General features: G+C 33.6%; 3 protein-coding genes across 5 annotated transcripts in view; 1 reads left to right on the top strand and 2 right to left on the bottom strand.

The window, feature by feature from the left end:
• The first annotated feature begins 32,040 nt into the window (after positions 1 to 32,040).
• On the top strand, positions 32,041 to 126,376 carry LOC149426368 (protein vein-like). 3 transcript variants are annotated; one of them, XR_016302722.1, is made up of 6 exons: positions 32,041 to 32,571; positions 117,754 to 117,934; positions 121,620 to 121,759; positions 122,759 to 122,858; positions 123,027 to 124,173; positions 125,701 to 125,782. XR_016302722.1 is itself a non-coding variant. In XM_089636616.1 (6 exons), the coding sequence occupies exons 1-6, from the start codon at positions 32,127 to 32,129 to the stop codon at positions 125,766 to 125,768; spliced, it is 993 nt and encodes a 330-aa protein (XP_089492742.1). In that variant the 5' UTR covers positions 32,041 to 32,126; the 3' UTR covers positions 125,769 to 126,376. The 3 variants fall into 3 exon arrangements, 2 of the variants coding, with proteins under 2 accessions (XP_089492742.1, XP_089492757.1); XM_089636616.1 differs by having other exon boundaries at positions 123,027 to 123,085; positions 125,701 to 126,376; XM_089636631.1 differs by having other exon boundaries at positions 123,027 to 123,089; positions 125,701 to 125,769.
• Positions 126,377 to 134,286: 7,910 nt separating this feature from the next.
• Positions 134,287 to 139,601, bottom strand: mad2 (mitotic arrest deficient 2). The gene is made up of 3 exons (XM_089636604.1): positions 139,359 to 139,601; positions 137,658 to 137,804; positions 134,287 to 135,149 (listed from the first exon to the last, which is right to left on the bottom strand). Exons 1-3 carry the CDS (start codon positions 139,432 to 139,434, stop codon positions 134,743 to 134,745), a joined length of 630 nt encoding a protein of 209 aa, XP_089492730.1. The 5' UTR covers positions 139,435 to 139,601; the 3' UTR covers positions 134,287 to 134,742.
• A 4,577-nt stretch (positions 139,602 to 144,178) lies between these two features.
• The window catches only part of LOC149426366 (SET domain-containing protein 4), a 1,481-nt gene continuing 1,480 nt past the window's right edge, over position 144,179 (bottom strand). The window contains exon 1 of the mRNA XM_089639803.1: position 144,179. This exon is cut by the window's right edge and continues 1,480 nt beyond it. Coding sequence (XP_089495929.1) covers position 144,179 — 1 coding nt within the window.

Raw genomic sequence — 144,179 nt, 5'->3', positions numbered from 1 at the left:
GCGGCTTTTCACTCAAGACTTATATAGACTTTTGTCATTTGGCCGTATATCCTCTCTGCACACGTATGTTACCAATAAGAAAGTACAGCAGAAATAATAGTCCGAAGGATCAACTGGCAGAGGGATCTATTGTCCAGGGTATCTACTGTCTGGAGGATCAACTATGCGGGGGAACAACTGTCCGGGGATCAAGTGTCGGTGGAACAACTTTTGAGGGAACAACTATTGGGGAACAACTGTCGGAGGAACAACTTTCGGGGGACCAACTGTCGGGGGATCAAGAGTCGGGTCACCGATTTCTTTTAAAAATAACAATGTTAAACGGGCTGGATCCCCGAAAAGCCGAATGTGAAATAATAAGAAGGCGAGGTCGCCGCGAGCTTTAAGCTCGACTAGAGGTGGATAATTAAAGTACGATTCGGTTTGGTCGCTTATTGTGGGGTGGTCCCGCCACTGCACGCCAAAGATCTGCGGGAACTAACGCAGCCCAAACAAATTCTCTTCTCTTTTCTCTCTACTCTCACATGCGATTCAAATAACTCTGATATTATGGTATCCGAAAGAAATGTAGAACTAAAGTGGATAACTACCTACCTTATTAAAATGTTGGGGATTTTTTTTCTTCAATAAACGTTCAAAGATCTGACTAAAGCTAATGAATTCATAAATTGTGAGGATTTCGGTGTGCAAAAAAAATGATGCCACAACTCTATACTACTTAAATATATGGTAAATTATTACATCATTAATATTTAACGAATTAATATTTATAAATTTAAAAACAATTAACATTCCGCTTACGCATTTCATAACTGTAAGTATTTGTTTTGAAGACACTACAGAATACTGTGGTGAAAAAATGTTGGAATTTTAAACACGTGATTTATTTAATTGCACAGGAATGTGTTTTGGTTGTTAACGCATCGACACGTTTAGAATTATATTCTCATCCAATTTAAATAATTTTTGCACGTCAGCCTTATCAACCCACCCGCGGTCATTAGTTGAAACAGATGATGCAAAAAAGGTGGAAACCAAAATAAAAATGTGAACTTAAAAGAGGGACAGCGATTCCCGGAGGATCGCGTGAATCGGGTGATTCGATCGGAATCACGGAGTTGTGATCGTAATTAAGGAGTACCATAGTTGGATCAACCAAAAACAAGACATAGTACTCCATATTTACAAAACCGGGACGAGGTGGGAGTTTTATTGCATATGGAACCCATTCAGGCAGCTTGTTTAACGCTTTTAATGATGTGCGCGTGATCGATGCATTTTAGAAAAAAATCAAACGAGCTACACGACAACACTATGAAAAAAACATGGCGCGCTAGGAAACAGATTGTAATGCTTTTGGAGCTCGTTTATTTTGATTCTTAAACAATTATACACTGCAAATCTTATTTTGCTTTGCACCCTCAGTATCGCGTATTAGACCATTGCAAAGATTACCCCATCATTGCCTCAAGCGGACAACTATCAGCTTCGTATGTGTATAATTGATTCGAAAGGACGATGCATGTTACTGTATTTATATTTGTGTACAATGGAAGCTAGTAATCATCAGAGAAACACAAATAACTTAAGCACTTCAATGAAGATTTTGAAAGACACAAGGATGGATAAAATGTATATTACTGGTAATTTATCTCTACTACCTGCATTTTTATATATATATTATTAGTAGATATCAATTATTTTATTCTCTAACTACTTTTATACTGTGCACACAATTTTTTAAAAATTTGTTGAATTTGGTCTTTAAATAAATAAATCATATGGTTTAAAAGTTAGAAGGTAGGTATGCCTATCCAAAATGCTGATAACCGATAAATAATAGTATAATAGGAAATCTTCCACAAAACTTCCACAAGACAGTTAGAGAAAGTTTTATTTATACATTTTTTTAAAAATATATTGTTGAACTCGTTTGCGAGATTTGGTGTTTAAGAAGTACAAAACCAGGTATAGGGTATTGAACGGGTATGGGTGTTCGAGTATGTTGTCCTTATTCGCTAATCCGTCCGTGATCGGAACTTTATTTAGGAGCAGCCTGCGCCCGTAGGGTGGTCTATCGGCCAGGAGAAATCCGGCTCGAAGGACCAAAAAGTCTCCCACTGACCTAAAACTAGCCAGAGAACGCGGGCTTAATTGAATCAGTGACACTTCATTAATTAACTAAGCGAATAACCATTCGAAATTGAATGTTTTTGGAAATCGTTTAGGGACCTTTTTAATGTGTTATTATAGTTTTGTTTAGTTATTTTAGAAATTGAAAAATATTGTTTCATTCTTAATCAACGAAGAACTGAATGAAAAACAGAAGAAGACACAGAAGATAAAAAGGCAACGGTCGTAACTGGGGCACGTGCCCATAAAAATAAATCTTAGCGAGATTATGTCCATCTTCTGTTTCACATTTTCATTGAGAGTTCTTGATGTTGTCTTCTTCAATGAAAAATATTACAATGAGGTTTATAAGCTTCTGTAAGTTATCCACAGATCTTATCATCGTGTTTACGTGGAAAGTTATTAAGCAAATAATATATATTTTTATAAAATATAACATGGATGCATACTTTGAAAGTACACAGTGTTAGAACGCAGATTTGCTTACTAATACTAAAAACTACGCGTACTTCCTACCCTCGATTAGTGCGCGCGTATTTTGAATGTGAAACCATAAAGCATTAGTACATCATGGGTGCGTTTTTGGCTCAATATATAATATTAAAAATACGCGCGCGTTAATCGAGGGTAGGAAGTACGTGACTAGTGCGCAAAAATTGTTTACTTTCTAAAGAATTTAATTATTTACACTGCTGAAACCATACAGCGCTAGTACACTATGGGTGCGTTTTGACCTTGAAAACTTTCTAAATACGCAACACGGATGAGATAAATTCGTAAACGATTATATTCTATGAGGTGTTGTAATATATATATATATATATATATTTGAGTAATTTGTGAAGAGATCAAACCAGTTAAACTAATTAAGTACATAAGTGTAAATGTAGAAAGCCAACTGAACAGGACGAACCATATAGAAAAAAAAGTTAATAAAGATTCTTATTGTTTATATTTACACGAATGAGTGACAAATTAAATATTTAAAAAACTACGAAACTTGTCTAGATTACACTAATTCATTCATCCCTTTCCTCTAAAATAATTGGTTGGGGTGAAACAATTATCACATAAAACCTCTTTAAATTGCCCAAAAATCAATTATGAAGATTATGTATAATAAAACAAAAACTTACCCCTCCAAACAATTGTTCCAAGAATGTGATATTTTGGACCAAAGTCATGCAATGTATAAAATTTATTTACACAAGCCCTTACAATTTAACAAAAAAAATATGAACGTTCTAGCCAAAGACATGAATGGCACTTGTGTATTTGCAGTACAGCATTGCAAAACCAGATAAGTCCAAAAGCCTTTCAATTGTATTGCCCCTAAAATGTACAACACACTAATTACAACTTTTGGTGAGAGATTGTTACGTCAAGTAATAACTATTATAGAAAACACATTAAATCACACCGAGATAGATATATGTAGTCAACAGTCATCTGCAGTAGAATTTATTAAATCAGTTTTATTTTTGATTGTACAAATATCACAATATTTATGTACTTATATAAAAATTCTTCGTTTCGTAAAACATTAGTAGATATCTTATTTTTATGTTTTGTTTTAAACATCCACTGTAATGTCAAATTTTTTTGTTATTTTACGTTTTCATTTCATCTATTGTTTCTCCTTTTATGCGTTCATTTTATATTATATTTCTCACAGAAAATGTACACCTTAATTTAAAGTTTTATAATAATTATTATCATCAAAGAATTGTGATAATAATTATTATAATAATCAAGCACAGGCTTTGCCTTTGTGGCCTAGATTATAATTGTATGCATAAAAATTTTCAATAAAAAAGAGTCATTTAAACTACAAATAAGCTCTCTAATTTTACTATCCACAAGAGTAATTCTTAAAAAGGGGGAAGTGTTGGTGTTATTTTGGAACTGTTAGTGCTATTCATTTGTTAAATACGTATTATTAATACAGGATCCTATTTACTCATACGGAGCAATAATATTATATCTCTGATCTGAATATTAGAAAAAACTGTAAATAAATTGTGAAATGTTAAATTTACTGGTTCCACGAAGAGTTCCCAGGGAATAAAATACTATGTTTGTTTCGTACTAATTTACGTTATATAAAACAGTTAGTAAAATGATGTATTTTGAACTAAACATTTTTAATAGATGTGTACGTTTTAATAAAATGGCTGAATTTAAGACGAAATAGTAAAACGAGTGCAAGAAAAAGAAAAAAAAAAATAACGCAAATTGAGTACGTCAGCGGCATGATAAAGAATGCGGCTCGTAAAGGTGCATAATGAAAACTGCCAGGTCCGACTTTATCGCTCCAAATAAAATGCAAGGCCTCGTTTTAATTTAGGCTTTAATCATGAACCATGAACGTATGCCAAAAGCACGCGAGCGCAGGCCCTATGCCGCATTCCAGCCAAATCTTGTAATTTCACCTTGGGGAATTTTAATTTCGAAAGAGACCTATCCCCAGCTAAGTAATATGCATGCCGACGAATTTGCTTTTGATGTTTTTTTACCATTTTGCATTTTTGAGGTAAAATAAACGTATGTTTGTAATCAGATATACTCATTGACGTTTTTAAAGACGGTTAGTTTTGTATAGATTAGAAGCTATTAATTAAACAAAAGTTCAGATCTAGAAGAAATGTCTCAATAATTACGAGTAACGAAATTTCAAAAAATAATAAATTTCAGCAATGTGAAGAACATGTTCTCGGAAAACCTTATTACGTACCAGTATTTCCTAATGGTACTTCCATTTTATTGGATATGACACCCTTAGTTTACTAATAAATATACATTATATTTAGGCTCCTCTTAAGTAAAATTAGTAAGTACCTTCAGTAATAATCTTACCATAATGTTACTTAAATCTTTCAAATAATCCCCACCTTAATAGATAGGGCACGAGAGATATTTCTATATTTTATGGTTTTGTTCATTTTCAAAGTCACATTTGTCCATAAATTATTTTTCTCCATAATTTTCTATCTTACCAATTACAAACAAATATTCTTATTTTACAACTGTTTATAAAAGATTCGTTTTCAATAAATCGTTAATTGACTGCCAAATTCTGTGGTTATTCACGAAAAGTAAAAATATATGTTAATATTATGTCTTCACTTCAACCTACACAACCTTCTTTACATTTTTTTAATAAAATATCAAAATAACGATGTAATATTACTAATTAAGCTACGTAAATCAATGCACTTTCTTACATACGTACAGAATATTTCCATTTAGTACGTAAATGAAAGCAAAAAGAGTCTTCATTTGTTGTTGCGTGTTGTTGCATGTGCAGAAAGAACCTGATTCGTTTTGGATGTTTGTTAAATTTGAGTAGATTTCAATTTACAGATTTGTAGTTGTAACTTCGCTAAAATGGCACAATTTATTTTGAAAACTGTTCTAAATAAATGAAACGTAGAGTTAATTCGTGTATTCTAAAATTTTTCATAAAATGTATATTTATTCTCAATAATACGGAATTTCGTGGTAAAATACCCCAAAATAAAGGGAAATTGACATTCGACTGAATTGGCGATCTACGAAAACGGGAGACATTTTTAATACACTATTTTAAATTTGTTCTGAAATGTCCGTTTGAACTTGGATAAGATGCAAGGATCCAAATCATTTTAAGCAACGATTTAAAATATTTTTTGGTAAAATTGTCTTCAAAATGTGTTGAGGGCATCAAAAATTATTTGGCAAGTCTGCAAAATATCAGACTTGCTAAATAATTTTTAATTACATCCCTTTTACACTCAAACTCCCGATTAAGGCGATTCTTCAAGTTGTGTAACATTTGAAATTGTAAACAATAACACTTCTTATGTAGGATGGTGATAAGGTTTAAATTGCCGCTTTAGACCCGCTGCCAAATTTCAGACACAAAAATTAATTCAATGCTTTAGGTTCAATTTCCATACAACTTAATGCCACATTATATAATAAAACCATAACCGAAAAGAGGTTTGTAGATTTAGTATGAGATTTGGATAGGTCCGTTACTTTATTTTTATATGGGTTTATAAAAAAAAAAATTATCAAAAAATATTATAAATAATGTTATAATACGACAGAAATAATATTATAACTACTATTTACATATACTTAATACCGTTTAGTATTTTGCCAATTGGTGCTTTCAATGTTGAAAAAACTTATTATACTTACGAGTAGTTAGTTTAAGGTAGATATGCATTTATAACTTTTAAGTAAAATGTACGCACATCTTTACAAATACATTAACACACATTCACATATATAATAATAATAATATTAAAGCAAAAATAACAAAAATAAAGATTTTTTATATCAACATCAGCAATTGATGCATTTATATGTTGATGAAACATGAAGCGAAGAAATAGGTTCCACATATTTACCTCTAATTGACCTCCAACGCTTCCAATGTCATCTAAAACCACAGAATCCGGACTTGGAAGTTAATAGTTTAAGAAGTCGAGTATAAGATAACAGCCGTTAACCTTTAGAAGCGATTTTTATTGATAATTATTACAATTGGATTAAACATTTATTTGGTAACCAACACCTCTGCCATTGGTCTAACTAAGTGATTTTCTACGTTTTGTGACTTAGCAGGGGTGCCCGGGTGCAGGTGCGTGGCGTCTCAGATCGGGAGAAACTGGTTTGGGGAGACCCTTTAACCTCTCCAACTGGTGTCTCACTCTCATTCCTGGACACACTTATCCCTAGATTTCTACCTACTCATTATACCTTTTTCCTTCCCAGAAATTTTTCTCCCTCCTTACAAAGTCCCTCCACACAGCATCCTCAAATATGACGTAGGCACTGAGGGAAATTATTTTTCTCAGGGCCTCCTGTGTGGTTAATGTAAAAAAAATTGATTATGTTTACCTATCAGTTTTTTGAAAGAGTAAAGTTCGTATTTATTCGTAGGTATCTTTGTTTCACTTTCGACATGAATATATTGACCCATTATATGTATCTTCTCTCCTCAGAAATTTTATTATGAAATTATATCAATAACAATAACATAAAATTATCAACTAGCACCCAACAGTTACAGAATACGCAAGATAATATTATTATCTACATCAAACAGTTACAGAATACGCGAGATAATAAGGCCGAGATACCACCAAAAAATGCAACCGGTAGAAGTACTAGTAGAGGAGAGGGAAAGAGTTTGCCCATCAAAAAGACGAATATTTTTCAGTGCCAAATTACTCGATGGCGATAATAACACGGTGTGTGTGCCGCCGTTGAGAACGACCGTTCATCATATGCTCGTTTTCCGCCCCTAGACCAGTGGCGTGTCGCGGAGGAAAAGATTGACAAAAATAATTATTAAATTCTATTATTATATCATTTTGGTAAATGTATCCATTGACCTTAAATAATCTTAATATATTAAACATTGAATTTATTGTTATAAAATAAAAGCATTCCTACAATTTATGCGGAACGATTTGTTGGTATTGTTTCTACAAGTAAGTATATTTAACAACGATTGACGATGAATGACATGAGTAATTTGAAAATTTCGACAAAAAATCGTTTTTTTTTTTTATCGAAATGTTTGTAGATATTTTGCAACTAGGTATTATAATTTTGTTAAGTTTATTCGCTCATGCTAAGGAGGCGATAATTTTTAGACGGTTCCTTTTTAAAATGTGAACACTGCACGGCTACCACCTTTGCAGGATTGACCCAAAGCAGAACACACAAACAAATTTACAGACAAATGAAATGCAAAGTGGTCGATTTGAAACAGGACTTCTCTACGCTCGCGCTTAGTCAACAAGTTTATCTGAATATATTCTTCGATTGAGCTTAAGCAAATCATCCCCTTATCCGGTTATCCCTAAATAAATGTTTCTGTTAAATTGATTCCGATTGATGAATTAATTTTTTTAAATTTTATGTGAAACTGTGCAAGAGTCCCAGCTGCCACCAACCGTCTGGAGCTAGTTAGACTATGGAATCCCCAATTGGGGTACCTATTTTGTAAAGTTAAATATAGTGAGGAGGGGAATGAGAAGAGGAGGAAGGACTAATCAGATCTGTTCACCAAACACACCTAAAGGTGTTTTTAACAACGTTTCAATTAACTTAATGGTGGTCTTACGCTAGGCTGATACAGAGTATCTGCCACTATGGTATGTGCTGCAAATAGGTAAGTAAATAAAACTATAAAATAATAGAAATTAATCAAAAAAATATATTGTGCACGTCGGGATTTAAACCCACGACCTCCGGTTGGAGAGCCTTACCCCTCGATCATTTAGTAAACTACCTACTTGCATTTAGTAAAAATAGAGCACTCCATCGTCAAATTTTTTGAACCGATGTCAGTGGGCTGATCTCAATAAAATTCAAACGAAAAGTATCAAACAAGTCCCATATTTATTTTAAAATCGGGTAATAAGACAATATTTTTATACAGTAATATGTAGTACCTGTCTGTCTAGGAATGTACGTGTCTAACCTCTTTCAAAATGGCAAGCATCCATCGATATATCAGATATTGTTGGCGATGCAAGCATCAATTAAAAAAATACCAAGGAATATGGCTCGTCGGTATGTTTCTAAGAATCGTATTGAAATTGATCATAAATACGCAAGTGATGAAAATTCACCAGTAGGAAGGTAAAGGCGTTGAGGTGGTAAGATACGTGTGTAGGTAGGTAGTGCGTATTCCGAGCGGCCAGCGAAGCGGTAGACGGGACCGTAATTAAAGGACCAGCTATCGTCATAACGGCCTCTCTGAACTGCCCAAGTGGTGATGTTGTGATAGTCGGCTGCGGTGGTTCTTAATCATAATTACTATTCGGCGCTACAGTAGCGTCTCTATTTTTATTATTTATTAAAATAAGAACCTATCGTATTTTATCTTACACTGTGCATATTTTCTTATAAATAGGAAGTAAATGCACGCCATGAGATTCGAATCTGATTCGTCCAACTGATAAATCAACCATCGGTTTATTCACTCCCAAATGACTTTGATTCAATCCCAAATGACTGTGAAATCATGTACATGCATTTACCCGATAATTTTTTTTTTGCCTATATAGTGAACAATTTTAAATCATTTGAAATTAATTTCGTTAAAAGGTGAAAACAGATAATGACAATAGGATATTTGCACTTTTTTATCAAAAAAAAAATCGATGATGTAGGTAATTTTTACTTTATTTTTATGTTTACGAATAATTTTTTTACAACGATTTAAAATGTACCATTTTCGATTTGCCGCCAAAACGACATCATCATATATTTATTCATGAACAAGCTGACGTTTACGTGGCGTTGCTCGACTTTTCTCTAATTTCTGTTAATATAATATGCATGTATTATGTATATATAAACCTTCCGAAAGACATACTTTAAATGATAGTGTAAACCCTGTTTATTCCATTGCGTAGTTTAGAAGACATACGCACAAACAGACATACGCGGTTTATTTGTTTTACACTATTTAGAGATTCGGTGGCGTTGACGTCACGCCGGGTAACGTTGATTACAGCCGTCTTACTAGCCAGTGGTGGCTTCTATGTCATAATGACGTTGTAGCCAATTGGAACCGTTTCAGAAAGTGCGTTATTTTAAATCAATAAATTTGAGTGAAAATATTTAATATAGACATTTTAGCACAATGATCAGAATCAGAAAAATAAACATCAAATATTCCGTACATTTTAAGTGTATTCATAGTTAGTGAAAATACCCCATCATGACCAGATAATTGTATCTTTACAACTTCATACATACCTGGTGTTTTCCATGGCGCTTTGGTAATCGTAATTGATATTGAGCTCGTTGATTTTTGGTTCGATAAAAAATATATATTTGGCAGAGTTTTTTTCTGGAAATACCCGAGTGTCATGATGTTTATATTATAGCACGATGATCCTCACAAAAAATAATCACAGCTGCCGTAAGGAACATGATGAATACATAAAACGTGTGGTGTAGTTTGTCGCCATCATCCAACATACGGTGAGTTGGCAAGGGACCGTTGATCTCTCAGCCCCGTTTACATCTCTAACTTTACTTCCAGACACTTTGGAACACACGCGTCAGTCATGATGATGTAATGTTGATGTTGATAGACTCCACGACGTGTTCCGACTAGTCAACAAACACCAACGGAGCTACAGGGCATCGCAACCCAGAAACAAAAAGCAGCCAACCCTTCTGTAACTAAGTGGTGTTAATATACTCGTATAAAAAACGGCGGCGTCATAAAAAGGACGCGTAATATTGGACATCTAGACATTCATTACATTCTTGCGAAAACTTCAGAAAATTTAGTGGACTTTATAGACGAGAGTTTCTACATCCAAGAAGGTCGATATTTTATTAAGAGTTTTCAACTTATAAAATATCAGTTCAAGAACACAAAACTTTTTTCCAAAATATTTTACCTTCGTTATTCCATTCAGTATTAGAATATAAGTTAACTTTCTTTGTTTGTTTCTTAGGTTTACATTGCAACTATCAATTCATATTTGTAAAGAATGTAGCTCTTACAAGAACTAAAAATCATAATTATTCAACACCTCATAACGTAAGTAAGCTTTCAAAGATGATTTGAAAGGGAGATATGTAAATAAATATTCAACTGAAAAGTGTGTAAGATTTAGAAGAACAATGCATGGCGTAGTTATATGAGTTGGCAGTTGCCCACCGCCCGGGCCCGTTGAGCCCATACAGTCTGCGATCGGTAGTCGCTGGTCGCTGATCGCTGGTCGGTAGTTGTTGGGTTGCGGCTTGATGCATCACTTTGCTTGCGTCTGCGGCTACTTTCTCCGCGGCCACCCTGAATACTTATCGCTGCCAATTAGTACCTACTTACTTTTCAGGGGGCTTCTGCTGCAAGAATCCGTTAGTGCCAAATTGCATTATCAAAAATACGCTGGAATTTATCCATCATTTTATGATAGGTACTTACCTGCAGCTAAAATGGATAGCGTGTCATTAATCTTGCGAGTTATGGCCAACAGGGGCGGATCTAACGGTGAGCATTTCAGCAAATGCAGACTGGGCCCCCCGTGCTGGGCCCCCCTTGCAGTTCTGCCTTTACCCTATGGGCACGTGATGCGCGAGCCCAAGGCCCCCGGCTTGAGGGTTCCCCAGAACTCGTCCCCATAGACAGGGTCAACGAGAGGGCGGTTCAGGGAGGTATGCGGGCTCCAAGCAATCGCAGTTCGTACCTAATATTATACAAATCATAAAATTATTATTAATTATGATTAGGGTATAACATTACACGTCATCTCAATAATATTGTTGCCATGCACGACTGTTTATGTGTGAAATTTAGTGCCAGATACAGACATAACACATCGGTTCGGTCGGGGCCGGACTTACGCCTAGGCCCGAGAGAACCCGGTCTAAAGCCCAAACCTCTCTGGGGGTGCGATTGGAAATAAGTTTCTTATGGCATATTATGTCAACTTTGGGGATGCTGTGAAAATGATACACATTGAGGATGCAGGACTCAGAAATTAATATGTCAAATTTTCCATAGGCCGCAAACTCGGAGAAGGCCTCGGCTAGGTGATAACAAAAATAGAAAGCATTTATTGGTTTACCCTACGACCTGGAAAAAAATTCGCCTGCTACGCTTTTTCTGTGTCTTTGCGAACGTAAACATTCATATTCCATTCCCTTCTCCCACAGCACATTGTTATCTCAATTGGGGATAGGTACCATGTAAAAGGATTCACCTGTGACGCTTTTCTGTATCTTTTTGAAAGCTATAACAAATTCCCACTCATTTCGCTTTTGTCACTTAGGTACCTACTCTAGTTGGAAATACCATAGTTCCACAGGATCCGAGCTTATTGAGGAACTGGGATTAATGTGCGGTATTAGAACTTATTACCTGTAGGTAATTAGCTACAATTTATTTAATTTATATTTACTTTTTTAAATTCATAGCTTAAACTCAAAACACGAGCAGTTAGCAGGTAAGCATTTAGGCTCCTGTGATCCTCGTCCAAGTCCCCGAGTTTTTGATGTCAGGAAGTTGTTCCATATCCTTTAAGAAAAGAATGAAGTATTTCTTGTTTATGTAAATGTTTCGAAATGCAAATATATATTTTTTTAAATATGGAGGTAGTCGCTCAATCCAATGATGTAACTATGTATTATAAACCAGTCAGAATGAGAAATTTTATTTTTTTTGATAATTGTTTTTTTAATTGGATATTTATAAGCGGGTTGCAATACAAAATTACTATCATAACAATATCAATAATAACACTTTTTACTGTGGGAATCAACGTACCAGCTCCACAGTAAGCTAATGCTCGTCTTCTTACCACCGTAATTAATATGCTCGAGTAAAACAACATCGCATCACAGACAAGCGGGCCCCAGTGAACCGGGATCAACTACCGATGTACTATGTAAGCACCTACTGTTTATCGAGCCTACTATGGGAAGTGCAAATGAACGCTGGGAACCCCGTGCATTCATGCATTTAATGGCAGGAATGCTCTCATACTGAGAATTCCTACGTCTTATGATAATAATAAATTAGTAAAATCACCTTCAGGGTCATTTACAATGAATCAATTAACCGAAGAAACAAAAATACTAAAGGAGCTTTTTCGAAATAAATAAATGTATTAACATCCTGAAATATTCCTTAGGCTACCTCTAATTACAGACTAGAACTTAATTTTTAATACAATGAATGTGTTTAACGCTCGGCAGAAATACGCAAAAACAATCCTCGCGCATTTAAGTAAAAAAATACTACTCAAAATGTTTAAATACTAGCTGTACTCGAAACAATAACAAAGATTTACTCCGAATTCCTGTAATGCATACTACTTTCGGTCAAATAATTGTTAGGTTAGTTCAGGTTAGGTAAATTGCAACAAGATTGTACAGTCTCTTCTAGAGAACATAAAAAATGTGATACTCAAACAAATTTCAAACTGAACATTATAATTTGGATCAAAGATAATAAATAGGGCCTTTACTGGTGCCCTCACCCAAATTCTAAATTATTGATCTAGCAAAAATATTGAGCGATTATATTATAATATAAGTGTAGGTAAATTCATATTTATTTAAATTAACTTTTTAAATTACTGTCTCAACACATGCTAGCCTAGTGAGGCAGGTTATGAAAAACCTCAACTTTTTCTATCTGTTACATCATACTATCTATTTTATATTATTATTTTCTGTTCTTAATTCTATTTTCTACCTAATTTGTATACAAATGTGCACTACGGACACTTACCATGTATTCTTAGTTATAGTTGCAAATTTCTTAAATAAAGATATATAATTATTATTATTATCATTTCTTCAATGGTTTTAATGAAATTTATCTTTGACAAATATTTAATTTTGAATTAATTTATTATGAGTAAGTATTTTATCACCGGAAAGATTCAATTATTTTTGAAGTGAAACTTCTTTAGGCGCGTAATGGATTTTCGGGGACGGAGTAAAACCGAGTCAGGATCGACACGAAAATGCGGGTACCCCCACCACCGCTCACCGTTCACTGTCCCTCTCTCACCATATGCGCTTGTTGAGGTGGGGGAGCCGCTCACGAACGTTCTCTCTCTTCTCTTCTTTCCTCTCTCTCAGACACCAGCGAACTGCGCCACGCCAAGCATCAGCTGCTTGGTTAGTATACTGCGTCGTGAGTGTAATACGAGTGAAATACGTAATTGATTGTGGTTCATACGGTTTGGTACAGAATTTCAGTGTTAAAAATGAGTAGTGACGAGATAGAGGTGATGAACACATCAGTGGCACAAGAGGAAATATCCCCTGAGAATCACCAAAGAAGAGGAGAGTCTGATTCACACAGTGATGACATTAACATAAGGTAAATATAACCTATAAGAGTTGATAAATATTTCACAATATAGTAGTATTGTTGGAATAGGATTGTTTAATATATTGGCGAGATTATATTAACAGTGAAATATGATGTAGGAATGTCGTTACAATCAATGTAATATTGTTATTTATGTAATATTGTATACTTGTGAATAAATTGAAAATTTTTGGAACTATACATTAATCGAACGTCATTCATCTATAAGAAAATATTAGAAAAAGCAAATCCATGCTTCGTCGTTGAATTATTTAACCTCTAATTTTCAAACTAACCTAAGAGAGAAAATAGAGATGATGAAATGAAAATAGAGAGAGAGGAATACTAGAAGTTTCACTTCTGTCTTGCGTAGGCTTGACACACCCACTTTTTCGTATTTGACAAGGAGAAAATTTACTGACATAATTTTTTTTGAAATATTATTCTTGACAAATTAAAAACGGCACTAGATACCTGTAACGAATGAATTGACAGAGTTCATAACAAAAAAACAGTACAGCACGAATATGTTATGAGGAAGTCCTAACACGTGTTTTTAAAATAATTGACTAATATTTTATTAGGAAATTATCATGCAGTCACATTTTAAAAAGTTTCTCCGTATAAGCACAATAATAAATTAGGGAACTTGCCTATTTTTTTGGCAAATAAGGATATTCAAAAGCTCCATAGACCGTAATGGAAATTAACCTGCGAGCTGAAAGTAGTGGAGAAATGGACGTAGAAATTCTTGACAAAGAAACTTCCATGACGCCTGAACTCACAGCTCAATACGTTTGGTGGAACGTAGATTTTTAGCTTTATAGTTAAAACAGATAATAAAGTTATTGGTAAGTAAATATTTAATCATATTGAATCAATATTTAAAACAAAAAAATAAGAGATAAAATATTCGGGTATCAATAAAATTATGCTCAATAAATAACTGCTCTAAAAATATTCCACTTGAAAGGGGATTGTCTTGACTCGTATATTCTTTAGTCTGTTTCACACGCGGTTACTACCCACATGTTGTATTTAAAGAATGTGTTATCTGGAATATCCTTGATTAACTTTCACACCTTAGCACATGATAAATATGCATGAATTTTTCATAATCATTTATCTAAGGATCCAAATTTGATTGCACTCTTTTGACTTTGATTAATATCTTCATTATGTTTTGATGGAGTCGATTTATGTGCAGTGTCGTGTGTGAGAACGTTAATTCGTGTCTTAATTAGCAAAGTCAAATTTCGAATCCGTAATATGAACAATGCACTACCACTGCCTCATCGAGCTGCGTTAAAACAAAAACAATAAATATTTATGTATTTAAACTGCAGAACTTTAAAATCCTTTTCTTAAAATTATCTTTTTTTTCTTAATTTCCTTGTTCGCTAGAGAGGGGTTGATAAAGGAAAATCAATTAGGGGCGGGATGTAGCAGATGGTAATAAAAATTTGTCAAAGGAATCGTGGCCTGTAGTATACGGTAGAGTTCTTATACCAACCCTGATCTATGCCAGTGAGGTACAGAATAGACAGAAGAAGGACCAAAGTAGAGTTTATGCAGAAGGAATGATACTTCCGAGCCGTGTGCTTATTAAAACCATATTACTTTGATCGGAAAAATTAAACTTTTGCCTTTTTTTAAATTTTTTAGTTCATTAAAAAAAAGAACATTAAATACATTTGTTTAGTATCATTTTACCCGCAGTGCTAAGGATGTCCTTGGTTTGGGGCGGGTTTTCCAATAAGAGGTGTTATTTTGATATTCAATCGTAAAAGATCTATTGTTTCGCTGCTTGTGTGGCACGTAGCGCCGTTTTGTTAAAAGCAAACGTTGTCTAAATCAATACCACCCAATTTCGGCGATGAAAAATCATTAATCATCTCCTGATAGCGCAATCCATTCACCGTAACTGTTGCTCCAGCTTCATTTTCGAAAAAGTAAAGTCCAATGATTCCGCCGGACCATAATCCGCAACAGTCACACGTTGAGAATAGAGAGGCTTTTAAACAATAACTTTTGGGTTTTCCGAGCCCCAGATGCGACGATTTTGCTTGTTGACGAAGCCACCGAGGTGGAAATGGGCCTCATCACTCAAGATGATTTGCATTTGATTCACTCAAATGAATGTTGAAGCGTGTATCGTTCCATTTTTATTAATGGCGTAGTTTTTACGTGTCAAATGTCAAAAAATGACAGCTTCAAAATAAACATCTACTGAAATAGCGGGCTATTCAAAATAACACCTCTTATTGGAAAACCCTGTATATAGATTGAATTTATTTATAATATGATTGATTTTAATAATTATTAAATTATGCAATTAATTTAGATTTATAAATATTTTATATGATAATTAATATGGTAAAATGAATAGGGAATTTGAGACATGTGCGAAGGGTGTTTGAGTGGTTAGAGTGTAGAATGTACGGGTGATTGATATATACTGTAGATGTATCCATAGCGTTATTTGTGTTTTGAAAGTATGGAGTTGGGTTTTGGTTTTTGAGTTATCAAAGAGATAATAACTAGCATCCATACATTCGTTCCAAGCAATTCAGACACAACTATGTGTCCGACAAGACCTAAGGTGAGGTCAGCAGTTCTCAACGATTAGTTTAACCCTCTCAATCAAATAAATCCTCATAGGTCCGCCTTGGTTTTTTTATAAATACGCTTCACACAAATATTGCTAACATCCAAAATTTTACAGAGTCCCAGCCGGTCTAGAGATATATTTGGGGACTTTAAAACCAAATTGTTAAAAGAAAACCAATACATATAATATTAAAAAAAACATTTCATGTTATTTTATCAACCAAGGAGCACTGTAGAAGTAATTTTAAGAACATGAAAACTCAATTGGATTAAAGTTTGTAGTGAAATGACTCGTGAAAATGACGAAGTGAAAAATCACGCTAAACAAATAACATTTTATTATTATTATTAGTTCAGATTAGTTCAGTAAGTAGTGAAAAATAAGGGTATCCGAGGTAAAATTCCCAAACGGAGAAAAATGAGTATCGCTCGTAAAAACCTCTAAAAATTGTTGGTAATCCGGTTAAAACGGGGCCGCTTGCTGAAAAACTTTTAGTAAATTCTTAATAATATCGGAACATGTGTTCATGAACTCGTAATAATATATAATGACGAAATGCGAAAATGATAGAATTTTTATGACCACGTGTTCCGACATCGCGACAAATCATTGTAATTTTACTAAAAGTTTATCAGGAAACCTATCAATTCAGTCGTTAAGGGCCTGCAGTACCGTGTTTAATCGGAATACGAATAGTTTGAATAGATTAAATTAAAATGCCTTTAATTTAATCTATTCAAACTATATATAAACAGTTTTACAATTTTATATAAAGAATTACATGTTTGAATTAACAAGCGAAGCTTACACATAAAATTCATGTTACAGCAGAAATACACATAAATGAACAGAAAAAAATTCTGTAATGTATTTTAAGTGAATAAATTGTGAAAATACTTTTACGGAAAATAAAAAAATGATTCTTAATAAATTAGCTATATTTTTTATCAGTAAATTTTGTATTCGAATTTTGAATTAAGGATATTTTTGAGACTAGTATGATTTTCAGCTATGAATGAGTATTATATCTGTTTTTTTTATAAATTGAATAATTGATTTTTTGAAGAACTTGAATTGTCCGTGCATATTTCGGAAGGTGATTCTACATAGATAATAGTACAAGTAAAAAATATATTAAATGTTTTCGAAAATTTAACTGTTTATGGCGCAAAAGTTGAATTGTTTGTAAGATAATATAAGAATATATTCTTCTATGGAAAAATATGTTTTTGTTTGGAAAAAAAACTATTGAATTGCTAAAAAATTTTTTTTTTTTTTACTTCTACCATCATGTAGAATCACCTCTCGAAGTTTGTGCATTTTACCCCCGGACAGCATGTATATTAAAACATAATAAGGGTCTGGTTGCGGTGGGTGGCGGTTCGGGGGCGGAAACCACTTTGTCACAGGGAAGGGGATAGACAAAGTGGTGAATGGCGAGTGCTGGTAGCGAATTCGCCGGCCGTCTAATACAAGGTAATCCCATTTGGCGGCGAGTGTTGCCTACCCAGAGACGAACTACTCTCGCCATAAGGCAACAAACAGATGGCGGCTTCCTCATCCGTCCCGTGAGGTAATACAAACCTTATTATGTCTAAATTACATTAGTTTTGGAACTCGGGAACTGTTATGTATTCCCCCGGGTGGACAAATAAAGAAAATATTTAGAGATGCCAACATAAATTGAACGAAACGAGAATGCATCCGTTTACACCAATATATAGGTACCTACATAATTTGAAATAAAAAATATTTCCGTCCTTGAAAGGGGGATTATAATTTATTTTATATTTGTACTAATATCAAAAGCACAATATTTGGTTCATTCAAGAAGTTGTAAAGGTTCAGTGACCTATTTTTCCGACCATTTCTGCAGACATTCTTGTCCTTTATCACAAAAAACAAAAACTAAAACTTTTTAGATAAATTTCAAAATATAATTTTTTTGTACAGAAATTATTAAAGACTTGAAAAATAAAAAAATCTTTAAGGCGATGCACTACGTCGTGTAATATTTAAATTGAGCCGCTTTCAATAACAACCCTTACGTAGATGGCAATAAGGTTTAAATTCCCGCTTAACACCATCCGCCTGTTTTGAGTTATGCAAGAAAAAAACATGGCAAAAAAGTGCCTTTTTATTTTATTTTGTGGATATTCAGGCATAAATATTTAATTTTTTTCGATCATTTTATAAATAAATTTTCCACATTATACAATAAAATCATAAGCGAAAATGGGTTCGTAAGTAGGAGATTTTGAACTTTAAAGCAGTTTTCATAGGCCTTTACACTATTTTTTTCTGGGCTTATAAAAAGACTTATCTAAAAAATGCTCGATTATTTCAAAGGCCAAGATGTATTCTACTCGCAGTATTTAATTAAAGCATCTGAAACATTTTTAGGCCACCAAATTTTCAAACCAAAAACAAATGATTTTGCATTACTACGTATGGCATCGCCTTAAAAACACATATTATTATTGAATTATTTTAAGGAACGTAATAGATTTTACACTAAGCTTTTACATGTGAAATTTTAATACTTATCTCGGAAGGAAGCGTTTGCTTAAGAATTTATTTTGTTATTTTTTTTATGTGACACCTCGTAAGAGCGCCCCTGTCCGTACAGTGTAAAGACAGAAGAACTATATCGTCACCCAGTTGGGCAGCGTTATAAAGCGAGGTAGGGAGAGGCTGTAGGAAATTATTTATAAATTGGGGTCTTAAAGAGGCCAGGATTATAAAGGAGGAAAAATAGAAAATAAGAGAAGTGAATATTATTACAGTTATAAATTATCAGTAATTAATGAAATGTGCTGTGTAAGTACATTGTATATAAAAAATAAATTAATAATATATTTATACTAGACCTTACCAGCGAAAAATCACGGGGTATTATAATTTGACGGTCTCCTTGGTCGAGGGGTAAGGATTTCGACCAGCAAGTTGCGGTCGCGGATTCAAATCCTGGCGTTCGCAAATAAATTTTATTTGATTAATTTGTTTAATTTCACAAGTTACTCATTTAAAATAATATACAGTGTATTTGTGGTACGTTCCAGAGTGGAAGATACTCTCAGTATCGCCCTGGTGTAAGACCACCATTCAGAATTGAAACGTTGCTTGAAATGGCTTGGGCCGTGACTAGATCTGAACAGACAGCCAGGTACTTTTCCACCTTTCTATTTTCCATCTCCTTCCCCTCCCCACTACATTCAGCTTCACAACATACTCCAGTTATTATTTAAGCTTAAGTATGTCCACTGGACCTAGTTCAATGAAACCACGCGCGTTGTCTCAGTAACGTATATTCACTATATTAATTCGTAAGCAACTGTCAAAACAGAGGAAATATTTTTGATTATAAATTTTTTACATATAAATTTTTTGTCTGACATGATTAAAACGCATCAGTTCCATATTTAAAAATTAACTCTTTGAACTTATATAATTTTACGAGCTACGCAGAAATACAATTTAAAATCACACACTTATGCACGGACAGCCGAAATTAGTAAGTTTAATATGTGCGGTAAATGTGGTGTAAGTGAGTAACTATAATTCAATCTATAGGACATAGGACAGCGTATTAGGCGTGTCATTATGCGTGTTTTGAATGTATTCAGAGAATAAATTGCTACTCACGGAAAATAAATGAGATATTGGATGTTTTTAACATTAATTATGGCGAAATTTGGCATAGCAAAAATTTCATCGTTCGTCCTATATCGCTAGGTTCTGTAATACCTCACCGAGCCGTGATGCATGCTTTGGGTGCACCCGGACTCCAGTTCCTTCCGACAGCGCCTGTCCGATGTCCGCTGTCCGCTGTCTGCTCTCCGGGGTGCATTCAAATGCATTATAACGACTAATTTAACGATCGGTGACGCCTGAAATAATGTTTGGGCTTTATTTGGTGAAAGTCCATAAAATTGACAAATTAGAAGCCTCTTGTGACATCTAAATCCTTATATTTTCTGAGTGGAATTTATTCAGGTAAACGGAGACAGGTATTTTATTCAACAACCACTGATCTTAATATTAATACATAAATATTTTTTTGAATTATCGATGTTAATACTTGTAGGTACCTAATACTAAACTACTTTTGAATTTGAAACTACTAACTAAAATCCACACCCTTGATATTTTATAAAAACGACGCTTTAAAAATCATCGAAATGTTATGATTGTTATTAAAAATAAAAAAATATCAAATTGTGCGAACGGAGAAAAATAAGTACGGCTTTTTGTGAAGATACTGTTAAAAATGTGACTGCATGAACATTTTGTTATAAAATATTAGTCATTCAGAATATATCTGAACACATGTGGTCTATTCCGAATAAATAATATGGAACATATTTTTAAGAACACGTGTTCTGACAGCCTCATAACGAATTCGTGCTTCACTGAGAGTACGTTATGAATTTTGATATATAATCTTTGTTGACAACGAATAATTTGTCCAAATTTTTAATAAAATAACAATATTTCATATCAACATCTAGACTCGTTATTGTCTCACAAACTCAAAAAAAATGTGGCAAGTAAGAAACACAATGTTTCTAATAAATTCTTAATTCAAAAGTTGTTCATGTATGACAAAGACAGAAGTTTAGCATTTGCGTCGAATACTACATTCTACATCACGGGTGTGACAGGGGGTGATAAATCGGATAAATCATCAAAATGATAATTCATCACATCTTTAAAAAGATATGTAAAGTTATGGAAAGTGATGAAACAAAAACTTTATTAATTGGATTAAGTAGCTTAGGTAAGGTTAGGTTAGGTTAGGTTTAATTTTTTTTCATCGTTTCTAATGACTTAACTTCACTTGTTGGTGTGTTGAATAGTCACTGTGTTACGTTATCATGGAACCGTGACAGAGATACGCTTACTCGCTTACACTATAAGACGAACACGGAATGCTGTATGAGACAACCTACAGCAATTGGGTTGTCCTTACGCAATACTACATTCGTTATAATAGCAATGAAAATCTTCGGGAAACAATAAAATTGTAATTTTTGTAATAATAATATTATTTTTTGTGTATTTACGAATGATATCTCTTGATTTCCGAGTTATGGAAACATTTTTTTCATCACACACGTGGAAATTTTGTCACTTTTTTTAATGCGATTTATTTAGAGATAAATATAATATCTTTACGCGACTAGTGGTAGTTTAGTACTAAAACTACAAAATCGAAAGTAAACAATAGTTTTGCTTTTGGTTTGCCACTTTTTCAAATATAAAAACCTTTTTTATACCCTACAGAAAGTACAATGGTTTTCGAAGCTAGATAGCTAAAAACACATACAGTACACATAGTTAATATAAAAAAATATATATTTTAAAAAACCAAATATATTTAACTTTACAACATACGGCATTAAATATATGAAATTCAGTTTTTTCTATAATTATTGATGAATTTATAATACAGTGTTCTCACGACACACACTTTTGAAAGATCGATCAATTGGGTGTGGGCAGTTTAGAGAGCACCCATTAAGGCAATGATTGTAATTGTTCGTAATTAATTTATTACCTTCAATTGCAAAGCACCAAATTGTCCATTGTCTTATTTCTAAACATTCGACGTGATCTAATGAAGAATCACACTTGCAAGGCGATAGCGACACATCGTAATGTGATATAATAATTACGTTGATTGTACCACGGATATAATAGTAAACTTTAACAGCTCCTCATTATCATTGTTCATGCTTGTAATATTAATGTTATATCAATATATACAAGCAAAGTTATGGCAAGAGTCCCAGTTCCCAACCGTCTGGAGCCAGTGAGACTATGGCATCCCCAATTAGGGTATTTTGTGAGGCTGAAGGTTGAGGGGAGAAGGAAATGGTAAGAAGAAGGAGCAGAAGATCCCGGTTGTTCAGATCTGGTCATCAAATACGGCTAAAGCTATTTAAAGCAACGTTTCAATTATGTATGGTCGTCTTTGACCAGTGCGAAAATGAGAGTATTTTCCACTCTGTTATACTAAGTTACTTGTAATTCCTTCAAAAATTATAATTAGATATGTAGTATCTAGGTGCTTATTAGATACATAATATGCTCATCATACAGGGCGACAAAATAATTTGTTGATAAACGGCTGTTTGTCAGTTTTTTCAATTTAAAAAATATGTATTCATAAGTAGGTACCATTTTTCTTCATTCCGTTACTATACTTGAGAGCTTTGGAGACACAGTCTTCTGCCAGCTATTCGAATAAAAAAACTAGTAATTTTTTTCTCAAATTAAAAAAACCGCTCCACAGTTGCTGGGAGATTTGAAACAATATTTAAATTAACTTTGTTTACTCTTGTTCATCGCGTTTGTGCATTTACGGTAATTTTTGGACATCAACACTTATTTAGAATATAGGTAGATAAATAAAATAATGTTAATTTATAGATGATAATATATAAAATAATTGTTTTCAACTCATTAGTTGTATTTCATTCGTCAATAATATTATATTGTAGTAAACGTAAAATTATAAGATCATTTAAATTAATTAATTAATTAAAGTAGTGTGATCTAAGAAATCAGAAGACGATTAATAAAGTTACATGTTTAGGTTTGCCCGCAGTATTTCCATGAAATAACTACATATTTACATGCTTTGCTTACTGTTGATTACGATTCTAGAGTGCTAAGTATCTCGAGCAAGAAATACCAATGACGGGTTGTTGAAATTTTTAAAATTGAAACGTTGATCGGAATGACTTTGGCCGTTTTTGGTGACCAGATCTGAATAGCCAGGTACTTCCCCACCTTCCTCTACACCATCTCCTTCCCCTCCCTACTATCTTCAACCTCACAACATACCCCAATAGAGGATGCCATAGACTCACTGGCTACAGATGGCTGGGAGCAGTTGGGACCCCTGTGCGGTATTCACATAAAGAAAATATGAATATTGTTTGTATTTTTTTAAATTGTATAGTACCATTTGAGTGGCCTTCTTCATATTTTTTTAAAATTTAAAAATCATAACTGCAACTGTTTCGATAAATATTTTTTTTAAATTTAAAAATCATAACTGCAAATGTTTCGATAATATTTCCAGCCGCGAGTTTTTTTGTAAAATATAGAATAAAGAAAGGGGAATGGAATGGAACTATTAGAGGATCCAACCAGAATAATGAAAGTCCTACCTTTGGTCCTGGTGTCCTCAATGTTCCCTCTTCCTGCCAGCACGTAAAAAAAACTCCACGGCGTAATTTCACTTAACCCGGAATTGCAGCCTAACAACTTGTTATCAGAGGCGGTGCAGAAATTGTACTGAGGTACTTCTCATGTCCTGGTGACAAGGTTACAACAGGACAAGAAGCTAGGGAATATTTTTTTTTTAAATATGCTTAATTTTGAATTGCAATCTGAAAAAAGTAATGTTCCGCTGGCTGTAGTCAATAAAATTGAAATATGAGCCTAATTTTTGGAATTTTGTCATGCTGAAAGATGTGGTGAGGGAAATAAGAAGACTGGAATGCACATTTCTTATCAAAATTGATTATTAAAAATATAGCTTACAAACAAGGCCATTTCAAGCAGCGTCATGATTCTGAATTTTTAGAGCAAATTCAAAGCGAGAGAATAATTCACCAAGGCACGAGGTGCAAAATGCAATCATTGTTTAATATCTATACGTTGAAAGAATGGTTTCAATCAAAGAATGCTGAAATCTATTTTAATCAACCATTTACCCTTGCGGTATTTTAAACTTACGACCTATGGGCCTGGAGTCAAAGATTTAACCGCTCTGCCACGTAGGTCATCAAAATATACCATTATAGTTATCCGTGTTATTATGTATCACTTATCACTTCGTGTTTTTTTTAAATATAAGCGTAATACTTTTTTTTCAAAAATTTATAATATAATAATTAAATATTATTTCTCCCATAAAAAATTATATTAACAAATATCAAAATTAGCCAGGCAGAATGATTAATCATATACAAATCCATTACGGGTACAATTATAACCTACCGTATTGTACTTTCTAAAGTTAACTGAATTTATTTATGGATTTTTCGTATTGTACTTTATTGTATTAAGAAGATATTGTATGCAGGTGACACGAGAAATGTTATTGGATCGAGAAAAGTAACCCCGTTTAACGCCAACTGTTGGGGTTTAATTGTTGATGTTTCCAAGGTAAGTTCACTAAGCTTTAGATTAGCCAATGGCTTGACTAATGGACTGTAATATCCATTATATCCAAAATAAAAATTTAAAAAGTATCCAGGACAGCAGCTGCCAGGAAATTGTACCACAGGTCTCAATTTTAAAGCGCACCGCGCCGCGCTGGTCGGCACTTAAAATAAGACAGATGCAACCAAGATAAATCGAAAAGTGATCGCAGAATATTTACAGAAATTTATATATATGTGCATGAGTGGCTACTTACTTTAATTTAAGGGTTGTGTTTATCTGCGACCAATTTCAATATAACATTTAACATCGGTTTTCATTGCCTATTTATAATGGATTCAAAATTCGAGGATTTAAATCTGACAGCAGTTTATTATCCAACCTGTATATGAAATCCAGCCATCGATTATTAATAATTAGGATAAAAGATAAAGGGATCAATTTCCTTCTAAGCTTTTTTTTACCTACCCATCCAGTATTTCTAACCGTGAAAGCTGAGAAAAAATAATTTTAAATACCTACTGTGAATGTAAATTCAAAGGCAGGAACTTATCTGATTATTATAAAATATAAGAAATGTGGATATTAGATAAAAATTTAAATTTTTACGGTTAAGGTTAAGCAAATGAATTTCGTTTAGTTAAATTAATTTTTAATTTCATTTTTAAATATTACACTCAGAAAAATGAATAGATACTGCTAATTTACTAAGAATCTCTTCAAATCCAGTTAAAAACGGGATTGGAGGCTTTTAACGGATGAATTAACATTATTGATTTCTTGATAAACTTTTAGTAAATTTTGAATACACTATCACAATGTTGGAACAAGTGTTCCGATATCGTGGTAATGTATATACATATAACCTGTGTAATTCTTAATAAATTAGTGTACTTATATCAACAAACAAGCTCACACATTACTGCTATTTGATTTATATATGATTAAGTATTTATAAGTAAAATTTGGGTTAGTATGATAAATACTAACATAGAAAAATGAACATGTAATTAATTTGTATAAGATGCAAGATAACAATATATCATTGTAAAATGCATCGAACAAAGCGTACTGAAGGCAATCAAGAAAACAAGAACATTTCTCTAACAGGTTCCTGCTATTATCATGTTTTTACTAGTATGGATGGACATTATGTATTATTTATTGTCTGTTGCCATCAATGAGCATTTTTTTAAGAACTGACCAAAGCTAATATAGTAATCTTTTACCGCCGGTAGAAATAATATGACTACAGGATTGGTTGAGACTGGCTCTCGATATTGAATGGTGGGGGCATTGTTTATATGCAAGTGTGAGATGAAACTAAGCAAGTCTTCCGCTGAGCCAACGGTAACCCGGAACAACAAACTTCTAACATGGTATCCAGCTAATTATTTCATTCAGAATATCGGAATAAAATATTTTTTCCTGTGCCTCATTCATGCGGACGTGGATAATTCCAATGTGATCCGATATCACAGATAATGCCAATTTGACAGGATTATATTGAACAATAGATATTAAGAATTGTAATTATAATCTAAAGAGAACATTATATATATTATTTTTGAGGAAATATATTATGTACATAATACGTTCACGACACAACAGGTAATTGATCTGATTAAGTGAAAACTGCGACACAAATGCAAGAAAAATGTTTAAATTATTGAAATTTACAAAAAATGGATACCGGGGATTCTTTCCACGTTGTGAATATAATAATGCAGGTGAATCAAGCATGGTATTGAAAGATTACAGCTTCAGTTCTATAGGAAATAGTCTAAATGCGAATTCTTCCTACAAACTAGACAATATTACACACCCTACTCCGAAATTGTCGTCCGAAAGCGAAGGAAGCGTAATATATTCAAAAGTTTCAATGCATAAATACACGGGAAAAATGATCATGTTAAAACAGTGACAGCATGCCAACTTCCTGATAAAATATTACTCAGTCATAATATATCAAGAACACGTGTTCTTGTCCTAATAGATATCATGACGGAATGCGACAATATCAGTATGTCAATATAAATATCAGTATTTTTTGTTACGCCAAATGGCAGGGTAATGAATGAGCACAATAGTATTTGTGGAGAGAGTGAGCGAGAGTGTACTGGAATTTCCTCCGTCAGCGGGAGTGTTGCTCGCTCAAAAAAACCATAGACAATTACGCGAAAGAGAAAAATAAATAAGTACTTGATTACCAGTGTATCAATCAACTGCATCATAACAATTTTTATGAACACGTGTTCCGCCGTCCTCATAAAATATTCGATTTTGACTGGTACTTTGTTAGGAACTCTTTTCATTCATTCGTTATAGGCCTGCAGTTCCATTTGTAATAGGAAAACGATTAATTAGACCAGATTTTTAATAAATTAACAGTCAGATCTGACTATGATGAAATGTAAATTATAATACTTTTATTTGGTCCTTTTAAATTTTAAATTATTACAAACTATAATTCATGTAGGTACCGATGAGATAATAAACTATGCACATTCCATTTAATTTAATCACTTTTTGTAATGATTGTGCATTATTGTAAAATATTATCTGTAAAACACATTATTTACAAAACTTCTTGATTATTCGTTTCTGTATAAATAATCTTTATTTTTTTAATCAAAATCCGGATAACCTGAAACATAAAATTTGTATAACATTCATGCTTCGTTAATACTTTTGCCTACCTATCTGTTTATTATTACCCCCGCCCCTGGTGAAGCTATTTGGCAAGCGGTTTGAGGTACCGCAGCCCCGGGAACCATTTATTGGATAACCAACACCTCTGCCAAGGTCACCTCAAGTAGATCGCTACTTTTGTTGATTTATCAGGGGTGCCCGGGTTCATCGGGTGAGATGTGTTCAGGTTGCGTCTGCCCACCAGCTGCGTGACGTGCCAGATCGGGAGACGCTGGCTTGTTGAGACCCTTTAACCTATCCAACTGGTCTCTCGACCCATCGCCTTGCGCTGCAGAGAGAGGGATATATTCATACCTATATGGAGACACTGATCCCTAGATTCTTACCCAACCCTCATACTCTTTACTTTCACAGAACTTTCTTTCCTTAAAAAATACCCACCACAGAGCATCCCAAAAGATGAAATAAGCCCCGAGGAAAATTATTTTTCTCATATATTATGTAAATACAATAATGCCTTATTGGAGATTAAAGCAAAAAAAATAACATCTGGAAGACCACAGATAAAAAAAATTTTTAAAAAAAAATGGATGGAAAAAATGACAGAATAACCTCAAACATATAATATATAGAATTACAAAATAATAAATAAATCGGAATAAGGAAATTGTAAATAAAAGACCGAGAAGAATTACTAATATTGAATATTGCTAATTTATTAAGAATGTCCTTAAATTATTCACAATCCGGTTAAAAATGGTATTGCACGCCTTTAAAGAATGCATTAATATGTTTCCTAATAAACTTTTAGTAAAATACGAACATATTATCAAAACGTCGGAACACTTGTTCATAGTGATGAGGAGTCAGCAGCGTTTTTCAGGATTTCGTCACTCAAGTCGTAGAAACTCTGTATAATACTATTTTTACAAAAAATTGCCACCTCTGTGATAGATTGCCCGGAATTACTAGAAAGAATTCAATTAAGAGTACCCATCAGACAAAATCACACATTAAACATCCCTCAATGTAACACTAACTCAAAACAAAATGCTTTTATTCACAGTGCTTCATACAATTTTAATACTTCATACAGTGAATTAGACTTATTTAACTCAGCACCCCACAATTTCAAACCTAAAATCAAAAAAATAATTATATTATCATTATTATTTTTTATTAATACACGTACGTACATGCTACACATTACACAGACTAGATCCATCCCATCCCCCTCCCTTCCGCCATCCCATCCCTATAGGCTAATGTAACTTTTTTTCTTACATAAATATTATATATATTCACTAAATAATTAAAATACCTAAGTGAAAACCGATTATTGGTTAAATAATTAACTCTTACTACACCATACCTTGTAATAATTATAACTGTTGGTTTTCAAAAATAAAATAAAAAATATAAATCATGATATTTCCGCATTTTATCAAGGCAAGTGAGGTGCATGAACACGTGTTCTGATGTGGAATTTACTAATAGTTTATCGGGAAACGGCCTGCAATTCCGTTATTAACCGGATTACCAATAACTTTAAGAGATTTTTAATAAAATAGCAATAAGTACTCATTTTCCTACGCTTAGATAATATGGTGAAATTTCCAGACAAGATTTATGTGCGGAATACTGACCTATTTATTATACATACCTTTCAAACGCAGTCTAAATACCCACGTGCGCTTAGAGTCAAAAACGTGTTTGTTAGTTACTGTGTTTTTTTTTAAATTTAAATTCAAATTGTGGTTTTCACCTGCCAGGGTTGACTAACCCTTAGCCATCTTCCCAGTGTTAATAATCTAGTGAAGCGTGCCGGAACCGTGTTCAATCAACCAGTTAAGCCCAATATAAACTGGATGGTAGGTAGGTACCTACCTTCCTGTAATCTTGCATAGAAAACTACTAATTTGAAAAAAATATATATCTGATTATTTTTTAGTCTAAACACCACGAGATGTTTTATTCTTTTAGGGTGCTCAACTATTATTTATTAAAAATATTTCGCTTTCTAACTAACTACATAAATAAAAGCACTGAAATATGAAAACATATTTCTAATAATTATAATTTTAGATAAAATAATTATAATGCATACGATAATATCTAATTTTAACAGTTATTCTACATTAAAGGACATTATAATGTTGTTCTCTTGAGGTGTATGTGCGGTAAACCGTGTGAGAAATGTGGAGATCCGCAAAGAGTGCAAGGCTGATGTAAGCGTAATGAGTAAGAACAAGAAAGGGACGCTCACATGATTTGGGAATGTAGAGCGAATGAGTGAAGAAAGGAGTGTAGGGAGAATATATTACGCAAATGTGATTGGTAGCAGAAGTTGGAGACGCCCGAGAAAGACATGGCACGACCAAGTGAATCAAATACTTGAGTCGGGCCATGTCAAGAGTCTTAGACAATGTATGAATGTGAATGAGGCAAGGAGTGTGTGCCAAGACCGAGTTGTTTGGCGGTCCGTCCTCTCTGCCTACCCTTGCGGTGAAAAGGCGTGGTGGTTATTTAGTTTCTCTTATCCTGTTTATATTTAATTAATTTATTCGATTCACTGTTTTGAGGCTATTAGGAAGGGATTGTAATCGTGTATACCCTCATGGCATATGCTTCTCTTACCACTTTGCATGGTAGTCTTATATAGTGTTCGTTCACTAATTTATAAAGAAAATGGTAAAAATTATTCGTATTCCTGTTAAAAAGCTGACTGCAGGCCTTAAACGAATGAATGAATGAGGTTTCCTAACAAACTGTCGGTAAAACATGAATATGTTCTTGGGACGTTAGAACACTTATTCATAAAAATTCTTATATTGTAACATTTCGCTATTGTATTTTTCGGTAAAAGGATGAACACGTATTCCGATATATTCTGAAATGCCTCATATTTTACTAGGAAATGGATTGTAATCATGTTTTTAACAGGATATCATAAATCAGCCATACTGATTTTTTTCCGTATGTAGTCCATTTTGCATTTTGTAGATTAAAATGCATATGTTATATTTGCATAATTTTCAATAAGTTTATTTCTTGGTATAGTTTTTTCGTCGGAGAATTCATCCCTAAGGTCCTCGAGTTATCATAGTCCTCCAGCGCTTTAGAAATGTACGCCGTAGGTTGAGTTACCGGATTCTTGACACTGATGATACACATCGGCACCAGGACGGGGATACATGTCATTTCAAACAGGTAGATAAGTAAAATTAAAATTAATTTAATAAATTTTGTTCTCAAACTGTCATGGATCATAAAAAAATATCTTGCAATCACTACATTTCGGACACAACCAAAATACGTCAAATTTTCTAGTTTTATATCAAATTTAGTTGCAATAGCTACTGTTCTGTTGACGGCAAGTAATAAAAATGTGTATTTACATACCACTTAAAAAAAGTTGCAATTAAATTATACAACTACCACTCAAGTTACAGTTTTCAAAGCTTGTTCAAAGAAAACTTAGTGCTTTTATTAATTACTTAGAAGTACATATATGATGTAAGGTGTCAGTTCTTGTCTATTATATTTTTTTATTTTATTTATTCATTTTATTTATTCATTTTTGGGAAAATCAACAGTTTACATTTTTACAGATTGTACATAAGTAAAATAGCCAAAATAAAACCAATTACGGATTTCCTCCTTGTGATTTTACGTAAGACAGCATTAGAAGAAATAATTAAATTTTTTTTATTACTTACATAATTTCAAATTAATACAATAATATTTATGTACCTATAGTAATAATAAAATTTATTTTCAGAATTTTTTCTAACGTAATGGCAAGCAAAACTGAAGCTTTCAGCAGGAGTAAAAAAGTAGAAAGTACGTTGTGCGTATAAATTGACCACGAGGGGATCAACACTAACCACTAACGTGCCGCGGTGCGAACGGTGCGATGTGCGTAAACCAATTAATTATTACACACGATTATTAATCAGATGGTGATTTGGGGATGGATGCGGCACGCGCCAGCGCCAGCCGGTCTGCGGAGGGGAGGAGTGGTGGGGGGTGGGGGAGGTGGGAGGGCGGGGCAGGCGGGGGCGGGGCGCGCCACTCCACTCGCGCTCAGTTCCCGGCCAGCCACCGCAGCGTGCGCACGCCCCGTCAGCCCGAGCAGGCAGTCAGTCCTCCTCACCCGTCTCACTGCCGCTGTCTCTGCGCTGTCTCTGCCCCTGTCTGCTGTCTGCACTCGCAGGCCAGACACCGCCCCCGCTGGTCCACTGTCAACTCTCCCCGGTGGCACCCGACCACCGACAACCCTTAGCCAACCTACGACCCTTATTGCGCGAGTTATTGCTTAACCTTTCAGGAAGTGCTCTCTTTACCTATTTTGGCGGCTGAACTTTCCGAACGTATTAATTTCCGCGATCCGAATAGTCCCAAAACGAGGATCCCAGATTCCCCTAGAAGAGTTCAAATACCGCGGCGCGCGGAATGAATAATGACGGAAATAAAGCGTACCGGCGTCCGCCGTCGCGAACGTGTCAGTGAGAAAATAATCGAAGTGTAGATTTTTAAAATTAGAAATAGGCCGAGAGCGCGCACGACTTGGTGCGCCGCGACGGCCGCGGCGCTTATCTGCCCCTCGGCCCCAGCTCCGGCCCCCGGCTCTAGGAGGAAGATGAAGAGCGGAGAGACACCAGCCCCAGCGCAACCCCGGCGCCCTGAGGCGGCATGCTGAGCTGCGCTGTGGCGCTGTGCGCGGCGCTGCTCTGGGGCTGCTCTGCCGGGGCCGGGGCACTGCCGCCCCCCGCCGAGGCTCGCTGCGCCCGCCTGGCCGCCGACCTGCCGAGCCGAGCGCGCCACGCGCCCGCCGTGCTGGAGGCGCGCGCGCGCTCCATGAGCTCCGACAAGCGCGCCAACCTCTCCGTCACCTTCGCCATTAAGCGGGTGCTGAAGGCGGACCCCTCTGGCCGCCCGATACTGGAAGGCGAGCACGTGCGCGTGCAGGTGGCTCGTGGAGACTGCTGGGGCGCGCCGCGTCCCGGCCGTACCTACCTGCTGCTGGCGGAGCGCGCGCCCCCGCCCTCCCCCTTGCACCTGCGGCTGCTAGCGCCCCCCGCGCCCCGATCCAGACACCTCACTCAGAAGCTCCGGGTGGCGCTACGCCCCCGAACCGGTGAGTTTTCTTATTATCGTAGAGCATTTCCTTGCACTCCACCTGTACCATGTATCGAAGAATGGTCTCTTTCAATGTTATGGAATTTACACAGTATACTCGTAATATTATATTGTCTCTACTAAGACAGACTGCGTCTTATCTATCAACTTCCAAATATGTTTTGTTTACCACTATACCAGTGCAGATCATTAATTATTATCGGGTGTATGTGATGTATATGTAGATACTCGCACAAGAAAATACAATTGCTCTTTTTTATATACTGAAAACAAAACGCACCGAAAGTAAATACCGCAAAAGTAATTATGTAGTAGTAGTAGGCGTAATGTCAATGCGTCAATAAGAAATAAAATATGTGTATAAAATTCAAACAAATCTTGAATGACATGTTTGCCAAAAAAAAAATTTTTCATTTGTTAGATACAATTATTTTTCTTTTCTTCTGCACTGTCTTTATAGTATAATATAATTGTTTATTTTTGTGTCCAATACTCAAAACATGATGAGAATATTTTAAAATAGATTGATGACCTTACTTTTATTTACTATGCTTCTATAAATATTTATGTTTTCACTCTAAATAAATAAATAAGAAAGGTTCCGCTAACGACATAAATTTATAGAAAAACTTAACTCTTGAGACTAGAACACGTCTTTAGACAGACGGGGTCGATGTGTGGAGATTGGAAAAAACTTTTAATTTGAATGACAATAAAAGAAATTGGATGATATGGAATAAATACGAAGCCAGCACAATGCTGCGAAAGACCACACAAAGCGATTAAATATGCCATTGGTGGCAAACCGGTAGAACAAAGTAGGGTAGGTGTTGTAACACGAGGCGAGACCAGGCAAGGAAGAGGGTCAAGAACACAAGAGTCTACTAACCACCCCCTACATGGGTGTATTGTGAAAGCAATAGGCGCCAGGACTGCAGCAAATCTTCAATCTCCACGTTTCCTTAATTAACGCAAAAACAGAATCTATTCACATTACGTATGGGACACACGTATGATCGGTATAATATCCCCATTAACCGCTGTACTGCAGTGATCTAAACAGAATTCCTATGATTTTTTTCTGGCCTAGAGAAATCATCTATCATCGCCGGACGGATTTATTTAACAGACAACTAACCAGTAGGAACTACCGAAAGTTTACTGTCTTAAAAAGTGTGAGAAGGCCGATCCAGAATAATCATTTTCTTTAAAGATCAATGGAAACGCAGCAACGACGACTGATAGTTCATTTTAGAAAATTAAATATTGAATTAAAAGAATACCCTGAACTGAAAATGACTTAAGTCGACAATGACAACTCTGCAAAAAATTAACGTTTGAGTTATTAAATATCCTATTGAACAACTATTCTTATATAGTTTATTCAAAAGCTCTGATGAATACACAACACAATGTTTAGAAAAGCTTAAAACTTCAATCGACCGTATTAAAATAATTCACATTTTTTACTATCCAATTAGCTGACTTGTGTGTACCCAGCATTGCTCGACTATTCTCTACTTTCTATAAAGAAAATATGCATGTTTTATATACCAAAGAAGAAAATCTCTAAATGATGGTGAAACACTATCAAAATCCATTGCGTACTTGAGAAAAAACTACGCGCACAGACAGACAGACGCGGATAGCGACTTGTACTATTTAGAGATATATCCTATTAAGCATTGGTTTCACACGCTTTATTAATTAAGTCGTAGAAAAAATGACTTTTTATTAAAGTTTTAATTTGATGTATTATTTTGCAATAGAGCAAAACCAAAAGCATTAATATTTAGTTTAATTTAAAAAACTTCTTTGGTTTTTATAATTCCAGTCAATTAGAGACTCATTTTACACGATAAGATGCTGTGTACAGCTTGTTAATTTTACGCAATTATATTTTTCGAACCAAATTAACTCGAAAAACAATCATATTTTCTAAACAACATAAAAATACTTCCAAAATACATCGCAGATGAGACTTTCCATCGCAATAATTTGGCTTGCTTCCGTTAAAATATAAACAGACCGTGAGTGTTGCATGGATATCAAAATAAAACTAGATGCGAGAAGCTACCTGGGAATGAGAATACACCTTCTATATTATCTTTTCAGGTATTATCCGGTCTTACGTATCAATCTCGTAGTTTAACCGCCAAGACAATGTATTTATAAGCGCAGCTTGAAATTATTTCTGAAAGGTTATCTTTTTAATTATTCACCGCGCAAAACAAACCATCGTAGCCTCAACGTCCAACGGTATAGTATAGAGTTTGTAAATCATTCTTAGACACTCTCATTCTCAGACAAAACTGAAAACGATTTTCCGTGAAACAATGCTTTCCCGAATAATATTTTAAAAGATCTTTTAAATAAACCATGTGAATATTGAGATAACGTAGCTGGCAACTGTGGTTTATTAAATGTTCTACGAAATTTCCTTTCAAGTAGCGACCTACGCGGTGTGGATGTTGGATAAATTATTGGTAAATATTTATTCTACTTGAACTTTACTAAGGACGGGTTGTTTCGGAGTATTTGAACAATTCATCAAATTTCAATGTTCATTTCTGGGATCTGTGAAAGTCCAATTCAAGTTCTGTTATTATATCATTATAGGCTAGTTGCTTGACAAAACTGAAATAAAAAAAGAACTTGAAAAAATCCTTCACAGAACTTGAAAATGATCGTTGAAATTTGATGAATTGTTCAAATACTCCGAAACAACCCGTCCTAAGACTCTTGTTATCGAGTTCACCTCACGTCGCTTTCTTGACCTGTGAAAATCCTCTTGACTCTGACGCCAAGGGAAATAATCTGGTTGGCCTATTTAAAGCACTAGAATAATGAGCTCTGGGCTTGTGAAATTTAAACAGCTATTTCTACGTAGAATTTTTAGGTCAACACGTTTTTTCAGCTCGCAACATAATTTTATCGAATTCAATAGAATACTGGTATATAAAATTAAACAAACCTAAAATTCTATCAATATTCAAAAACATTAAATTCATTTCTTTCTACAAAAAAAATGTTTTGCTTATGTTTCACATAAAATGCATTTTCGCTAGATTTTCAATTCCATCAAAACAACAAAAAATTGTGAGCGAATCCAAAAATACTTATATCATCCTTCCTTGTAAATCGCCGAATCATTTCGGTAGCATAAATTAGACGGCATATAACTGCTTTGGCTTGTACCGTTTCGGATGACGGCCACACCATAGTAAGTGTAGAGAGAGAGATTGCAGGGGAAAAAGTGAACAATGCTGCGCGTAAGACAGCGGTCCTAACTCCTAACAAAAAACGCGTCCACAACCTGCGCTGCTTTCCCGCGTGCATCGCAGAAGGACAAAGTCTGCGAAAAACAGATACTCTCCGACCGTAGTATCTCTAGACCCGGCTGGGAGGCTGCGACAGTAAAGGACACGAGGTAAAGGGAGAACGCTAAACAAGATGATTAAGATTATTCGAAACTGCAAACCGAAGACTTGAAGCTGAATTAAAATATAAATAGTTATACGTAATGGGTATCTACGTGAAGTTATCTTAATAATGAGTCATTTTGGCAAATTTCCTAGATGAACAAGAAACGGTTTATTTTAACTTTTATGTTTTTTGTTTGTATTTACACTTACGATTAATTTACATGCATAATAAATACATATAGTAAAAATAGTTTTCTTATAAAATAACATAACGTTATAGTACCATTTATTATGGACTGCGTTTGCTTAAAGTATTAGTTCTTATATTCAATCGAAGATTCATCTTAATCATACTTTTTGAATATTTATTGATTTTTTAATCCATACTATTTATTTTAACTTAAAAAGTTTTTTTTGGTAATTTGGGTATAATTTATTATCTCGCGGATATAAGGTTTTAGTAGTAATTTCTATAAAATATTTAAAAGACGACGAACATATCGCAATTTGTGAAATATTGGACTTGAGAAATTTACTTGATGATGTTATAAGAGTAGTACTATAAAATTTATGTATTATATATTCATGTTTATGTACGGAAACAACTACTACTTCGGTATGTTTTTCATAATAATATAAAAAAATCGACTATAAATTATCATCGACTCAAGAGTTCGTACATAATACGTTTATTATTAATTAAATCAATGTAATGTACTTTACTTCATCTAATTATTTTTACTTATTTGAATTTGATTTTTTTTTCTTTTTTATGATAAGTACTTGACCCTGACAGAATAAATGTAAATATTATGTTTGCGAAATTTGAACATTGGTTATTGTACTTTTTTGTTGAACTGTTCACATTGCGCTTTGGAACCACTTACAATAACGTAATGAGAACATTGGTTATTGTAAGTGGTCACAAGACGCAGAACTGTTCACATTGCGCCTTGTTACCACTTACAATAACGTAATGTGAACATTGGTTTTTGTAAGTGGTCACAGCGCATAACTTTAAATATTATCGCCTAATGCTGAATTCCATCTCAATCATTTGAATTCCATCCAAGACAAGATTCCAAATAATTATTACTGTGAAAGCTTAGAATTAGTTATGGAATAAAGTACAACCGTGGATTTCTGTTTTAAATGGTATAATAATATGATTTTAAACTTGTAGACATAGTTCAATTGCTGTCAAAATGTATACTATAAAATGTTTATACGAATACCGAGTAAAATGAAACCAATATGAAACAAATTCAAAAGGGTTCAAAACGCTATTCGATTATATTATTTTATTTTCCTTAAACCTATCTTCACTTAACATAGTGTAAACTGCATCGTAGTGTTAACTATATTATAAGAATATAAACAGACTTTTCAAAACCTCAGGTTTCCAGGATGTTGAGTAGGTATCGAGGCAACGTAGTATGATCACGTCTTACCTTCCCTGTATTTTCTTGGGTATCAATCTTTAAGGTCACGCAATAAAGCTCAAGGGTCCGTTTTCGAAGTGACTTTTCAAGATCTGTAGCTTATCTTTGCCTATTTTCGGTGCGTGATATGAATAGCAAAACGCGATGCAATGGTCCTTCGACTCGCCGGTGCATTTTAGTCTCCTTGCCCATGGTGGCTGCTTAGCCCTTAACAGGGCCAACTGGCCGACCTGTCGCTACCAAATATGTCACGCGGCCGGTCCCTTCCATGGGGCCTTGGATAGCTCCGTCTCTGCTTCTTACTCTTACTACCTTCTGTGCTTCTGTTACCTTCTCCTCCTACTTCTCCTGCTGGTGCTGGTGCTGCTGCCTTTTGATAACGCTCATTGTTGTGTGCATGCGAGCGGCCAGTTCACGCACTGCGACGCTACAAACTGTCAAAGCTTTTACCACCAGAAAGCGACCCTTCTTTTTAAAATGCTGCACTGCCTAACTATATGGTAGCTTTTTATTAGTCACACGAAAAAACGTGAAAACTTTTATGACCTTATACAATAATTTTCTTTTTGTTCTGTGCTTGTTATACTTATTTATTTAGCCAATTCTGTCTAGCAACGAAATATTTTTTTCTTGAAAAATTTATAATCTATATTAATTTGGGTCTACCTTATAGTATAGACTAACTAACTAACTAACCATCACGCCGTTTCCCCGCAGAGGTAGGCAGAGAGGACGGACCGCCAAAAAACTCGGTCTTGGCACACGCTCCTTGCCCCATTCACATTCATACATCGTCTCATACATACTCTTCTATTATTCTGGCCCGACTCGAGTATCTGATTCACTTGATCGTGCCATGTCTTCCTCGGGCGTCCCCGGCTTCTGCTACCATTCGAATTTGCATCATATATCCTCCTTACACTCCATTCCATTCGCTCCATATGCCCAAACTATCTAAGCGTCCCTTTCTTAATCTTACTCATTACGCTTACATCCGCCTTGCACTCTTTGCGGATCTCCATATTCCTCACACGATCATACATGGTTTTACCACACCTACGCCTCAGGGATTCAATCAACAGCATTCAATCTTTTCTTTGCCAGTTTCATGCCTCACTTCCATACATCAGGGTAGGTACCAGCACTCCATTGTGGACTGCTAACTTCGCTTCTTTGGACAATTGTTTGTAAGCGCCAACTGCGTTCAGTCCTCTATTAATGGAGTTACCTGCATTTACCCTTCTATAAATTATTTATTAGATATAACTATAATTAAGTAAATTAATCGCAAAACATTTCATAAAATTAAAAACCGTGCTACTATAAAAAGTACCAAATATTCTGAGCTGTCTTGAATTTTTGTGAAGGCAGAAAACTTAAGCCGCCAAAATCGGACAGGTTTTTTTAATGTTAGCCGGGGCACTGAAATCTTGTCGGCTTTTTGGAAACTCCAAATAAGTACTTACTAGTTGACTTGCGCGTATTTGGTGTTACCCTTCGGAGGGCGCGTCAGACATCAGAGGCCACGAAGAGACCTTAAACGTGGGCTTTTTTCCCCTCGGTGGAATCCCCATCCGATAATACGCACATACACGCCGTATTATGTTGATATTCGCACGTTTGCTTGCATCGATGCGCAACATGTCAATGTTTTGAGTTTCCTTTACAAACATCGCCACAGAATGCGTTTCGCTTGAAGATAAACAAAAACAAAATTATGATAAAAAATTATTAATGATATTCACAACGATACTGTGTTTCATTTAATAATGTTCCATTACAAAGATACTAAATTACAAAATATTAGCTTTCAGCACATATATATCATTTATTTTTTTAGAATCACATCATTTACCTAACATTTTGATCTGGAAATTAAATCACAGTTTTGAATATTTGCCATTATGTAAAAGTAATTGTTTAAGCACTATATATATGGATGCCGATTGGAACCACTCAAGAAAATTCTAAGAACGATTTCCAAATACACAATACGGCAGTTCGCAGAGAAAACAATGCACTATTTATAAGTGCGAGGTCATTAAAAAGGACAGTAATAACGATTGTATCATAACATTCAGCCTTGTTAGGCGACACGGTGTGATTCTGCACATGATTGACACGGCGAGTATCGTCATAACGGATTTGGAGTCCATTAGTCTAGAAAACAGCATTCCAGCTATACTGACTCTGCTCTTCTGTGCCGATAGTCAATAGACGATATCTTCTGACATCGAACCAGATGATGCCCGACGCCCGTATCTTACCACAGTCCACAGATCACAGTCCACAGTGCCACTGTCCACGTAATTATACATGTATTTGATATAAACACCTTGCTTCGTCGCTCGTAGCATTGAGATATGTGTTTTCATTTCTGATGCGCGGAAAAACGGTTAAAGTTCGAATAAAGAACAAAGCTACGTATCGCTGATCGTAAAGAATTGATATTGCAATTGAATGTTGAATTTCACTATTTTCAGGTATAATTGAGATCTCGATATAGATCGATTTGTTTGTGTATTTTGCTATCTCAACACGTCGAGTTGAGATAGCAAAATACATAAACAAATCATTGATCCCTTTGGCACCAGTGCATATTTTGGAAACATGCACTGGACTGAAGTGTATTAACGGTGAACTTGATTGACGAAGAATCAAGTTCACCGTCAATACACTTCAGTCCAGTTCAATTGACGGTGAACTTGAATCTTCGTCAATTGAACTGGACTGAAGTGTATTTTCACATATCTATCAACACATATTATTAAAAACAGAACCGTAGTAAAACTATTCTAAAAAACATATTTATCATAAATGCATGTTTTATAATAAGAATTTGCGAAAATATGAAGCACGATGGTACACAGGAGTCACAGGGCAGAGTGAGGAAATATGAACCAAGATGGTACGCAGGAGTCACAGGACAGAGTGAGGGAATATGTAGCACGATGGTACACAGGACAGAAGTGGGTAATATAAAGCACGATAGTATACAGGACAGCAGTGGGGAATATGAAGTACGATGGTACACAGGAGTCACAGAGCAGAGTGAGGGAATATGAACCACGATGGTACGCAGGAGTCACAGGACAGAGTGAGGGAATATGTAGCACGATGGTACACAGGACAGAAGTGGGGGAATATGAAGTACGGTGGTACACAGGACAGCAGTGGGTAATAAAAAGCACGATAGTATACAGGACAGCAGTGGGGAATATGAAGCATGATGGTACACAGGACAACCGTGAGTAATATGAAGCACGATAGTATACAGGACAGCAGTGGGAAATATAAATCACGACGGTATATAGGAAAGCAGGGAGGGGATATGAAGCATGATGGTATACAGAAGGCAGTGCGTTGCTGTTTAACTAAGGATAAAAACTGCAGATTCAGTGGATGGTTTGGAGTATTTGATAATGAAGCTAGTTTAATCAATTATAAAAACATCGTTTTACATTTTCATTACTGCAACCGATTACTTTCTCTTATGCATAAAATACAAGCCCTGAAATAAGAATTTACTACAGTTTTTGAAGCAAAACGATAAAATAATGAGGGTTAAGGACATTTTTGTCCAATTATCGGTATGAGGAGATGCAGCTAATCAACATTCCCTATAATTTGTCCATTGTGTGTGCGGCACATCAACTTGTCTTTGCAAGAGATATAAAAAAAGAAAAGAGGCGAGTGCGCAAACTCATGCATAATCAAGATAATTTACAACCAAATTATAAATTTTCTTACTTAAAAAAATATCCTTCATCCGTTAGTGAGTAAATAATTGGTAATAAGTCGGTACGGATAAATATAATAAAGTATTTATTTATTCCGGTTTATGCGGATTCTTTACCGGCCCGAGGGAGAAGGGTAAGGTTAACAAATTGAGACTTTTCTTCAAATAATGTGACTTACTCTGTCCTGTGACTCATGTGAACCATCGTGCTACATATTCCGTCACTCTGTCCTGTGACTCCTATGTACCATCGTGCTTCATATTTCCTCAAATTCATATCATAAAACATGCGCATTTATGATAAATATATATTTTTAGAATAATTTTAATACGGTTCTGTGGTAAACAATATGTGTATCCTATGTATCTACACAACAATTAAACAGTAAAAGTAAAAACAGATAATATCCCATTTTATACTTCTTCTGATTACCTATTATCACATGATTATTTATTATCATAAGATTATCTATTATCATAAGATTATCTATTATCATATGATTATCTATTATCATATGATTATCTATTATCATATGATTATCAATTATCATATGATTATCTATTATCATTTGATTATCTATTATCATAAGATTATCTATTATCATATGTTTATCTATTATCATATGATTATCTATTATCATATGATTATCTATTATCATATAATTTTCTATTATCATATGATTATCTATTATAATATGATTATAGATAATCATATGATTATCTATCATCATATGATTATCTATTATCATATGATTATATATCATCATATGATTATCTATTATCATATGATTATCTATTATCATATGATTATCTATTAAGATGCAAGCAGAAAAAATGAAACATTAATAAAATAAGACGAATACCTTCAAACAACGAATAATTCATAAACGTAAATACTGTGCTTTCACTTGTACTGCAGTTCCCTTGTACTGTAATCCCTACAGTAGTGGATTGAAGCTGGCGGCACGGTATCGCTTCCGAGTAAATAAGCACAAACTCGACAGCTAACAATTACACATCTTCGGATCTACCCGATCTGTCCTGATGATGGACACTGCAACGCTGTCCGAAACGTCGGCTAAAGAAGGAGTTAGCGCAACACGGCATAACACCCCAAAAACAATATAAAATGTCACCAAGGACATTGGACACCTGAAAGAAATGTAATGTTGATCAATAAGCAATCACAACATAATCTCAAATCATCCAACTTTATGGCGGCAATAAGATAGGTCGCATTTCTGAATTCCTTACACATCCGCCAACTTCCTGACCGACAAAAGAATTATCGTTCACTGATTCATTGTTACCGGTGCCCACAAACTTGTGTACCTACACACATTCTACTGTTTGTAAATACGCGGTTTAATTAGAAAAACGTACAGAATCTTGGAATTTCTGAATACCGATCGATGTATAGTTGAGCAAGATGTTGCAAATCAGTGAGAAAATGAAAGCAAGAAATCAATAAGAAAATTCTATATATACGTACAAATAATACTAACTAGTATTTTTGTAAACAGTAGACCTCACCAAATGTTATTGTTCCGATTTGAAAGCTCGTAACGCTTACGAAACTCTGGCGGAGTAAAAAGGTACTATCCAAAACGTATAGAATCTTGACAGGATTGACTGGACACGGAGCACACAAACAAATTAACAGATAGACAAAATTCAAAGCTCTTGAGATAAAACAGGACTTCATCACGCTCAGCGTATACTTAGGTATATGTAGGTTCTAATTGATGAATAAATCATTATTTCGATGGAAGACATGATTGATACTATACAATACAGGGTGTCCGGGTGTAAAGTGCACTAACTTCGTGAGGTTGACGATGGTAGAAGTGAAAAAGATATTTAACTTTTTTCGAAATTCCAACTTTTTTTCCCAGTAAAATATTTTTCCCTAGAAGAATTTATTTATAAAAATCAATACATTCCAAAAGCGATTGATAATTTTGGCTAACAGTGTCTGCAGATGTGATTGTTAAGTTATTATTTCATTAAGTTAACTCCTTGGTCTCCTAAAGATTCATGAAATAAACACAGTTATCGGGACACATTAGTACCTACATCAGCTCTGTAATTATTTAAACTACGAGGATAATAAATTATTGTTGACTTGTATAAGGAGATCCGTGAACATGTAAAATCTGATAACCTTTTATATGTGTGTTTCTGTCAATACATACAAATAAGCATTGAAAATTTTATGTTATTAATATATTATAATAAAAATAACGTTTAACAGATTTAAAAAACAAACGTGAAACATATTTGCACACACAAAAAGTGTTTACGTTTAATCGCAGCATTATTGATATCAATACATAATGTATCAACTATATGGCAAGAGACCAGGCGCAAGTGTTTTCCGTTTTATGGTCACATACCAGCGGCGAGTCCCAGCAGCTATTGTACGCGAGGTATTTTCCTTCTGCCGGTAAATGCAGGTTACGCATGAATCTGCGCATCGGCAGTCGGCATTACCAGCCACTATACCATACACACTACACACTAGCCACTATCTACACCAGTACACATTACTGTAGTACTATACCTACACTGCAATACCTTCTGCCGAGTGTCACTGGTTCTATTGCCTGCATCAGCTACTATTGCCAACTGGATAATCTCTCGCGGATCTACTACGCTGTAGTTTCTATCGACCTTATCTGCGACGCACGTTTTACTTTTCTGCAAACGAGGAAGCTGAATTTCAACAAAATTTTGTTTCCATTGCAACATGGATTCGATATAAAATTCAAACCCTAATCTGACACTGCCTTACCAATATTTATTATGAGTGTCAGAGTGATGGAAGCCAAAAAAGGTATTTTACAATATTTGGTTCTCAGTGAAATGTTATTGTTGTCAAATATAAATATACTACCCAACCGTAGAATTTGTAGATTGAATAACTGTCGTGTAACATTGATAGGTAATTTTGTAATAATTTGTGAAGCAGGTTTCATAAATATAATTATGTTCTTTCACTTAAATCGTAAAGCTGCTCATCTCTACACAAGACTGCCCTAGTGAGATGAGTGGTTTAGGTTAAGTATTTACCTATTTGAAGTTATTTTACCATTTATTTTCTGTCAAAAGCTATAATTTATAATATTCTTCATTTATTTTTAATCACGTTAAACATGCTTTTGTCTGGTAACCACAATTAGATAACATTATTATCATCTTATATTTTTTTTAAATTCTGAAACAATTCTTCTGAGAGGCCGAAAAACCGCTATCTATATTCGCAGGTGATTAGGAAAGCTCGACAAGGTTGTATACACAGAAACACTGGAAGGCGCGTATGTTAAATATTAACAATTTACGCCGATGTTTCACAGGAATATTTATTCATATAAATATACATCAAAACAACCGGCTACCAAAATACCCATCTTTCAAAGAAATGTTTTCATTTTTATAAAAAACCAAAAAGTGTTTTAAGCCTACCAATTTAAAAGATCGAATTTCAATCAACTGTTTAGAATATATCATATATTATGTAATTTTTTCAAATATTCTTGAGTCCAACATCTTCATGAAACTGGATTGTTACTTACACATTTCAAAACGAAATTGCTTCGCCTTGCTACGACCAGAAAAGGCAATATTATTCAAGGATTATGGCCCATGATAGATATGCAACATGTTTTGTTTCTCCGAGCCTACATATAATGAGTTTGTCATCAGCTCCGCATTCCTTGCATTTGTTGTGCGACAAAGAACCGCAATGTGAATCGCTCACAATGGCCTACGGCGACGAACAAATGTCAATTGGTATTTAATCATCATAAACGGAAATTATCAGCGCCGCATGTGAACCCACTTCGGCAACGATAAGATCAAGGCAACCATGGGAAAGACGCAGGTTGGTGCGGTTACATTTTTGAATTGCATTTGGCTAATTGCCAGTGTAAATAAAATAATCATCACGATAATTGATTTCACCAGGGTTTTACCAAAAACTCTAACAAAAGCAACACTATTTCCCGCAGAGAAATTGGTTCTCTGGAACTGTCCGGATTGACAACTGCAAATGCAAAAATAATCCAAAAAAGAACAGTCTATATTCTGGATCAAGTAAGTGAGCATCAGATCTATAGCAAAATTCTTCACGTGACATATCAAAATTGCCTACTTTAAGTGTGGTATATCGTATGAAGGGTATTGACATTTAATGCGCAGTGCGTGTAGTGCTTGCAGTGCAGTGTTGATGTTGCATTCGATGGCCACAAAACAAAGATGATGCTCGGCTCATTGCAGAGCCGTGCGGCGTGCAACGGGTCTGAGAGACCATACACTTGATTACTATGCCGGTCGTGTGCCACTATTTGGATAGATATTTATCTCCTCTCGTTGCGAACATCTCTCACAGCAGTGGACCGAGCATCGCACAATAATCGAAGGTGGAAAATTATAACTGCGTAGTACACTTCACATAAATAATTAAATATTAAATAGAAAGTTTAACTGCGTACTGAGAGCTTTGATTAATGGCTCTAATAAACCTACACATTATGATCAAAGCTGATCAATCTGTTAAGTGTGAGCATTTAAAGAATGGCATAAAGAAATCAATGTTTACATATTTCTTAGAGAAATTGAAATTTGTTTATAATGTGGTCGAAGTTTGGTCGGTTCGTTGTTTTGTGGTCGGTGGTCAGATGTTAGATATTGCGACAAGCATAGGTGTAATATATTCACCACTACCTGTGGTTGCAGTCACTGAATCACAATCTATTAACGAAACACTGCAATTCAAAGTTTTTTGCTGAAATTTTTTTACATTATTATTATTGACGCGAATAACACGTCTATCTAAAAAACAATAGCATACGCCCATTGAAGCCTACACTAAATATCGAAAGATCTAGGTACATCGGTTCCTTTACACGTCTCTTCACATACTATAAATATAGGTTTGTTTGGAAGAAATTGCCATAAGATGATCCTCCTTCAGAAACAAAAACGTCTAACCCAACAACAGACGTAATACCACACTGTATTAAAAATAGGAAATATTGTATTATTCCAAGATGGACAGTCAAAACATTATTTTTAAAATGGCCATATTTATTTAATACATTCTGTTCTAAATACCAACATAGCTTAATTAATTGATTGAAAATAAAATAAAACCAAATCGTTAATACATTCCTTTAATAGAGCTTTTACAAGTAGTGCACTTGGAAAATAAGTGCCTAAATGATATGAATTAGTTTGTACCTGCGCGAGACAGTGGCGGGTTGGAGCGCGGTGTGTTAACCGAAATAGGATATTATTACAAACTATGAATATTGTTAAAAATGTGTAGAAGATTTAAAGTTTATATTTCTCATTATTATTATCGTACTAATTATTTACATTCATAATATTGATTTTAAATACGATCTAAAACTGCACATTCTGAAAATGTTCCAACTGGCTACAACGTCATTATGATATAGAAAACGCCAATGTCTGGTAAGACGGCTGTTACCAATGTTGCTCGGCGTGATGTCAACGCCGCTGAATTCATGAATAAAACATACATGTGGTTTTTACGGCAAATCGACAATGGCACATTTTAAATTGCTATAAAAATATAAAAAAATATTTTCATTGTAATTTTTTTCTAGAATTAAAAAGACATGGTTCAATTGCAATAGGAATTATATACTAGATTCTGGGGTACGAGAAACATTAACTCTCTATCTTGTGAAGAATGTGTTTATCTTAGCGGATTATGCATGAATTATTTTATTGATTGTTTTTACAGCAAATGAAAACACTGCAGAAAACTTCAGCTGCTGCTTGGTTAGCTTTTAACTCGACTTCACTCCGCAAATATATAATTAATCCGATTGTTGAAAATTGTTAAATTCATGGGATTTCAAGATAATTCGATTCCCCCCTGCAAAAATGGGATCATAAATCTTATGCATTATGACCCTCTCCCCCCCTCCCCCCGATCCAACACTCCTGCAAAGGTGTGGGGGACATCATCTTAATAATTTAACATTGTCTGGTACGTTATTAGCATCACATTCTTCGCATAATTACCACTGTCTCCGCTGAAGCTATTACAAAGACACAACTTGTTATGCGAAAAACTATTTGAAGTTTTGTATATACATAATATATGTTCTTTAAATATGTAATAAAATAAATATTATTAAAAGATTGAAGATAAATAAGTAAAATCATTTGATCACATATCATCAGTGCTTTCCGAAAAAAATGTTTAGAGAAAATTTTGTAGGTTTAGATAAAAAGTAAATCAATGTGTAGACATGGTTTCGCAAAAAAATTCTCTGTTTGATAATATTTTTAGTTGTGTTGTTTTCAAATCATTCTTTAGCAGTGGTAAAGATTTGTATATAGGATGGGACGAAGATTGACAGGAACTCCTCGTACGCGATAAAACATAAACATGAAGTGGTGGAAGCTGGAATAAAATTAGTGCTCTTGCTTGGCACGTCATGATAACAACAGCCACTGTACTATCACAAATAAAAGAAGAATAAACTAAACAGCCAGTCCGCCGCCGTTTGAGAAAAAAGTCTATCGTAATAAATTGTTCTCCCTTCAGCGGGTGACTTTTTTACTATCACTATCAGTCGTTAATAAAAAGCGTTTTCATTTATTTTACGATGAAATTTTCTTTGATGTCACCACGTTTTTTTATATTCTTTCTGATGAAAAATATTACAATGCTATTGGATGATTATTAACGAGGAATTGGATTATTTCTAATGTCTGTTTCATCGGGTAGCATAATGTATTTATTCTGCACTAAATCGTATTGTATTATTTTGTTATAATTAGAATGATAAAATGTGAGCGAGAAAATTTTATTTGATTAATTCGCGTTATTTCACAAAGTACACATAAAAAAATAATATTTAGTATAATTGCGGCTCGTTCCAGAGTGGAAGATACTCTCAGTATCGCCCTGGTGTAAGACCACAATTTAGAATTGAAATGTTGCTTGAAATGGCTATGGCCGTGTTTGGTGACCAGATCTGAATAGCCAGGTACCTTCCTACCTTATTCCCTATCTCCGTCCCCCGCTACCTTAAGCCTCACAACATTGAATTGGAAATGCCATAGTCTCACTGGCTTCAGACGGTTGGAAGCAGTTGTAACTCTTGTGCGGTTCCACATTAAAAAAACAAATTGAGAAGCAATCCGGGAATCATTGACGATTCATTATTGAAATAGCACATTAAAGTGTAATCACTATTAAAAATAACTTGTTATTACTGGCAACGATCTGAAAAGAGTGTGATTTATTGCATTGCTATGATACCTCCATTATTTGATTCATTGAAATAGAAGTTTTTAGTTGCATTGGCTCCCATTCCGTTCAGTGGCGTGTATTGAGTATTCAGATGCAAAGCAGACTCCGATGAATAGTGTCTGTCTACACACAAATAAATCAACCACTCTAAAGGGGCCTCGACTACTCTGACTCTAAATAAATAATTAAAAGACAATACTTTCCAAGAACCCGTTTGTTTGCCACACAGAAAACTCTTGCTAAATAATAGAAAAACTTCAAAAAAATTTCCTTTGATGTAAGGTAGTTATGCCCTATTTCCCTGTTCAGATTTTATTTAAATTGCGTTTATAGTAAGCCGAATAAAAAACATTATTCTTTGATTATTATTTACTCAAAAACCCGTTAGTTTTTCACTCCATTCGTTGTAAAACACTCTTTAGTAAAATTTTCACCGGTATTACAATGAAAGATGCTCTTAGGAACTAGCGTCATTGATCCCTTTGACACCGGTGCATAATCGGGAAATACGACAAACGTGCGCCCAACATGTGTACACGGTTGACATTTGTGAAATGAGAACGGATCGCTTTTACGACTTGAATTCAACAGCTCTCTGTTCATGTGCACAACAGCCTATGTGTTTTCACTTTCCTACAACATGGGTCTCTTCAAAACCCATTTTCACTCCTTCTTCTACTCAAAAAGACCCTCCACCCAACATCCCCAGAGATGACACAGGCCCAATCAAGGAAATCATTTTCCTCACGGCCTCATGTATGGAGTTAATGTAAATAAAAATAATACATTAATTTTGCAGATGATAACGGTTTACATAGATAATATATTATGTAGAAAATGTTAATAATCAGACACTGTATACAAATAGGTTAGTAATTGTTAACACTTCATACGAGAACCTGTTTTACTATTATATTTGTATTATTATACTATATTTATTTATCAAATTGTATTATGTGTATTACATTGTATTATATCATTATTTGTTTTCTGATAAAATAGTAACATTGAACATATACACGTCTGTATGTTATTTTGAATGTATTTGTTAGTTACATCCTGTCCATTAATTATTATTATGAAAGTCATATATTTTTGACAACGCTGGGCGTAAGAAACACATAAAGTTGCATCAATTTTGAATTGACCTACTGAGCTTTATAACATTTCGTCTAAGCAGCGCGCGTCGCCTAAAGCTCTGGCGACTGAAAAAAGCTTCTGAATTCTGTGCCGCAGGAAGTCACCGTATTACTACGATTTCTCTTGTTTTTTTTTTCTTGTTTCAAAACGACTGTGTCCCCAATACTCATTCATCTAGCGCCACTTCTGCGTCCGAGTGTGTTGTGACCACCACCACCACCACCACCACCGCCGCCGTGTGTTTATCTTCCTTGCGGCTAACAAGCGCGGGTGTATTTCTGGCATCTCCGAGAAGCGCACGTTTCGCAAACAGTGATGTAATGACATGCTCCTAAGTGCTTAAATGACACATGATTCGTTGAATTATTAGTGTTTTTGGCATACCTATTTATCACAAATCAAATGTTCGATGAACTACAATTACATTTGCATTGTTCTTAAACGCATGCGGTCAGAAACCTTAAAAATGAAATTTTAACAGATTTTAATTCATGGAGATTATTAAGAAATATTATCATTATTTAATTTATGTACGGTTTTAAGATAACTTGCAGTAATTTATTCAAGATAGACGCCTTTATATTTGTAATTTCTGTTCAAATAAATTAGATTTCAATTCTAGGCAAAAATTTTACTTAAACGTTGCATAAACTAAACATAAGAATCCATATTTCCAAAGCATACTGTACAGTGGGATTTTTTTACAGCACTAACCTTGTCCTCGTTTCCAAAATAGTTTTTTCTTCGCCGTTGTTTGCACACTCCCTCATTATATTGTCATAATTACTTTAAATTTCCTTACTCGCTTTTACCTCATCCATTCATAAATTAGACATTATTAGAAAATTTAAAAAAAAACTTTTCCATTGTCTTCTACTCCCCTACAAAATTAGCTGATTTGCACTTCTACATTAATATTATATAATGCTCCAGGTAGGTAAGCCAATTCTCCTAGTATATTTATACTTTAATCATTGAAGTCTCAATAATATTGTTAATATGAACTTCTTCGATGATTAAATATTATATTGATGTGTATTAGCTTCAAAAGTCTTTCCAATAAATATTTTTACTTGAACCCTTCAAGCTAATTTGTTCGCTTTTTGGAACATCACATATGGTCTCATAGAAATCATTGTGTCTCCCTTATTGTCATGGTGAGAAATATGGTCTAAACAGTGTTAGAATGAGAAAACATCACGCTTTATATTCAAATCTAAAAATAAACACAGAAGTATTAAAATTTTAGCTTCTGTGAAACCAAAGTATCCGACCGCAGTTTGAAAAAATTCGGAAGATTGTGATTTTTTTTTACATGAAACCACATAAAAGTGAGGTGGCAGTTATGTTTATAATACTTATAAATGTTTGAAATGTCTAATAAAATGTGTCTTTTTTTCGTTATCAGTGAGTTTAGTTAGAAAAAAACGTAAGGTGAACCATTTTTTAAATATTTTTTTATGTTAGGCATTCAAAATATTAATTATTCAAAAAAAAAAAATCTAATTATTAAATTTTAAAGAACATTTCATCGCCTTTTTTTAACAGTTTTTAGTTTTCCGGATAAATTCAGAAATATTACATCTTGTTGGATTTTATTGCAAAGCGGAAATAATTCCTCGCAGAATATGCGTGAGACCCGAGGGGTTAACTCTGTAATTTTAAAAGCACGTTAACGTGAGATGTAATTCGTCTATGCTGATTTTATTCAAAACATAAATGCAAAACGTATCCGTTTCAGAGTATAACAATATTCAAGTTAACATGACGTACGTACAAAGTACGCGCTTTTCTTCGATGTTGGTCGAGCTGGACTGCAGAGAGTATGTAGGCGTCATAGTGTTAGCATCCGTTTCGTACACCACTAAACATCTTACAAACATAATCATCTCTTAAACTTTCTCAGTAATGATTTGGCAAAGAAACACATAGTATCAAAATACTATACTGCCGTGGTCATTAAAAACACAGTGTCTTCCTTTAGACTCTCATGGAAGACACCGTGTTTTTACTTACCATGTCATTTTGGTGCCTATCTAATTTTCCTTCAACAACGTAGTCAATTTTTTTCATCGAAGAAAAACTCAATTACTTTTGTTCTATTTTATTGAAATGGGTTAACCTTTTCAAACATACCTAATGTAAATTTATTGGTAGTTAGTATGTAGTTTTATACGTAAAATCTTAATTAAAAACCTCACACCCATTGTTTTTCACAACTGTTCCTTATAACAAGAAAAAATTAACTGTTTCGGACATACAAAATACATTAGTTTAGATTGAGGTAAAATGCTGACTGAACGCGAAGAACTAAATAATCTTATCTTTTTAAGTTGCAAAAAACAGATTTGATCATTAATTATCTTTAATTTATAACGACTAAAATTTTTCCAATATGATATTTATGTTAAACCCATTTTTAGATGTAATCATTTAGTAAGAGTGAATTTTAGTTAAAATAACAACATAAATTTTTCCATTTGTCAAATAGGTGTTGCTTTGAAGAAATAAAACTAATAAATAATATTCGAAAACGGTGTAATTTTTTTTTCTCCTTTTTCCCCTTTTTAACTCCTTTGAAGTGAAGAATGTAGAATTTTGCTTATAATAATTTTACAGAAAAGCTTTAAATCATTCACGCACTCAATAAATCCTTAGGTAGGTACCGACCAATCGACAATACGATAATTTTCTAACCTTCAGGGCTGAAAGGTAAAAATAGAGGTCTATTGTGGGCGAGAGATAACTGGCACTCTCTAGCGCCGAAGTTAAATGGATCCTTTGTAACATTAGCAGGTGTGGCTTGGAATATTCTTAAGTGTATATTTTTCATCCAGACTGTTACTCAACAAATGTTATACGGTGGGAAAATCATTATGTAAAACTTTTTAGTAAGGCTGAGACTTGAGCTCTTTTCGAATGGCACCTGAACGTGTAACAGGTGTAACCCCAAAAATGAAGCAATTAAATATTTGAGATGTTATCAATGTGACCGGTGAGTATTGTTTGCCAAGAGCCTTCTATGAAAAATTTACTTCAAAGACAGTGAATAGTGTGAATAGTTTTTTTTCACTTATTTTAACAATTGGAATAATGTTAAAAAAACTTTTCTTACACAATTTTTCTGATAGACGTTACCTTCGGAGAAAGAGCAACTATTAAAAATTACATCAATTGTATCAAAGGAATCATTGGGGAAATTTTAATTACTTTTCCAATCTTTACTTCACTGATCAACAATTCAAGCAGAAAAACGCTGTATTATCAGTTTTAGAATTGTTCTTAAACTATTATAAATCGCTTAGTAGGTACAGTAAATAGTGATAATAATAAGAATACTCAAGGGCGCTGTAATAGTAAATAAATACATTTTTAAAGTAATTAACTCATACAATTTTAAGGTGCGCGCTTCGGTGCGTTTTAAAGATGTGATTGTAGATGCGTTTTACTATTTTCTTTCAACGTTAACCATCTTTTGAATATCCAATAAAATAATTCATGGCTATTCGGAAAGAATAGAAGGTTTAGTTATTAGTATATTATGTTTATTTCAAATAAATATAAACCAAAAAATCATTTACACGGTTTAGATTCGTAGGTACTAAATGAAATAACATTGAAATATAATGATATTGTCGGACATAAATATCTCTTCTTGGCTTGCTTTAAGGCACTTATTACTCGGTTTGTTTACCATTTTGAACGGGAGTTCCGAGAAAAAGTTTTATTTTTTATGCGATTTAAAAATATCCCAAGAAAGTGGGCATGCAATATAAAGTTTTTTAAGCGCTATTTTATGAACGGAGTTGCTTTTGGGTTAAATTTTGCAACGGTAGTTTGTTGGAATAAACATAATATGGAAACGGCAGTTTGCGAAATTCTGTTTTTCTGTTGTTGGCGGTTTTGTTTTGTTTTCATTCCGCATTGTTTTGGCGGGAACCATCATATCTGTGATCAACCACTATTCAAATATGCAGATGATATTTAAGCAACACTTTTATCGCGTTTATTTGCATTAATATACATATTTGTATGTTATTTGTGATAAACGGACGTATTGTTTTCCTTTACTATATAACATCATAAAGCCGATAAAAAAATAAGATTATTCTATATCTTATAACAAGTTATAATTGCTGAATATAAATTTATATTTCTTTCGTATGAAAAATTACAGACGAAAAAAATTGTAATGCCAATGATGAAGCGAATTACATTTATCGTTTATTTTCATTTAGATTGGAAAGTGTGCATAATGCTTATAGAAGGCGTCACAACGTTTGCCGTTGACAACAACGTTTCTATCGGAAAATGGGTACATTTAAACGAATAGCTGCGATTTTAATGAAGTAAAAAGTGTGAAAAAAGTCCAACAATAAGTACAGCTAACATCCGTACATCCTGCCGGCATCCATGCCAAAACCCGAACAAGGTTGGCGAACTCACGTTTTATCAACGCTTTGAATAATAACACCCGCTAATTTAGTGGACCAAATCCGGCCAGCATCGGCGACAGACACATAAATACTCGCGGTTAATATGTCCGTGCATTTAACCTCCTCCCAGACACTCGCTCCTGGGAGCCAAAGGTCCTGACGAATAGCCCGCAGAGGCGTAGGAACAAACGTCACTGTCTTTCTCTTCATAAGTAGGTACATCACACATCATGTCACTCTGCTGGCGATCATTCTGACGACCTAAGCTCATAAAGCTAATCTGGGAAAGATAAAATACCCGTAAATGCTCAGCACCACCACCACCGCATCGATGGTGATTGAAACATCGCATCGACTGGATGAAATGGCTTCATGGCTTGAATAAATTCCGCAACCACTGCCAGGGGATTATTTCTAACTATTTGTCAAACATTAATTCTTACTACAGCGGGTTGATTCATAACTACTATTTAAACTAAATATAATACCAAAGGTGTTGGCATCCACGCTTTACCACTGAACAGCAAAGTACGTGAAAGAATTACTATCAAAATACGTACTATTCAAGAAAACTCCTCATATTTGAGTAATTAGTCGTGTAGTACGGTACTTCCTTAGAATTATAAATCTTTTGTCGCAATTGAAATTATTGTGGAAAACTAAACACTTTTACCCCTTATACTTATTACTCCTTTCGACTTTTTGATACAAGGCGCTCGAGCTGACTCACAAAGGGGCCGCGTAAAATGGTCAAGTATCTGATGTGAGTGGTACATCATATATTATCTAATATGCATTTACCTCAAAATAAACTGGACAGTAAAAATTCACATGTACATAAAGTTGCATTGGAAAATGTTTACTTTTGTAAATTAATCTATATGATGCTATGGAAATTGGTAGCTTTGTATTGACATGAAATTACATCCTAAATGAAACTAGTACCATCACTTTTCTTTATTAGAAAATGCAAAGGTTTTAATAGAAAATTTATCTGACTGCCCCAATGAAAACATATCTGTGCACAAAATTACAGTGCTTCACTGTATTATTTTTCTGGTGACCTTTTCTACCGAAGGTTTACTATTATCAGAGCAATCTCCATCACTTGGGTTTAAAAACCATAAGATTATAATCTTCCTCAACAATGTATCTCCGGGCGATGTAACCAAGACGTTGGAGTTTCATTGAATACTTTGTTTGGTATTATTAGAGATTAAATGGAAATATCCTTCATAAGTTGTTGAGCTTTCATGGAAAATTGAATAGCTTGATACGCTTAAAAGGCGTCTGCGCCTCTGCAAGAAATCATGAATGGTGCAATGGAGGAAACGTCCAGCGTTCAGTGGCAGTGTCTTCAGTGACGGCACTCGGTGAAGTCGAGATCGCCTGGGAGGGCGCGACGGGAGAGACGGATCCCGCCGGCCGAGCCGACTTTTCGTTAACAGACCATGAAAACTGTAGGCGCGCGGGGCGAGGAAATCGCGCCGCGGAACCAACCGGCTATTGGCGGTTGTACGGCCGGCTAACAATGGCGAGATAAACCGATCACAGCCAATACACCGTGATCGATCACATCCACTGTAGTCTAGCACTAGCGGATCACCTAGCCCAAATACTCAGCGACAATGGAGCGACGGTGTACTAGATATATTTGTAACAAGCATAAATGGAAATTCTCACAGACACCGGCTAGGATGCTTATTATTATTATGTAATAGTAGTAGTAATCACCCGGCTTCAACTGTTTTTCTTATAGAGAAAAATGAAGAAAACATCAATCCATCAAAACAACAAAAAAACATAAAAAAACATCGATAAGAAATATTGTTAATTTATTAAAAATTAATCGTTTTTCTGTTTAAAATGGGACCCTATAAGGAATGAATTAAAAGAGTTTCTAACAAAGTATCAGAAAGAAGCAGGTGTTTTATGAGGACGGGAACACGTGTTCATACAAACCCTGATACTATTATTGACATATTGATATTGTCACATTCAGTCGTCATATTTATTAGGAAAAGAACAAGTGTTCTTGATATATTCTGAATGACGTATGTTGTCACATTTTTACAGGATCATTTTTTCTTCGTGTTGTCTTATTATATGATAACTAAATTGATATGTTAAAGATATACAGCTCACGAATAAAAAGTAAATGACATCGTGAGATAAAAATCTGGATCTAGAAAATTCAAACAAAAATGTCGGGAAAATTTCACGAGGACTTTTTTCATTAATTTTTAGCGAGAAAAACATGCATTTTGCTTACTTAACATTTAAGATAGGTATTCCAAATAAGAATGCAAACTCATAATTACAGATACTGGTTTAACAAAGCTTCGTTTGTACAAAGAAAGGAACAAACATAATACTTTTCATTTCAATTGCTGCTATTCATCTATAGTTCTACTAATTTTGTCCACCTGTTCTCCATTATATTTACCCGTTGGTCACAACGCGATTGTAATTTATTAATTATAAAAAAAGATATAAAATATCCCAAGTTAAATGTGGAAGAGTAGGTATGAAATAGACGACCTCGCGTCCAAAAAAGTATATTTTAATGTTCTCTACTATAAATCGAAACCAAAATTTCCTCTAAAATCTTAAGATTTGTAAGAACATAAATATCTACGGTCTTACTAAAAAACGTGGAGAAAATTTTATTCAATTGATAAAGGTCCGCGTATCGTGAAATCCTTACTAATTGAATCGTAAAATGGTTCTGCGAAAGATATATAAAATATATACATTGCTTAACCAGTCACAGATGGTAGTTTATCTATTGTGTAAACTTCAAACAATAATAATTTCTCATAGAAATTTCAAGGAATTTTAAAGGTTCTATATATTTTTACATTTTGAAAATGTAAAAACGAAAGCAATTTTAGAAACTAGAAAAAATTAACCATTAGATTTTGTATTTGGAATATAATTTAATATTTAAAAAGAGCAATATTTCAAACATGAAAAAGTTGAAAAAAAAAAACGTGTACCACAAACATTTTTGATCAAAACGTCGCAAAATTTCAGAGAAATTAAAATTCAAAAAACAAAATCGTTTTATGTATAGAGTTTGCAAGAAAACTGTTACTTCACTTTTTATTTCGTCCGAACAAAAAAAAATATATTAAAAAAATTTGAACTCGCTTTAAATTTTCTGAAAAAAAAACTGAAATGTTAAACGCATTACTTGCACATTTTAAAACGTTTATTTCTTCGATACATGTGTGCCATGTATGGAAGAGTACCAACACGTATATTAGGCATTTATGTTATAAAAAAACATCACTAAAGAAGTTCTTGTAAAATATGAACCATGAAATTCAATTCGGATAATGGCTTAACCTTTTTAACCTAACTTAATGACATATTCCAATTACTTGTCTAGGACTGACGAAAAATAACACAAATAAGTTGTAAATATGTTGAATAACACAAATATATTAGTAAATTGATCATTTTATGAACTAAACATGATCTGTGAAGATATTTCAAGAGACATAGAAACAGCTGTCAACCGCGGCTTTCTCGCATGAAGAATATTTTTAAAATAATATTTTTTAAGTCGCAAAAAACATTGTTGGCAAATTTAATGAACAGACTTAAAGATGTTCTTTTATTGGTAAGGACCAAACCGAATGTGAAGTGGTGTTTCCATAGTAAGGCTGCTTGAGTATAAACCAATTATTTTATGTATTATTTTTTTTTATTTCAAATAAGGAATTGCACAATTTTTTCAACGAAACGTCACCATCTGAATGACAATACTTTTTCAAACTTTCTTCAGGCAGGTAGACAAGAAATATATCACGACAATTTTACATTTGAAAGAGGAATCTTTACTGAACCACAGTTAAAATCAGCCATCTAGTCAAAGTTAGCCTTGTAGTTAAAGTAAAAGTAAGGCTTGCTTGATTACAAAAGTTGATGCTGCAGATTTTCTAAAACAGAAACGTAATGCACAAAATAATTTACAGACAGATGAAATGTCAAACGGTCTGGTTAAAACAGGACTTCACTACACTCATTCAATAATTATTGAATGAATCATACTAGTGAATTACACTCGTTTCAATTCACAAAAAAATTACATTTTAAAAATTCTCTTTCTAATAGTGTTTTTTATGATTTCTCAGAATAATAAATTTTATCTGCATGGACTGATTAAACAAGAATCACCTTTTCTGCTCATCTTTGCGGCAGCTCTGAGAAAAGTATACACGGCTGTTTATGAATACCACCACTAGCGTTGTTTAAAGAAATTGAGGATTGAATACACAGTTTGATTAACCATAGGCCAAAGATTTCCAACCTTTTTAGATAACAGCTTTTGCGACCCATTTACACCTACAACGTTTTCACAAAACGGAGGAAGGACAAGTTTTGATAATGGGGTATGGAGTCAGACCCAGTCTTTTCCGCCATGTTTTAAGTAACGATAATTATTTGAACACTAATATCTTTTTACTAATCGAAAATACATTTATTTAAAAACGACTCCAGTGTTCTTGCACAGCAGGAATTAGTAACATATATTATATTTAAGTGGATTAGTGGATGTGAATGAATTAGTATGTAGTATACAGTAGTTAAATTTCAGCAGAAAACAAACGATAACTTGGAACAAAATCAAATAAATAGCAAGTTTGAATAATGTGTTAGAAAAACAAAAGCATAAATATCAATATGAAGGGAAACACAACGATGATCAAAAGCCGCCTGTTTTGGAGCCGGGAAGAGGATAAATGAGAAATAAATAAACAAAGTTTATAATAATATAACATGTATATATATATAAATTATTATAACAAATAATATGTAAATAAAATAAAGAATAAATTAATGAGAACAATAGAAATACTTTACACGCACTTTTGAATGGAAATCATTAGCACCACTGACTTTACTGGGTGCTTTTACTGAGCCCATTTAGCACGCGCTCTATCTCTCTTTCCTGCCTGACATCGTATGTCGCTATCCCGATTTGATTGAAATGAATATTTCGTTATGAGGATAAAGCATAGTTCTGCATAAGAAATTTAGGCAAATAATGGTAAGACTTTTGCTTTAGGAAACACATCGACATCGCATTTCTTGTGTCCTTCTCTATTCGATAGGTAAGTATATATTTACTAATTTTTAGAAATTATTTACTTCATCAAAACACGCGAAGTATGATTTCACAAAAAAACGATGACGTTGTCCTAGCTCGTACATGTTATATTTTTAATGCACATAGAACAACCAAGATTTATTGGTATTTATCCCATTATTGTGTCTGGTAAGGCTGGTCATTTTGCTTATAGGCAGGTGTACTAGACGCTGAGAATTTGCAGTTCAGTTCGTAGGTCGAATTGTTTTTCATCAGTAATTTTATTATCGCTAAGATCATACAATATTATAAGATCTATTTTTAAGAAAATTCCAATGGTCTATTAAAGTTAGCCAATAAATTGATGATAACGGTTTTGAATACAATAACTACTCGTTTTATTAATGAAGACATGAAACCCAACATTTACAGGAGAAACAAAAATATAATTCTGGCATACTTTTCTAAGTGACGACTAAAATCGTCAACATTATCGTCAGGGTCAATAATACTGACCTTATTAGTGCTGTAATTGGCCTAAATATAGTCCAGACTGCATGCATTGCCTTCTAAATTAGTCGTAAAGTACAAATTTAGTTCAATTTTAATATTTTCTAAAAATATCATAACATAACACACGTCGGCACCAAATTAACACGACCCACCTTATACCACCAATCGAAACCCAGATTGGGGACCCCTGATCTTGGCTTTTATTAAACAGCATTTAAATGTATTCATTATGCAAATAGGCGCTCCCACCAATTACTTTGTATTAATTTTAAAAACAAAAGGCCTCCATTATTTCTTCACTGAGAGACCAGGTACCTTCTGGACCCCTCTAATAACTTCCAACTAGGCTTTTGTGGAGATAATGATTAGGGTTATAGCATGTGCGAGCGGAACACTTTCCATGCATTTCAATGAATCACGTAGATTCGTAAAAAAATTAAATGACCTTTAAGTAAACCAATTATACTTTCGTATTTATATTAGTTTAATTTATCACATATTTTATTTTTTTAAATGAAAGACAAACATTCCCGGATTACGAATAACCTGACAATCTTTGAAAATCTCCTACTACCACCAGAATAAGCGAAAAATGTTGTTTGTGTTGTGATGGAGGACGTATTTTGAAAACATTGCATTCGTTTTTCTTAAGTTTTTTTATAGTGTTTTGACGAAAAAATTACAATTGTTTTTCTTAAGTTTTTTATAGTGTTTTGACGAAAAAATTACATTTTTTTTTCTTAAGTTTTTTATAGCGTTTTGACGAAAACATTGCATTCGTTTTTCTTAAGTTTTTTATAGTGTTTTGACGAAAACATTGCATTCGTTTTTCTTAAGTTTTTTATAGTGTTTTGACGAAAACATTGCATTCGTTTTTCTTAAGTTTTTTATAGTGTTTTGACGAAAACATTGCATTCGTTTTTCTTAAGTTTTTTATAGTGTTTTGACGAAAACATTACATTCGTTTAATTTATGTGCAGAACTTATTAATGTGCCTTCCATCCAAAGTCCATTGTATTTTTACTCGTGGTCTAAATATATTCTTAAATAAAATACAAAAAGCAAGGGGAGCTAATTTAATTAACATTTATGGTATAAAGCATCCTCAGTTCATAGGAATATGAATATTTTCTTTTCATCAAACCAAATCTTAAATAATTATAGCGGGTTGATGATTCCCAGAGAAATTTTGTTTTACTTTATGATTTCCTTTTCATAATATTGAATTTTCCAATTTTATGTTCATTTTTAAGAAAGGAAAATTAAGTGCAACGCTTTTGAACAAACCAAGACATAGGAGGACGCCATTTTTTTATTCGTAAATCTCTTCTAATACCAAGCTGCTCTTCAAAACCGCTTGGCAACATTTTGTTGGGCGTGTCAAAAACGTTCGAAGTCAATCGTAAAAATACATTACTTGAATAGTTTATATATTTTACTTACATTTTTTTGTTTTTCAATTATAATGAGAACGCTACAAATGTATGCATCAAGTCAATATTTGAATTGCTAACTCATTCTGAGAGAGAGTTCCCTCGAAAGAATGAGTTCCGATGGGAAGAAGCAAGAAACCCGCCACGTTGCGGTGCCGCGCCGTGGATCGATCTTCCCGCGAGATAAAGTGCTTTTAATTGTGACGTGGTCGCAACCGTAACGTTATATTGTAATCAGGCGCGTGGGCATTAGTTAAGGAGTGCACTCTACACACACACTGCACACTGCACGGGCTCGCAGTTCGCAGCCCAGTATAAAGGGGCAAATGCAGCCAACATCAATTCAAACGTGTTTTATAGTATAATTATTACTAAGCGAACTATCAAAATTATCTCAAAACTCTAGCACAAACCCGTCGCAAATCACGAGGTGTTATAATTATCGTAGAATTTGTAAAGCTGAAAGTATTTACAAAATATTTGCCTCAGGATCCATGCTTTTCGAAACAATATTATCAAAAATTATATTTATTGTTTTTGTGTTTAATTCGTAGAACTCCATTTAATTTTTTCAAAAATTAAACCTAAAACCTAAACAATATAACACATTTAAAGAAATTAATAACTGCTACATCATTAATAAACAATTAAGATAACATTAATGTGGGGAAAACAGACTTCAAAATACCCACAGAATATCAAATCTATTATCACAATTATTTTTATCAGTAAATTGGTTTAACCGGTAATAAATCATTTTAACTTGGGAGGGGGTAAAATAGAATCATATTAATAAGTCGTCAAAACGTTGCTTAACCACAGTTTGAAAATGGCCTTGAAAGCCGAAACAGCTGTAACAATAACAAAAACCAAAAAATACTTGCAGAACTTAATAATTATATTATTAAATTTGATTTTAATTAAATAAAAAAAAATTAAATTAAATTTAAAAAATAATCAAAAATTATATTTTTTTGTTGACAAATTAGAGAGATGTTCAGAAATTTACCTTTTTAGTGAACATCTTTAGTAAATCTAAAATGAAAATGGAAAACGTTTAAAATGTTTAAACAAAAGAAATACATATTTTAAATATCGAATAAAATTAAAATAATTATATTATTAAAAGTTACGACAATCATCTTTATGAAGGGACTTGTCTGAATTCTTCTCACAATCAGTTCCAATTTTGAAAATGACCCTTAAATTCAAAGCATATTTGAGTTCATTGAAACAGAAAACATAATAATGTTGTGTGTAACTAACTTTTTTAACAGAACAAAGTATACTATAGTACGATCTAATAATACAGCACTAATTTCTTGAGTTCATAAATGAGTTTTAACTCAAAACTCGAGCTTAAAACATTAATTATATAAGTCTTATTTCGGATCTGGTTGTGTATTTCATATCGATAGTGTTTTGGCAAAACTTTTCAAGGCACCATTTTTAGGAATGTTACTTTTCAGTGATTTCATATAGAATAGTCTTCAAAGTACCTACAACATACAAACGTATTTTTTGATGATTAAGACACTTTTAATACTGAAAACTGAATTTTTGCTTACAATTTTGATTACGTTATTTAAAAAAACCTTAGATTAAATTCATCAACTCTCAAATCTCTCACAATTATTAATCGAATTACAATATTTCACATTAATATTTTGAAAAAAAAATTACTTTCACATAAATTTCAAGAATTTGTAAATATTCGTTTTTATTGTCTCTTTTAAAGTTTTCATTTTGTGGCTAGAAGGGTTTTACCAAACCCCAGTTCATATAGTCACTAACCAACTAATGCCCTGCCATCTACGTCACTAATTAATTCCATGTACTGACAAGGAACACAAGACAAAATGTAACATTTATCTGAAACATGTACACCACCAACTCCAAATACTACAACTACAAATAGTTGTGATTTGTGTTATAATATCATTAACATTTCCATAATATTTTATGTTACTCTGTAAACATGTTTTAGAAATATCTTGTAACATTGTTATTTAGTTTATCAGTTTTACATTATTGTTTAGAAATATTTTTGTATAATTAAAGTCTGTTCTTACAATCTATGTAAAAGCCAGCTGGGCGTAAAAGCAAATAAATAATAAAAACCCTTAAAATGGTCAGTCAATTTCCTTCTTGATCGGCCCACTCTCTCTCCTTCAATAATTTCTCAAGAAGCATGCTTGGGTAGATCTAATTGAGCACATTTTCCACTCAACTAACTATTATTCTTCCTCACGAAGTTAAAATATGTTGTCAAAGAACGATTATTTAAATAAATCCACCTAGCTGATCAACTAAGTATAATAGTTTATATTCGAATAATTAATATTCGTAAGCAATTGAACTACGGCATTAAATTACATTTACCTATATAATGTGTCCGGGGGTAAAGTGCGCTATCTTCGGGATTTGATTCTATGTAGTGGTAGAAGTAAAAAAGAAAAATAACTTCTTTTCGAAATTCCAATGCTTATTTTCCTATTAAAAAATATATTTCTATAGTGGAATATTTGTTTTTCCATTCAAATAATTTTTCTTTTTTATCTTTAAACTACCTTAAAGCGTTGAAATTTTTAAGTTATATTTTTTACTCGTACTATCATGTTGAATCACCCTTCGATGCTCTATATATATTATGAATGAAATATATATATAAATGGATTCTTATTTAATATGCCTACTTATAATTGTTTTTTTAGCTAGGTGTTTGACGAAAAAATGATTCATCATATTATCATTAATACAAACCATTCATAAAATTTATCATTAAAAAAATATGGAAAAATTTAAAACGTTGAAAAAATTGCTAAATCAATGGATGACTTCCAACATAATTAACTCGGCACTGATCACTATCTCGCAGTGACTTCCTTCATAAACATTATGACTTGAGAAAAATGGCGCGTTATGCAATTCCATGCATTCAGGAGCAGACGATGCAATCTGCACAAATTGTTGGAATCCACGACTGTAAAAAAACCGTTAAAACTCAATATTTTACACTAGAGAGAGCACGGCGCCATAAAAAATGTACGCGGAGGTTTAATGTTTATAAGGCTTTCATTACGGAATGAAACTTAGAGATTCAAATGATTGTCTTGTCAGATCTAAAGACGTAGATGCAATTTTTTTAAATGGTAAATTTGTTAATATGTTTTTTTTTATACTCAGTAGCTACACAAAAAACAGGGTAACGCAGATTTATTGATAGATAGATTTGTAGAAATAATTGATTTTGTATCATTGATTTCTGAGGAGAATATATCGGAGACGCTCGAGGAAGACACGGCCCGATTAAGTGAATCAGATACTTGAGTCGAGCCATATCAAGAGTCAGAATAATAGAAGAGTATGAGACGATATATGAATGTAAATGAGGCAAGGAGTATGTAACAAGACCGAATTGTTTGGCGGTCTGTCCCTCTGCCTACCCCTGCGTGGAGACGTTGTGGTGGTTACTAAGTTAGTTAATTTCCGAAGTACGCATTAGACCAGAGGTTCCCAAAGTGGTATATATGGACCCCCAGGGGTCGATATCGGCTTGCTGGGGGTCTATGTCAGCGAGAAAAAAATTTGGGGGTCCACGAGATTCAAATGGGGGTACATCATACGAGCGGACCCCCATTTACCTCAACTCAATATTTAGGAGTTCCGTAAATGACACAATACACCTAACACAAATAACACAGTTTACGTAATAATAATAATAATAGACTGAGAAATTACTTATTTGATATTTGTATGTTTACATATCGTGTTATATAAGTGTATAATAAGTGGTTTATTGAGATATATAAATATAGTCTACGTTCCTTTTCTCGTCAGAATTAATATATTGAATCAAAAAATTGCACATTGTAAGCCGCTAATTTTCCTAGTTCCCCAACTTGTTTTTGAAAAATGTCCAGGGTAATAATGACATTCAACATTTAGATTTACTTCACACAGACTTCAAAACTAAGTTTGAGGACATTTTGACTGTGGAAATGGAATGTTGAAGAATCGGATATCATATGACAAGAAGAACTGATCGGAATAAGCGCTAACAAAGAACTTAAGGGACAGTTATGTAGGGCCAGCTACAGAAAGAAATTCCCGTTGCTTATCCTGCTCCATTTTCATTTGGTGTAATACCTCACAAGAATGCCCCTGTCTGCACAATGCAAAAACAGAGGAACTATATCGCTACCCGGTTGTAGGGCAGGGAAGGGAATCTTTTTAAGAAAAAAATAAATGATTATCACATGGGACGTTTTAGGAAAATTCAATATTCGGCAGGGAGGGGGTACGGAAAAAAAAATATTTGGAAAGTGGTCTACGGGACAAAAAAGTTTGGGAACCTCTGCATTAGACGAAGGCGGGCTGGGCTTTTGGCGGTAGGGGGGGTGTTAAGGTGACAAGACTTTAAGGCCCCGTAGTAAGCGTTCAAAGACGGTTTGAAAGAGAGATATATAAATATGAATGTTAGAGGGAGCTCGCTAATATTTAGAAAAAGATAATAACTAAGCGAAAATTGTCAAAATATTTAATAAGACACTGCTCGTTTTAAATAGAGTTAAAATCTCTCGACAAATGCTTTAGTTGTATTTAAAGATATACTGTGAATATTTCATGCCTATAATATATTAAAAACTGAATAAAAGGTTTTTTAATAATTTTCGGAGCTTACTTTGCGATTTTTTTCTATCGAGGGAATTTCATACAATTAACAAATGTATAGATATTATTTTCAAAAATAACATTTTTTGGATGATAAAAACTAAGAGTTAAAGAGAAACTTGTTATAAATCGGTAGAAATTGGGTATGCGGGCTTAATAACGGGGTTTGCACGACGCTCACATTTTAATTCTTTCCGATGAACGTATGACGTAAAATCGCAAATGTTTCTAAAGGGATCCCTACAGATGTAAGTTATTTGTATTTAAGGTTAATAAAAACAGGACCTTACCACTATAATAGTTTATGTAAAACATTTTAAAATTTTATATAACATTTTTCAACAATTAAATTAGTGGTAAGTACCCGATTTTACTTTTCTAGGCGATGAATTCGTAAATTCCCGAGGGATCCCTCCACAAACATTTGAGATTTTATTAATACGTTCATCAGAAATAATTAAAATAAACCCCAAGGAAATATCGATTTTCTAGGAACGCTAGGGCAAAGTCAATTAGTAATAAAATCTGCTGAAAAAGTGATAATTGAAACTAATTTAGGATATCTCATAATTCAATTTGACATAATAATTATTAATGACTAAATTAGTTTCTCAGATTGCTCCTGTCAATATATCTACGGTTATTTGAAGCGGTGAGGCGAAACGAAGGTCATGATATATAAAATGAAAAATATGAATCTCTCTTCCTGTTACTAAATTTAAGAGGAAATTTTTGTTTTATTATTATAATATGTACTGTGCTTCATACTTTTTGAAAAGTTATCAAATTCAAGGCTGAACTCTTTAAGTCAATGGGATTTCGCAAGTAAAAGTCTCCTCCCTATAATTATGTTTATGATTGACAAGATCTTTCAACTGGAATTATTAAAATATCATAAGGTTGGTAGTTGGTATAATTTAACGTGCCCCTAAAATATAACCACAAAGATTATTATGCCACAAATTTCTATCCCCGCATGCAATATTGGCTCGTTAACATTTATCAAATTAATCTTGTCGTCCTGTCAGTAATATGAAGGTACATTATATTGAAATAGGCCAATGATAAACTTACCATATTTCGGGCTAAACCAGTAGGCGCAGGAAACAATCATGTCTTTTTTTAAAGAAAGTATTGTCTGTGTAAAGTCTGACAAAGAATTTTGACCCTCGAAGTAATTTGCTGGAGAACGATCACCTTTAGTTGAAATGACTAATATCACGCCATATGTAAATGTCACATATGATTCATGAGATCACATGTGAGCAAATTACTTCATGGATCGTTGCACCCGAGACTTAATCGGGCTACCATACTAACCCAGTACCCCGAGAAACCAATTTGAATATTTAAAATACGGAAGAATTAGCCTCGAGCCGAATACGCAAATCGCAAATCGATACATCACGCATGCCTTGCCTCATATAACGTGTGAGATGCGAATAGATATCAAATTATGATCGGCCATATACTTACACAGCGGGGTATAAGTATATTTACCGCAAATTCCTGCTACTTGGACGACTCAATAAGTACATACTCGTAACTTGCAGTCGCTTATTCATCGGTCATTAAAATATCTGAATATATTCTACCGCGGAATGTTATTACCTGCCTAGCTAAATGCTTAACGATTGTGTTGTTCGTCCCATTACACGACTAGACAGAAGTCCGATCAACCAATGACAGATGTACTCTTATTATGTCATTTTGGCCTTTGATAATCATCGATGCATGACAGCTTTATGGAATCAGAATAGCGACAGTCGAAATAATCGCATTTTTCGAATTTTCCATCGAGTTGTACGCGAGGTATTTTTAATTCTACGATCTTACGTCGCCGAAAATCAAAACAAAAAAACATCATCAGATATAATTCGATGACTAAACGTACGTATTTCAGTCATTATTTGATCACCAAATTCCTGAAGAGTTTCGCCTACAATTTGCGAAATGATATATTTACGGCGTGTTATCCAATTAGACAAACCTAAGCCGCAAATTATCCCGATAAAACATTAACGGAGGAATATTTTTATGTGTAAAATAGGCGGTTGAAATATTAATATATCTTGAATATTTTGCGAACATTCCCAGGAGCGGAGGAAAATAGGTGGGTGTGGTGATAGTAGTAGTGGTTACGATGTTTCCCATAGAATGTGTTTTATGCATAGACATGAGAAAACATTTTATGGCTTTTCTCTCTACCAGAACCATGGCACATTATTCCCTGTCTGACCTGCCGCTGGCACATGCCGGCCGCTACTTATTGCTGGCTACTGGCTACTCGCTGCTCGCTACTGGCTACTCGCTACTCACCTCGCTACTCGCTACATGCTGTCCAGTGGTGCATAATCCTGGTCCGTCGACACGCGACGGCCCATCTACCAGCCCTGCGGTATTCTTGTGTACCTACTACTCGAATTTAAAATGGTAATTTAACCTTTTATATCAAGAGATTTTAATTGTTTTTTGCAAAAGAAAACGAAAATGCTTAAAAATACAGATTAGAAATTAATTTGCTTTATTAATATATTATTATTGTTAATTTATTTACTAAACTGAGTGAGATTTGAATTAACGATGGACCACATAGGGCTAAAAACATGTTGTTGTAATTCTGCTCAATCAATTAGCCCTCCAATAATGTTGAGGGAAAGTGTATGCCTACATCGTATCGGTGGGTAAATAATTTAAAGAAAACTTATTTGTTATTTATTTAATGAATTAACTTATACCGATACTGATACCAACAATACTAAATATTCGCGGTTAATCGTGGATATCATAAACCGAGGTCAGTAGAAATATCATATTCCTGTTTAAGCCACAATACTCGATCGACATTTTTTATTTAAAATGGTGTGTTAGTTTAGCGTCCCAAACACGCGTAGGATGTAGTCAACCCTCAAACAATCTCGTGCTACTGAAACAATACCTAGTGAAAAAAAAATAAAGCTGATAATATTTTCAAATAATTACGAAGTGGATGGTACACCAAACTCTTTAGCATAGAATACTTGCTTCATCCACATTAATGTAGCCTTTTGTACTCTAGCATAATCCTGTATCATCCCGACAATCACCATGGTTTTTTATTCACGCCTTGAAGGCTTTTCCCACTTCGAGTATTTGTTTAACTTCTTTGACCCATTTATTCCTTGTAAATGTACCGACTTCTCCCGACTACCTTCACGTAAGAACAAATATTTAGGATTAATGATGAATATCCATCTGTTTCAACAGAAAGCAATATCGTGAGCTAAATTTAAAATTTATCTGTCGTTTAAAGTAAAAAAAATGTTAAATAAGACCACGCAATGTTTTAGCAAAGTATAATTTTTCTAAAGTAATATTTATTGGTGTGGTCAGTCTAAAAAGCAGAATATTCCTCAAAATTGTGTGAAAAAAAACGCCGCGTTATTTTTTGGTGCTACCACACCGACAATTTGATATCTGATCTACGGCGACAGAGAACAACGTTACCGTCAAAATATCCCGCGGTTTTTACAAAGGGTTTGAAAATGTCCTCAAGTATGCCTGAATATAGCTGAACGTATCAAGTAGAAAAATGTTCTACTTGTTTATTGACATGGCCTTATTAAATATTATGGTAATATTATAACATTTTATTATTACGGGAACAAGGCTAACAATTTTTCTTTGAAAGAAATTATGCAGATGGTAGTGCTCAGTGATATTCATTCTATTCAACAAGAACTCGAATTTAATGGATTTGGGCACCAACAATCAAAAGCTTGAGGTCTACAACTGTCCAATTAATCCATTATTTTAATTGTTTTGTGAAGTGGAATATAACAAAGTCACAAAAGTTATAGTAAAAATATGACTCATAGGTTAGTAAAAAACAATTTATTAATTTAAGCCTTTTTATTTCTCCCACCGTCACCAAGTGACAAAAGATTTTTCGGCATAAGACATCGCGATAAAGATCCTGAATCATCCCAAATAGCATATTATTTACGCGTTGGTAGTTAAAATGTTTTCGTTTTTCGCTATAATGTATATTCAATAAGGAATTCATCATCACTGTCATCATATTCTGTAATATTAATCATGATCATGATAATCGTAAGTAATGTTGAAGAACGAAATTCCGCACCCTTCCGGCAACAGAACAGTTGAATGTGTCAAAATGGCGGAGTAACTATCGGTTTTCGGAAAGTAAAAGCTAAAATTAAAAGTGACGTAAAACAAGCAGTTAAATTGATTGAAAAATCCATTTTATAGAGAAAGGGGGATCTGATTTGGCGTACCAAATTTGAAGAGAATCGCTGGGAAATGACTCTTCAGAAATGGTTACTAAATATTTTTCAAAACATGATTGGTGTTTTTTTTACCAGGAATACCCTTTTTATATAAATACCGCACAACAATTTCAACTGCTCCAAACCATCTGAAGCCAGTGAGACTATAGCATCAAAAATCGGGGTATTTTGTGAGGCTGAAGGTAGTAGGGAGGGGAAGGAGACGGGGAAGAGGATGGTGGGGAAGTACCTGGCTATTCATTTGATCTTTGCCAAATTTTGAATTCGCTCCCTTTAGAACAAAAGCAAAGTATATTATTACTACTGTGCCAACTAGGTCTTCAATAATGCCTTATAATTTATATGTTCTCACAGCATATGGGTTTACTCAATCCACGATTGAAAAACAGAACTACGCATCAAAAACCATGCATTTCTTTTTTCGTCATCTCTACACAGGAGACCCTGAGGAAAATAATTTCAATGGCATCTTTGGGGATGATGTGTGCAGAGTCTTTTTTCAGGAAAGGAAAGTAGTATGTTGTAGCCGAGCTGTTCAGCTCAAGAACGAGTAGTACAAACGTCCTGTTCCCACAAAACAATTATCAACTGTGTAAAAATATTGGATACGCGTTTGGCGTATTTCCCAACTGTGCACAGGTGTTGAAGTGATCTACGACTATAGTTCCTCGAAGCATCTTCCATTAAAATCGCGGTAGAACAAAGACAGTATTCCCATCCGCCGCCTGTGCTCTAAAGATTGCAATCAAGATAGGAGAACCTTCGAACGGGCCGTCATCTGACAGATGATGCACAGGGTCAAGGCTTATTTCAGGTATTTTGGGGCTCCAAACAATTTGTACAGGGTTAGCAGTTGTGTAAGTACTTTTAAAGTATCTGCCGGTTCTGTACAGTACGCCCAGCTTTCTGGCTTTGATAGAGACCCCGTGTCTGAATTACTAAATAATTTTTCGGTTTGTTTTTCGAGAACAGATAACGGTGATAAAAACCCGACACATTAAATTGACTTGGGGAAGTCACCCTAAAAATACTTTGTACCTATGTATTTATATAAGTATGAAATTTATTAAAAGTGTTAATTTGTTTTGTTTGCCGAGAATACCGAGAGAACTTAAAATTTAACTTTATGTAATTATGTACTCCTTTGAAATCGCTGTTTACACGTTATTCGTAGCAATTACCCACCGTGTGTAAAAATACACAACTTACTTATAAACGAATAAATATATCGGCTACGTATTTCTAATGTGAAATTACGCAAGCACGGTAATATGTCTAGTCAATAACAACTACGCGGAAAAGCAGCACGAAATATATTTCGGTTATGATTTGAATACCGCCGTTAGATCCGTAACTCGATTCAGCAACAAAAGTAGGTGCCAATCACCAAGTTAACGGGCAGGCAAGTCCGTAATTGCCGCTGAAAGAAATACGCTGCCGAAACTACCCGAGTCACTAACTACTTAGTGGCCGAAGTTTAGCCACTTGAACCGATGGATATAAATCATGTGCGAGACAAACTCCGTCCGAGAGTGAGTAGCGGGTCCGTGAGAGCGTGGCCGGGCGGGGGGAGGCAGCGAGGCAGCGGCTGCTAGACAGGCGCGGGAAGCTAGAAATAGCCTCCCTCTGCAGACGACGCCTCCGCCGGCCGTCGGCGTCGCGGCGCGAGACAAGAGTTGCTTCGAACTACTCGCCACTCGGCCGATCAACGCTGGAACAACACTGCTATCGAAAGCACTCCATATACCTCCTGTATTGATTTTATATTTGACATCACATTACAGTCAAAATCATGTCACACTGAAAAGAATTCTGCGTTTAAAATTATTTTTAATACCTGCGCTAGTATGAAAAATCACGGGAAGCAGAAACATAGACATGACTTATTTCTAAGCAGAAAGTATTTTTTTTTTAATTTTCACATGATCTACCTTTCTAAAACAAATATAGTCCATAATTATTTTTGTCAGAAATTTATCATTCGAACGTTTGTAAACTTTAAAAATTATCTAAAAACAAAATACATAGGTATTTCAATTCATAGAATTATTCATTGAACAATTAAAATAAAATAATATTGGTATCTATTTTATGGCTTGTCTGAATTTGTTCCACGATCTGTTCCTATTTTGAAAATTAAAAGTTCATAAACGTGAATAATATATTCAATATCACAAACAACCGAAATTAGAATATTTAATGATAAATCAAATTTATTTATTTTGGTTTTATACGGTGGGTATTTATAAAATCATATCTCCCAATAATGGAAAAATAAATCAATATATTATTATATGGATCCGTGTACTTTGTGTTTCGCGTGTATTTGCGATATTTAAATGATCTATAAGGTTAATTTATTATTAATATTCTGAAATACTAACTGCCTACCAGCAAGTGTATATTTCGCCTTGTTCGCCAACAGCTTCCAGACCTTCAGTGTTTTAGTCTAAAGGCTTGCTGTGAGATATTTCAATCGATTATATTATAAGGTTTTCGTAAACAAACAGTTCATCCTTTATACTGGTCGTTTGAAAATTATTTTTACATCATGTAAATAATCTCATGAACATGGAAGGAAAAAATTTCCCACATATTACTTGCCCAAACCAATCACCGAATAAAGACGTAGGAATTATGAAACTCTTTGATTTATATTCGACTTCCTAATTTCAGTAATCTGATAAGAATGCAACGACTAGTAGGTGATACCCGGCTTCGCCCGGATTTTATCACTTTTTAATTGCAATTTATTGCTAATTTAAAGACACCGTATCTCACTGAGACGTTTTCTACTTCATGTCACATGTTGAAGCTTTAGTTTTGAATGTGGAGATATAAATAAGAACCTTGTACCATTTTAGTTACCTAATTTTATAATTTGAGTCGTTGACTTGCAATCCCCACTCTCGAATGTTTGCTGGTTCTGATACATTCACAAAAGTGTTTGAGCCCCAGTATATCCAATTTATAAGAAGTTTCTCGTTAATTCCTTAATTTTTTAAATTCCCAAAAAAATTGTTATTTTTTAATGAGATGATACATTTGTTATGTAGGAAAGTTAATTATATGAAATTCCTTCGACAGAAAAAAATCGCAAAATAAGCTCCGAAAATTACTAATAACGCGTATTGTTCTGTTATTTAATATGTTACAGGCATGAAAAAAATCACAGTGTATCTTTAAATGCAACTAAAGTATTTTGTCTAGAGATTTTTACTCTATTTCAAACGAGTCCTGTTTTATTACATATTTTCACAATTTTTCTTAATTATTATCGTTTTTAATTTTGGCGAGCTCCCTCTAACATTCGTACTTACAGATCTCCCTTTCAAACCATCTTTAAACGCTTACTACGGGGCCTTTAAGTAAATTGAAAATAAATCCATTATTCATATTTTTCACAAAATATCAAAAGAATAATGTATAATTATGTTGACATTTAGCATAAAAGGTAAATTCAAAGTGTTCCTAAGGGTTTTTCGTTGCGTCCACAAATATCTGGAAAATTCAAGGGGGGTTTTGCAAGTCGACGACTCATTTATAATTCACCCCATAAATCTTTATGAACTGTCGATGTAATGCGTACTAATATGAGGTTTTTTTACTTCTCAAACGTCTTGTACAAGAATAGAGAAACCAGAATACACAATAAGAGATGTACTCGATAGTTTGGTATAGTTCCCACAGCGCGTTCCCATAACCGAATTACAACACTGGCAATATTATTTGACCTTAAGATATCACGTACATTAAATTCCATTCTCTATTAGACACAACATTACACAGCACCGCATGTTGCACCCGGCTTATTAAAATAACACCTCATGCACATAGTTAATGATTGCATGAGGCGTTGGGTCATTTGGCCGGTGAGTGTATTTGGGGCTATTCACTCGACTCGGCAGTAGGTACTAAACTTGTTCGTGTAATTCATACAACCGTTTTAAATAACCGCCAACTGGAGGATCTATACCTGAATTAGACCGGCGGTAACACCGAATCCTTCAGATCATACTAAAGCTACAGCTGGACCAAAACTCTAAATTAGTTCATTCATAAATTAAGCTGCAGACATACAAAATATGTGTAAGTTTATGAAAATACTAATCGTAAGGCTTTTAGGGTCTCCTAGAATTGGGCAATTCACCTAACGTATATGAGTTTTCGTTTTAAACGCTTTCATCCAATTTTAAGGGAATTATTTTTTAATTTCCTCTGTTTGAAACCCACTTTTTTGCTTGACAATGATTTTTTAACAAGCGCGTGCTGTATTTTGACAACAAAAAGCATTTTATTTTATCATGAAAAACGTTGCACTGTTATTTCAAAATAAGTAGGTGGTTATAAAATTACAAACCTTCGCTGCACCACTTAATTAATAAATTATAAATTTGATTATCGGACATCACCTACTGTTATTTTTACTAAACTCTCTAATGGTGAAGATTGTCCCGATAGTAGTCAACTAGCGATGGATGTGATAGGAGAAGGCACCAGAAGAAGTAGAAGGAAGCCTCTTAGAGATATATCGTACTAAAACGATGCTAGACATTTTAAAATTTTCTTTATCCGTTTGACTGAAATTCAAAGCTACTCGATGTGATCCAAAATCAAAAATATCATTCAGAATCGCGCGTTTCATATCGAAAAATCATGTTTAGTCATGCGAAGAAGTGATGATTAACCCAATTACTCGAAAGTTCGATGCGATGTGATGGTGCGATGGTGTGATGGTTTGATGGTGTGATGGTGTTATGGTGTGATGATGTGATGGTGTGATGGTGTGATGGTGCGATGGTGTGATGGTGTGATGGTATGATGGTGCGATGGTATGATAGTGTGATATATCCAGAGTTATGGAGCGACGTCTGCCCGACACTTTCCCAAAAAACGCCTTCAATCTCTCAACGCGTCTATCCGCGGGGTATTTTCGGCCGAACCGCTCGCATATTAATTTTATACTTAGGGATATTTCTGCATAGTCAGAGTTACGACTTCTTACTTTATTGTTATTATTTTCAGGGATATCTTTTCATAGACAGTGTTACAACTTCATAATATTGGGTATTACAATTATTGTCAAGGATATATTTGCATATTACTTTCAGGGATACCTTTACAAAACAGTGTAACAACTTCTTACAGTTTTGTTATTTTAATGTAATTATTAAATTTGCTACTACCTATATAAATTTGCTAAGCCAGTGCTACGGTTTTAAAACAGTATTATTTTCAGGAAATTCATTAAATAGTAAAAGTTACTATTTCTACCATCTTACTTAACTGCATTCTAGGTATTATTTTAGAGGGTTACTCGAGTAATTATTATTATTTGCATCTCTTGATATTTAAATAAAATACGTAGGTACATACGCTAGATTTGTTGAGTGTAACTTTTGGGTTATTCTACTGTTTGAATGAGTTATGACTGGACCTACTTAATATTGAACAATTATGTTTGGTTATGATAATGATCCTTGCGGATTTTTTAACAATTTTACATAGAGAATTTGAAAATACCAAAGCGTCAGCATTGCTTTCATTAAATTAATTATTTCAACAATATTATTATTTTAAGAATGTAATATATTTACGTTATGTTAAAATTAGAAATTAAAAAAAAAGAATATTTTTATATTATCTAAAATAAATAAAATCGGGAAAATGTTTAAAAATATTTCTTTAAAAAAAAATGTTTTAAGCAGAACAATGAGTAAAAAACTTTGTTTTTATGATAATTTTGTATCAAAAGGGTTAGTATTTAGCGAAATATTATAAAACATAAGTAGGTAGTTAGTAATAATATGGAAAACTTTAACAATAAAATTCAATAAACTTAACTGTTTACTCAAGAAATAATAAAATAAAATGAGACATTTACACGTAGAAGTAATAAAAAAATCTTCGCACGAATTCAAAAGAAAGTAACTTTTCAGGGCGGTTGAAAAAATGCCATTAATTTGTACATGGCAATTGGGAAAAAAATATCTAGAATGTTTCTGCTGGTCTCTGGAATTTGCGGATCCACATTTTTATTCTCTTTCTATTTATTTTGTGGTGAAAAGTTGCGATGAACCGTTTTGAGGGTTTTGAGTCACGAAGTGTCTACTAATAATATAAAGCTCTCCGCCTGAATAGGTAGGTATAGATGTGTTACGACTGTGAATCACAGGCGGCTGGTTTGCTAACGAGAGCTTTATCAAGTGTTTAAAATTATCAAAAAACCGATAATAAGATTTATTTTCCAACGTGGTTGTGTAGGTGTGCAATGAACTATTAACTAGTCAACTATTATTTGTATGTACATTGCGTTGATAGATTGAATATTACATATTTTGTATAACGGAAAATAAACTAAATACTCTCTTCAAAAATTATTATAAGTAGGTACAATTGGCTTACAATTAGATATCTTTGAAATTTTAGAAATTAGAAGTGTTAATAATCATATAAATATTATTAATAACCATTTATTTAATAGCCTTTTCTTATAAAGATACCTATATTACCAATATATAATCTTTTTGTATTATTTCGACATCTTGGTTAATCCTTGATTCTGTCGTGTTAATATATACATTTCAACATCTTGGTTAATCCTTGATTCTGTCGTGTTAATATATACATTTCGACATCTTGGTTAATCCTTGATTCTGTCGTGTTAATATATACATTTCGTCATCTTGTTTAATCCTTGATTCTGTCGTGTTAATATATACAAGTTTTAGATGTACACCTAAATGTGTTAGCTTATAATAATATTGTTATGTACATAAATGAAATAATTACCTTTTTTATGATAATTTTATTTATTTCTCAAATATGTATTTTTTTAATAATTAATATTGTAATACTTTTATTTTAATAATGCTCATTGTAATATTTTGTCTATTCTTAATTGGTCAATTTTCATTAACAATTTTTATTTTTTCATCCTGACGAAGAAACAAGTCGTTCCTTTTTGATTAAAATAATTTTGTTTTTAATTAAAATACTCATGTTTATTTAATACATAAATAATTATGTTTTTTAAAAGTTGAGCGTTTTTTCAGGAAATTGATGGAACGATATATATATTTTTTTTAATTAATGGGCGTTATTATTTACTATGTAAATGAGGTAAGGGTAATGCATAATAATGATGTTCTACATACAACCCGGCTTTGACCGAGTCCTTAACTTTTTTTGCTAATTTAATATTGAAAAAAAACTGAAAAAATATTTGTGACAAAATATTTGTCTTTGATATTTCTAATACAATGTTTTTTGCATCAATATTTAACTTTGAGACGTGAGACCACTATAATATTCTTTTTATAATTATAATAAATTGTTGACTTGTGCTCGTGGATGATTTTCTACATGCCAACTTGTATTTAGTAGTGACTTACAATTCCTTTCCTTTCTTTTCTACGAACGCACTTTCAAAACCTTGTTAAATTCACGAAGCATGTTTAAACTTGTATAAAAAGAAAGACCCTCGGTAGAAGCTCTCTGACGCGTGAATGTTCCACATATAAATAGATCCACCACCTTAGTTAGAGCGGCTAACTAACTCACTAGGCAAGTGTTTCAAAGAAAAGGTCTCGAGCACCTACGTGGCCAGCTTGCGATTGGATTCTTCCTAAACTAAATAGACCTACTATTCTACCAATACCATCTGCTTCTTTGCTTAATATTCCAACTACGTTACTCACTCATACACGGAGAAAAATAAGAATTGATGATTTATTAAAATCCCGTTAAAAACGTGATTTCCTAATAAACGATAAGTATTTTCATAATATATCCGAACACGTGTTCATGCAGCTGCTTTTTTCCAATTATTATGTAATGACGAAATGCGAAAATATTAAAATATTTTTAATAAACAGATGTTCCGGCTTGGCCACAACACATTCGTGTTTTACTGATAGTTTACTGATAGTTTACTGATAGTTGTTAGGAAACCTGTTAATACATTCGTTAAAGGCCTGCTGTCCCGTTTTTAATAGGAATACGAATAATTTGAAGATATTTATTAATTTATAAATTACCAATATTTTATATCGGTAAGTTTTCTCCGTTTTATGCAGTTTTTTTAGCAGTCTAAGTATGTCATGTTTTACCCCCCATACACACAAGCACTGCCTATTTATGGGGGTACATCAAATACATATATTATGTAATTAATAACTGTATTATAATGTGTAATATAATTCGTGTATCTTTTTATTTTTAATAAAAATAAAATTAAAAATAAAATGTCTAGCAATGCAAACAATCAAACTAGTATATTCATGCCACCTGCAAATCTTCCAAACCCATTTCAATCTGTTTTTACAGGTGGAAGACTTTAGTCATATCAAGCATAATGTATTTCTGTGTTCTTAAAATATCTTTACCTACCATGAAGGTAATTGTAGCAGATTTATCTCCAATTTTTTTTATTTAACCGTTCTATAACAATCTACAGCTGTACTATTTATAATAGCCATATTCAGTAAATCTGCCCTTTTCACAAAATCTCTACATTTCGGTAACTTTCTGAACTGTTTTCAGTTTCATAAGTGTTCATAAGACATCTAAAAATAGATAGATATCCCATCTAGTTTGTTCTTAAACCATCTAGATATATATTTAGAGGTGTATATGAGCTTTATACTGTAACTATGACCTACATACACTTATCGACAGAGAAATGCTTTATTTCAAATAAATCCATTTCAAATGGAAATGCAAAATGCAAAATGGGTATTTTCCATTTTGCATTTTAAATGCTTTTCTAAAAACCCTTTTACATTTTGCATTTTAAATGCTTTTCTAAAAACAATTTTGCATTTTGCATTGTAAATGCCTTTCTCAATGCATTTTCCATTTTCAATGCTTTTTTGCAACATTCTTCCTACTATCTCCACTCATCTTTTTTCATAAGCCCCAAATATCAGTCGGTCCTCAACCTCGCTATGAGAGATAATTTACATTTGTCAAGTTGCTCCCTGGTAGAAGCCCTGGCAATTGAGTGATACCATTACAAAAAATACTGATTCAAATACTGAACATGGGGGCATGACGCTGTAATATTAAATGTTAGATAGCAGTTTCTATGTTTTTACGTTGGCAACATTAGTCCGGCGCAATTTTTTTGTGGTTTCATAATCTGTAGTAGTGGTGTTTTTGGATTTACCATCATGTAATATGTTTGTTCTACATGGATGTCCATTATTAAATGACAAAATTGTTTAAAAATTCTATAATTATTTTAATTGTTTTTGACTTGAGAAACCATTTCGCATTTTCAATGCATTTTGAAAATAGGTATTTTGCATCTTGAAATGTCATCTCAAAAATCCAAAAATGCAAAATTCATTTTTCATTTTGCATTTTCAAATGGAAAAGTTTTGACCCATTTCCATTTTGCATTTCAAATGGTTTTGGGTACCCATTTTGCGCATCTCTGCTAATCGAACTATAAATCAGTATTTACAATAGCTCTGTCCAGATATTCCACATTATTTGTTGTTAAACTATCGTAAACCGTAGTTATTACAGCAATAATTTTTATTTCATGTCTCAGTTTATAAGAATCTCTATTTGTAGAAGTTTACCATATTCTATTGTTCTTAAACTATATAAAAACTGGTTTTTAAAACTTTCAATTTAACTGAAATGTATCTTACCCTTGAAAAAATGTATATTTTATTGCTTTAAAGTTTTATTGCTTTTCTATTTAAAACTTAACCAAAATGCAGATCCATAACACGCCATTTGTCAAAACTAAAATAACGCCCAGACAATATGTTAAGCTTTTTAAATATATAATTCAATTTTTAAATTAAAGTTATTTTACTATTTGACCTAACGTTATTTTCGTGATAAACGATTACGACCAAACATTATCATTTTTAAAAACTATATTCATCCATATTTTAACCATACTGTGCATCGTGCACCTGTACTAAATACTTACTCGCTGAGTTCGGGTACTTTTAGAACGCGTGAATCATATGTTCAGCATTGTCAATGTGGACCTTCAATTGTTCCAACTAAATTAAGCAATCGGTCGCTTAGTTACAGCTGCCGTCTGATCCAGTCTTGAACTCTAAGCCCGACTTTATAATTAGGTGGTTTTTATTCAATTGCTTTACAGCATTTGGAAGCACCAGACAGCCAGGCAGTTAGATAGTCGACAGCCAGGCAACGCGATAACTTAATCACAATCATATTGCATGTGATGTACGTTGACACATTTTTAGTTTATGTTCATATGATGGAAATATAATGTAATAATGATGATTATAAATTCGTTGCTTGATCTTTTCTCGTAAAAATTTGTGTTTTTGAAAAATATCTCTAACCTTACCCAGCTTAGTCTAAGTTTCAACACTATTGTTTTGTTGCAACATAGCTGAAAATGTGGAATTAAAAAAACACGGCGTCTTGGTATTTTTTTTTTCAGTCGTATTTCAAAATTTTAAAGATAAAAATGACTTTACTATTCAAAATATTCACATTGACCCAAAAACTTTCAATTTGCAAGTTTTAAGCTACCAGAGTTTACCATTCGAGAGCCTTTGCTGCTTAAGCTATTACAAACAGACATTCTGCTTTTATAAAAATAATTACTAAGCAGTTCGCAAAAACGTTTAAATTTATGATAAGGCAACCTGCTTATTGAATTTTTACACTTCCTTGAACGTGTGGGTGGAATTTGAGTAAATTGTACGATGTTACGAGTCAAAAATAAAAGTAATCAATATTCCACAAATATTTTTATAGGTTTTTTTAATGTTTTTTTGTCTATAAAATTGGGTTCTTAATAAATCGATGATTAATTTGAAAGATATTTTAACGGTCATGATAAAATATTGAATTGGTATTTGTTGTGAATTATTAGATATAGCCATTATAAATGTGAAAACTTCATTCACCTTCACATCATGCTATGTAATGTATGTTTTATGTGAACAAATGAAATTTGCAAGTCCGAAGCAATGATATCGATGTTCAACTGCATTATACGATCAAAACTAAAATGCGCTTCTGCTTTTTGGACCAAAAAAAATATATAGAATTACTAAAAAAAATAAAATACAGTTTGTAAGGAGAATTAATATGTATCACATGGATTTGTTCTCTGAAACGCGCTACGAGTCTCCAATCTAGGGCGCAATTGGGGCCCTACCGTAACAGCATTAAAATAATAAACTATTTCATGGAATGCTATAAATTGTTCGTACAGAACAACTACAGCCAGGGTCGACATTAGGGTCGGCTTGCTCTGTATTCCACCAAAACCTCCTTGATCACAAAGCCGGGAAAATGAATCAAATCAGGCTCCTATCATATAGTTTGAGAACCTGGATATTTTAGTTTGTTTTTTTTTTAATTAACTAAAACATGTTAAGATGTTTTAACAAATAGATATAAATTGGAAAAAAAATAAAACGAAACTTTTTGAAGCTGCTTTCAACTAATGTCCCGGCCTTGTGATCTAGGAGGTTTTGATTCCACGCGATATAACGGACGTTCTAAGAGGTGTATGGTGCTGCTTAATGAAATCATTGATTTCGTTTAGAACTTTTGACATTTTCAACATCGGCCATGAAGGTTTCAAGAGTCATTTTAGGCAAGGAAGCAAAATGTATACTCTAAATTTTTTTATTTATTTTAAATCATGTCATGTGTATTATAATAGGATTAAATAAATCTGTAATACACATTATTAAAAATAAAAAATAAACTTAAAAATCGATTTTCGCATAATTGAAGGAAGTGCGGAGGGAAAGGAGAAAAGAAAGCGAAAGGTTGAGAGGTACCTGCCTATTCCGATCTGTTAACTAAACACGGCTAATATCATTTATTATTTTCCCCGAGACAATTATGTAGTAAATGCGTATTAAGAATAAAATAAAGCACAATGTTTATAATATTATGTGCTTTCTCAGCTGTTTGTCATATTTCTTTAGGTTATTTTGTTTATTTTTCTCATTTTATTTCTCAATGGGTTACTTTATCTTTCTTCTATTTTGTTTACATGTATCACTTTCTTAACATTATTTTATGATAGTTCAATTTACCGTTGTCTATGTATCTACACCTACCTACGTATTTATTTTTTTTTTTTCATTTTTGTTTCTTAGAAACCAGAGAGATCATTCAATTTATTATTTCAATTTTTTAATTGTTCATTTTCCTATTTTTGTAAAACGATTTTTTATCGGGAAATTTACTGGTTGATGCAACCAAGTAAATATTCAATTTTTCAAAACTGGTATGTTTTCAAAATAAAATATATACTTTTTTTTCTAACTTTGTTGTAATATTGCAAATAAAATAAATATATTTCCTTGTTTGATTGAAAATTGTGATTATTATAATTTTACTGTGAACAATACGTCAGCATACATAAACAGCGGTATACATAGACAAGTTTGAACAAAAACCATGTGGCGGGTACATATTGTGTGTACGGTCGACCGGACCGCAAATCTTTTCACTCCATGAAAATCCCAGCGCAAATAAAGCGCTAGTTAACGTTTACGTTTCCCACGTAGGATAAAAGAACTATGCAAATGAATGCTGCTTTTTAAACGGCGACAGCATATTAATTTCGTGTCATATTGTCATCAGTTGATGAGTTTTATGTAGGTAGACAACAGGATTTTAATGGGCTTTCAGACGGCGCCGGAAAACTATTATTAGCTACGAATAAATCTGAAAAGTAAGTACTAAAAAAAACTGCAAGAAAACGTTTATCTGTCCTTTAAAAATAATCATTTATGTTGTGTATTTATTCGCAATAACTTTAACTAACATTTAATTTTTCTGAATGCTTACTTATTTATTATTATTTTCTCTTCGTTCTAGAGCGAAAGAAACCCCAACATTTTGTTGCACGGTACTTGTACTTGGTACCAGTGTTCTATTCATCTCAATTAGACCACCTCTTCCGAAATGAATCAGATAGTTATTGAGTTCATTGATCAGGGGGCCGTCATGTTTGTCAGATGCTAAAAGGATCGCATTGTTTGAACTTTGTACGCACCCAAACAGTCATCGTGTTAAATAGCACTTGTTCCACCGATCACACGGGCGCCGACAGTACTCATTACAAAGCGAGCTATTGAATATTGTAATTAAATTTGTAATATGCAATGTCAACACCTGGTAGCAAGTAATGCGTGCATTTTAGAATATAAGAATATGTGAATAATGAATAATACTTGGCACTGGAAAACGAAACTTTTACTTGTTTTAATTAGTCCTGTCCTTCAAGTTTTTTAAAACGATTTTCTCGATTTATTCTTTAGTTTATCTTGGTGATAAATTTATTTATTCAATGTGTGAAAATTTCCTCATGGATATATCTATTCAAGTCACTTTGAAAAAAGTGTTTTCGTTATCGGATGCAGGCGTAACGAGCTGTCCTATTTATCTTTTTACTATGAAACTCGTCATTAGTTTTTCTTCAAAATATGATTCTTCTTCCCTACGCTAAATAATAATATTATTATGAATCGCTTCGACTCTCAAGGCTTTTAAAAATATTTTTCATATTCTCTGAGTGTATGACTGACGAAATCATGGAAATGATCACAGACCAAGAAATGATAATGTTTTTTAATTTATATCTTGTTGGTAACGGCCTAGCTTTTTTTATAACTCATAAGCTTTGAAGTCAAATTAAGACCTACTGTAGTGCAATATTCTGAACATAAAATGTAATATTTATTTATTAACTGTTTATTTTTGAAAAACAGTGTTTCCAATAACATTTACAATTAATCATTTACCTACTAGTACATTTATTAAATTAGTTGCGATTCATCATCGTGTTACATAAAATACTAACTTATTCTAATTCTGAATTAATTGAGGTTTGGTAGGTTTTTAGGTAATATTCTTAAAATACAATGTAATATAGTTTTGTGGGCAATATTCTTAACATGCAATGTAATTTAGGTTTGTAGGCAATACTATTAAAATACAATCTAATATAGGTTTGTGGGCAATATTTTTAACATGCAATGTAATACAGGTTTGAGGGCAGTATTCTTAATACATAATGTAATATAGGTTTTTAGGCAATATTCTTAACATACAATGTAATATAGTTTAGTGGGCAGTATTCTTAACATACAATGTAATATAGGTTTGTAGGCAATATTCTTAACACGGCATGTAATATAGGTTTGAGGGCAGTATTCTTAAAACACAATGTAATATAGGTTTGGGGGCAATATTCTTAACATACAATGTAATATAGTTTTGCGGGCAATATTCTTAACATACAATGTAATAGGTTCGTAGGCAATATTCTTAAAATGCAAAAAAATATAGGTTTGAGGGCAGGATTCTTAATAAACAATGTAATATAAGTTTGTTGACAATATTCTAATGCAATTAATATTTTTTATGTGAAATATTATTAGACGGAGAAAAATAAGTATTGCTAATTTATTAAGAATATCTTAGTATTATTTGTATTCCGGTTAAAAACGGGATTGCAGGCCTGAATGAATTAACAGGTTTCCCGATATTTTTTTTGTTAATTTCAAATACATTCACGTATGTCGGAATAAGTGTTGGAACACAATATTATTTTAGTGACTAAATTTTGAAACAACGCAAACTATTCATTGTTATTAAATTAAATTTAGTTGTACACGCTGGGATTTGTACCCGCGACCTCCGGATTGCTAGTCGAGAGTCTTACCTCTCGATCACATATGACGTTAGCTGTAAAAATATTTAGATGAATTTTATTTGTGTGCTTACGACATAAAGCGACACCAATAAGAAAACAGATGCAACAAACATTAGTCTCAAGGTTTTGACATTCATGGAGTTTAAAGCACATCAAGTCGAGCAGCCACCAGCTTAAGTTATTTTTCCAGCTTTGCAGGAACCATGCAAACGTATATTATTTTATTACCTCATGAAAATTCATTTTTCACTTACGTATTGCTGACGGTTTGAAATAAATAATTACACATATATTAAAGATTTCACTATAACTATTATTTTTGAAATTGTATTTATGAAATATAAATCCAGATGAATCTCGGAAACAATAATACATTTTTTCATACGTTTCGTGCGTGGTTAATAGTTCGGCATTCCACGCCGTCAATTTTGGCCACCGCAGTAGGTTGTACTGTAGGTTGCGGGCCGCTCGGGTTCCCATTTCATTAGTGGCCACAGGAACCGTGTAATAGTTTCCGCCAAGTATATAAATGTCGACGACACTTGTGGCCGCGGTCTCCCTAAAGCCTCCATCTAAAACTTTATATATTATATATGTACACAATAGCCGTGAATGTATTAAAGAGATTCCAGGATATAACACTAACAAATATATTTTATATCTTTAAAATCTTATTTTTTTAGAATTAATCCGAAAATGAATCACTATGTAGTAAAACGCCAAAAAAATATCTAGATGCTTATTTTTTAAATAATATTCATAATTCACTCAATGAGTCATTGTTGGAGAATTCAAGCAGAATGTAGAGAGTTCTAAAGTTTTTCTACAAAAAAACTTACTTCAGTATACGTACTAGATAAATGTGCCATGGCTTTTGATTTAAAAAGATTTATAAAGAAAAACATATTATTTAAGGTACGGATGTATTAGCCTTATTTGATACAAAATATTGTACGAAACAGCACGCGTTCTTCGCATAATATGCGGGAAGCCTCTATTATCTACTGACTGTCCTAAAACGGGAAAATATATTGCACGAAACAGCACGCGTTTTTCTTGTGATATGCGTGAAGCCTCTAGTATCTTCTAACTGTCCTAAAACGGGAAAATCACTCTAGTTGGACAGTGAAAAACTTAACCGTATAATAAAACTAAAATGAAAAAAATAGAAAAAGAAAAGGTATTTTTAAAGGTTTCGGAATACTTTTAATTGCTTTCCTAATCATCCCCTATAATATGTCTTTCGCAGTGCTACACCCTGTAGACTGTAAATATATAATATATTATACTCGGTCCCCATACGAACACCATGAAGTGGGGAGGGGCGGGGTACAAAGGGTCCCAAAGTAGACCGGCCCATTCGGCATTTATGTAAATTTTGGAATTTCAACAATTTGGACGTATAAAAAATAAAGGGTAACGGTGTAGCGGCTTTCTGTTGCAATCTTTTAGCGGTCACCAAAAGCGCATGCGCGGAGGAAGACTGCCTTAACTAGTTTATTTATTGTTTAACTGTTTTAAAAATGCAGATGCTTTCACTTTAGCTTTTTCAACGTCCCCTTTAATGTTTTCTTTCATAAATACATACGTTTGCGTTATTTATACATTATGTCTCATAAGCGAGATTTATGGTTCAAACAATGAAATTGTTTACTCAAATGTCTTTGAGAATTATGCAATTTCAAGCGATATTTGATTTAAGCTTTCTTTTTTAAGCAAATTTTCAACCTTTTAGCAATACATCGCACGGAAAAAAAACAAATTAGTGTAATATTTTTGTTTTTTGTAGAAAGAGCTGTAAAAATAAGTCTAGAAAAATACTACGATAACATGAGATGTTTTGATATCACAACCCCGAATGTTATTATAAATAAACTAACACCGTGACCATGCCATGTCTTCCTGGGGCTTCCATTCACTTGGAGTCATTATATTTTCCTGCTACTGATTTCTATACAAGCTCTACAAGCCCAAAAAATCTAAGCGTCCCTTTCATAATCTTATTAATTACACTGACATCGATTTTGTTTTCTTTTCGGGCTTTCTTGTCGTTTTTAGTTTATACTTCAGCTTCCATCACCATAATTTCAGTGTCAGAACTCCGTTTTCTCCGTCAATCTGTTCAACAACGTGACCAAACCAAGGGTCCTTTTGATGATTTTGTTATTTTTCGCTATCATTGTCCTTGCATTTTCATAACTTCTTATTAATGAACAGAAACATATATTGAACAATTGTTAATTGGATTTGTATGGCTCACTACTATGCATCAGGATTTTTACCAAATCAACATTAATTCCAATGCTTATGGTTATTGAGGGATCACCTAGCTAATAAATTGATAGGGAGTTTTATGTTTTAACGAAGCCCCTCGATAACCGAGTTGTGACGGTAGGCCTGCGAGCGATGTAAATATATTTGGGTCGCACGGGGGACAGGCGCAGGCGGCCCGAGCCACTTGTATGGAGACCTGATGAGGATAACGAGTTATAGCTAATAAATATTCAATGACAAGGCGCTTACAAATTCCCACACTACAAAATATCAACACGATTTTTATTTTGATATTTTCATTTCCACTTAAATTTACAAGTACATAAAATAAGAAGAAAAAAAACAGTATCTTATTTTTATAATGATAAAATGTTAGAACATTAAAGACAAGCTTTTAACGGAGAAAGCGAATTTCATTTTTCTCTATTATGTTTTAAATTTTATTATTATTTGTCTCTCTAAATGTATTAATTTTATAGGTATTTCTCATGTAATATGGCAGACTGGGATAGCACCATCCTCCCCGTCCTGCTGGATTAAATACATAAAATAAATTAATAAAATTTCGTGAAAACGAGATTTCTTGTACAGCTACTGGATACACTGTTATGGACATCTATTTAAAAACTTGAGCTTTCGATGAAAATGTCATTTTGAGCTGTTAATGAACTCGGTGACCTAGAAATTTCAGGAAGCCTGTGCAAATTTCACGAAGCCACATAACACTGTTCGTGTAAATGTTAGATTAGATATATTCATATTTAATTAAAATCGTCCTTTTTCAAGTGATGTTTTAAAACGATTTTTTAGAAATTAGTGCCAATCAGTGAGAGTTTCCCAAAATGGTTCTCCAGTCATTCTTTAAACATTGTAAATTGCAGTTTGCTCTTTTACCTTTCGTTTTATTAACAACGAGCAGAAGGACATCCATCTGACAATAATTGATCAAGTGTGTCAACACTGCCTGTAGGTATATTGTACCATGATGGGCCATCAATCTCTACATCGGGTAATTAACTACTATGCTAATCAAACGTCGAAACTACCTGTGCGGCGAATCTAATACGATGTTATATGTGAACATAATTGTAATTGTGATTACTGATTTGTGTCCCCGTTTAATTTTCTTTAATACGAGATACGAGGAAATCTTCGGATCTCCTTTATACCTATCTCCGCTTCTCGCTTGTGGCCCATCATACAGTTCAGTAGATAACTTCTGGGGAATCGATCTAAACACGTCATATTGACCGTACAACTTCTCAACTGACCGCATGTCGACTAATCAAGATGTGATCATTACTTCTATGTAGACGTAGACCCTGCAACCTTACATATTATGTTTACTAAACTTGATTCAAAATGGACAAGCTTATTACTATAGGTAGGTACTTGAAACATATTTAGGAATATTACAGGTAAAAAGCATTTACCAACGTTAATGCGTAAAGTCTTAGCCAAGTAAAATAAATCATAGCTGGTCAGAAACTTAATGGTGGCCAAAATTATCAACGGCCATCAATCTGCATCTCGTATCCGATCGATACGAGATGTGACATCTGTGCCATATTGTACGCAGAGGACAGGATTCGGGAATGAGGTTAGTATGATTTTAGATTACGAAACAAGTCGGTCGATGTCATTGATGACGATTAAAGTTTGCAAGTAAAAGTGGTGATGGGACTCGCGCTGGCGTCGGAATGGTGCTAGTAGCGGAATAGTGCCACCGGTGTGTAATGAGCCGTTCCGTCGGAAGATTTCCGCAAAAATTGGCAAATGTTCAATCGTTTTAATAGCCCGTCGTGCTTACCTATAGACGGCTGTCGTAAAATTTAGTCACCTTGGCGTATTAACGTAATGCTTTACAACCCGAGTGACAATTCACGCCCAAAAAAACTTCCTGTCATGGTTATGAAACACGCGGAAAGCGGATTTCCCTGTTAGCGTTTTTTTTCCGCGGAAAGCGACGCCAATGTAACAATAATACCCAGACTGGATCTACGCCTACACCGCACTGGCCGTGTGAGATCTAGTCTAGCTTCATTTTTAACACGGCACGTCACTTCTTAAATTGGTTCAGTGACTTATCAATAGGTGTGTATAACAATACCTGCCACGTAGTCTTCGTAAAAACATTATAACGAAAAGATTTGTAAATGCTTTTCTTCGCACACGTGTTAGATATTTGCCCAACTTATTGATCATCGGAGGCCACTCAGCTCCTCTATTGAAGAAGTAAAATGAAACTAAGTTACGATTCAATTACTCAAAGCCTCAGCGTCGGTGGACAAAACACAACATGGCCATTATCTATGGGTCCTACAAATCATTAAGGCTTCATATCAAGCCGTGACAACTAGTTCTCCATACTCTCTACATTTTATAGAGATATGGTTTTATAGAAAATACCTTATTTTGTTCCAAGGTAAGATAACTTAAGGCGATAATAATTAATTAATTAAATAAGAGTAGATACTTAAACATTCTGTTATGAAAACTGTGAACGTATTAGGAAAAGTAGAGTTTCCAATAAAATATGAGAGCTGTCTAGGATACTATCAAACACGATAATGTGTAAAATTAGTGTGTTCTTTCAACGAATATTATTAAATTTCGTGTCTTTTTTAATGTTTTTTTCTTAATACAAAATAAACAAACCTCTTTAATTGTTATAATTTTATTTTTATTAATTTCTAAAATATACATTTCAACCGAAGAATTCGAACAGTTTTATTTATAAAGAGTGCATTGTCTTACCTTTTTATGGAGTATCGGTGGCCCTCCCTTTCACCCTGCTTCCTCCCCCGGCTACCGCCGCGGTCGGTGCCATTGTCTGTTAGACCGTTATAAAACTTTCGTTAGATGGGAACATGTTTAGTGAAGAGATTCCTAAAAGTGAAGAATAAATCAAATAATGGATGGTGAAATTTACGCCTTCTTTCTCACGTGAGAAATTACTTCAACGGACGCTTTATATAATAGATAAATAAAACGCGACAATTACGGCCGAGAAAATAATCACAGCCGACTAATCAAACTGAGAAAATACTCATATATCTCTTTGATTGTCTGTTCGATCATTGCCAATAATCTTAAAAATTATAGAGAGATCAAAATTTTCAAATAAAAAAAAAAACAAAAAATTCACTAAAACAACAACACTAATAAATGTTTTTATTAACTAAATAAATTCCCTCTCCCACACACACAATCATAGCTTTGTATGTTTGTATGGGGTACATCATTTTAAATAAAAATATATTTTTATGAAATTATGAAAACGAAATGTTAATATATATTTTACTTTATTTTAATTTGTAGAAATTTATTTCCACTAAAAAAATTAACACAAATTAAATACCACACTATTTACTATGAAAATGCATTTTATTTTACGTCCTGGAATGTATAAATAAGTAAATCATCTTTATTTATAAGTATATAATTTTTTAAAGAAAATCTAAATAAAAATTCAACGCTTAGCATTTTAACATCTTGTACGCCAGTCATAAAAACATTCTTTATTTTGTGAGATTTTGTAGCATGCTAAAAAATATTAAATTCGATTGGCAACCAAACAATGTGGCAATGATCCTGGCTTGATCTATCCATCCATCTAAATCCATCCAAAATCCATGAAATCTTTTCAAATCCTTCAGTTTAGATGCGTTGGTAGCACATAAATATGCGTCTGAGCCAAATTTCAACTCAGTGGTCGTTCAGATTAATTGGTGGAATTATTCGCAAGGCGTGGTCACCACCAACAATTTATCTATACATATATATAAAGAAGAGTTATGTGGGTTTGTTTTATTGTCAAGTCTACAGTTTTATTTCGCGATTAATGAAACAATCATCGAAACCACATTTTGCACACTTTACCTTTAAAACAAGAGGAAGGTGACTATATACGTGATATTTCGCGAAACAACCCCCTTTTCTATTTCCACCCCAAAAGTGTAATAAAACTCGGGCAATGCCGGGTACCCTACTGCAGCTAGATATAAATAAAAACAATTCCTTGATCACAAAAAGGATTATTGGTTTTAAACAGAGCATAATATGGCCTTTTTGATCCACACCTTAATTTGACGTTCTCCGTGGTCGAGGGGTAAGGCTCTCGACTTGCAGTAATCCGAAGATCGCAGGTTTAAATCCCAACGTGCGCAAGTAAATTTTATTTGATGGATTTTTGATAACTCACAATTTAATTCTTAAAAATTATATATATAGTTTACTTGCGGCACGTTCCAGAAGGGATGATACTCTTATTATCGCCCTGGACTAAGAAGACCACCATTCCGAATTGAAACATAGCTTAAAATGGCTTTAGCCAGGTTTAGTGACCAGATAGCCAGGTACTCCCCCACCTTCCTCTTACTCATCTCCTTTCCCTCTACACTACTTTCAGCCTCACAACATTTCCCAATCGGGGATGCCATAGTCTCACTGGCTTCAGACAGTTGGGAGCGGATGTAAAAAATTCAAATTAGGATTTCCATGGGTTCATCAGCTAAACCTTTTGTACAGAATTATATTTTCACAGGATGGAAAAAAAATTTGGAAATAAAATTTGCACTACCTAACTAATTGGTTATGCAATGTGAGTACGAAATTATAATCGTATTCAATTTATTTTTCAAAAATTTCCAAAGATCCCCAGGGTGCTCATGCGAACTCTGGCGGGATAAAGGGTAGTATCCAACACGGCCACCAACTTGAAACGGTACGTACAAACAAATTTATAGACAGATGAAAAGCGAAACTAAAATTAACAAATTAAATTATCTAATTTTGTATTTATTTTTGGAATAACTTAATGAGTAAAACCTCAAAATGTTATATTTAATTATAAGCGTACTGGCTAGACGAGAGTCCTGGGTTAAAGTCTTAGATGTGACCGTATCTTTTTCTGATAATTCTGTGTCAAATTTTCGTTTAAGAATCTCTAATATTGTCTTCAATAATTAAATATCTAACTTTGAGTTAAACAATAAAAATATTTTGTTTACAATAGTAATAATACTAATAGTTTGAACACACACTGTCACTTTATGCCGATTTAATTATTTTTTTTAATTAATTTTAAAGCTCTCAGAATTTCACCTTCTTATGTTCGTTTCTTCGAATTTCCGAGTTTAAAAAGTAAGAGTTATCCAATAATTGATTAACATTGAACAAAATCAGAGCTGACAAAATGTAGGCGAGCGTTGCAGAAGTATAGACATTTGTTGCAGATCTTATATGGCCCTAAGGACAAACACCATGTCACTTGAAATACCGCTCTAGAGTATATGGCAGTATCGTAACTATATTATGTACGGCGTTGTTTTATAGTGTCCATTGGCACAACAAGATGCACACTGACCCCGGGCAAGGTAGCCAATATTATATTTACAGGCTAAAACCCTTATCACGATTATGCTTTTTTTTTACTACTTATGCGGTATAAGTAAAAGTCATGTTCCTACTAAAACTTCATTAACGAATTGTCTCAATTCTCTTATCTGCGACTTCCGTACAAAATTCAATCAACACCACTATGTATAATTGCCAAAACACTGACGGCGCCTTTAGCGTCAAAGTAACGCCATAAAGTTCCTGTTAGAATTTTAACACTCTATTGGTTTCCATTTTGTTATCACGATAAGAATGGCGGCTATTTTGGGTTTTGGTGTATTGGCATTTGTGTAGGAAGTTGTTACTGTTACTAAAGATAATTTTAATCATTTGCTTTACGAGTAAATAACCTACAATAGATTTTTTACAGATAATCGTTTTAAATTTAAGTCGAACGCGGGTAAAAATAGATGCTTGTTGGTTTAAAATACTTGTCTGACCAAGGCGTGTGCTAACTGCCCAGTCTGCCCCTCGGCGTGCGGCGCTCGCTACGCCATAGTCGGTAGTATAGTAGGGCCGCCCGTACGCGCATACCCGTAGTACGCGCCGCGGGTAACAACAGTTAGTTGGTGCGTTGGGACGGGTCTGCCACGGCACGACCAAACCAATCGCGACCAGAAAGGAAAAGCCGGTCCACCACCGCCCGACGAGGCGACTCACTTCTCCCGCACGTACAGTACTATAGCCACCGTCCATAGTACGGGCGAGATGCGCCGGTAGTACGGCCGGTAGTATGCTCTTTAGGAACTAGTAATAGCCAGTTGTGGCAGTAATGCAGCAGAAACGCAGCACGGAGTACGAGTATTTTATTATTGTACCTGTTGTATACGCAGTACTCACGCATGTCCTTGTATATAGATTATATGTCATCTTGTGCTGACCGTGTCAAATTTAATGGAACCAACATTCGAACACATATTTTCTTACTATTTTATCGTTTCACTGCAACTTTTGTCATGTATGCAAACATTTTTTCATCAAATCATACTTAAAAAAACCCAAACATCCAGGCTTAGCTTTTTTGGTGGTACATCTTTAAATTAAAATGTAGATACAAAAGTATATAAATTATAAGAATGAAATGTAACAATATCTAGACATGAATTATTATTACTCTGTATCAATTACAATATGGTTTGCCCTACTGTTGGACGCAATAACAATGTCCGAAACGTTGGCTAAAGAAGGAGAAAGCGTAACACTTCATAATACCGCAACAATAAATCCCGCTGATACAATATGGTTATTAAATTAATAAATAAATACAACTCAACTAAAACATAGATACTCCTCGTTTTTCTTCAATTACTTCGTTGGTTCGGAGCTCAATAATCAGCCATTTAAAAAAAAAATAGGTTATAATAAATATTACGGATTATTAATTTTTTTCAATTTTATAAGGATGTGAAGAATGAAAATATTTGTTAAAAACATTAAGTTCATTGGCAACAAATACATAATTATTTACACATTTTAAGATAACTGATAACTTTGCTTTTTTATAAGATCCAAATATGGTGATGCAGTTTTCCGTATACCTACTCGTACTTGTTGCTGGGCAAGTTGTCTCGCAGACGGGTGATACGCATTGTGCAAAATCCCATTAAAAAGCAAACTGGTAAAAAACCTCAAGGATACTGTTAAATAAACCTTGTCCTGTGTGCTATTTGACGTGGAGTGAAATCATCCACAAATATTAGTCTTTTTTTGTTCCACATCCACACAAAGATATTTTTTCGTTCCGTAGACATTTTTTAATTTATTCGTGTTTTGTTTACAAACTTGACATTTACAGTAGAAGCAGTCTATAAACATTTACATCGTAAAATGCTTTAATTTATGTTTAACAGTCATACCGTCAAATGGTGCGATTAAATGGTATCTTCGTTATAATTTAGGTTGCTAAATACGGCGTGCAATACACTTGCAAGTAGAACACTCTCAAGATCTGCCAGGAGTCTTAAAGCCGATGATGGATGAAAAGTACACATAAAAAGCTTTTTCACATTTAATTTGACTATGTATTATCCTTGATTTTTTTACTTTGTTGAGAGGGTCGCTAAATTCATCAGTAAAACGTTTTTATAAAAATATCTGAAGTTTTCAATTACGAGTATATCAATGGCAGAACAATATTATTGTTTTAAGACTTCAACGCTAATGCCTTGAAAACATTATAATTTTATTAAAAGATGCTGTGATAGATTCCTCGCTTGTAGAAAAAGCCTTAAATGAGTCACGCAAATATAAAGAATAACAGAGTTCTCACGGAAAATAATGATTATTCTGACAGCAAGATCAAAACGTATTTCACACTGATATGTCCGTATTCTAAATCAAATTTGAGAGGCGGGTTTTGGTACCGCCGTCCGGGAACCATTTATTGAGTAACCAACGCCTGTGCAGTAGGTCAGTCCCAAGTGGTTCGCTACGTTTGGTGATTTAGCAGGGGTGCCCAGGTTCATCGGGTGAAGAGTGTTCAGGATGCTCCTGCCCACCAGCTGCGTGGCGTGCCAGGTCGAGATAGGCTGGTTTGGGGAGACTGATCTCTCGATCAGTCGCCTTGCTCCGCAGTGGGAAAAATGTCTTAATGTGTCCATCACTCCTGAATACACAGATCCCTAGATTCCCACCAAACCTTCTTATCTTCCCAAAAGTTCCCATACTTACTTTTAATCTATCTACCCCCTCTTACCTTCCCAAAAGTTCCTTCCTTCCTTTAAGGCGATGCCATTCGTAGTAATGCAAAATCATGTGTTTTTGGTTTGAAAATTTGGTCGCCTAGAAATGTTTCAGATGCTTCAATTAAATACTGCGAGTAGAATACAGCTTGGCCTTTGAAATAAAAGAGTATTTTTTAGATAAGTTTTTTTATAAGCCCAGAAAAAAATAATTTAAAGGCCCATGAAAACTGCTTTAAAGTTCAAAATCTCCTACTTACAAACCCATTTTCGGTTACGATTTTATTGTATAATGTGGAAAATTAAGTTATTTATAAAATGATCGAAAAAACTTTAAATATTTGTGCCTGAACATCGACAAAATAAAATAAAAGGCACTTTTTGGCCATGTTTTTTTTCTTGCATAAATCTAAACAGGCGGATGGTGTTAAGCGGGAATTTAAACCTTATTGCCATCTACGTAAGTGTTGTTATTGATAGCGGCTCAATTTAAAATATTACACGACGTAGTGCATCGCCTTAAAGATTCTTTCTTTGATACCTAATATCTTAATATGAATGGTGTTTTTTCGATACGGGACGAATTCGACAATAAAATAAATTATTATTCATTTGACAATGGCTTTTTTCATAACCACAAAATTTTATTTCTCCTAATTTGTTATGACCGACCGGTTTCGCATTAAAACGTTTGATTTTGAAATTAAACTTGTCATTTTGTACCCTGAAGAAATTTGATTGAAGAAGGAGCTTAAAAATTGTATGGTTATGAACAGAGTCAGTGTTTTATTTTCATTAATATGTCTAACCACAAAGTGACTGCTCAATACCAAAATATTATTTATTTATTGATCTTTGGTAAATCAACAGTTGAATATTATAATGTTTTAAAATTTTGTTAATACTTGATGTTCTATCAATTTGACTGCCTCGAAAACATTATGTTTCATTTGGGTAGGTACCTAAGCATATAAATATTTCACATGTTATGCTCCCAATAGCATCCCACGGAGAGAAAACCATTAAGACCTAAATAGTGGAGTACTTTGCAACCTCATTCCCTCCTCCACAATTAGCCTCCCTAGAATTCCAAAAAAAGGTAGGTATTTTGTAGTTGCAGCTGATAAAACTCCAGCGAGGAAACTATTTTTTTTTGTAGTATTCCTACCAGTTAAACGTGAACATTTTCATTCAAGATAAATATTTTTACCTGATTTAAGAGTCCGATATCCATAGGAAACGTTAGTATTATTTTTAATCCGGATCGATTTTATGAAATAGTAATATAATTTTAAAGGTGTTAAGATAAATCGTGATGTCAGATGCATTATTCATGGCGTGAGTGCAACAACGGGAGAACTAAACACCGCACACCGACACCGGCTCCGCCTGGATGTGGATAGTGGATAGGGGATAGCGTGGAGGGTACAGCGCTTCAGGGGACAGGGCTCGCAGAATACTTGGCATTCTTCGGTAGCTGCTTACCACTGGTTCCTGCAGCGGTGGCTCATCTGCATATTGGTAGATGAAGGAATTCCCCATGCCCCGCTACCGGCCAAGACAAACTTTCAGGGAAATGCAAACAAGTTTAAATGTTTTAGACGCATTTTTACTGACTTTGGAATATAATACGATTGGCTTAACTGGCGTCTAAGAACTATAACATGTGTAATAAGGCCATTCATTAAGATTACTACAAATGATCTTCAGCGGTGTTAAGAATTTTTGCTAATAGATTGAGTGAATGACTTTTGAGGAAGTAAAAGCAAACATTTTTTAAAGATTTTAAGCGTCTTTTCACTTAAATTTAGTATTAAGATTTGCTTAAAACTAGTTCAAAGTTCGGAAAAACGAGGTAAAGTTTTATTTTCATATCAATTCTCAATTTCACAAAGGTTCTAGAGCAGGGGTAGTTTGACGAAAATGAACATGTGGAATAGGCCAGTGTTCATGTAATTGAACTGAGTAAATAACACTTATCACAAATATAGTAATGTACTCGACCCCAGGGGGCCTAATCTGTATCTTTCGAAACTTTCCTGTCGCCGATTTGGCCACGTCACAAACCCGTATTAACCCTTCCTTTACGGTGTTCAAAAATTCCTCGTCCTCCGGTGGTATACACTTGGTACATATTTATATATTGTAATTACCTAATGCAATACATAAATTTATTGCGGAGGTATACCTAGAATTAGAACTCTTTGTTGAGTATATTTTCAGAGATATTTTATTAATTAGAGACGATGTTCACTCAGCTGACAGCACCGGTAAGGAAAGGTTAAGGTACGAACGTACTGGTTTCTTAACACGAAAGATACAGAGTAGGCCCCATGGTCAGTTTTTCCGGGATGTAATCTCTAGGGTGAAGTTGTTCTTATTACAGTAATATAATATATAAGATAGGGCAAAAATAAGAAGAATGTTAATCAGTCTGTGAAACTTCTGTTTTTGATGCTCTTATTGTGCTGTCGTGGTAATAAGAATAATTATGTTTTACTTTACAAGTGTAAGAAATACTCTTAGATTTATTTGAATATGTAGGTTATGATAGCTACCATGTATAGGATTGTGGTAACTATTAATTAATCAATCGATCTGCGTGTTGAAGAGATTACAACAAAGCCACGACTCTACAGACGAGTATATATTTATAATAGTAGGTATTAGAATGGAATGACGCATCAGATGTTCTGCTGATCTAAATATGCTTCTATTTGTTATTCAGTTGACGTAACTCCAACTTCATGTGGCTTAGCATAACTTAGTAGTCCATTACATTACTTGGGATCATTCACGTTGCTGTATGTCATGTCTTCACTTTACTTCAAAGAACAAATTGATGACATTTATTTATGTATATTTAAGTTTTTGCGTTAAATTGCTAAAAAATGACCTGTTGAAGTGTTGGGAGTGTTTGACGCAAAAGCTTGTTTTTGAAAAAGGTATTACATTTTATGTTATTTTATCTCCCCGTCATAGTATGTATTTCAAGAGAATTCAAAGCTTGTGACGATGATATTGATAAAAATCTCTTTCAACGAGTATCCCGCTAAAAAGCTCCGCGGTTACCATCACTCTCGGCTCCCGCGCCGCGCGTTGTGAGCTGTCACCGGAGGAAGCTTCCCGAATACTTTTATTCCACCAAGTGTAAACACGAGATTAAACGTATTGAAAGATCGCGGTCCAATTGACGGCGATAACAATAGGGATCAAGAAAATAGACGGAATGCGAACGGCCTCCATAAAGTACCCCTTGGTAATCTCCTCGCGACTAAACGTCACGGTGTTTACACAGGTGACTGACGACGCGCGGTTTATAGCGCATTAGAGGGGGATTTTATATGAATATTTCCTCCGATCCGGCCAGATCATTGGTAAGATTTATCGGGGCAACAATGGGTGGCGCATTCCTCCGTGGGAACGGTGGCAGTGGCGTTCTTGACTCAGGAGCAGGAGGAGCGTGCAAATAATCCGGGATAAAAGTGAGAGAAAGAGCGGTGTGTGTCACCCGCCGAGAAGCACCCGCTGGTGATAATTCTTTTAAAACGGTTCAGCAGAAGCCGCGCGACTTGAATAATTATTATCGCGGCTCCTGTGACCGTCATCGTGAGAATCCGTGCTCAGCACAGCGGCCGGCCGCGACAGCATCGCCCCATAGCAGCCATGTAGTACCATCGCCATCGCACGTCCATCCAACAATTCCATCCATTACACGGAATAAACGCGGCAAATAATCCGCAAATTATTTTTGGTGCATACGTGAACTCACATGAATTTAAAAAAATTTAAATCTACTATTAAAATTTGCATACGCTATTTTTAAGCTACGAGGTTTTATCTTCACGAGAATTCAAATCGTTTGATTATGAGTTTAAAACACAGAATATGCCTGAAGATAGCAGCAGAGTAAATGAGTCCGGTAGGTACCAATAAATAAATGCAACAAAGTTATGATTATCATTTACTATATTACAATGGAATTACACCCTATTTTTTAAATACAGATACCTACATTATAACTATTTTTAAAATCAAGTTAACGGCTTAAAATTTGGTATTAATTGGTAGTAATTAGGTACAGTTATTTATTTTTCAACAAATCATTGGAAATAATACAATTTGTTTGCACAACTATTTTAATTTAAAAAAATCTTGTTTCGGAAGCAAAGATTCCTTCTTCAGGATATAAAGGGTCAGTAGTTAAACTAATACTTTGGTTCTACGTATTTCACATAATTTCAATTAAAATAACGGTGAGAATTTTTTTATTATTTTCATTTAATTAAATGATGCCACAAAGTGAATTTACAATTACTAAAGAAGTAATCAACTATCTAGATACGCACTTTGTAATTGATTAACACGGGTAATGAACCGGCTGTCACAAAAAGCACTATCAGGACCACACAGATAAAAGGGTTAAAAATGAATGTTGATATTATTTGAAGGAGCGAACATTAACGCCCCGCAGCCCGAGCAGTAAAGCTCGCCCCACGCTGTTCACAGCGGGGACGTTATTGTAGTCGTCGCCCGCGTGTCTAGAGCAACGTTCAATTTTGTGGAATTTGTCACCAGGTTAAATGCCCTCTATTTATCAAAAGCTCGGTTCATACGAAAAATATCCACTACGTGCAGATTAACAGAAAAAATTGCGAGAGTCTCAAAAAAACAAAAAATTTATTTAATTACTGTTTTTTACGCCCTTGGGGCTTATACATTGGTTATATTGAAATGAATACATTTTTTACACGAGGGTTAGTAATAAACAATGAATGCAAAAACCAGTTTCTTACATTACAGAGGTTCGTAATAAAAATTAGATAAAAATTTAAATAATTATTATACCATTTGATCTCTGGTGAGTTAATGTGTTGTTCTTGTATTGTTTTTTTTATTATGCTGATATAATGCACTTGCATAATGCGGATTGACTAGATGATCAATTGTGGAAAAGTTCGTGTAGGGGTTTAGTTTTTCCTGTGGGGAAGATTTAACTCGGACATAAAATCGGAAAAGAAAAAATAAATAATATCTTTACAAAAAAATGTTTGAGTATGTTTTGAACACCGAACTTGTTACATTAAAAATGTCGATACCATTCGTTTTAAACTGTGCAGGCTAGGGACGAGTTTGCTACATAATTAGTTTATGAATGGTGACAATGAAAATAATATAATTAACATATTTAGATTAACAGAAGCCTATCCGTCGAAATGTGGTAAATTTAGTTGTCATTATTAATATGACAATATCGAGGTTGGCTCACGAGGTTTTCACAAGGGGATAGAAAAACCGGCAACGTGTCTATCTACGCAGCAATTTACAAAAAAATATATAGGTGTGTATAATATAGATTTTTTATTTTTAAATTTCAATTTATGGTACAAATTTTAATTCATTGTCATTAATCATTAGTTGTAAGTCACTAGTTATAGATAACAAATGCGTCAGTAGATATATTAAATTTGGTTTCTTAGTCAATAGGCTGATGTTCCATGAAAACGGCACAGTAACAAATTATATTCATCTATATTATTATAAATATATTATGGGTACCAGTGCCAGTATATTTCAGGGAATGACGTGAATATTATGTTTTTGCCATAGTTCATTCAAATAGGTATATTATCTATAAATGGGCTTCGCGTATCGCTTTAAGTATTGAAGCAATCTCCTGCGAAATTCGTAATCCATTGCACATATTTGCGCGTGCCTATACATTTAATGCAATAATTAAAATTCTACAAAATGAGAAGCAGGCGTCCTGGAAGCCAGATGTAGTGTTTGAATAACAATGACTGTCGCCAACTTGTCTGTGATCATTTAAAACTCTCAAACTACCGTGTTGATTTTTGACAGAGATTTAAATATTCATTCAGCACGGAGCTATTTTCGAAGAATGTCCACTAACGCAGTTATTGTATCAGAATCAAGAGAGCTTATTATTATCTTATGAATATGAACAAATATTGTTATTCCATTGTCTAAGTTCTCACGCTAACGGAATAATCGGAGAACATTTTATCTTAAAACGACTAATTCAGACACAATTATATTAAAAATACTGTTGTTATTTCTGAAGTGATTTACGATTAATTTTTCGTCATCTGTTTCAGAAATACTGTTTCATGAATCCTCTGAAAGCTTGGTCTGGTTAAGCTTTTAATAGAGATATCCTTATTAATATCAAGCATGCGATACAAACACCTTGCATAATATACGACATGTACCAGACGTGCGAAGGTGAATGAATACGGAAGTCACACCTAGAGAATGAAACAGAGGCCAGGAATGTGTCTGTATTTTGGTAATGTTTATGTTGATGGCGTTGCATCTTCGTGCGGCGAACCTCATATTCAACGGAATGATGTGCGCGTATTATTGAAAAGACATCATAAAATGCGGTCGCATGCCGTGTGTCCTGGCCACTGGGCAGCAATGGCCGACGCCCGCCTGTCTGTGATAATTTTTTGGCCCGACAATCAATTGGTGCGGCCGCGGCCATTTAATCACGTGGCCTTTGTTACATTAGTATGTGAGTCGCGGACATTGGCGACGATTAATTATTGTACAGTCGTGGTCAATGAGCAACACACAATGTTTTTAAAGTGGCTTATGAAAGATCGAGAAATACTCGTTTTATTGATTTTCTTCAATTCGGAATTAGAACATGACATTTTTTTGACCACGACACAGAAAGTATTGTTCTGAATTCTTAGATCTTCGTAAGCATGACATTATGATAATATCAGTTGATATGATCATAATAATTATCAGTTGTGATATAGTTATAATATCAGCTGTGGCAATATACACCTGATAACCATTTCCTTATAAACTTTCGCAATGTTCAATTTCCTATTGATCCAATTCAAGCAATGTAGGTACAAGCGCCAACTGAAATCGTGACGACAGTTCCATATATGCATAGTTTATAAAAAACCAAAGTAATTTAATTAATAAAGAAAGTGTGTAAAGTGTGAAGAATGCTGAAATACTGTGTAAAGAATGCTGAGCTAAATATGAAAAAAGTTGTGAAATATTTTTGGGCTTTCGTGAAATTAAAAAATCTTCTTCTGAAGCACCTAATAAAATGTATCACAAAAACTTTTTCTCAGGTGATTGTCAACGAATTTGCAATATTTGTAAGGATTACTTCCAATCGGTCTATCTATATCCCTGATAAACAAATAACAAATAATACTTCCACAAATAATGTCAATATAAGTTATGATGATACCATGAATTCAATTAATTTCAATGCAATTGATCTAACCGCACCTTTAGTGTTAAAATATCTCGAAAACGTTGATACAAAAAAAAAGTACCGGTTGTGATATGTAACATTTAATTTTTATTTTTGAAAACTTAGTTACCCTTGGTAACATTACTGTTCAAAAAATCTTTTAAGGACGGTGTATTTTCTGCTATTAGATTTGGTAAAACATGTTTTAAAAAAGGGGGTACACATAATATTGAGAATTATGGACCTATCTCTTAGCTATGTATCGTAAGTAAAATCATGGAAAAATTCATGTATGACGAACATTTTAACTTATGCAAAAAAATACTATTATCAGCCCAACCAAAGTCAAACCGTTGCCTTAAAATGTTGCATTATAATTATTCCCTCAGGGGTGCCTCACGGCTCCCGTCAAGGGTCTTTCTTGTTTATTTTATGTATAAACGACATTAACCATGTTGTTGTTCATTTTTGTTTCTTATTTTACGTAGATGACATTAAATTATATAAATTTATTGACTCCATAGATAATTGCAACCAGTTACAAGAAGAAGTTATATTTATCAGTAAATACTGATAAATGTATTGCCATTACCTTTATGCCTAAAAAACATCCAATTAATTATACCTACAGATTAATCGGAGATATTGGAGTACTTCTAGATTCTAAAATGTTATTTATTTATCATAATAAAAATATTTTATTAAAATCTTATGGGCGATTAATTTTTACTATACCTACGTATTACAAAGCTTTTTCACTCTTGCACACACTAATTCTTCTATTTATGTCGTATGTGCTATCACAAGTCAAGTTTTTCTCAGATCATTTTGAATCCTCAATATCAAAAATTCAATGATCTATTGAAAATATCCAGAACAAATTTATAAGACACCGCAATTATTGCTTCAGTGATCATCGGTTTGACCCTACCGTTTCGTATTAAGACACAAAAATCTGTGATGCCGCCCTCTTATACAAAATTGTGAACTGTCTTGTTGATTCATCATACCTGTTAGAAAATATACCATTTCGAACACCTCAATGTAAGTCTAAATACGCGCAAAACTCTTGAATAGGACGTATCTCTAACTCACAATGCCTTACGAGATGTAGACTTAAACGGTAACTTAAAATCATATTTATGCAGCTTCCAAAACTGATAACTTAAAATTCTTTTATTTTGTGAAAATTGTATTGTCACTATCCGTAGTTTATTTTATTTTTTTTGAATGGTATAAGCAGAGGAAAACTGAATTTCTTTACTTGCTTATAATATTATATATTTCTTTATAATGTGATTTTTTGTCATTTGTAAATGTATTTTGTGGGTACAAATACTAAATCAATAATTTAACTTAAGGCGATGCACTACGTCGCGTAGTATTTTAGATTGAGCCGCTATCAATAATAACCCTTACGTAGATGGCGATAAGGTTTAAATTCCCGCTTAACACCATCCGCCTGTTTTGATTTATGCAAGAAAAAAACATGGCCAAAAAGTGCCTTTTATTTTATTTTGTGGATGTTCAGGCATAAATATTTAATTTTTTCCGATCATTTTATAAATAACTTAATTTGCCCCATTATACAATAAAATCATAACCGAAAATGGGTTCGTAAGTAGGAGATTTTGAACTTTAAAGCAGTTTTCATAGGCCTTATACATTATTTTTTTCTGGGCTTATAAAAATACTTATCTAAAAAATACTCAATTATTTCAAAGGCCAAGATGTATTCTACTCGCAGTATTTAATTAAAGCACCTGAAACATTTCTAGGCGAACAAATTTTCAAACCAAAAACACATGATTTTGCATTACTACGTATGGCATCGCCTTAATGGAACTTTATTCGTCTAGAATATACGAATAATTATTGTTTATCGTAGGACTGTTTGTTTCCTAAATAAATAAATAAAATAAAATAATTGCTAAAATATTCTAATTGAGAACATTATTGCATGCACATTTTCAAAGATACCCCTTGAAATTAAAACAATGCTGCTAATACAAGTGACCTATTATTTTACAGACGCAGTCAATTAATTGGAGTCACTATATCAACAGTGCGCCGCACTTGCGACTCTGCACCACTTTCCGTCCCGTGGCAGGGACAATCCATAGACTAGCTTTAATCTTAGGTCGTGTCAGTGGGCGCCATTCCTTACGTCATATTATTTACTCCTAATTCGAATTGAGATGGATTGATTCTCATTCACGTAATACTCCTGATGATAGCATTTAATTTGATGGGGTGAATCTCTCGGCAGTGAGAGTGGATAAGTGTTGAGTAAAAAGGCACTTAACACGAATATAGCACAGCTGACCTAGCCCTTTTAAAGTTATAAGCCATGGGATTTCAGCTTTTATTTGTTTTCATATTTTCTCAGATTCTGGGTGATTTTTTTTAATTAAATGTATTTTTTGTAAATAAAAACATTTAAATTCATTCGATTTCCACCTAAAAAATTTCACGTATTTTGCAGGAAACTAGAAAAATCCTTATAAATTTTCTCCCGACTGTGGCCATTTTCCAGGACATATTTTTATGTCCATTTTAATGCGGAACTTATGTTTTAATTTTTTCCCAAAATAAATTAAAATTGGAAAAAAATCCACTTGCCTTATCGGTACCATGATAACTCAACACAACGACAATTCAACACACCTTTGAAAAGTGATATAAAGTCATTAAAAATGGTGAAAAAATAACTAATAAACCTATCCTACGTAACCTATTTAACCTAGTTTTTGTTTCATAACTTTATATCACTTTTGTAAAGGTAATTTGAATTGTCATTTTGTTGAATTGTCATTTTGTTGAGTTGTCCGGTTACTGAATTGGTGAATCATTTTCTTGGTCAACGGTTTGTATTGTTCTTGCAAAGTAATTGAAAATTGTTTATTTTTAACCAATTTTCTCACAGCTACCTAGTAGCACCTAGTAGCAGCACACAAGTGGAGAACTCGTCCAGATAGTAAGTAAGTACTTCATTGTTAATTTAGCACTAGTGGCGTAAGAGTATTATTAGCGAAGCTAAATAGTTTCCCTCCACTCTTTTTATAAAGTGAGTCGTCAGGACTAAACTGCGTCAACGCACGTCACCGTCTCGCAAACGCCTAGCTGTCCCGAACTAGTCTCTAAATAAGCGGCGGGTCAACAACCTCCCGCCGGTGTTGTGTCAAATTTTGGCTGTCGAGCGCGGGAAGTGTTTCAGCGTGCGGCGAGTGTCCCCCCTAGCTACTAGCTACTTGCTATTGCTGTTGTTGCCTCTAGCTGGTATGGTTCTCCCATACTCCCATCTCCCATATACTCTCAGAGCGGGAGCAAGCAACAGATGATTGAAACTATTTTCTACATCTCCAAACAAAACAAACCAAGGAAAAAGCAAAACACACATCTTTCAAGGATAAAGTTCTTACACGGAATTTTGTTTTTTTCTTTCCAACAAAAATTTTTAGACAAGGTCAATCATTTTCATTAAAAATTATTTTGAATTGATCATTAGGTAAGGTAGGTACTTGGGTACTTACTATCTACAAAACTAAGCTGAAAAAAAGGAAGAAAAATAATTATTTTTAAAATAAGAAAACATTTCCAGGTTACGAATAACCTGACAATAATTTTAAAATCACCTAACACCACACTAAGCGAAAAATGCTGCTTGTGTCGAATGTAATCTAATAAGTAAAGAATTTACTTATTACATAGATGCTTTACTTATAATCGTTTGGTTTTTGGGGAATTATGCCGTGTTACGCTACCTCATATTTAGCCAACGTTTCGGACAGAATTACAGTAACCATCGTCAGGGCGAATGAGATGACGGACCGAAACGTTCGCTAAAGAAGGAGGTAGCGCAATACTGCATATAATATTGGCCGTGAAAATCTAAAATCATATCAGTTGTTTTACTGTTCAAGATAAAACCAGTCGTCGACTTGCAAAACCCGCACCGGAAATTTCTGCTTGTTCAGATACATCCACAAAAAGTGCTTGAAGTAAATTGAAAATAAACAAATTATTAATATTTTTTCCTAAATATTAACATAATAATGTACGATTATGTTGATATTTAGTATGAAAGGTATATTATTTTTATATTCAAAGTGTTGCAAACAGTTTTTCGTAACATTTATTTAAGTAATACTATCTGTTTGCTATCCTCATTAATAAGAAATCGCCATTTCAATTAATCAAATATGATTATTTTTGTAGAAAAATAAAGCTTGAGAAATGTTTTCAAAAACTGACTGGCGAGATAATGAAATTGTTTCATTTCATTTCAATTTCAGTATTTTTCGTAACATTCGGAATCGAATGATTGCTTGAAATTGCCATAGCTGGTACGCCTTATTTTAGTACATGACTTTAAACCTACGAGTATTTACAGTGACTAGATTAAATAAACAAGGTGCTTCCCAACGTATCTCTCCCGAATAGTTTTCAGTCCCACAACCTTGAAGTTGTGGATGCTTTAAAATTGGAACTGTTGCACTTTATTAAATCAAAAACATCTAAAAATGTAGAAAGCTTTCGATCTGAAAATCTGCATTTTAAATAATAAACATCTCAATATGTAATGAAACAAACAAAGATTTTCACTGTAAGAAAAAATCAGTCAGCCTTTGAACTTTGAAGCTTATAATCACATGTCTTGAACAGCTTATCTAGTTTAACGTTACCATTCAACCAAAATTGATTAACCGCAAAACCAAAAATTGTTTATGTAACTTGGTAACTTTGTTTCAAATACATACGCATGTATGCTAAAACTGACTCACTTTTTAAGTTGACTAGTATTTCGTGTTTCACTTTAGTGTGCATAAAATGAATCGGTAAATAATATATTTTATTAAATATAAGATTAACAATCATTTAATAAAGTGGATGTCATTTTAGGAAATATTTAAATAATAGTAAACAAATCATTCTTCTGTATATTTTATCATTTATTACTTATGAAGTTCTGGCTACATGGCGACGATACGGATTTGGAGATCGCGCGGAGAAAATTTACTGGTATAAAATATTGCTAATTTATTAAAAATCTCTTCGATTTTTTTGTTAAAACGGGACTGCAGGCCATTAACGAATGATATCATAAAAATTCAAATATTTTCGCATTTCTTCATTCTATAAAGAAAGGAGTATAAGGAGGATATATGATGCAAATACGAATAGAAGTCGGGGACGCCCGAGGAAGACATGGCACGATTAAGTGTATCAGATACTCGAGTCGGGCCATGTCAAGAGTCAGAATAATACAAGAGTATGTATGAGACGATGTATGAATGTGAATGAGGCAAGGAGTGTGTGCCAAGACCGAGTTGTTTGGCGGTCCGTCATCTAGCTGCCTACCCCTGCGGGGAAACGGCGTGATGGTTAGTTAGTTAATTAGTTAGTCATTTTATAAAAACATGATAAACGCAGCTGCATGAACACGTGTTTCGATATATTATTAAAGCATTTTCTTAGTAAATGCAATGCTATCACGTTTTAACGGGATTTTAATAAATCAGCATTACTCAATAGAAATTTTTATTTTATTTACTCTATATTAATAGTATGTCAATTCCCATCTCCAAATAACTTTTCTCTTCCTAATGAATGTGTATAGTGAGTGCTCCGATAACTCTTTTCCTGAGTAAATATACCCGTCTATATAAATAAGCACCATGAGCGCAAAGAGGCTGAGAGCAGTCAGAAGTCAGAGCGCTTGGAATGGCTCTGAAACCTGATCACCGCCTGAAACCTGAATGACAGCACGCTTTCAGGTGGAGCCGCACCGCTCAGGCTCTCACCCCCGATGATATTATACCCGATTGCAATACTCAGTTATGTAATATCTCTTACTATTCTTAGAGTCATTTCATGTTTTACTTAAATACTACTATCGCATAATTCATACGTACGTTATTTTTTATAGTTACTACCGGCTTATTTGGGAGATTTGAATTGAAAAACATTAAAGAAACTATTTCGCGTCTTGGCTTTCGACAGTTATATTGATCTTTCAAAGCTTCAAATGTGGAAATAATTTTGTTGAAGTTGAAGTTGAACAAAGTTACATTGACCTACAAATTCCAGACAGAAAAAATCTCAACGTTAAAGCATTCTTGCTACTTCGGACAAACAGCTTTCTGCTTTATGTTTAAGATTATTGAAGCGCGATTTAATAAAAATGTTTTATATTTTTTAAGTAAAAATCTATGGTTTTAGTTTTCTACTTGGCATAAAAAACATTTAAAAACAATATTAAGGGCCTCCTTGGTCGAGGGGTAAAGCTCTCGACTAGCAATCCGGAGGTTTGGGGTCCACTAGTTATTTCACTGTTTATTAATTTACAATAATATATAATTGCGGCGTGTTTCAGAGTGGAAAATGCTCTCAGTATCGCCCTGTTGTAAGACCAACATTCAGTATTAAAACTTTGCTTGAAAAGGCTTTAGCCGTATTTGGTGATCAGATCTGAATATCCAGGTACTTCCACACCTTCCTCTTTTCCTTCCACTCCCCAAAACCTTCAACCTCACAACAGATGTTTGGAAGTAATTGGGATTATAAAAATAAAAATGCTTTTCTTTTAATTTATATTACTTTGTAAATATATACGCTTTATTTAAACAACAGTTTATTTTACTGATTAGAAATATTCACGTTTAAAGGTGTAATCGTTTTTATTTGTTGGGTTACTATGCCGTTTTGCTTTTCCTCATTTATCTAACGTTTCGGACAGCATTATAGTGTCTATCATCACGACAGAATTGATGATGTTTCGCTGTCCGAAAAGTTGGTTAATTAGGAAACGCCACCCAACAAAATAATCCAAAATTTAATGACGACAGTATATTGTACTTTTTAATAAAAAAAGTTGGTTGAAATGATTTAAGTGTTTCATTACTTATATCTCTTTCGGACCATGTACTCACAATTGTGTGGGTATGTACAATATTTAATTTCGGATAGTGCAAATGCTTCTATAGGTTTGGGACTGGACTCGATCGATTGTGAGCATGGCTAGCTACTTGAAAAATATTATTTAGATGGGTGAATTGTATATTATATGACTAGAGGGATGTTCAAAGCTATCTCGAACCAAATTATAGATGTCAACTGTTGAATTTTCATCGCAAATAATCAATGACTTTTGTTTACATACCTTCGAATATTTTTTTTGCTGATACCTTTTTTTGGCACTGTTACTCACAATCAGTACTCACAATTATGAGTATTGCTATTAGCAAAATATTTGATTAATGAAAAGTATAAAATTATTTGTATTCTTCTTATTTTGTTACTCTTGTTCATATTATTACAATAAATAAATAAAAACTTTTTGTCAATAAAGCTCGGGGCTGAAAGGGATATAAAAATGATGAGAGCGAAATAATTATACAATTATTGAAGAAATAAAAATTTGCTTTGTTTTGAAATTAAATATAACAAAACTTTAAATTTTATAACGCCACGATCAATGTAAGAAATATTTTGCTGTTTCATTCAGATCTCATAAGAACCAATTTTCCGCTATAAATATTAAATAATATGACACGGTTCCCCTTAGTTTCCTGTTAATTCCCTGCAACAGTTGCAATCAGACACCGTCTCCGACCAAAATACAGATATGAGTGTGTTTTAGGAAGAATATAGAATGACCTGGAAAACTTGAGAAACAGTCTGGGCAGTGGAATGCGTGCACCTGGAAAATGTTCGAGCGCTAGTCATTAGAATTTACGTGATGATCTCATGCTCATAATTTCGCAGAAAACACTTTTTGTGATGGTTTCATAAGAATTTTGATTTTCACCAAAATTGCATCTAAAGTAGGAGCACGATGCAGTTTTAAATTTTTCAGTAATCTAATGAGTACCTAACAATAGAATTGTGCAATTGTTTTTAATTCGTAAGTAAATACTACTTGCTAACAGTAAATTAGAATCAAAGCAGTATTGTTTGTAATTAATAAACTACGTTTGAAATCTGGTTCAAGAGTGATCTATTAACATCTTTCAAGTACCTACAGCATCAATTAAACATAAATAGATAATGAATAACAACCAATTGATTATACAGATAGATTCAAGTCTAAGAAGAACAGCACAATTGACTCCCACTAAGATATACGTCTATGTTTTATCTATCTGAAGATAGGGTCGCTCGATTTAACACTCGTCGAAATAGAAAATAGTATTTTTATATAATGTAGTGATAAATTGAACGGAAAAAGTATAATATAGCATGCAATCTGGTCGCAACTTAATCTCAGTCTAGCGGCTACTCATCGCAGACAGTTTTAGCTTGGCCGGTGAATGTTTTGACTGTGGTCTCCGCAGAGGGGGGGCACAGCCAGAGGTGTTCAATACTTGGGGATTCCTTTTAAGTTAGGTAATATTCAGCTTAAATACAATCGTGGCAAATCGGGATGCTGTTCCGGTTTGAAAAATATCTAAATTACTGTACTTCCACAAAATATACTGTGCAAAAAATTCCAAAATAAACAATTTCACTTTTACCCACGGAGGCAGAATTATCATTGAAAATACATGAGCATGTTATTTTTACCTTTAAAAATCGAAATGTTTAGACCAAATTTGTGAGCTTTCTGATTGTTTTTTTTAATGTAAAACATATTTTGGCGCGTCTCGCGGGGGTAAAACCGACTCTTGTGTAGCAAGTGTGGCAAGACGGGACGACGCTCTTGCACGGACCGACGCTTCATTCGGCCAGCCTTGAGACTCATCGGCTCTTTCCGCCCGGATGCCAATACTCTGTGCGGTATATTTGCCTCTTTTCTCACAAAAATTGGCAATTGATCTTATCTAAATGGTGATTAATTAATTTGAAATAATTATTTGCGTAAATTTTCTATAATAATAATAGAATTTTCGTTTTCAAACGTAGGTATAAAGACTTGTTAACTTGCATTTTCACTTCCTCCAATAAAAATCAATTTCAATGTTTCACATCTACCAGGCGTCCCGTAACGGCCTTTTTTACTGTTAGAATGACACAGCCTCTAATAAGTAATCTTAGCGTCACTTTTAAGTACTCTAAGTACTAAGAATACATAACGTCAATAATGAGCGCTATCGACTACTACTACTAACTAGCGGGTGTTATGTATGCTTAGTACTCAGAGTACTTAAAAGTGACGTTAATATTACTAAATAAACAAAGCATAAAAACATTTTTGATGTCTCTTTTAAAATCGGCGCATCCAGACGGGAATCTGTTCAAGGTCCACAAAACACTGCGGGAAAGAAAAAACTTTGGCTAAATTTCAACAAAATTACTCGATATAATATAATAAGTGATGTAAATACTAGTCGCAGACTTGCGAGCTCTGCAAGGGGAACACATTGCCTTTTCCATCGCTGGATGAGGAGAGAAATGTAGGGAGAGTTTTCAACAGTGGCGCGTCGCCACTGTTGAAAACTCTCATGAAAAGGGGACATATTTTTTTAATTACATATTTTTTTGAGAAAATAGTTCCTTATAGCTTGACGAAACCAGTTACTGCATCTTCATTATTTAATCTTTATTTTTTAATACTAATCATAAAAACAGAATCAGGTACTCTATAAAATTTTCCGGTAATCTTTATATATATCTTTATTATTATTATTCACATTATCTCTTTGTCTCAGTCATCCAAATGTTTTTATTTCTATTTTTTTCCTTAATAAGAAAGTCCAAAGAAAAATAATCCAACAAGAGGCGTCGAGGATTTGAACGATTTTCCCGTCGCGATATTATTTTGGTGTACGCATTTCCTTGAAAAGGACACAGCGTTTTTCCAATGTAGTGCCAATATACAAAAAAAGAGAAAATATTTTCAAAATTCTTTAATAAGTATCTTGCAGTTATGTTGTCAAACGAAATAAAAATTCAGATTTGATTGTGTGTAAAAGCGGGAAATTAAGTATTAAGTATATTAAGTGACTTTTATCTCTTGAAAGTTGGGGGCTCGTGCCGGAAAAAACTCCGACACTGCCTTGGAAAGAGCGTTTCTCGTACGCCTTGGCAACTTTCCACACTACGGAAGACAGTGGCACTGACTGCACTATCCCGCGTGAGTCAGCGACTATCCCTTATCTAACCTCCTCGCGACTCACTCCTCCGCTGTATGCTCTCCGCTCTCCGCTCTCGATGCGAGGGGATTGTCACACTCAATCATGTTACCAAATTCTTCACGAATATTCAGAATTCGTAAATTAATTTCAGATATTCCGAGATTCGACTCGTATATTGGAGTTGTCCAGACAAATTTATTAAATGATTTCTTTAAAACTTTAAATAAAGTTTGAAAATATTTGCTTATGTGTAAATTTTATTTTATTTTCTGTATCTTTTTCTATTGCATAGTTTTTGCAGTGCGTTTGCTTATTATTTATATTGTTAGAATAATTAACATCACAAGCAACGAGTTAATTTTAATTTGTTAGATAGTTTTTCTTTCTCCTGATAGGCATCATTAATAAAATTACAAACTAGTATTGACATTTACATAGCTTTCTCAGCCGGTAAAATATATTTTTTGTTTACAAAGTCATCTTTATTATGAACTATGCAGCTTTGAAATATCTATTCAACTGTCAACCGAAACAAGACGCCATTATAAACAGGATAGTAACTACAAAAGTAAACTTATATTGGTCGGTTTCCATAGAAAATGATTGAATAATTTTGTAATGAAGACATTTTCCAACATGAAGTCCCATCTTATCTGCGGAATTTGTAGAAATATATTAAATACCAATGCTTTACGGATTATAAAAATATTTATATGCAATTAGTGTAGTGCTTAACATTATAATACTCATCCCAGTGGCGGTGAGTTTTGCATTCGTGTCCACGAGATTACTAAACTAAATATAATTTATTTCGCAGACTGCACATTTTAATATTCTTGGCATAGGCTTCGTGTTTGTATTTTCCGAACTAATTTGGGTTTTTACAATCCTAAAATACAACCACAACGGCATGGTCAAAGATAATAAACTTTAATAATTCAGTTGAATTTACAAGAATTTAGTTTTACGGTCTCCGTAGCGTTATTGTGTATGGTCTATATATTTGACATTTTATTCTGAAAACTGGGCTCGTTACCGGCGCAATCAGGTTTGTAATGTTGTATAATTAATTAATTAATATAAATTATATTGAAGGATATTATTGAGAGATGCATATTTTATTGACTTTCTTAGTTGGGTGGACTATTTATAATTTAAGAATATCAAAATATGTTAGTGTTTCAAATTATTTTTCATTGTTCATTACCACAGTTATAAAGCCATTTTTGAAAAATTCATAAATTTTTACTTTCGTTAGTTCATTTCATAACACCCGAATTTGAAAGCGTAAATGCCGCATATAAAACATTACACTAAAGATCTCCATGGGAATCGAGCTCACATCCTCCGGATTAAATTAGAAAGCATACGAGAAAACCAATACGCTACAAAAGGTAATTCTTAAAAATCAAAATTCTGTAGAATAAAAATGAAATATTATTTTGAATTCATTTGGGATTCAATTTTACGTCATTATATTGATCTAACTCCTACCTGTGTTTTTTTGTCTATATTTCAAAGTCATAAAATCGTTGCATTTCTAAATAGAAATCATTTAAAAATACGACAAATGGGATCTGAACAAATTGAGCGTCTAGTTTGTCTGTGCCACGTTTAAATAATCATCACACCTCTTATCGAAATCCTCACGTATTTTTTGGGTGATGATCGAAGATTTTATGGAATAATAATTTGACAGATATATTCACAAAAATTTCTCGTGTTAGATACCGGCGCTAATAATTTTACTCGTTTCAGATTTTCCGCCAGTCTGGGAGTATTTTGGTCCACTATAAATTTCCCAAATAAAAATACACAGGTTTTGTCGAATCAATATCGCCAGTTACTCGCGGGCATAATATTATGTACATTAGGAAAAATTTTTGTAAATTGTGACTAAATTCGCAGAAATACGAAATCGGGCAAAATAACTTTGTTGTTTTAAATTTTATGGTTCAGTACCTTCTGTGGCATTGTTAAAAATACGTGATATATTTTCTTAATTCTATATTTTCTAAGAAATTCGTGGAATCCGACCCAAATAGTGTCTCAGGGTCCATTCGCAATAGAAGGAGCATCAACCTTAGTGAACATGTTAGTGATTTTTGCGTTTTATGTATATAAATTTTATATTTAGTGCAAGTAGACCATAAAATAATAAGTACTATTATTACAAATTTTTTAACAACTTTGAGGATTTAAATAAAACCGCTTATTTTCTATCAGTTTCTTGTGGGAAAATAATGAACAAAATTTCACGAAAATAATCAATAAGCTTCATTATAATACAAGTGTAATCTTAATACAGGAAGCCTTACTACAACGTCTCCAAATTATAACCCAATTACTTTTGCGACCATTTGTAAAAATATGAAATCGGAAAACAATAAAAATGTTTACAACAAGAATTAAGCAACATTTGCGAAGCAGGGAGAAAATTGCATCCGGAGCAGAAAATGCGCAAGTCGAGTTATTGCAAGTACGTACTGTTACATAATAATAATAATAATTGTTTTATTATCATTTTTTTGTGTAACAAATAGATATAATGATATCCTCACTGGGATCTCCCGTGCTGAGGATTTCATTTACATATTATGTATAATTTAATTATCAGAATATTAATATTACATCAAAGTTACAAATAAATTTAATTATGAACATGCTTCTTAGATTTAATGAGGCATTCTACCGCGTATATTTTTTAAAAAAATTGGGGAAAATGTATAATCGTAACACCTCCAACGCGTTTACGGAACAAGAATAAGTAGGAATGGTGTCTACTTCAACCCTTTTTCTTACCTACGTTCGAGTGATAAACATGGACAACACGTATCACTGCAGTTATTTAATTTGTACGAGAACTAAACCAACTTTTCACGGGAGCTTAGATTAGATTCAACTTAGTGACAAAACAGTGAGCATGAAACCACTAAATGCATTCGACAGAACGACAAGGACGATGGTGATATTCGCTCCATCCATAAAATAATTGAGGACATTTTAGTCAATAATTTATAATGTCAACAATTCTGTACCTAAGTATGCAACTAAAGTCTGATGAATAAATAGAACGCTAGGTACTAGCAGTATATGGATAGGTACAGACACATGTCAAATATTTGGACCATGATAACTTCAGAGAAGACGAACGAGATGATTAAAATATTGAGATATAATAATAAACGTTCACATACGTATCCTCTTTCAATAGATAGGAACATAGTATTGAAGTGTAAAGTATCTACAATAATATTATGTCGATACTTATATAAGAAGACGTATACCTACGAGCTTTGGCCTAGATATGGTAAGCATACGTGATGAGGTCTGGCTGTTACATGTATATATTCTATAAATATTTATATAAAGAATATTTTAATTGTTTTTGGTCAGTTTTATTATTCCAATGACCATTTCTCCATCTTCTTAGCAGAGTATCTACTTATATCTCAAATTCCTTTATAGTCCTTATTACTCACTGTATATCAGTTTCTTCCTGCTTCGTGCGTCTTTCCTCAGTGTTTCAGTTGTTTCTTGTACCGTATATTTATGTAGGTAATTTCGGCATACCTCAAAGTACAGTCCTAAGACCTTTACTGTTCATTATCTATATAAATGATATTTTCATACAAAAGCTAAGAGGAAAAAATAATATTTTATGCTGGCGACACTGTCGTAATAATAATTCAAGGTACTGACTGGAACATCATAATAACCTAGCAAATACCTCCTCTCTAGAATGAAAAAACAAAATTTATCCCACTATCTATCGATAAATTTAAATCAAAACTAGAATTAAAAATGATTATACACCAAAGTAAATATAACAGAACTAATTGCAATCAACCGTGTATTATACAACAAAATAAATTTAACAGAAATAATTGCAATCAACCATGTATTATACACCAAAGTATATACATATAACAGAACTAATTACAATCAACGGTTTATTATACACCAAAACCAGAACTAACTGCAATTTACCGTGTTCTGTACTTAGTTCAACTTCAAAATTAAATATCTTGTTGTGTATTAAATAAATAATATTTTTGAATTTGATGAATGAATTATAAAATCTATTTATATTTTTATAAGACATATTGCTTGTGTTGTGATGGAGGACTTAGCTAAACGAGGAATTGAACAAACTACGCCTGGGTGAGACCCAAACGCGATGTCAACTCAGATACATGCTCTTAGACTGATAACCTACAAAGAGTGTACTACGCAATTGTGTAATCTATATTACAATATGGTATTATTGGCTGTGGAGGAAAATATGATTATATTTTAAATACACTTAATTAATTCAAAGATTGATAATTATCAAGTGAAACCCTCTTTACAATATTCAATATACCTACGATAGACAAAATGTATTTAAAAATATTCAATTACACATTTTTTTAAAGAAAAACAGTTTACATTAAAACCCCAAAATTGACTACCAATACAACTTTCGTTTAAATCGAAAATATTCGTGTAAATCAGCTTAAATTGAAAAATTACCTAAAACGACTATACGAACGAGTTCTCACAAAATTTTGACAGTTCATTAATTTTCAAAATAATATTCAAGTTCTGTGATTATTCTATTCAAGGTATGTTATTATCCAAAAACCTCATGTGAAACAATGTATTTTATCATCCCCATGATGTATTTTCTGTTTTCGATAAATCTTGCGTTGTTACTTACTTATTATCTTTTTATCAATATTTACTTTATTTTATTTGTTATTTATATGATTTCATTATTTGAGCTTGAATCCCCACACCAAACACAAAAGCCTCGTATCTCTATGGTGAGGAAAATCTATTTTTTTATTAAATATACAAACACATTACAATAATTTACAAGTGTTGATATTACAGGGCTGATTTCGAAAAATTTATATTTTTTAACGAAACTGCTTACCTCAGTTGAGAAATTATTTCTCGTGTTTGAATTGGGTAGTGACGTCATTACCATTTATAAAGTGTAAAATTTCATCAATTGAGATACATAATGATTAACAAATAGTTATAAACCTAAATGATAAATTTTATATAACATAATATAATTAAGAAAATAAGAAAGATAAAATTACAAACCTAAAAAAATAAAACTATTTAAATTATATTATATAATAGTTATTTAACTTAAGAAACAGAAATAAAAAATAAAAAAAGAACTTAATATGATTTTACATTACACTGTGAAGGTGTATTATTGTAAAAAATGCTTACTTAAAAAATAAAATAATAATAATACAAAAATTAAAATTTCAGACATTTATTTTAATTTTTTAGCTAAGTGTATGTTTTGTCTTGTTTCAGTAGGGCGCCCCCCGGGAGTGGTGGGGCTCCGGGCACAGCGGGTGCAGGCGGGCACTCGCGTGCGACTCACGTGCCAGGCGCGGGGCAGGCCGCCGCCCACCATCGCCTGGTTCAAGGACAACCGACCGCTGCCCAGCCCACCGCACCTCACCGACCATCGGATACGGCTGCAAACCAAAAAGTAAGCCTCCCTATGCCCCATTATTCATAGATAATAGAAACGAAGGAAAATATAGCATGGAATCGTACCGACTATCGCCGAGGTTCGACCAATTTGCACGGACTATCAGTGAAAATTATGTTTTGTTGTGTAGATAGAACCAAAAGCGGGTCACCGCTGTGCGTAGATGCGATTTGCAGTAGTGGAGATTTAGAATGTAACCGTTCCGGTACAGTGTACGGTACGGACTATTGGTGAATGTTATGCTTTTGGCGTTTAGGAAAAACGATTTTATGGGTAAACGATTTTGGCGATACTACTGTGCGCGGCTTCATACTACTAATGGCTCATTGCCCATCTCCCTTATTGCTATTACCTATGTGATAATCATTATTGCTTTAGTCGCGTGAATTAATACCGATGATAATATATCTTCAAATTGGATGTAAGATTCCATTATATTCAAGTTATTATTTCGACGTATCTATTACCTAATGTGTAATTATGTTCCTATGCCTAATATGTTACTGTAACATGGTGTAAGTAATATTTTGCGACACAATATTATTTTGAAATGAATCACACATATATTTTTGTTACCATGGCACTGTCTGTACAGTTGTTTGCGATATTTTTGCTGGACACCTCATTAAAAACCTTTCTTCTTAAACCATATACATTTTCATCAGAACTTATATTTACAGAATTTAAAGTTAGAAAACTAAAAGCACTATATTTTTATTATGCAACACTACAAATTTGCAAAGCTAGTATTGCAGATAAAACTGTACCATTTAAAAATAATAGGCGACTTAGACAAACGTCAATTCTCGCAACCCAGTGTAAAAAAAACAATGGGTTGATTCAATTATAAATATTTTATTTTAATTTTACAATTCACCGAAAGAAATATTGAAAATAATTTAAAAGATTATAAATTTTATCAAAACTCACTGAAAATGTAAACTGAGTAACATAATATATAAATATAGGTTCCCCATAAGTTTTTACAGTTGCGAAACTCTAAAAAAACTACAAGTAGAAATGCGAAATATATTATTTACTTGCCCCTGAGGTAATAACTCACAAAAGCGGCGCTATAAAAATTGTCCAATATTTATTTATTATTATTATTTATTAAATAGTGTCGTCTAAATGTCCACCGTTGCGCCGCTGGCATTCCTCGAACCTGGGATTTTAAAGATTCTTTGCTATCACTTGTAGAACATTCGTCTTGAGTTTGGGGTTTGGCGGATGTTTTATTGGATTTTATGGAATATATTCAATGAATATATTCCATAAAATCAAAACATTTGATTTCAATCCTGCACCAATTGGATCTTGTAAGGGTTTAATTGTAAATCAAATTTTAATATTCGACTTAAAGATGATTCGGGTATCGCCAAAACAGTCGAACGCTCGCGTGTCGACAATCCCGGAGCTTCTCGTAGACTCTTGCACGACACTTGCACGGCATTCTCGTCACTCTTCCTGTTCCGCAGCCTTCCTTTTTTCTCATTTAGTATTGAACAGGTCACCTCAAACTTATTGATCTATGTTTTAACTAAATTATAACAGGGAAAATGATTTATCATGCGTTATCCATAATTAACACGAAGCAGGAACCGAAAAATCACGTTGGAATCATTTTGTTTGTAAAATTGTTTTGGCCCTGGCGCCAAGGATCCAAAGTGCGAATAATACCTAATATTCTCAGGACCGGCCCAGTCCGGGCAGTCTGCTCCGGGCGCCGAATTTTCGAATCGCCAAGGCGCTGATAATACCTAACACCTTACAATCCCAACACAACGCCCTTGAGATTATTTTTCATAAAACCAGCGCTACCCAAAAATACAAATCATTCAAATATTATTGATTACAGTGATCACCTACATAGGCGTCTACTGGTTTTGACAGGGAGCGAAAAAAATTTACTCGCGCCAGATGCCGTTTTGGTCAGAGCCGGCCCTGTTTCCAATACATCGCCAGGCACCGTTTGGCTCAGGGCTAGCCCTGCATTCAGGGCGATAAAATTCCAAGAAGCAAGTTTTCGCGTGCCACATACCGTGAATTTTAGGGTGGAGTAAGTCTATTAGAGCAGTGGTTCCCAATTAGATGGTTTTTCAAAAGCTCGCGTAGACAGTGAGCTGTTTCTTGTTTTGAAGTGTACAAAATGTCAACAAGATGTCGAAGTAGGTATGTATAGATAGATAGATAGTTAGACAGGTAGATGAATAAATTGTGAGAATAACACAAATTGATCAAATAAAGTTAACGTGATAATTTTTCATTACTAACTAATATCTTCATTAAAAAAATGCAACCCAAAGGGAAAAAAAGGAAAAATGATCTCCTGTTCCTCCCAAACCAGTCGCTATTGTCTTTAAATATTATTGTATAAGTAGGTACCTAGACTACCTAGTAATGATTTAAATTTACAAGTTTATTACCACAAAAACCACAGTCCTTTTCCCCAGCTTTTTGAAATCCTTGGTGGTAGTATATACATAATATATTATTTTTACATATTTATTTTTGTTAAACTACTATGCATTCAGATATTCGACCTATATGGATAAAAACTGTTAATAAACTAATAACCTTGTACATGTTCTAAGTTCTAATACCTACATAATGTAAATAGGTACGTATTATCAACATATCAAATTGATTTTTTTTCATAATGCCAATATTTTGACGACTGAATGATTACAATGGGTGCCACCACTTCCTGTTCAATGGTCGGACATGTCTACTCCATTGAGTATCTACTTGCGTAATTAAATTATTTATCTACTACTACATGATACATTTATAAATCAGAGTCAGTAATATTTGGTCCTTCAAATCGGAGGAAATTCACAGTCCATCTAGCATGTCACAATATCTCTCATTTAGTAGCCATGTATTATGAATGTATTTTTCGCAGCAAAAATTGTTTTTGCAAGAGTACCTACCGTACAAGAGTCCTAACTGCTCCGAACCGTCTGGAGCGAGTGAGATTATGACATCCTTGTGAGGCTGAAAGTAGTAGGGAGGGAAAGGAGGCGGGGAATAGGAAGGTGCGGAAGTACCTGGCTATTCAAATACGGCCAAAGCCATTTCAAGCAATTTTTCGATTCTAAATGATCGTTTTTCACCAGGGCGATACTGAAAGTATCATCACTCTGTTATCATTATACCATTGACAACTCAGTTGTAACCAGTGGCGGCACGTGATTTTTGAGAGTGATAGAGTGCCAAATTTGAAAAATTTGACATTATTGATGTTGTTTAGTCTTAGTTGTTGTTTCAGTTTAGGCCGTGCGGCGCACGGATTTCCTAAAAATCTTCATACCAAAAAACGAATTAAAAAAAAAAAAAACATTTTCGGCTCCAACAACTTCAATAATGCCATTTTTGTAATATTAGCACTCTAGTTCACCCAAAAGTCACGAGCCGCCAATGGTTGTAACCATCCCCTCTTTCTCATGAACAATGCAATAGGTAAATGCTGATTACAACGTAGCTTTCGGTGGCAATTACGAAATAAACATTTTGTCAGAGGTGGTCGATAGCCTGGTGGTGAGGACGCTTGACTAGGAGTCGGGTGGGCTGGGGGCGATACCAACAGCAAACTGACTTACTCCCTGCAGAAAAAAAAAACTATACCATAAATCTTAGAGTGTATAGAACATTTTAATTCATTCTTTTTTTTGTTTTCCAGGCGGAAATCAACGTTGGTGATTAGTAATTCTCGGCCCGACGACTCAGGGGTGTACGAGTGTCGAGCCGTGGAGGCGGGGGCCAAACCCGCTATCTCCCGGGCCACTCTGTCTGTGCAGCCCGATCCTAGGACTGATAGTAGTAAGTCCTAATCAATCGTTAGAAACTAGAGCAAACATCTCGTGAACTACAACTGTTATTATCAACGTCTAAAGGAACCATAATTTATACGCTTGACGACAAGAAGGCTCAGATACCTGTGTAGACATGACAAAACATGTAGAGAATCAGGACACATTGATAAATTCCAAATGACAACCCTTGAGACTTTCATTAAAGGGACTTGATTAAAGTCATTGAAATAAGGGGGAAAAGGAAGAAAGCACAATGGACGGGAGATTTGCAGACCGTCCTTTACTTTATTTTATATAAGTAATAAATTTATTAATGTCTCTTGCTTGCCATCAATTAGTCCCTGCTCCCATACAGGCGACTTTTGATCATCATCATTTCCTTTTAAATTTATGGAATAATGATGCTTTTTTTTGTACCATGTTATTCCAATTTGTCAAAAGTTATTGTTTGTTTTCTGCTGAAATTTAATTACTGTTCAATAATGTATAAATATGTACTATTCCATCATCCACGTTACATATATACATAAATATATTCCTGCTGTGCAGAGACACTTGAGTAATTTTTACATAAATGTAGTTTTGTTTATTTAAAAAAAACAAAATAGTCCTTGTAGTGCACCTTAGAGTAAGCATTTTTGCTTATAACAGAACGAGAAAGTGGCGGTCGAAAGTCCCATCAACTGTTTGCAATCAATTTGAATGGATATTTTTATGACCAAGGTGTTTTAACACAAGGGATTATAATATTCCAATATCCAATAAAAAATTAATATTTCTGTTCTTTTAATACCATATTAATATATTTGTGCCATGGAGTTTGAAACAAATTGAATAAAAATATTTGTCAATCAACCCCGGCGGTATTAAAATAGGAATAATTAAAATTAAAAATAATTTTTTGTTCATCATAACTACATAATCAGGCAATTTAAATCTGCGCTGAATGAAAGTTAACTAACAACTTTATTCATGTATGTATATTAATGTTTCTGTTTGTTTTCAGCAATTTCAGGTGCTCCGTGTCCCATGCCAGACCCGAGTTCTTACTGCCTCAATGGAGGGACGTGTCTTTTCTTTGAGGCTGTGAGAGAAGCTGCTTGCAAGTAAATATAACACTCACGTATTGATTCATGAAATACTATTAAAAGACTAACACTTCATCCTCATTCGGTAGAATGATCTATTGAGTAAATAAGACATTAGTTGAGAAGTACAGTAATCTGCCAGAGAAGATGAATAATGAACTAAGGATTGATTGTGTTTACTTGCAGGTGTCCAGAGGGATTCAACGGGCAGCGGTGTGAAAACAAGGACGTGTCCAACCCTAGCAGTAGGTATCAGTCCTACACCTGCAAGCTGGGTTATTCCACGTCTTACTATTGCTAAGACGTGGAATAATATATAACGGCGAATATTCCTAAACATTCAATTGTGAACATTATTTCACATCAAATAAAAGACAATTATGTGGAAATTAAATTTCAACTATTCAATTTGTTTGAATATTTAAAAATATTAACTAAAACACCTAATTCTTTTGTAACATAAATTTCATTTATAAAAGTTTTGGAGATTCTGTACAAAAACTGTGAGTTTTAACGAATTTTTTGTGAAGTGTTAAAAAGAAATTAAGGACAATTGGTATTGGCTTAAGTCGGAATTCTCCAAATCAGTGTTGGGTTAAGAAGAAACCATTAAAGGTGGAATATTCCAAAGTGCACATCATAATGAGGATATTTTATGTTGAATTCGATTTTACACGAATTACTATGTTTGTACAAATCTATAAAGTGGGAAAGTGACAGTACTAAAGTTGTGTCACAAAGCTTGTGTGACTTGTAACAATAATGAATGAAAAGAGAAGAATATTTTAGTCTAACTGCTAATGAACAGTATTAACTTTTATACACTCACTCCGAGAGGGGGATAGGTTTCCTGTATCCTCATGTAAGATATATTATTTTAGGGGATACAACATTATCCTTGTCACATCTAAAACACCCCAAATACCTAGATTTTATACGACGGGACCGATAGTTTCATTTTCCTTGTTTTTATTGCAGTCATTTATTCGTTATAATTCTGTAGAAAATCTTATAATTTCTTTGTTATTCATTATTTATATGTAATTAAAATTATTTATTTATGCCAGTGATAGAGAATGAACAGTTGAACAAATAAAATAATGAGATTCTCACAACAAATAAAAAGTTCTAAAATGCGGGTCAACCTCTGTACATTTTTATGTTTATCTTTGTACCAACACCTACAATAAAAACATGAGTGTCAAATGAAACTGAATCATATATCTTAGTTTTATTTTAACAATACATCCAAAGTTTACAAAACTTGACAGTTTCTAAAGAATTCCTTTCCCGAGAAGACGGGCCTCAACAAACTGTTAATGGAGAATTCATGGTAGGTTATACCCTTTACAATACATACAACAATATTCTGTAAATACCTACTAATCTTTGTGTGCACTTGTGTTGATTGAATTAACTTACCTACTCCCGCACTTCTATTAATTGTACTAGTGACTAGTGACTAGAGACAGTAACTACTAATGTGTACTATATGTAGATGATAATATAAATATGTTGTAGCAAGTACTTATACAATTAACAGTAACTCATTGTACACTTTAGTGTCGCAAATAAGGCTTGGAATTTGTTGTGAGATTTTCTATGCACCAAACGTAAAACCTACTAATATTACATATTTGGTTGTTCATCACTTATTTATGTAGTTTCATTTATTTAATACACCTAAATTATATAATTACGAATGTATATATAATACATTTTTGATAAAAATGTTCCTGGTTGAAGCTAATAACTCCTGAAGACATGTGAAAACTTGATATAAATATTAATAAATAAGATGACTTACGCAATAATAATAATCTGTGTTATAATATATTCTAATATTTGGGGTATTTATATGGCTGTCAGTTTATTTATTAGTACATATAGGTACATTACTAAAATGAAACTTCCAATAGATTTACTAATAAATTATCAAGAATGTACTTGATTTTTATAGTGATACTTCATAGATTTCTTATCTGGCTTCCTCACTGATTTCAAATCTTTTTTATTCGTATTGAACAATTGAAAAATATGGAACAAACAATATGACTTACATTTTTAGAGTTAAATGGGTATTTGAAAGATGCATTGAAAGCTCAATAAAAATCAAATAATTTTGAAACACAAAAGTGCAAACTGCATTGAACCAGAAATTCAAGATAGAAAAACTTATGCAAATATCATCACGTAAATTTCATTTCACGGTCTTACCAGTGAATCACCAGATTTTTATTTTATTTTTACAAACATTCAAACACCTGTTGAGTATGCCCGTCACTGGAACATTGCTGTTCTTAGACACATAGTTGTCACAGGGTAGGTAATTTGGTATTAGAAAGTTTTAAAAAAATCACACATTTTATGTAGAAAATATACATTAAAGTGTTAAAAAGAATTGCCTCGAGTGTTAAAAAATTCTGCCTCGGCTCTGAATTCATTGTATACGTTCAATGGCTAATAATAATGAATGAGGAGTCACTATTAAAAAAAAATAGGGATATGTATTTTAACGATTGGACAAAGGAAACTGATTAGGTACTAAAAGATAAGGTAGAGGGTAGAGTAATCATGTATATAGTACTATTCATGGAAATTGGTCTTCAATATTTCAGATATTCAAAAATATCATTTTTCGTTGGCTGTATAACCATTTTATATAATTGTAAAAAGTTTTTACACATAAAAGGTTCCACATCTGTAAATAATTTGTATTTGCACATTGTTGAGAATCAAACCCAAGACACAGGCCTAGAATCATTCTATGCGTTTGTTATAAATATAATCAAAAAGTATCCAACCAAGAAGAATGTTAAACCATCAAAAGAAGAATTCTAATATCTTGTTTTGATTTCAGATGATGGTATAACTTCATGGTCATTAGATGGATCACCGAAATTGCTGTTACCACTCGGAGGTTTCTGATTCTAACCTGTCACCTGAGGCATGATATCAAGAAACAAACACGGAATAATAACAATGTTTACATCAACTGTTTTTGCATAAGTATTTATTGAAGTTTTTGCTAGTCACTGGCTTGTAGTAAAATTTAAAACCCAGCGGGCAAGGTGAGTAGACATTTACTTTTGTAACTAACTCATCATGTCATTTTGTACAAGTGATGAATGATAGAAAGCTTTCAATGGGTATTTCCTAACTGAATTGCAGCGATTTTCAACACAAATTGAAATGTTTCATGCTGTAAATCATAGTGATTGGTGTATTTTAAGTATTTTCTAACAACCTTTAAGAATCTCTGTAACATCACTTTGTGTTCCATAGGGTAGGCAAAGCGAGTAAAATGATATTTCTATGAAAAGTACTATGGGCGAAGAATAAATTTAAATAATCTCAAAGAAAGGATTGGTAATATTCACAGTATTATGTAAGCATACAATAAAATACCTCAATATTTAGGGAACACAAGCTTCAAGGTAATATTATTGTCATTGGTGTTATAATTATTTGTTATTTCTGTAATACTCAATTTCTTTAGTGCATAATATAATTAATAGCGTAATACACTAGAAAAAGGTTTTCGTACCTACGCCTAAACACATTAATTTATTTGTGTATGTTGAACATATTTGTTATACATAATTTTATCGTAATAATTATTGATTGTTTTTATTTGTACATATTACCATGTTAAGCTTTATATTGTGATTTTTAAAGAAAGTATTACAAACCTATTTATACAATACAAATAGATTCACGTAAAATACATTTTTATATTTTTAAATGAATCTCTTGTAACTTAAAAACATTAACTAAATTTAATGATTTATGATTAATTATTTAAGCCTTTGAAAGGTAGTGTATTCTGGTAACTTAAGAAATAATTAAAGTATTTATAATATTTATGTATTTCTATATTCGTTTGTAAACTTGTGTAATATTATGTTCACTTAACCACTAATCTCATCACTAATAATCTCTTAACTAATATTCTTTAAAATGTGTCAGTATTGACGGATAATAAAAAAGGGAACTTTATTTGTATCATGAATTATATTTAAAAAAAACCATGAAAAGTATTATCAACACAATGAATTAAGGGACATTGGTAGTGGAAAACATTATTCGCTACTTTCAACATAATTTTTTTTTAAATTTATGTAGTGTATTTTTTGTTAAATTACCGTCGTCATTGAAATGTTATCGATGCACTTTTAATAAAAATTGCACAAAATAAACTAGCTAAACTATCATATTTGGCTACTAATTAGTCAACTAATTATACGGCACTATTTTAATTAACTCAATGCATTTCATGGATTATAAAACATTGTAGATGTTAACACTAAATGCTCAGCTTAATGTGCTATGTGCGTGATATATTTGCTTTAATAATGTAAGAGTTCAAATCACTGCGAACCCATTCAAACATCTAGAAAGCTTTACTGTAGAACTTCTATTGAATGTGATCCTAATTTAAGAAAGTTTTAAAAAATTACCCTGGAAATTATTTTCAATCCGTATGTGTCACAGAATGTGTATAAGAACATCATAATGTGTGTTTGGAACATCATAATGTGTGTACAGTAGAACCTCGATATAACGGACTAAGGCGGGTGAGGTGAGGTGTCTGTCAAAGCCAAAAGTTCTTTGTTCATAATATAAAAGTAGGTTTTCAGAATACTTTTTATTAAATGTCCCCGTTAAACGCCTATTCTAGGTTCGTTTCAGCCTTCTATCAAATTTTAATAAGTTGACAAGCTTAACAACATAATAGTTGTCCTCTTCTGCTGATCACAATTTGTTCAAAAGCTGAAATGGGATCCTTTCAACTGTCAAAATAACAAAATGGTGCTGAATGGCCATTAAATGAGTTTGTCACATGTGAATTTCAATGATTCAACTGGGCCTAAGAAAAAAATGGCGCAATACAGGGCCAGTGAAATTTTCCACAAATGGCTTGAAAATATTATGTGATATAAATGAACAGGTGTGAAACTTAAAAACATAGAGATATTTTCTGCTAACTAATTAACTGTTTGACCGCAGGGATATGCAGAGGATGGACCGCCAAGCAATTTGCTCTTGGCACACACTCCTTGCTTCATTCACATTCATACATCGTCCCATACATACCCTTCTGTTATTCTGACCCCAACTCAAGTATTTAGTTAACTTGATCGTGCCATGTCTTCCTCAGGCTTCTTCTACATTCACATCATAATATATTCTCCTCACATTCCTTTCTTCGTTCTTTCGCTCTACATTCCCAAACCATCTAAGGGTCGCTTTCTTAATCTTACTCATTATGCTTCCATCAACCTTGCATTCTGCTATCAAACTCATATAAAAAAATAAACACGTATTTCGTGCCATTTTAGTGTAAGGTCTACCTTTTATACCAAGATGTGTCGTAGTGTTCCATTCATGCAACATTTTTAAGTCGAAATACAAAATCCGAGCCCAGAGAGCTGAAATACGTACGCACAGAGAGACTGGCTATTGTCCTACTGTTTTGTCAAATCGCAGACAACGGTAGTGGGGGTAAGACACTATCCTGCAGAAATCGCTTGCCAGTCTATCTATGGGACAGTGTCTTGGTTCAGTGTTCTGTTTTCCAAACTACGTTCACACTAGGACAATGGGTCCGAGGTTGGACAAAACAGTATTGTACTGTCCTCGTTTGATCGCTGCACGACAGTGCCACTTTAGTGTGAGGTTGACTGATATTTCTGTGGCTTACTTCTAAAAGGGCCAATATCAGTTTACCAAATTTCACAAGGCCTGTGTGGATTTCGCTGTTTAGCAAAGTTTCAATTTTACGAAAAGCGTTTTTCTAGTGTAACATTGGCCCCTGACATCGAAAAATTCGTTCTCGAAATCAAAAGGTTCTTTTAGAATTTAGAAGTTAAACCAATTTTGAGAACCAAAATATACATATCAAATGTATATAAAAACTTAACCTTTTAGCAATAGTAAGCCACAGATTTATTCATTTGTTAGCAACAAACTGTTTATTGTATTTATTAGGTTAACTAATCTAGGTTAGATTTTCAGGCTATTTTTTTTCATCACTTTTTATGACTTTATATTACTTTTCAAAAATGTTCTGATTAATCACTGTTCTGTAGAAATATAAATGTAGAGCTATGGTTAAAATGCTACCTAAACATTTTTTCCAAAAATATAATTTAATAATGGTCTCTATGGATGTATAGTTAAAAAACGATTAAAAAAAAACAAAAAAAATCCAGTTTCCGGATGATGTATCTAGACACACCAGTCGTGGATTGATATTAATATTCGATGTGATGCGCATGCTTTCGGTAATGCATGCTTTAACCCTTTGCAACCGGTAAAAAAATTTCAGACTTCGCAATGGGTCACACTAATAAAGCATAGTTATGATCCTCTAGACTTAGGCGACGTATTGATTTAAACACCGCGCGCATACCTTCACTCTACAAAAGCAGCTCCCGCACGATCGATCGACACCGGTTCCATTAAAAAAACAGATTTATTTTCTGACAGGATTTTTTCTAAGACCAACTCACTCTTGTATCATCTCTGTTTTTAGGGCTAAACAAAAATTATTTTTTTTCACTTTAGAAATTTAGTTATTTTTATAATCAACTCTTTAAAATTAGGAAAATTCGTGTAATATAATTGAACTTCGTTATCCAACGAATAATCTAAGAGCAATCTTACAACTGAATAGTTTTTTTTTGTTTCTTTTTCCTCTTTTTCCGAGATCATAACTTCATCTGCTATTTCTCTTTCAGTCATGATGTGATACCCAGGGTCACCTTTACTAATCACTGTAAAACATCTTCTTTGGCTATTTCTTCTCCATCATTATTATGTTATTAGTCCTACAGAAATCGAGAACTTCTTACCCTTCTAAATACATATAACATTGGAGGTCCGACCCTCAACTAAGTATAACAAGATTAACATTTGACAACAGGATGTTTTTAACAATTTTTTACATTTGACCGGATATTTTGTCCGAAGTTCGTAATTTTTTTTGTTTAAAGTATATTGTAATTTATTTTATTGAGGTCCGTTATAGCGCCATTGAGGTAATTTTCACAATAACAACACTATACAAATATCACTATTATTGTAGAGGTTTTTACTGTACTAACAATTCCATTCTACTCCGAATTGAACTATACTAACTCAAGCTAGCCAAAAACATTTTTTTTTCATACAAAAAAACTAATAATATTTATTTATTGATGCCACAGAAACATTTTCAAAATAATTAAGAGACATGGATGCATAAAGTCACAAAAATACACTCCTGAACTAATTAAATTAATCCGATTAGCTTAGATAAATTCAGACCACGGCAAAAATTTTACATCATTTTCAAACACAACAAGTATTTATTAGATAGTAAGAAATTTGCGAACTTATACATCACATCGTCTTCACAGTTCTCTTGAAGAATATTCTGTAGAAGCAGTAGAAAACATAACAATAAAAAAACCATCTGTTGCAGTTTCACCATTGTTATCGATTTCTTCATTGAAATATTATACAGTTATGTTTTAAAAAGACTTAGATAAGTTAAGAGTGAGCTTCCCAATTAAATGTAGCAATACTACCTAAATAGTTGGTAAAAACATTGATGCCTTTGTCATTTTATATTTAATGTTCGCCCACTGCTAATATAGCGTATAAATGATAATTGTTTAAGTATCGTAACATAGTTAATTTATTACAATTATATTCAATTCGTTAGAACTAAAAAAAAGATTATAAAAAAGATGTAATTTCTTTATCAGATTTATGCAAGAATATTTTCGTAATTCTAACCTCCATTTTACTCGTTAGAAATCAATGATAACCCTCGCACTGTTTTTCTACAAGTCTCAAGTCTTAATGCGTCACCAAAATCAATGTCACCACACTTTACTAGGGCAACACTATGTTACGGGGAAATTCATTTGGGGGAAGTGTATGAAGTGTGGAGGAAGAAGTTTGAGAATCACCTGCGAGTTCAGGTTTGATTAACATAAATATCCACTTGAGCAATTTTTGACATATTATGGCAAGTTTGCAAAAACATTTTGAGCGATCGTTTGTCATAATGTGCAAAATTTATAGAATCTAAAATAGGTGAAATTTTGGTGGATTCATTGGTTTTACTGCAGTATTATATATTTCCATATTAATATTCAAGGAATGATATTAACTTAATAATATGGTAAATGTATACATGTGTACAACCAATCGCTTGAGTTGCTAAAAATTTTTTTTTCATGAAATCTCTCAAAATTGAAAATACATCTTCCATTCTGAATTAATACTATAATTTGTACCAATGAACCTTGTCAATGTCAATTTAATAATGACGAGCTGCTAATGCTCTTCCACAGATGTAAATGTCTCAAGGATGAGAAACTGTAAGAGCGAAAAATAGGAAAACGATTTGAATGCTCCAAAAGTACAAAATTCATTCAAGAATACCTAGAAATGTGGGTAGACTGAAGCGATGGTAGAAATTTCCCCAAAATACGAACTGCAACAGCCCTGTGAGAAATGGGAATTTTAGTTCAGTGGAACTAGAAGTGTGGCCATTAAAAAAAAATGCTACAAAAGAATAGAACCAACTTAATATATAAAGGAATGTGTCCCAACACCAACCAGGCTGCTAATTTAAGTCAGCTAATATATAAAAAAATAATGCATATACATAATATATGATGTTAGTTTAAGTAACATTATTAGAGAGGTATATTATTAGACACTTGGGTAAACAATGCGTTGGTCGACAAGGAAGATTGTATATTTCAGTGGAGATAATGACGAAGTTTAAATTGCAGATACATATTTTGTACAAGTAGCGTATGCGATGTAATTACCCTATGTTATTTTACACCAGTTTATAAGATATGTATTTCTTGTTTTGCGTACTTAAAATGTTGATGAGAACAAGGTGACAATTTGTACTGGTATTATGGTAACTCTTTACTGCAATATAAACTTTTACCTTATCCCTTTCTGCAAATTAACATCTTTCTATTTACCTTCACATTTCATATGTGATGCTTTTTTTATGTTTATAATGTATTTTAATGATATAAACATGTGTTTATAAGCCTATTGTTACTTTTTTAAAAATGTACAGTATTATTTATGAAATAAACATGCAGTCATAAAGATTATGAACCCTAATAAAATAAAGTCAAGAATTAATTGAATGTTTTACTTTTGTAGATAACATGAGTTTGATTAGTAAGATTGCTCTGATTATAGCAACCTCCGATAAGAAAGGGCACCAAATGAAGAAAAAAACTTGGACTTGGATAATTTTAAATTAAAGTTATAATTTTTGTGAGTATATTTGCGGGTGCTATAAAATGAATGTATGAATTATTAACTAGGTAAACAATCTTAAAATAAACAATATTGTATTACTGGCTTCAGAATAGGTGAGTACCGGCAAATTAATCACATACATTGGCATTTTTATAATATTCACTTCGCATTAGCAATATGTATTAATGTTTCGTATTATTTTTTTTCGATTAACTTTCTACTTCTAGACCCCAAGAGCCGCCTCTGATCTAGAGGATCAACATTCTCATGCGTATAGTTTTAGTATTCATATATGTTCAAATTTTGGCGCAAACACACAATCGATAATGCATAGCCAGACAATGATGTGAAAACATGAAATCAATAGTGAAAACCGACCAGCAGTCGGTGCAATGAGTCACCTTGTTGAAATAACCGGCCGGTTCCAGCCCGGTACCAGTCTGCCAGCGCGGTTAGTCAACGCTAGTCACAGCACAGTAATAATATGCACTTAGCAGTGATTTTGTGAACTTGTAAAACATTGAAATTGAATTTTGAACTTGTCAAATTTGTCAATCAGGGCTGAACAGACGTACACGATATTTTTCGAATTGGGAATCAAATGCTAAAAATAACAATACACAATATAATGGCCTTAATCAGTTTTACTAATAAAATAATTTTGCCTATCTAAACATGGAATGATTAGTAATACACACACAGAATAATTCTAACTTAAGAGATATAGGTGGGTACATAACAATTTATTACAAAATGAATATATGAAATGCAACAATTACAATTCATATGCTGTGTAACTGCAGGGAATGATAATGTTTAAAGCTGCCTACAGACTTACCCAATTTTGCCGTACAATTTGAAAGAAAACGAGATTGGTTTAAGGAAAGGATGGTCGGACGACCGAACCTTCCAACGTTGTTGCTTCAGCTTGTACTGATGGTCTGTACAGCTAAAGTTTATTACAGATTTATGATTAATTAACATATATTTATTTAACTTTTAACTGAAAGCAGGACTCGTGTTCACCATGGAGCGCTTAACAATTATAAACCCCCATCCTTCCACGCACAAGCAGAGAGCTTTTTAACTCGCACTGTGTCAGAAGTCAAGCTAATTTAGCAGCAATGTAAGTAAGTTATTTAATAATATCATTGAAAGGTAAGGCAAATTATCTTTAAAAATGGTGATTGAAGTATTTAATTTTGTAAAATAAATAATAATTTAATAATCGTAGCATTACTAATATAGTATATATTTAGGAATAAGGATAAAAACTAATAAAAACATTATTTCAGAGAAACCATCACTAACCAAAACTAAAATCTGTGAGAAATAAGTCTCTAGTTTCCTGAAAGTTTTGCAGTTTTTCCTTACAGCAAATATAGTATTCAGCATTATAACCTCATAAAGACTGGTCAAGGACCAAATAAACTTGAAAAAAAGTCTTATAATCTAAACTTAACAAATAAGCTGATGTCAAGTAGGTTCCGCCATTTAACAAAATAAAGACAACCAGTACATATTATGATCCACCCTAACTCACACTTTCCTACTCAAGAGATATTCTAAACTGTGCCATCCTAAAAGACAAACAAAAAGTGACTAGATCTGAATCACCAACTTATTTTAACATAGGATGATGAATTATTGATGTGGGTAGCTGATAGATACATATGTTATCTTGAGAAAACTGCGTAAATTTTTGGACAAATCACTCTAATCACAGTAATGAATCATTGCAAATCTTGAGACAAGATGAATTTATAAACAGGCGATATCACAAGTTTGAACACATTGTAGATCTAGGCAATATTATTAAGAACCAACACATTCAGCTGATCTGTTCAATCATTCTTTACAAATGCAATGGGCCCAAGAATATTTTCGTCTTCATTGTTTTTTGTGAGTGTGAGTTTTGTGTGAATACAAAAAAATCGTCCTTAGTTAAAAGTATACATAACCATCTTCTAGTTCACTGGTTCAAAAGTTAATATTTGGTCATGAATAAAAACGTATTATAATTAGTAACTAATCTACATAAATATGTACTTATAAACTCGCAAAACTAAAGAGTGCACTTTCTCAAAATTATCTTGAAGATTTTTGGTTTTAGGGAAAGTTTGATTCAAAAAAAATTCAATTACAAACAAAAAAAAACAGTATTGTACAAAAAAATTATGTTCGCATTGCAATGACAAATCAAATAAAATGGGTAATAACTATAAAACTGGAGTTCAAAAATGTGTAATAATTATTTTAGGTTGGTGGTAAATTCTGTCTCAGTTTTTCGCAATGACATAATTATTTAGACAGAAAATAAATTTGAACACTGAAAAGAAAGAGTGGTACACTTAATAAAATCCTACACACAATTATTTTCTTCCTCAACTTAACGACAGTGAGAAATTCTCATATTATAAGCCATGACTATTTTTCCGATTTTCTAGAAAAAAATAAACATAGCTCGTCCTTGTTGGCACAGCACAAGTTATTTAAGAATATGAATATTATTGGAGCTGGAAATATGTTGCAAAATACAAAAGTATTTATAAAAATGGTATCTGCAGTATCTTAATTTTTTACATTTCAAAATAATGTCAGATTAAAAGTCTCAGTCAGTCATCTTGAAATTGACGACAGTTTCCATTTTGTGAACACTTGTGGAGAATGATTTAAGTCTGACATTCTGAGAATTAGTGATGTGGACAGGTTGAGCTTCGGACCATTTCTCTGGCAGTTCGCAGTCATCAGCCACGTGGGTCAGGATATCAAATGAACAGCGGCAATCCAGTAGGGGAAGGTAGGAAACTGTAGCAGATATCTGCAGCATCACATCGCGTATCTCCTGTTGGATTTTCTTCAGCTCCTTGCTGCCAGTTACTGCTTTGTTCTCTGCTGTTAATGCGGCATCACCTTCCTCGCACTCCAAGTTGAAGTCCCAACACTCCAGTACCTCCTTCGTCTGCACATTCAATATTATAAGAGATATCTTTTTCACCTTGCGAGACACAATCCACTCTGAAAATAAATATTAATTATTATTTGGTAAATAAAGAAAACAGTACCTGATCATAAAATTTAGAAGTTATCATCTGTAAGGCCTGGACTCCTACTATTTATAGTCGCGCGATTAATCGCAGCGACGAAAAATCTAGTGCTAGTTGTTGAGTGGTCTTTATATGCCTAGTGAATTTTCTCAAATGTGAAAACTTCTTAATTTTTTTGTTTCTAGAGGGCGGTAATTGTACTTACTTGGTAATTGTACATTAACCACTCGGAACATTAGAACTTCAAAAGACGTAATTATGATAATAGCGGTCAAGACATTAGTACGTCTTTTCACGTAAACGCGCGAGATTTTACAAAAATCGATTTATTTCCATCACTAGTATACGGATTGCCATGATTTAAAAAACAGAGTATCGATAATGAATAACGCTACGCGTCTGCATTCAAGAATATCTATGGAATTTCGAGGTGCATTATCTAAGTCGATTGGACTTGTCATCTTGTCCGTTCATAATTTATTGCGTTTTTAAATAATTTATTAAAAATATTTTAGTTTGGACGGTTAATATTTTGAGGTGACTAATAGTTTTTAATTATATTTCTTCAATATATAAAGTGTTATTTCTTTATGATACTCAGAAAATAGTACATTTTTCACAGCTTTGAAATAATGGTCAGCGATTTTTACATATTTTTGACGTTTTCAGAAAATGTATATTTAGAAACGCAAATATTTACGTATAACAAAACAATACGATAGTGAATTTCATAATCTTTCCAAAACATTTTTTAGAATGAGGCTACGTTTCCCAAAACGTGAGTTATGAAGCTTTTAACAAAACTCGTGAATAACACAAAAATTTTCGCGTTTTGACAGTTCGCAATGGAACACAAAGTAAATAAAAGTCCTTTTCTGAGAGGTTAACGAACTTGTAAAAATACCATGTCAAATGTGCATTCATCATCTGTCACTACAGCAATGAACATATACAATCAGAAATATTAAGTAAAACAAAAAAATTAGTAAACAAAGACTTATTTGCAGAATCTACTATTTTGGTAAAGTATTTAGTTTGACCTTTTTATAAATGTTTCATCATTCACTTGCTGTTGTCAAATCTAATTAGATTTGAACGGCTGTTGGCTTTACAAATCGCCTTAGAGGAATATTTCAGATACAAAGAAAGTTTGTTGTACACGGTGTTCAGAAACTCGTGGTATAACTGGTTAATCTACCTCCCTTTTGGAGTCAATTTTGGGTTAGGACTTTTTTATTTGAGCTTTCGTTTTCGAGAAAATCAAAGTTAATTTTTTTTTGGTGAAATTCAAAATTTTCGGCTGCTATGGAATTATTATCCGCTGTTTTTGTGTTTTCATGCGCCGAAGCCTAGACACGGCTTCAATAGTTTCTTCAGTCCAAAGTTTTTGTACAAATGCTCAAATCGAAATAAACTTTGTTTATTTAGGTTCTCCATCTGTAGCAGATGATTAAATTTTTCTGCTGTACCACCAGTTTTCGGACACCGTGTTTAAGTGTTTTGGTTTGATTTACAAACCCCATGATTGTACAATAATTGTATAATATAATATGTATAATAGTAAAAAATTAATTAAATAAAAATTTCCCAAACGTTCATGTACAGTGAATTAAAGAAAATAAATACTCAAAACGACATTCAGTTATCTTTTTTTACAAAACCACATTTCGTTTATAACTTTCATGGCTGTTTCGCTAACACCATGTAGTCAAAGGAAGCTTTAGTATTGTCGAGATGGCGACATGATATAATTCGGATGCATTCATAGAAATTGGTAAGAGTGGAGAAAATCCCCATTTTTTAAGCCACTTCTTAGGGGTACACTTTGTATTTAGATTTTTTGCATAATATTAATTGATTTACTGAAGTATTGATAGATTTTAAAGTATCGGAAAATCCGTCAATACTCCAGCGAATTAATTAATATTACAGTGCAGAAAAATCCGACAGCATTGTAAAAACAAATAATGGGGATAATGGATAAATTGCAGAGGGATCCAGGCCTAAGGTAACAACTTATTTCCTACAAATAAAAACAACAGCACAAGTTACACATCTAATGAGCATTTCACCACATCGTTGAAAGGTTTGTCTGTTTACCTCTACCATCTATCTATGTACAAATATTAATGCCACTGCATTCAAACAACTTGGCGTATATGTATTATAATCACTCTCCGCCAATGGTTATCAAAGAGTGTTAGCTAGTTTTCACACTAAAATTTTATAATTTAATTCATAAATCTGTCATGTCATGTCATTATATGGACATATTAAGAGGTCATTAACATGTCCATATTTCAAAAATACTGACCTTACCTGTTTGGTTTGTTCGTGTCTTCTTACTTCACAACCACTGGGAAAAACCGCAAGGCTACTAATCTAATATTCTCACTTCAATCAGCTTTCATACAAAATTATGATCGTGAAAAGCATAAAAAAACTGTGTGATGGGGAAAAAATAAATAACTTTACCAACCTTCACTTTGGGAGAGTAAACTATTAATGAAGGATTTTATTCCTGGATCTTCTGAAATCCAAAGAGGGATTCCATATTGGTGTTCAGCTTTAAACGTCTCAGGAGGATATATCCCACGTTGAAAAATTATTGAATTGACAGCAAATTCTGAAAAAGAATAATAAAATTACAAAATGATTTGTGTTTACATACACACGACCTACCACAGCCCATAAGTTAGAGTAGGCTTTAGTTACAAGAAAAATAGTTTAACTAATTTCCATCGCCCTTAGGCCCTTCATACACGGGAATACTTTTTTTTTTTTTTTTTTTTTTATTGTACGACAGACAGGTAAGTCCAATTATGGTACAATTTTATTAAAACTAACAATACATGTACATATATTTTTTAAAACATGGTATAGTGATATTAAACACATCTATATCCGCTGGTAGGGCATTTAGCAAGGTCATACCTCTTGTCATGCTATGTTGGGCAATGACATCTGTCCGACCCTGCGGTATACAGAATAGGTCGTGGCTACGATTTCGACAGTATTTATCAGGAACGAATAATCCACAGCATGGCAGGAGATATGGGCAATCGATAAGGTTTTTTAGTAACTTTAATTCAAATACCATGAGTCCGGCATTACGCCTAGTCTCCAGGCTTTGGTAATTTGTCTCCTTTAGCAGTTCCACGTGATGCATGAATTTTGGATATATATATTATAGTACTTACATGAGACCTGACTGTGATGCAACCACAAGTCGCCTACTGATATGCTACTCATTAGCTGGTTTCCGTACACGGCACTACACAATGCTGAACTTATCATTTTTACGTGTGCAGCTGTGAAGTAAATGATAATCATGTCAAGTGACTCTAGCGATGAAGACGATTTTGTTCTTATTTACCTTTATTAAAAGCATAAAAAAGTAAAAGAAGAATTTGGGTTCAATCACACAACGAAATAAATGTTGATTGTAGGGCATTCGTCGCCGCCAAGGAACTATATGAGAATGACGTCAAATCTATAATCTGTGCCTAAAAGGTACAGCGATTAGGGAAATATTTACCCAAATTAAAAATAACAAAGAAAGGCTTCAAAGTATTAGGAACCCCATCAGGGCCGGCCCAGAGCCAAACGGCGCCTGGCGCGAGTAATATTTTGGCGCCCCTTCTCGAAACCAGTGGTCAACTAGGTAGGTGATCTGGTTTGAATTTTTGTGTAGCGCCGTCTTTATGTAAAATAATCTCAAGGGCGATGTGTTAGGTGTTAGGTATTATAAGAGCTTTGGCGCCTTGGCCAAAGGGGCTTCCGGAGCAGACCAATTTCGCCCGCAGAGGGCCGGCCCTGAACCCCATAGACTTTATTTAGGGATAAGAAGGGAAGTTACATGCAGCTGTTCTTATAATAATTAACGTGTTGATGATATTATTACAAAGGGACACTGACCTTATCCTTTTATTATAATTATAGACTGTGACATAATAATAAAAGGTTATGACAAAATTAATTGCTAAATGTTGTTGTGTTCCAACATGAACGTTGAATACGTGCAGTGATAAAACGGTTTTTGAAACAAACGAGAATAAAGCTGAAAACAATTAGAAAACAGGTAGCTTATTTAAGCAATTACTTACCCTGCGAATGGAAAATATCTAATAACCAAGAAAAAATAAATCTTGGTGGAGGTTAAATAAACTTTTGAACTTACGCAAATATTCTCGGATAATTTGTGCAGAACCTCGGAGTGTCACGGCATTCTTGGTTTTCTGTTGAACGTCTGCCATTATATTAAAACAGTCGTAGTAAATTCTCTATTTTGAGACTGGATAACTCAATTGATAAATATTTTGTTCCTTGTCAGTTTTGGCACTTTAACTTTCTGCTTTCTGTCAACTTGAAAAATGGTGCGGTTCTGCAGTTTGTCGTTAATTTTGGAATATTTCCCGCATTCAGAAACATGAAGTACAGAAAGTGTTACCATTTGAAAAAAAAGATGTTTCTAAATTTGGGGCAGATCGTCAATACGGGGTATTTTTGAACACAATTCAATTATCAACAATATCGTCTTTCCACTAAAAGTATACGTTTTATTATAAATAATTTACCCACAATTGTATCCTGCCTTTCAGATAGATAAAGGTCAATGAAAAAGAGGGAGCCCGCTTGAGCGATTGGTGTCATATGCATACATTTATCATGTTATTTAATTATTACCAATTCTCAAAATTTTAATGTCAATACATATGAAACTGCTAACTACGGTGTAAAGACAATAAAACAATGACTCAAAATATGAGGATTCATCATATGAATTTTCAGAAAAAAATTATTCAACACATGATAACTTTACGCAGGCATAGCATTTATATCACAGATTAAAAACAATACATACTCAAAATCATAAATAAACCACACTCTGCTTGATCGACAGAGATAAGAATAGCGCCTACGGCGGCAAATCGGCGAACTAAACTCAAGGGCGGCTGCATTTGAATGTGCTGCAACAATTTATTGTAATACTGGTAGATACTATATTACTACTAGTATAATACTGTACTTACATCATAGCCGATATTTCAAAAATGAAAAATGTACCTTAATAATTTTATTTGTATAATAATTTAAAATATGGAAGTACCTACCCTCCCCAATAAAGACTACATCGAAATGCTTGGAGTAAGTATATTGGACTGGCTCAAGTAACGGGGCTCTACAGAAGCCCAAGTTAATCTGGATTCCAGGAAACTGGGCCTCTTATATAGGGCTAGCAGATATTTAAATAGTAACCAGCCCTATACAAATCTCAAGTACGCCTAACAATTGAATATGGGAGCCACCTCTGGGCGGGAACTCCACAATACTTGATAAACTACTTGATTCTTACAAAGGATGGCGGTCGGTCTGATTGACTATGCATTTTTAAAAGACCGATTGCCATCTCTAATGCACAGATGCACTGTGGACATGCTGAGTCTGTTCTACAGGTATTTTAATGGAGCCGGCTGTAAAGAGCTTGCAGCATCAATCCCTAATGCACTGGTGTACGTCCGTGGAAGTCGACATACACGAGCGGAACACCCGTTCACAGTTGATGTTGGCTTCATGAGAATGGGCCACTTCTTCGAGTCGTTTTTGTGCAAGACGGCTCGTATGTGGAACGAGCTACCGGCATCTGTTTTTCCTACTTCATATAATCCAGGCTTCTTCAAGACCTGCATTAATAAATTCCTTCCTACAGCCACTACCTTAACCCGCCTCACAATGCTGCCCAACAGGCATAGCACCCCCACCTTTACACCGTACATGCAGGGGCGCTTTTGTGAGGTGTCACATAAAAAAAGCAAATACCTATTGTATATTCAATGGTAAAAGCTCATTGTGGTGTATGTATTAAAAAATTAATGTTAATCGATCTTTAGAACTTATTCTACCGGTATCTCAATGAAAGTTGGTCCTAGGAACTAGGGTCATTGATTCCTTCGATGCCGGTGAATAGTGGTGAAACACTTGTCACATTAGTACCGGTCGTTTCTATGACTCGTTCTCGAGTTCTTGAGCTCGGCTGTGGAACGATATGCCAGCCTCTGTTTAATCCTTCCTGCAACATGGGGTTCAAGACCCATGTTCACTCTTTCCTCTCCTTAAAGAATGGGAAAATGGTTCATTGATAGAGGGTCAACTTTGCCACCAATGGAGGGCATTGTTGAGGACATTAAACATCATAGGAGAGGTCTTACTGCCTTAATTAAATTTTCAAAAAACAAGATATGGGTGCTACTCCGAAATATATGATTGGAAATGTTATCCAATTTATTTATTATAAACGCTCTGATAGGATTTTACATTGTTTTATCATTTAATTTCAATAGTAAAAAAATATATCTTAATAATGTAAAAGCTCATTGGGGCGTAAATAGTTTAAATAAATAAAGTCATTATAATCAATGCCAATTAATTGACTTATCTCCATTAGTTATTAATTCCACTTATATAATACAGGATGTAGATATGATAATCTAGTCTCCTTCAACGGAAGCAAACAACCCAACATGCCTCTTACATTGATATGCTTGGTGTAACTTTAAGTGACCAGCTAAGGTACGGGGGCTCCATCGAAGTCAGTCAAGTTGGCCTATCAGAAGCCGGGTTTTCTGTGCAGGGCCTGCATATACTTTAATAAATTGTACAAATCGTAAGTGGGACTCAATATTGAATTTGGAAGCCACCTCTGGTCCGAAGCTCAAAATACTTCTACTCTGTGCAGAAACGTAAGTTCCATTTGATAGATTCCCTTATCTTAACAAACGGATTGCAATATTTATAGCACAGGCATCAGGTGGGAATGCTGTCCCTCTTCTATAGGTATTTCAATGGAAGCTGATAGGAGAAAAATGACGATTTTCGTTATGAGGTCACCGGTGACCTACATGGCGTTCAACGTGTTAATTTATGGGCACTAAATACAACAACAGATGTGTCGGTTCTTACCAGGCTACTAACGATAAATTTCACCACTTTTAAAAACTTTTTTTAATTTTTCACAAATTGGTAATGAGTAATAACAAATATATATTTTTATTTCCAGAAGAAGAGAGGTCGGTACAATTAAAATTTCCTGAATACATGTAACAGGTCTGCCATAATCCTTGGTAGTTTACTCACGAGGAAATCTCTCTTTTGCCGTTCCGTGTCCTTCTCCTTCCCATCTCCTCAGCGTTGCACATATTAAATCATAAGTCGGGTCTCCAGGGGCAAAATTTTTTCAAAACATACGACAAAAACAAAAATATTGGCTCGGGGCCACGAAATTTTTGCATATATTTTTTCGGTAATTTTTTAAAAAATTAAATTAAGTTTGAAATGACAACATTTTTCCTCCATAATGATAAATCTTATAAAGCCATTTATGCGAAAAATTACCTCGAGGACGCTTAATCTACCAGGAGCACAGAAGTTTGGGAAAGTAATTTTGCTATTAAAAACGAATTATTTAATTGAATATTTTTTTAATATACATTTCTTTATTTAAAAGTTTTTACATATGGGTACCGTCGCCCCGTAGTGAAAAACCACATCAAAAGCGTCACGCAAATTTAAAAATTATACCAGGAGGGCAGATGTTTGAAGCGGTATTAGTAGGTGGAAGCGAAGATTTATGTTGTAAAATATACATTTTTTAATTAAAAGTTTTTGCATTTCGCGTGTAATATTATAATCATTAAATTTGGGAGGCGGGCATGGGTACCGTCGCCCCGGGAGCCATTCATATATAAATTGTGATCCCTTTATTTTTTAACGAGTAGATACATAATTGCGTTATGTCTACATTTTTCCCATAATTTTTTTTATGAAATTAAATTATGTTTGAAATTAACACTTTTTTCCTCCACAATGATAATTCTTATAAAGCCATTTCTGCGGAAAATTGCCTCGAGGACGCTGTTATCTCCCAGGAGCACAGAAGTTTGGTAAAGTAATTTACTATTAAAAATGGATTATTTAATTGTTTTTTTTTTTAAATATAATGTTTTCAATTAAAAGTTTTTACTTTTGCGTGTTTATAAAGCAATGTTTTTTTTCCAAAATTAAATTCGCTGGGACTTTTGATCTGATGATTTTACCTGCATAGACAGACTTTGATGATTTTATCTGCATAGACAGACAGAGCCACAGCAACGCGTGGCAGGGTACAGCTAGTACTGAATAAAAAACATCAAATATCATGCAAATCTCAGGGACAATCTCTACTTCTACTTCAGCATACCATTGATGTAGAACTGTGGGGGCGAACTTTGTAACAGCCTGGTCAAGCATGTTCGGTCTTCTGGAAGAAATATCTCTTTCTAGTTGTTATGTGTCGCATAAAGAAGGCATAATCCTTCACCCTTTCATTCGTAAACATTTTACCAAAGGAGAACATCATCATTAAATAATATACAGATAGATATATATTCGCTTGGCCCTAGATTGCATGCAGTTGGGAAAACTTTTTTTAGTAATAGTAGATGGGTTCAACTGCAAGGAATATAGTTACAAGAAGAGTATAATAGCATACCTCATAATTAGTAAATTAAACAGTTACTAAGTAAACATAATAAAATTATTTTTCTGTATCACTTACGGGATCTACATATTTGCATTAGCTAAATTTACTACAAGATTACTGTTGCACTATATTATTATGAAAATTTCAAAGTTTGTTCTTACAGTGTTCAGAGGGTGGTTTAAATGGTAGAAGTCGGGGTCGCCCGAGGAAGACATTAGCAATAGCGAAGCATTGTGTGGTCCACTATTACCCCAATAAATTGGGGATGCCAGTCTCACTGGCTCCAGACGGTTGGGAGCAGATGGGACTCCTGTGCGGCATTCTCATTAAAAAATATATATATAATGACACAAGCATCGAAAGTGAGTTTTAAGAAAACTTTATTGAAAAATTTTAAGAACACTTACCTACTTATTCACCAGTAAAATAACTAGTAACAAAGCTAAATAAAATAATAATGGTCCAAATTTAATAAGTATTATT

The sequence above is a fragment of the Hesperophylax consimilis genome, chromosome 1 (assembly GCF_061612785.1).
Source record: "Hesperophylax consimilis isolate HC1 chromosome 1, BYU_Hcon_1.0, whole genome shotgun sequence".
Lineage (NCBI taxonomy): Eukaryota > Metazoa > Arthropoda > Insecta > Trichoptera > Limnephilidae > Hesperophylax > Hesperophylax consimilis.
Note: the sequence above shows the minus strand (reverse complement) of the source record. Positions and strands in the feature narration are given on the sequence as shown.

What these genes read in the sequence shown, in the direction of transcription:
- LOC149426368 (XM_089636616.1), top strand. Translation starts at nt 32,127, where the DNA reads ATGCTGAGCTGCGCTGTGGCGCTGTGCGCGGCGCTGCTCTGGGGCTGC. An exon ending in CGATCCTAGGACTGATAGTA is followed by an intron (nt 121,760 to 122,758) that starts GTAAGTCCTAAT and finishes GTTTGTTTTCAG; the next exon opens with CAATTTCAGGTGCTCCGTGT. An exon ending in GTGAGAGAAGCTGCTTGCAA is followed by an intron (nt 122,859 to 123,026) that starts GTAAATATAACA and finishes GTTTACTTGCAG; the next exon opens with GTGTCCAGAGGGATTCAACG.
- mad2 (XM_089636604.1), bottom strand. Translation starts at nt 139,434, where the DNA reads ATGGCAGACGTTCAACAGAAAACCAAGAATGCCGTGACACTCCGAGGT. An exon ending in AATTATCCGAGAATATTTGC is followed by an intron (nt 137,805 to 139,358) that starts GTAAGTTCAAAA and finishes ATTCTTTTTCAG; the next exon opens with AATTTGCTGTCAATTCAATA. An exon ending in TTTACTCTCCCAAAGTGAAG is followed by an intron (nt 135,150 to 137,657) that starts GTTGGTAAAGTT and finishes ATTTATTTTCAG; the next exon opens with AGTGGATTGTGTCTCGCAAG.